The sequence below is a fragment of the Sus scrofa genome, chromosome 10, assembly GCF_054392235.1.
Source record: "Sus scrofa isolate SSC_HxYL_T2T_F1_AM1 chromosome 10, Sscrofa_HxYL_maternal_Yorkshire_Landrace_v2.0, whole genome shotgun sequence".
In the NCBI taxonomy this organism is placed as follows: Eukaryota; Metazoa; Chordata; class Mammalia; order Artiodactyla; family Suidae; genus Sus; species Sus scrofa.
The window spans coordinates 73,803,682-73,947,860 of record NC_139392.1 but is presented as its reverse complement, the minus strand read 5'-3'; the positions used below and the strand labels follow the sequence as shown (position 1 = coordinate 73,947,860).

The following is a 144,179-nucleotide window of genomic DNA, read 5'->3' as shown; positions in this document are numbered from 1 at the left end:
TGGTGATCCACTGCCTTTGGTGCCACATTTATTCAGTCTGCGTAGCCTGACAATGAAAGAGCACTGCCTCCAGAATACATTTCCTTCCTAATCCAAAATCCCAAATGTTAAAAGCAAAGTGCTGGCTTCGTGGGTGTAGAGTTGGCCCAAAGTGAGAAATGAATCTGTGAAATCAAAATGCAGCTTTCACAAGCTCTAGGACTAAAGTAAAACCCCATCCTAACAGCACAGGGCCAAAGAAGGCACAGATCAGAATCAGTAAATGATTATCCGTGATGCAGTGGGCTTCATCCAATCAGATGAAGACCTCAAGAGCAAAGACTGAGGTTTCTGGAAAAGAACTTGGGATTCTTCCTCAGTCTCCAGTCTGCTGGCCTGTTCTGTGGATTTCAAATTTGCCAGCCACCCCCTAACACACACAACAATCACATGCCCTAATCCCTTAAAAAGACACTCTCTCTCATATCTGTGTGTGTGTATCAGAAAACATATATCAGAAAAAAATATATATATAATATACATGAGCTATATATACATATATAATATATATGATATATATATATACACACACATATATATATATATATACACACACACTTAAGATACTCTATTTCTCTGGAGACCCTAATACACCCCGTCTGTCATGTTTCCTTGGTCCTTCCCAGGACTTATATTTTTCATAAATATGTAATTAGAGTTTTGACTAGCATGATGTGACTCTTCAAACTTAACCAGACCAGCCTTCCCCAGGCATCTAGCACACAGAGAGCACATAGGCATCCAGCCCTGTGTGCTCTCGGCTTCCCCTTTGTCATTTGAGCTGGTATATATTGTTAAAGAAAAGGAAACAGAATAAAAAATGCAATTGCTCTGCCTTTTCTTCTTTTCATTCACACTGACGGCCTGCTAGTGCATCAAGCACAGGTGAGATAAGGAGTTGCATGGCACCCACCCTAAAAGCCATGGGCAGTCCTGGTCGCTAGGGCCCTGACATTTGTAGACTTCATGAAACCGTGGCTGCGACCTCACCCGTGTGGTTTTCTGAGAAATGTGCTGAGCTGCCCCTGGGCATGAAAAGCTACAAGCAGACCTGAGTTCGCATCCTTCCTTGCCCGAAAACATGCTCATTTCCTGTCCATCTGAAGGCCAGGCTTGGCTGACGGGCATGGTAGAAAATGAAGCAGTGGTATTTTGAGGATCTGGAGCACATGAGAACTGAGATCAACCAGGGTGATGACAAGCTTTGAGAATGGGAGCTGTGGTTTTGGGTGCACACTTGCTGCTTTTTTCTATCATTAAGTTGGTATCTCATATTCTTTCCTAAATAAATTTCAGACCGGAAGAAGACCTAGACCTATGAGAAATTTCTCGACTACTTAAAGTAGACCTGACAAAGACTCAAGCATCAAAATAGTGCCATCAACACAAAATGAACCTATCTAGAAAACAGAAACAGACTCACAGACATAGAGAAAAGACTTGTGGTTGCCAAGGGGGGAGGGGGAAGGGAGAGGGATGGACAGGGAGTTTGGGGTTAGCAGATGCAAACTATTATATTTAGAATGGATAAGCAATGAGGTCCTGCTATTTACAGCACAGGAAACTATATCCAATCTTCTGGAATAGACCATGATGGAAAATAATAGTTTTTAAAAAGAATGTATGTAAGTGTGTGTGTATAAAAAACTGAGTCACTTTGCTATACAGAAGAAACTGGCACAACACTGTAAATCATCTATACTTTAATTAAAAATATAATTGAAAACATAAAAAGATAGTGCCTTCAAGAATGGTATTTTACTAGGCTTGATTTCTTTTTGGCCATGCTCATAGCATGAGGAAGTTCCTAGGCCAGGGATCAAACCCAAGCCACAGCAAGTCACCTGAGCCACTCCGGTGACAACACTGGGTCCTTAACCCACTGACCACAAGGGAACTCCTCACTAGGTTTGATTTTAAGACAGAAAAAAAAAAAACAATAAAACTTGAAATTTAAGGTATAAGTTATTTCAGGCAGACAATGAGACGGATTTCCCATCTTGGTGCTGGCGTGATGATGGTGCCATTTTCTGCATTGCCTCCCCAGCTGCCGTTCCTGGATTCGATCGAGGCAGAGGGACCCCTCTGCACCAGGGCCCTCCCAGCTCTGCCCCTGGCCATGGTGGAAGAGAAGACCGCTACCAAGATGGTGCAGAGTTAGCGGGTCAAGACCTGGGGAGGAGAGACATCCAGGTAGATGAGCTGCTACTTAGGACCGATGGCCCCTAGAAGGGATGGACAACATCTAAGGCCACAGCTGAAGTCTGAACACTGCTTTTGATCAATAAAAAGTTTATGGTCCAGACTCCAACCAGGAAGAAGTCCCGGGGCATGACCTTCCTTTGGGTTAAGATGTCACAGGGCTACATGCAGAGCGTGGTAATTGGGAGGTACAGGGGTCTCTGAGTGATCTCGATCCCTGAAACTGAGTCAGAGACATTGCAGATAGTGAGTGCCACCCAAGCTACTGGCCTCTTAGCACGTCTACCTCTAATTCTATAAATTCAAAATCAAAATGAACCTGGCACATGAAATATGTGAGGCTACCTGAATGAAACCAAACAGAAATGAGAGAGAAGAGAAACAGACCAACAGAATTCTAGATATTGTTATTGGGAGTTCCCATCGTGGCTCGGCAGTTAGAGGACCCAACTAGTACCCATGAGGATGTGGGTTCAATCCCTGGCCTTGCTCAGTGGGTTAAGGATCGGGCATTGTCGTGAGCTGTGGTGTAGGTCACAGATGTGGCTCGGATCTAGTGTTGCTATAACTGTGGTGTAGGCCGGCAGCTATAGCTCCAATTCCACCCCTATTCTTGGAACATCCATATGCTGCAGGTGAAGCCCTAAAAAAAAAAAAGACAAAAAAATTAAAAAAAATAGATATTGTCATTATCAGACCTGGACTATATGATGAAAATTTTCCAGGAATTCAACAACAGGATTGAGAATTTCAACAGAGAAATGAAAAAGGGAACAAATTAAAATTCTAGAAATGAAAAGAATATATGTGAAATGAATAAATCAACACATGGATTTAACAGCAGATAAGACAGGTGAAGGAAAACCCAATGAATAAAATACAGCTAAGAATAAAAGATCCCGAATGAACCAAAGAAAGAAGAATAGAAAATACAGAAAAGGTAGAAAAAATACGGGGTGCTGGGCGACACTCTGATGCAATGTGAATGGAGTCTTAGAATTAGATTAGAAAGAAAGTGGAGAGAAGAAATGTTTGATTAAATACTGTCTAAAACTAATACAAGATATCAAGCCCTATAAATTCCAACCAGAATAAACAAGAAGAAATCCTCCCCTGGGTATATATTAGAAAAACTACTTTAAAAAAAAAAAACAGAAAAATTTTAATCTTAAAATTGGCCAAAAAAAAAGACAATTTATCTTTCAAGGAGCAATAGTTGACTAAAAGGAAAAAAAAAAAAAAAAAGGGAAGACAGAAAACAAGGGAATGAAATAACTGCCAATCCAGTGAAAGTATCCATCACTAATTAAACTGAGATAAAGATATTTTCAAGCAAACAACAGCAGAGAATTTATCACCAGCAGACTAGCCTTACAAGAAATACTAAGGGAGAGAGTTCCCACTGTGGCTCCGTGGGTTAAGAACTCAACTGGTATCCATGAGGACACAAGTTCAATCCCTGGCCTTGCTCAGTGGGTTAAAGATCCTGCATTGCCATGAGCTATAATGTAAGTCACAGAAACAGCTCGGATCCTGTGTTGCTGTGGCTGTGGTGTAGGCCAGCAGCGGCAGGTGCAATTCAACCCCTAGCCTGGGAACTTCCATATGCACAAGTGTGGCCCTAAAAAGATGAAAGAAAGAAAGAAAAGAAAAAAAAAGAAAAGAAAAGAAGGAAAGAAAGAAAGACAGACATACAGACGGAAGGAAGGAAAGAAAGAAAGAAAAAAAAGGAAGGAAGGAAGGAAGAAAGAGACAGAAAGAGAGAGAGAAAGAGAGAGAGTGAGAAGGAAAGAAAGAAAGAAAGAAAGAAAGAAAGAAAGAAAGAAAAAGAAAGAAAGAAAGAAAGAGAAAGGAAAGAAAGAGAAAGGAAAGAAAGAAAGAAAGAAAGAAAGAAAAAGGAAAGAAAGAAAGAAAGAAAAGAAAAGAAAGAAAAAGAAAGAAAGGAAGAAAAGAAGGAAAGAAGGGAAAGGAAGGGAAAAAGAAAAAGAAAGAAACACTAAGGGAACTCTACAGACAGCAGAAAAATTATCCCACATAAAGTTCACAATCATAGGAAGAAACAAAGTATATTGAAAAGAGTAAATATGTGAGTAAACGCAAATGCTTTGACACTTTAAAAGTAAAAAAAAAAAGTCTTGTGGAATATAAAATAGAGAGAGAATTCAAATACAACAATAGGAGTTCCCTCATGGCGCAGTGGAAGCGAATCTGACTAGGAACCACAAGGTTGAGGGTTTGATGCCTGGCTTCACTCAGTGGGTTAAGGATCTGGTGTTGCCATGAGCTGTGGTGTAGGTAGGTCACAGATACGGCTCAGATCTGGCACCTGTAGCTCCCATTAGACCACTAGCCTGGAACCTCCATATGTTGCAGGTGCGGCCCTCAAAAGCAAAATATATATATCAACAATAATGGCATATGAATTTAGGAAAGTGTTATAAGGACCTTGTTTTATTCAAAGAAGGCTAAAAGTACTAATTATCAATTTAGCTTCCATAATTCAAGTATTACATGGTAAAGCCTAAGATAACCACCAAAATGATAATAAAAAGAATTTTAAACATTTAAAAAACACAAAGAATATCAACTCTCAAGCTAATAGAAAAATATCTTTTAAGCATCTTCTCTAAGGAATTTATCTGAAACAAGCAAAGATCAATGTACAAAGTTATTCAAGGCAATAATAGATGTGATAAATACTGGAATCCAATGTTCATCTACAAAAGAACTACAAGAGGACTACAAGGACTGCAAGAGAACTACCAGTTCATCTGTGATGACCTGCTAGACAGCCACCTAAAATGATACCCTCTCTAACAAAGCAGACACAGCCTCACAGATAGAACAAACGAGTGGATTCCAGTGGGGAGAGGGAAGGGGAAGGAGCAAGATGGACCAGTGGATTAAGAGGTACAAACTACTATGGATAAAATACATAAGCTACAAGGATATGCTTTACAATACAGGGAAACATGGCCATATTTGATAATAACTATAAATGGAGTATCACCTTTAAAAATTGTGACTTGCTGTGTTGTACTCCTGAAACATATAATATTGTATACCAACGATACTCAATACAAACAAAATAATCCTAAAAATAATAATAAAATGATACCCTCAAATAATATTTAATGGCACTGAGGAAATGCTATGGAAATAACATCAAGTGAAAAGAGCAGAAACAGACACTGTCAGTAGAACATGACCAAATCTAAGTACATGGGCATACAAAAAAACACAACCAGAAACAGTGAGCCCATAAAAAACAAGAACCTTCTTTACAGCACAAAGAACTATACTCAATATTTTGTAATAACCTATAATAGAAAAAAAATCTGAAAAAGAATAGAGATATATATTACATATAACTGAATTGCTTTGCCATACACCTGAAACTAACATTACATTGTAAATCAACTATACTGCAATTTTTAAAATAAATACATAATAAACAGAATATAACTGTCATCCTTAGTGGCAGAATTACATGTGATTTTTACTTTCTTATTTTTGCCGATTTTCTACCGTAAATGAATATTACTTTTATAATCAGAAAAAAGTTCTTAAGCAATAAACTGGTTCTTCTCCTTTAAAAATAAAAGGAGTTGGAGTTCCCACTGTGGCACAGCAGAAATGAATCTGACTAGAAACCATGAAGTTGCGGGTTTGATCCCTGGCCTCACTCAGCGGGTTAAGGATCCGGTGTTGCCATGAGCTGTGGTGTAGGTTGCAGACGCAGCTCTGATCTGGCATTGACGTGGCTGTGGCGTAGGCTGGCAGCAACAGTTCTGATTCAACCTCTAGCCTGGGAACCTCCATATGCCGCAGGTGCAGCCCTAAAAAGCAAAATAATAATAATAATAATAATAATATTTTAAAAATAAAAATGATTTAAAATAAAAGGAGTTAAAGATACCTCTTCCTCTTAGGCAGAAGGGAACTCAGGATGTGTGAAAATAATATAGATTTTTCTCATTCCTCTTTTTAAATCATTTGAATAAATTAAGGGTAACCAACGGCTACTACAGATTTTCACCCAAGTAGCCCTACAAGAATGTTTAGTCAGTTTAGTGCATTTATTCACTCTAAGTCTCAAACACCCTTTTCTCTATACGATCTTGCCTCATAGTATAGTGGACATGGGAAAAAATAATAGTTTCTTATAAGTATATTGGGATTCAGAGTGCTTTTCAGAAACCTCTGTTACTGCCATTATAACACAGTTAATGTGATTTTTTTTTTTTTTAAATCTGGACTTGGTTTAGCCAGTTCCATGGTAACCTCTGGAAAGGTGCAGTGCAGACTTCCCTAAGCACCCATCAATCATCCTCACGAAGCAAGATCTTGGAACTAGGAGCCTGGCTCATTGGGATCAGCCATCTGTGACCTGAACTTGTATCCTTCATGGATCATGAAAACCAACTGTATTACACGAAGTCACCCTGGATGGAGACAGGCAGCATGTACAGAAACCCTGGCACACTGCCCAAACCTCAGAAGGAAACAGGCATCAGCCTCTTTGGATGCTAACGTTTTCTACACTTTCAATCTTTCTCTGTTTCAAGTTCACGTCCAGGGTGGTCACTGAAGATGGTAAGAAAGACACCTTAGCGTGGCTCAGAGTTTTTTAACGTCCTGGATTTTTTTCTCAATGTCCCTACCCATAATTAAAAAAAAAAAAAAAAGACTACTTCCTGAAGTTAGGTATACAAATAAAGTTGCTTAAAAAACAGCATAAATTAGAACATGTCAAGGAGACTTTCTGTCTTCACATTTTCCCTGAACTGCCTCCTGCAGGAACATTCCATCTATAATGACTCCCAGTGGCTTTCCTAGGATACAGACAACTCTCCTAACATAGCGACTGGAGATAGAAGAGAATAGGTGGGGTCAGCTGCCTACTGGACAGAGCAAGCAACACAGCCAGGGTTAAGTTCTGGCACAAATCATCAACATACCCTGGGTGCTGGGAGCCAGTCAGAAGCAGTGCCCAGGGCCCCTGTTTCCAGACAGTCAATTTCATTTCTCCACCTCCCAAAAGGGAGCTCTTGGGTAATCACGAAAACCTTTGCAAAAGGACTACAAATATGTCACTCAAAAGAAAATGTAACACAGATACCAGCTGGAGCCTCAGCTGGGACTTTGTTGAACTAACTTGTCTGGATAACTGGTGGGCTGACTCGCTATTTGCTCTGGGGGCTGAGGCTTTTCCTGGGAGAGCATTCATTCCAGGAGAGAATGAGACAGGCACGGAGAGTGAGAATTAGGGGAGGAGCACACTGGCTCGCAGGCGGGTCTGGGGAGGGAGAAGGCTGCCGGGAAAACGAGATAGGCTGTTTCATGAAAACATTTGTAAAACCCCATGGTGTAATCATTTCAAATTGCACACACAGGAGTTCCCGTTGTGGCTCAGTGGGTTAAGAACCCGACTAGGGAGTTCCTATTGTGGCTGAGCACTAACAAATCTGACTAGTATCCATGAGGATGTGGGTTCAATCCCTAGCCTCACTTCAGGAGGGTGTGGATCCAGAGTATAGACTGCAGACAGGGCTAGGAGCCTGCATTGCTGTGGCTGTGGTGTAGGCCATCAGCTATAGCTATGATTCAACCCGTAGCCTGGGAACTTCCATATGCCACAGATATGGCCCTAAAAAAGAACCCAACTAGTATCTATGAGGATGCGGGTTTGATCCCTGGCTTCGCTCAGTGAGTTAAAGGACCACGACGTTGCTGTGGCTGTGGTGTAGGCCTATGGCAGCAGCTCCAATTCAACCCTTGGCCTGGGAACTTCCAGGTGCCACAGGTGCAGTGGTCTCCACCCAAAAAAAAAAAAAAAAAAAGACTGCACACACCTATGCACACTCGCAACAGAGAGCCAAGAGTTAGTAATAAAGAAAGATGTGTTGGTTTCCATCTGGCACAAACCATCACAGAGCTTTGGCACCCAGAGGGCCCTGTGAACGAGAAGCAGTAGCAAGAGGAAGATGGGATCATGTCTGTGAAAGACCCTCCAGTCCAGCAAAAGTCAGGGGGCATCAAATGTGCCCAGGAGCTCTGCATTCCACGGCAGACACAGGACTCCAGGGAGCAGGCTTATCAAGGGCAAATGAGGCATCACCAGGGAGCTCCCGAGATGTGTGGGAAGGACTCCGCACTGAAGAGGTCAGTGGGGGAACCTAGGGGCCAGGGGCACTGGGAGAAGACCATAAAATGTGAGTTATGGCTCATAATGGGGCCCCCTCAGACACACCGCCTGGAAGTGTGGGCTACGATTATCAGCCCATTTATTTTCACCAGTGACAGAAACAGAAGCACAGTAATTGGAAGAGAGTTGAGCAAAGCCTCAGACAAATTGTGTCCCACTCTATCCCATATTTTATAGGGAACGCTTACAACCAGATGAACTCTGGAACAGACCACGGCTCGTTACTTTTGACAGGTTGTGCCAGAAAGCACGTACCGCCAGGTGATTCATCACCATTTATACCCAGACCATAAATCTTTATTTTCCAAAAGCTATGCCTGGGATTCAAGCCAGACCCTAGTGTTTATTCTCGTCGATTGGCAGGACGAAGAATAGCCTCTTGACATCCTTCCCTATGGATTTTACTGCTTCTCTGAGAACCATTTTACATACTTTCTTGTGACTTGTTCGTTACTCAACTAAAAAAATACAGTTGCTATAATCATGGGAAGAATGTTTCACAATTCGGATTTCAGATACCTTTGGGGTGATTGTGTCGGCTTGACCCCCCGTTAAAGAAGAGTTCATTGATTCATCTATTATATAAAGTTACAAACTGTGCTTGAACATAAAACAAAATTCCTCAAATTGCTAGGGAAGTGGGATTACTATTTTAAAAAATCTTATTTTTTTTAAGAAATTACTTTAAAACCATAAATTTTTAAAACCATAAATTATTATAAGCCCATAAAGGGCACTTTGGTTTATCACCTACCAGGTACTAGGCCCTTTACAGAAATATATATTTTTTATTAAAGTACAGTTGATTTACAATGTCGTTCCAGTTTCTGCTGTGCAGCAAAGTGACTGAGTTAAACATACATACCTTCTTTTTCTTAGATTACCTTCCATAGTTTTCCATCCCAAGAGATTGGATTTAACTCCCTTTGCTGTACAGTAGGACCTTGTTGTTTATCCATTCTAAATGTAATAGTTTGCATCTACTAACCCCAAACTCCCAGTCCATCCTACTGCCTCTCCCCTCCCCCTTGGCAACCATGAGAAATATATTAAACCTCATTTAATCCTCCTGCAAAGCTTGCCAAATGGTCACTGTTAAAGCAGCTCTGCCCCAGAACTGTTTCTCCAACTGAAATAACACAGAACAAAGACTATTCCAATTCAGAGTGATCCCCTAATTCAGATGCGATGCCTCAATTCACATGCCCTCAGGAGTTATACCAATCCTACTTTCAAGGGGAGAAGAATGACCAGAGACGTTAGGTAATTTGTACTAGATCACACAGTGACTAGTAGGTAAACACCAAACTCATTATCTGTGCATTGTGCCATATTATCTCCCATGGAAGTCATGGCTACACCTGACTGAACAACTGGAGCTCAACAGATGCCATAATTGCCTTCAATCTGCTTTGCACCTAAGGCTCTAGGGGTGCAACTTCCCAACTAGTACCAAGCTTGGCGCAAAAGTCCCATAGACAGAAGGAAGTAAACACATCCTGCATTTTAAGAGTCAGGCATTAAAAAGCACCGCATCATTTTCCAAAAACTTAGACTAGGCAAGAGAAACAGAATAACTCTACAGTGTAGACACCTGGCGAACACCACCCAATGGAAGGGCCAAGGTTCACAACATCCATAGTGTCACCTGGATGCCATGGACCCCTGATATGACAGGACAAGGGGAGAATGTCATCTCTGGTCTTTCTCCCAAAGACCTCTGTCTTCTAAAGAGAGAACTCAGACAAACCCCTATGGAGGGACTTCCTAAAAAACACCTGACCAGTACGCCTCAAGATGGTCAAGGTCATGAGAAACAAGGAAAGACTGAGATGGGGCCACAGACAAGAGGAGACTTGGGGACAAGACAACTGAGAGCACCTGACATCCTGGGTTGATTGGATCCTGGAACAGAAAAAAAAGACAGTGGAGGCTAAACAGGAGAAATCCAAACACAGCCTGAGTTTCATTAACAGGTCGTGGTTTGGACAAACATGCCACACTAGTGTCAGAAGAAAGCATTAAAAGAAACCAAAAGGCTGAGGGATATAGAGGAACTCTCTGTGCCAGCTCTGCAACTTTTCTGTAGACCTAAACATCTTCCTACATGAAAGGGTTATTTTGTTTTTGGCCTTGCCCGCAGCATATGGAAGTTCCCAGGCCAAGGGCTGAACTTGCGCCACAGCATCGACCTGAGCTGCTACAGTGACAATGCCAGATCCTTGACCCACTGCACCACAAGGGAACTCCAAAAAGATTATTTTTTAAAAGCAATGAACCCTCCAAAATAAATAACCACTTCGAATGAATTTTCTCTCAAAACAAAAAATTTTTACTTACACACACACACACACACACACACACACACACAAATAATTATAAATTAAATACCACCCAATGGCTAACTGCTTGAGTGGGAAGCTCAGGCGAAGAAGCTTTTTGTTGAGGGGATCAGTTCTCTTCTCTATTGACTGACAACAGGTGTCCTCCACAGGAACGTTTCAGGACTGGGGAGAGGGTGGCAGCCTGGGCCACAGAGACCCTACCAGAAAAAGAATATTGGAGTTCCTGGTGTGGCTCAGCAGATTAAAAACCTGCCTAGTAATCCATGAGGATGCAGATTCAATCCCTGGCCTTGCTCAGTGGATTAAGGATCCAGTGTTGCCACAAGCTGCAGCCTAGGTCATAGATGCAGCTCAGATCCTTTATTGCTGCGGCTGTTGTGTAGACCTGCAGCTGCAGCTCCATTCGACCCCTAGCCTGAGAACTTCCATATGCCACAGGTGTGGCCTTAAAAAGAAAAAAATAAAGAAGGAATCTTGATAAGACAGCCAAGGTGATGGGAAGGACAAACAGGGAATCTTGGGCCCAAAGAGAATAAAACAGCAGCTTCCTGGACCCCATGCCCCAACGCCCCGACACACATACTTACCCCCACCCTCGGTCAAGCCCTGCCAACTTTACCCCTAAAACACTCCCCAGACTCCCTCTCCCCGTGGCTGTGACCACCACCCTAGGTGAGATTCACGATGGCCTTAACTCGCCTAAGATGCTCCCAACAGATATTCCTGCTCCAAAGCCCCCCGCCCCACTTCAAATCCCTCCACTCAACCCCTGGAGCAAGATGTATAAAAGCAAAACTCACAGCTTCCTGTTCCTTCTGCAAGCCCTTCCTCAGCCCCTGGGTCCTGGGACAGCCCTGTGGCTCCTCAGCAGACCTTGATCTCAACACCTCATACCTGCACCTGTCACTCCAGAGCCCCAACTGCTACAGTCTCCTGTGTGTTACCACCTCACCGCCTCAGTCAAAGCTCTGCCCCACCAGTGAGTTCTTCCCTACATCTTGGCCAGGCTAACCCTACACACAGATCCCTGTGGATCTGGAACCTTCTCCCAATTCCCCTCCTGTCCTCTATGGCATTTCTCTAACCTTCTTGAGATTCGGTTTATGAGTTCTGGACCCTAAGCTTCCCAAAGGCAGAAACCATCCATGCAGCCCTGGTGCTCAACACCGCACCTGGCTCGAGACGGTTATTTTAGAAATGTTGACTGAACTGACTGGAGAGGGTAGGGAAGTTCTGAGAAACCAGAGCAGCCCAGAGCCAGTCACGGGAGTGAGACTGGAAGCCTGTGGTGAGAATCTCCAGGATGAAGCTGGAAAAGGCCAGAACATGATGGAAGGGAGCCTGGACCAGAAAGGGTGCCACAAACCCAGCAAGAGGCTGTAAGGAAGACGTCATAAGCCCAGCCCCAAGCCATTCACAGCCTCTTGCCGACTGCGTTGTGTTGGTGTGTGTGTGTGTGTTTAACTGTGGTACAGTATACACAACTTAAAATTTGCCATTTTTATGATTTTTAAGTGGACAGTTCAGTGCCATTGAGTACATTCCCACTGTTGTATCCCACGGCCTTTCTTTGGAAAGCCCTTTATTGAGGTATGATTGATGCACAGCAAGCCGTGCATACTTAACGTATACAACTGGATGGGTCTGGAAATGCGTATCACTTAGGCAGCCATCACCACAACCTAGGCCATAAACAGCTATCACCTCCTAAGGCCCCCTCCTACTCTTTCTTTGTCCTTCTCTCCCTCTCTCTCTCTCTATAGATACATATATTTTGTTAAGAACATTTAATATGAGATCGACTTTCTTAGCAAAATTTTAAGTATACAATACAGTTTGGTTAACTGCAGGCACTCTGAGGTAAGCGGGATCTCCAGGACTTATTTGCCTTTTTTAATTTTATGGCCATACCCAGAATACATGGAAGTTCTCGGGCCAGGGACTGAATCTTAGCCTCAGCCACAACACACACTGCAGCTGCAGCAACACCAGATCCTTTAACCCACTGTGCCTGGCTAGGGATCAAACTCAAACCTCCATGGGGACCCATGTCGCTGCAGTCAGATTCTTAACCCACTGTATCACAGCAGGAACTCCTTATTTGTCTGGTATAGGCAAAACTTCATACCCTTGGACCAACGCCTCCCACTTCTCCCCCGCTCCCAGGCCCTGGCACCCACTATTCTCCTCTCTGCTTCGATGAGTTGGACTCTCTTAGATTCCTCAACCAGTGCCTCCCACACTCTCAGCTGTGGCTGACCCATAGTTTCTAATTGCTGCCCGCTGCAGGCTGGGGCCACAAGACAATAAAATAAATTCTTGAAAAATGAAATCGACCAAATGCATATAAAAATAAATTTACCTTTTAAAAATATTAGATTCACTAGACTGAAATGACTCTGTCCAATGGCAATAAAAGTTTCTGAACTCTTAATCTCTTATCTCATCCTGGATTAGTAACAAATATTGGCAGGATCTCACACCCTGGTGCCACTGCTCTAAATTCTTTATTCCCCTGTCCTGGTCACCTTGGACATCGGTGCATGTCTTAGTCTCCTCCAGATGCTTTAACAGAAGACCATAGATTGAGTGGCTTATAAACAATAGAAATTTATTTCTCACACTTCTGGAGAATGGAAGTTCAAGATCAAGGTGCCAAGAGATGACTGTTTGGTGAGGGCCCTCTTCAAGTTCATAGCCATCTTCTCCCTGGCCTCACATGGCATAACAGGCAAGGTAGTTCTCTGTGGTCTTTCTATAAGGGCCTTAATCTCCTTCATAAAGGCTTCACCTCATGACCTGGTCACCTCCCAAAGGCCCCACGTCCTAACATCTTGGGTGAACTGAAGAGACACAAACATTCAGTCTACAGCAGTGCATGTTCTTTATTCTAAGCCTTCTCTCAAAGCCAGGAAATTCTGATGGTGAGGAGGGCATTCCTGGAGGTAGAGAGATGGCCAAGGAGACATATGAGCAGAGGAACCACCACGTCCTTAGGATTCTGTATCAAAGAACATCTTGTCATTAGCACCATACGCAAATGCAACCTCCGTTCAGCTCTGAGTGTCAGGCCCATGTTCTCGGCTGTGGTATCTAGCCTCCAAGGTGGGGCCCCAATGCTACAGACCTCCCTACACTCACACGCTTGCTCAGCTCTCCCCATGCTGACCTGGGATTGGCCTTGGGTGGCCTGTTGAATAAAGAAGAATGAACAGTGATGACTTCTGAGGCTGGGTCGTAAAAGGCCTTGCAGCTTCTTCTGCCTATAGGTTTCTTGGATCTCTGAGTCAGAACATATGTAAGAAGTCCAGCTACCCTGAAGCAACCAGTGCTGGGTGAGTGTGTGGAGAAAGAGATGACAGAGAGAGGGGGAGATGTCCTGGGGGGGCATGGGGTGGAGGAGGGAGGGGAGTGGTGGGTACCCGTTGATCTAGCCCCCAGCTACTCTAGTCAGCCCTGCTGAGGTCCCAGATGTGGAGCAGAACCAGTCCCCTCTGCTGACCTCTGTTCAAACTGTAGATTCGTGACTGTTATGGGCTGGATTGCGTCTCTCGCCCCCAAATTCCTATGTTAAAGTCCAAAGCCCCAGTATCTCAGAATGTTTCTGTCTTTAGAGACAGGGCCTTTAAAGGGGTAATTAATTAAAATGAGGTCATTGGGATGGATCCCTCATCCAATCTGACTGGTGTTCTTAGAAGAAGAGGCGATGTGGACACAGACACAGAGGGAAGGTCACGTCAAAACGGAGGGAGAAGATGGTGTCTCCAAACCAAGCAGAGGCCTCAGGAAAAACCATCCCTGCCTCCAGAACTATGAGAAAATACATTTCTGTTGCCTAAGTCTCCAAGTCTGCAGGATTTTGTTGCAGCAGCCCTAGCAAACCAAGAGAATGACAACAAACTATTGTTTTAGACCACTAAATTTTAGGGTAATTTGCTGCACAGACATTTATAACCAGAACACCCCCAATCTCCAAGAAATACATTTTCTAGCCATATCTGTGTCATGTAGAAGTTCCCAGGCCAGGGACTGAAACCATGTCACAGCAGTGACAACACCAGATCCTTAACTACTAGGCCATCAAGGAACTCCCCAAGATACAGATTTTTTTTTTTTCTTTTTGCCTTTTCTAGGGCCACTCCCATGGCATATGGAGGTTTCCAGGCTAAGGGTCTAATCGGAACTATAGCCACTGGCCTATGCCAGAGCCACAACAACTAGGGATCCAAGCTCACGGCAACGCCAGATCCTTAACCCACTGAGCAAGGCCAGGGATCGAACCTGCAACCTCATGGTTCCTAGTTGGATTTGTTAACCACTGAGCCACGACAGGAACTCCAAGATACAGACTTTTTAATTAGTGGTACAGGAGTTCCCTTTGTGGCTCAGCGGTTAACGAACCCAACTAGGATCCATGAGGATGCAGGTTCAATCCCTGGCCTCGATCAGTGGATCAGGGATCTGGCATTGCTGTGAGCAGTGGTGTGGGTCGAAGATTCGGCTCAGATCCTGCATTGCTGAGGCTGTGATGTTGGCCGGCAGCTGTAGCTCCAATTCAACCCCTAGCCTGGGAACATCCATATTCCGCAAGCGTGGCCCTAAAAAGAAAAAAAAAAAAAAAATAGTGGAACAATAGAGGCTCTATACCTTAAAGAAACACATGTCATATAGAAAGGAGATTGCATTGTTTTGAAACCAACATTCTTCTTACTGAAGCTTAATTGCTGTTTTGCTGCATCCCACTGAGAAGGGACTGTGGGGCATTTCTGGACACCTGCAGAGCAACATGTACCAAAACGCAGAAGCAAGGGAAGCTGTGAGGGAGAACCTGCCCTGAGCTTCTAGCCTGCCAGGCCGCAGTAAACCGGAGAAGTTAATTGCCAGCCTACAAAAACACAATGAGGATGAGGTCCCTTGATGGGTTTCCATCTATTAGCATCATAACAACTGCAGCATTAGGTGAAACAAATGCGCTTTCCAGCCTCCTCACTCAAACTCTGCTAAAGTTCCATTTCAGAATCTGTGCACCTCATAGAAGGGTGACATGCTCATAACCAGACAAGGGACAAGAGGCTGGGAAAATGTGGCTGACTCCCAGTCCAAGGTGGCCTCTCTCTCAATTAACCAGAATGCCACTGTAAGGTACTGAGCAGCCATCCCCTTAGTGTTTCAAGACATTAGCAAGTCACAGGTGATTGTGACTTGGTGATTTGGAAATCACAGAGGCCTCTGAGTGGTGTCTCTTTGCAGGGAAGATAAAAACACTCAGGAGGCAGCAAAGGAATTTCCTGAGTTATTTCACTACTGTAGGTGGGCCCAGAGTTGCCAGTAACATGTGAAACCCATTAACTTCCTCCCAATTTGTGGTCAGATCACAGTCAGCTAAGAGTCTCTGCCAAAACCCCAAGCAGAATTCCATGGTGGCAAACTAAGACGTCTATAGTCTGATGTGGCCTTTTGAAATTGAGGCGTCAACAATAACTGTAGCACCACTCAGCCCCCACCCTTTGGCCCTTCACACTCCCAACAAAGAGAGTTTGGCTCTTATACTTCTAAAATGCACTTGGAGGAGTTCCCTTGTGGCACATTGGGTTAAGGACCTGGTGTCACTGCAGTGGCTCAGGTCATGCTGTGGTGCGAGTTCAGTCCCTGGCCTGGGAACTCCACATGCCACAGGTGTGGCCAAAAAATAAAATAAAATAAACCCACTTGAAGGCTGTCAGCACAAGCCCCAAATGTGTGTGATCACCTCTCTTGCTGTAATATATTTAGAAACCAGTTAAAAACCACTTTGGAGTAAATCAGGGCATTTGGTGATGTATGTAGAACTGCACTGATAACCTGTATAATTTTCTACAATTTCCAAGCAGGTCCAAACTCCCAAAGGAAAGCCTGCCCTGATCAAACATTTGCTGGTTCAAATTTCCATTGCTACCTACTTTTTTTTTGCCAAGTCCAAAGCTACTGGATTTGGCAAAAGTCCTCCAGGACTTAGCCACTGGATGTGGAAAAAGAACTTTTGATTAGCTTGGTGATGGGCTATTCCCTGGTCCTGAGTGGGGAAGGCTTCTGCTCAGGGAGCAATGAACATGGAACTGAAGACCAAGGAACAAAGGATGGAGACCTTGAGATCACCTAGTACCACTCTTACATCTGGGCAACCAAGGACCCTGCCCTGGGCCCTGAGCTGGTCCTTCTCGGGGTAAGCCCCTGTCATGGAAAGCATTCACAGAGCTGAGAGGATATGCCCCCTCAACAACCCGAGCTCATGGCCCCACTTCTAGACCCAAGAATTCCAACATCAGGTTGCCCAGAGACCCTTCCAGAGTCACCACCAGTCTCTTGCCCAGTTATATGCTCCATAGGGTGGCCCCTACAACCTACAGTGTATCCTTAGGACATAAAATGTCAAGAGGCAGGTGCTTCCAGGGGAAGGGGTTGTTGGCCCCTTGTGGAGCAGCTAGAGAAGGAGACCAGGCTTTCCTGGGACCTGCAACGCTGCCACTGGGAGTTCACATGAGATTAACCCTGAAAAAGTTACATTTGCTTTAGCAACAGGAAGGCCACATCTACAAGGTGAGTGAGTGCCTCTAGGAGGTCCTGACAGGTCCCAGGAAATGTGCACAGGCAGCCTGGAATGGTGAGTCTGGTTGAACTAAGGAGGATTATTTCAACAAGGGAAAATAATGGGTACTCCTCAACTAGAAAGCAAGAGGCAGCCACTAGAGGACTCACAAAGCCTCAAGGTAAGTCCATAGGATAATCTGCTAGAGGACTTAGGGAAATAAAGTCATGAAATTCAGACTTCTTTGAGCAATGGCATATCAAAATCTAAGTAAGCACAAGTATTCCAATATTAAAAGCCATTAGGGCATCTGCGAAAATAAAAAAAAATAAAAATAAAAACTTCTCATGAAAGGTATAATAGATCGATTGCAAATGGGAGTTTCAGAAGCGAAATCTGAAAAATTGGTCAGCGTGAGTTAAGCTCTTAAAAGCTCTTAAAGCCCTGGCTGTGCTGGGACAAGCCGATCATAGAAAAGGTTATATTGCTTGATGCTAGATCACCTGCCAATCTCAAGAAAACTTCCCTGCAACAGGGTACACTATAAAACCCCACAAAGTCCCAACTTAGCAGCACATCCTCTTGGGTATTACTTTGACTCCAAGAGACCCAAGGCTTAGCTAGAGAAATGAGATTGTCCGGTGTTAAAGAAGTGAGCACCTCACCTTCCTACACAGCTGCTTCTTGTAGGTCTAAGAACTGTGATTCCAGAAGCTATAGACATCTAAGAAAATGGCAAACTCTTACTAATACAACCGAGAATTACAATGGCCATTATGAAGAACATTCCAACCAGACAAACATTTTCATTTAAGACGTATATTTGAAAGTAACAGTTCCCAACCGACTGAATGGGAGAAAATATTTGCAAATCATAGATCTGTTAAGGAGTTACTATCCAAAATATATAAAGAATTCATACAACACAACAGCAAAAAAAAAAAAAAAATCTGATTTTAAAATGAGCAGAGGATCTGAGTGGACATTTTTCCAGAGAAGACATACGGATGGCCAACAAGCACATGAAAATGTAGTCAACATCACGAATCATCAGGGAAATGCAAGCCAAAACCACAATGAGATATCAGCTCACATCTTCACAATGGCTATTATCATAAAGACAAGAAGTAACGAGTGTTGGCAGGGATGTGGAGAAAAAGGACCTTTTGTGCACTATTGGTGGGAATGTAAATTGGTGCAACCACTTTGGGAAACAGTATAGAAGTTCCTCAAAAAATTAAAGATTAAATTACCATATGATTCAGCAATTCCACTTCTGGATATTTATCTGAAGAAAACCAAAAAACTAGCTTGAGAAGATATCTGCACCCCCACATTCACTGCAGCATTATTTACAGTAGCCACAATACATGAATAACCTAAGTGTCCAATGATGGACGGATGGATAAGGAAATGTGGTATGTATATATACTATGGAATATTATTCAAACTATAAAAAAGTAACTCTTTCCATTTGCAACAACACGGATGGATCTTGAGGGCATGATGTTGAATGAAATAAGTCAGACAGAAAAAGACAAATCAAAAACAGAAAAGAGCTTATAGATACAGAGGACACATTGGGGGTTGCCAGAGGTAAAGAGGGCACGGTGGGCATAATGTGTGAACGGGGTCAAAAGGCTACAAACTTCCAGTTATAAGTAATTAAGTCCTGGGGCTGTAATGCACCGCCTGGTCAATACTGCGAATATTGTAATGCACCATAGTCAATACTGTGTGGCATATTTGGAAGTTGCTAGGAGAGTGAACTTTCAAAGTTCTCATCACGAGGAAAAAACGTGTAGTTATGTATGGTGACAGATGTTTGCTCAATTCACTGTGACGATCGCTTCACAATATATGCAAATATGGAATCGTTATGTTGTACACCTGAAAATAATATGTTATTTGTGAACTAGACCTCAATAACGAAATCTTTTAAAGGGTTTTGTGTATTCAGACACTGGCTGTCTTGCAGCAACAAAGGTTTTCTAATCCTGCTGGTCTGAGTGGGTTTCAGTCAAAAGACTGCTTATTTTTTGTTTTCTGTTCTGCTTTGTAGATTGGGCCTTTCATTACATTTTCTTAAAATTTTCCTCCCTCTATTTTTCAAAGATGGGAAAGAAAAAACACTCTGTGCGACTTCTGCTTTTTTCTTCCCTTTTCTTCTCCTAGGTTTCCTAAGGTGAAGTGATGTGTTTCTCTTCTGTTTTGATGTTGAAGAAAACTAAGCGGTAGAGACTTCAACATCCTAACCTATGAATTCCAATTGGAGATGCAACCGACTCCATCGTCAACAAGAAGCAGTGGCTCAGAGTGGTGCTAATACCTTTTTTGATCAAAAGGGGGAATTGACAAGGCTAATGCACACATTGGGACCCACAAAAGGGGGGGCTTCCCACATCACAAATCTAACCCCAAGGCAGCCTGCACTTACAGAGAAACACCTGTCAAGGAAATCTAACACACACTAATCACAATCCTCCAAGTCGGCTTTAGGGAGCTCACCTTACCCTGGAAAACAGGACCTGCTGGCCTTAAAGTCCCTGGTCTCCTAGTCAAGCCCGCCCTGTTTCCACGTCACCTCTTTGAACATATAAAACCCCTTGGAAAGATACCCCCCCATCCCTGGATTGTTTCCCTTGACTAAAGGACATCAAACTGGTTACTAGATGTGTTAAGCTGTGTCATTTGACATGCCCCCATGAGGGACAAGGGAACCCCATTCCATGCTTATATTTCAGTGTTATTTCAGAGGAAAACTAGCAACCAAATCCAGATTGCTTCCCAGATGGGGATGAGATAAAAAGGATTTGAATAAAGGCACATGGCTCATTCAAGAGCCAGATATAAACAGAATAAAATTAAACTGGGGCTAGGATTTTGGGCGGAGAAAATTCTATTTTTCTTGCGGCTCTGCCAGAGCCTCGGCAACACAGGGCTGATATATAAGGTCTAATCTGCGATTCCACAAAGAATTCACAGGCTCAAATTTCCTTTGCTCCTCACTTTTTCTTCCAAGTCAGAAGCCACCGAAGCCGGCAAAGATCCCAGGCAGGACCAGCGGATCATAGGGAGAGGAGGCCCTCTAGTGGTGGGCCACTTTTCTGCCACCCAGCAGCACTATCCATTCACATAATGTTTATCTACACTTATTACAATGCTGTTTCTCCGCGAAAACCTTGAATGAAATGTTTGAAGGGAGTATGTGTCTTTCAATCGTGGAATAACTTTAAGAAATTTAAGAATGGCAAAATATAAGCTATAGAACACATAATATTAGGAAAAGTCTTAAGTAATCAAAGCTTATTTATTAAGGGCCCATTAAATCTTCAGGCCTGGGACAAGTACTAAGAGTAATTTTAAGAATTCCAGGATAGGAAAAGGCAGCTAAAATACCAGTAGTAAGTAAGTACCAAATGAATATGAGAATATTAAGTGTATGTCTTCCATTTATATACTCAACACTTATGAGATCAATCCCACGTTCCAGACACTCAACTAGGCGCCAGACTAGAAAGATGAAAGATATAGTCCCTGCCCACAGGGACTTATAGGTAATCAGGGGAAAGAGACACATTACAATTGGGACTGAGAAATATTTTTTTAAGGCCACACGTGTGGCATACAACAGCCACAGCAATGCCAGGTCCCAGCCAAATCTGTGACCTGCGCCAGATCCTTAACCCTCTGAGCCAGGCCAGGGATCAAATCTACATCCTCACAGAAACAATTTTGGGTTCTTAACCTGCGGAGCCACAACAGGAACTCCCCTGAACAATATTTGAAAATGCAGAACTTCTTTTTTTTGCTTTTTAGGGCCACATCTGTGGCATTTGGAAGTTCCCAAGCCAGGGGTGGAGTCGGAGCTGCAGCTGACAGCCACATCAGATCTGAGCTGCATCTACAACCTACACCCCAGCTCATGGCAACACCAGATCCTTAACCTACTGAGTGAGGCCAGGGATCGAACCCACATCCTCATGGATATTAGTTGGGTTCTTAACCTATTGAGCCACAATGGGAACTCCCTGAAAATGTAGAACTTCTAAGTAGGGCTTCAAAGAAGGATAGAAGTTGCTCAGACAAGGAGGGAGACTAGGAAGGATACAGCAGACCTAGGGAAGTCAAAGGCCCAAGAAGCCAGGGCTGGAAAGCACAGGTCAGGCCCGGGTCTGGCTGAAGTTAGGGTTCCTACAGGGTAGGATGGGAAGGAAGGTTGGCACCTATGGGTATGTCCAGCCTCTCCCGCACAGCATTGTCATTCATTGACTCATTTGGCTTTTTTTTTTGCTTTTTTTTTAGGGCCATACCCATGGGTATATGGAGGTTCCCAGGCTAGGGGTCCAGTCAGAGCTGTAGCCACCAACCTACACCACAGCCACAGCAAGGTAGGATCTGAGCTGCATGTGCCACCTACACCACAGCTCATGGCAATGCAGAATCCTTAACCCACTGAGTGAAGCCAGGGATCGAACCCGCTCCTTTGGCTAACTTGCTAAGCATCTCCGCTATCAGGCCCTGGCTCTTACAGAGACCAAGATGAGTAAAACACGGTCTGAAGCTCACAGTCCAGTGGGAAGGAGACACCTTTCGGGTTGAGTCTCTTTTTTGTTTGTTTTTTCCTTTTTTGGCCACACTGACCATATGGAGTTCCCAGCCCATCCAACCTATGGTGCAGCTGTGGCAACACAAGATCCTTAACCCATTGTGACCAGCTAGGGATCCGAACCTGCATCCTTGGGCACTCCAGAGGTGCTGCCGATCCCACTGCACCACAGCAGGAATTCCTTGGCTTGAGTCTTAAAGATGAGTAGCAGAAAAGAGGAAGAGGTGGAACACTGCGGGGAAGCCTCGAATCTAAAGCACTTCTATGAATGGTTCCATCTGACCAGAATCCAGGGAGATTCTGATACATAGTCATAATTCCTAATCCCCCCATGGAATTATGGAGGGACCAAGACAGGCTCTCCTTGAAGGGCCCCCACACAAAGATTACAGAGTCCTTTTCTCAGGACTCTGAGGAAGGGGCAGGAAGTGACACAGTTAGATTTTCACTTTTTAAATACAACTAGATACTGTATGAGAGATGAATTAGAGGGGCCGAACAGTCCAGCTGGTATTGATAGCAATTACACACTATTGGAGGAATTCTTTTTTTTTTTTTTTTTTCTGCTTTTTAGGGCCACACCCACAGCACATGGAAGTTCCCAGGCTAGGGGTCGAATCAGAGCTGCAGCTGCCAGCCTACACCACAGCAACATCAGGTCTGAGCCGAGTCTACAACCTACACCCCAGCTCACTAACCCAGGGAGCAAGGCCAGGGGTCAAACCCATATCCTCGATACTGCTGAGCCACAATGGGAACTCCCCACTGGGGGATTCTTGAACTTGATCTTGGGGAATTTGATTAGCCAGAGAATCTGGAGCCAATTTTGTCTTGGCTGAAATTTCTTCCCATTATTTTCTAGAATTAATGATAACAGTAGTAACTGTGTAACTGCCATTATTTATTGTGCATTGAGAATATTCAAGGCCTGGTATTAAAAACCCAAATGAGAGGTGCTCCCCATCTCACAGACGGAGAAGTGAGGCCCCCAGAATTTAGGTAATTAACTGAAGGTGATGTCACTGCCAAATACAGGAGCCTGGATTTTTCAGATTCCCCAGCCCACATTATTTTATAATTTTATGGCCTCACCAAAGCATATGGAAGTTCCCAGGCCAAAGACTGAATCCAAGCCACAGCTGTGACCTAAACCACAGCTTCAGCAATACCAGGTCCTTAACTCACTGCACAGGGCCAGGGCCAGAACCTATGCTACCAAAGCCACTCTAGTCAGATTCCCCTTTTTTTTTTTTTTTTTTTTCTTTTTAGGGCCGCACCTGAAGCATATGGAGGTTCCCAGGCTAGGGGCCAAATTGGAGCTACAGCTGCCGGCCTATGCCAGAGCCACAGCAACGTGGGATCCAAGCCACATCTGCAACCTGCACCACAGCTCACGGCAACGCCAGATCATTTAACCCACTGAACGAGGCCAGGGATGGAACCCCCATCCTCATGGATACTAGTCAGATTCGTTTGCACTGTACCACAACGGGAACTCCCTGCAGTCAGATTCTTAACCCACTACACCATGGCAGGAACTCCTCAAGCCCACATTTTTTAATGCCATATAACATTCATTGTTTTACCATTCATCAAGCCCCCTTGTTGGTGACCTACGTATGCTCTTGTTAGAATGTATGCCATTGTGTTATTTGCCTGAGAGGTTGCTAGTGGACATGGGAGGGATACTTCGCTGCCAACACGTTAAGTGAAATCTGAAAAGTTTTCAGTATTAATGACAGAGTGTTATCTACCTGAACATGATAAGCACAAACCTGAACATAAGTTATCTTTAAGGCTGAACTGGAGGCAAAGCTTGCATTCATGGGATACTTCCCATCCTCCCAGATAGAACGCCATCACTTAACATGATAACTGGGTTTGGTACCACAGGGAGGTGCTAAACCAAGAGGGAATTATGGAATGTTCCAATGAGAGAAGGGATTTTCCTTTAACAGCTTTCATCAACATGTACCCTGTGAGCTAGTCTTAATCCAAATCCATATTCTGCTCCAACATGGCAGCCAGCATCATGAGGTCAATCAAACATCCTGAGAGTTCTTCTGGGAGCCAGGGCAGTAACCAAGACTCTGAATTACTAATAAAAACAGAAAAAGGAGAGATTCTGGAAGCAGCAATCAAGATTTCTGTTACATCTGTCTGTGGGTACCAGCTACACTTTACAACTGGATGCTCTCAGTGCCTTGAATTGCTGCTTCCAGGGCTGACGGTGTTCAAGGCAATTTTGGCAACATCAAAGCGCTTTCCCTTGACTTCTTGCCCTACTGAATAAGTGTTCTGGATAGAAGATCTTGCATTAACATCAGTGAGCAAAATTCTCTTACCGTGATATTCTATTACTTCCCAACAAGAATAATTTCCTTTTTCCCCCCCTGTTTCTGCCCCTTCTGTTCCCTCCTTCCTTCCTCATACCTGCTCTTTTTCCTGGCTCTCGTTTCTCTCCTGGAGGACTTTCAGTACCAAGTACCTCCTAACAAATGACTCATCTTTGGAGCTCCTGCTGTGGCACAACAGGATTGGCAGTATCTTGGGAGGGCTGGGACACAGGTTCCATCCTCGGCTCGGCTCAGTGGGTTAAGGATCAGGCCTTGCCACAGCTGCAGCTTAGGTTGCAACTATGGCTCAGATCTGATTCCTGGCTCAGGAACCCCATATGCCCCAGAGTGACCAAAAAAAAAAAAAAAAAAAAGAAGAAGAAGAAAATGACTAGTCCTTGCACACTGCCTGAATGCTCTGGAAAATCAGCCCAGGATGTGCTCTAAACTCAGTCCTTCAAAGAAGCTTCTTTCCCACTTTAACTCCTCTTAGTACTTAGAGTCTACATCTAGTAATCACTTTCCACCTTGAATGTTTCTATTTGAATAGGCAGCTGGAGGTAATCAAAGCATGACCTAAGTGGTCATTTACTATTGGCAAGCTCCTTTTATCCAGAGGCTTATCATGAATCACACTGCAAAATAATAGAAAAGTACCGAGTGATGGCTGGTATTAATAAAACCACGTCAGCTGAGGACAGAACAAACCAAACCCTGCCACTGGGAGCCGTGAATTGCCTTATTAGCTCTGAAAGATTGTCCAGCGGGCAAATCTGAGCTACGTGCTCACAAACAAAGGGTTGTACTCAGAGAGACAGCCTCAAACACCAAGACGATGGGGAGCTGGTTTAGACCTCTGCCATGGTTACAGCTCCAGGCTTTGTTCCTTAAAACGACAGAGCCAGACTGTTAACCAGAATGCCCATGTATTATCATACAATGAAATGCAAGGGTTTTTCGGTTTTATCTAGGAGGAAAAAACTACCGAAACTATCAGGTTAGCTGAGTGTGAATCTGACATAACAGAAAGGGAAGTAAAGACCAGTCCAGCTGACCTGGTGGGACTAGTCGTCCTCCTCCACTGTCACACATCCTTACATTCATAAGCACTGGCACATGCTCCTGGGTGCCACTGTTCCAGGTGCTGGGGATTGAGAAGTGAGCAAACCAAGACTCTGCCGGCTTTCAGAGTTTATTGCTATTGAGAGGAAAGGCAGAAAGAAAACAAAAATACACAGTCCAATGTCAAAGAGAAGTACTAGTGAAGAAGTAAAAATAGGGAGTTCCCTGCTGTGGCTTAGTGGGTTAAGAATGCAACATAGTGTCAGTGAGGATGTGGGTTTGATCCCCAGCCTCATTCGCTTAATCTGAGGGTTAAGGATCTCACGGTGTCACAAGCTGCAGCATCGGTCACGGATGCAGCTGGGGTCCTGCGTGCTGTGGCATAGGCCTTCAGCTGGAGCTCCAATTCAACCCCTCGCCCGGGAACTTTCATACACTGCAGGTGCCACGTAAAAAAAAAAAAAAGGAAAGGAAAGGAAAGAGAGTAATGTATCCTGAGGAAGGGACCTCAGAGAAGAGGACTGAGGGAGGGGGGAAAGCCAGGCAAGCATCTGGGGGAGAGGCCAGCACAGGGTCGTGCAAAAGGCCCTGGGGAAACATGCCTGGTGTGCTCAAAAGGACTGGCTTTGCTTCTTAACAAATACATTGTAACAAACATACTGTGCACCCAGAGGAGGCTTTTCAACCTCAAAGTAGAGTGTGCTTTTTACAACGAGGTTGCCGCTTCGGAATGGCAACTTGCATCTTCCCACTGTCATTTCCATCCTCTCCCTCTCAAACTTCCCCGGAAATAACTAAAGCACGGAAACATCAGCAAAGACAAGGGTGCTGGAAAATAGCACAGCGGGCCCTCAGCAGGCCAGAAACGTTGAGAGCTTTGTGGACGGTCGGCGGTGGGATGCCGCAGAGGGGGGCGGGATTGGCAGCAAAATTGGATCAGGGCTGACTAGTGAGCGATTCCTCACGTGCAAAGTAAAGCGAGCCTACTGGGAAGTGGAGGAGCCCTCCCCTTACAGAGCCCCATAAAATCCGTCAAATCCTCGCACCCTGAGCTGATTTAGACAAGAATGTGCCAAAGGAAGCGGGGGTGGGGGGACGGGGAGCGAGGACTGGTCCATACCCTCAGCCACATGCAGCCGAGCCACACGCAGCCGAGCCAACTCACCAGGTCAGGGGTGGATGTGCCTGCCAGTCTCCTCACGTGGCCACAGTGGGCCAAGGAGCAGGAGAACGCGGACCAGAGTGACCTGCGTGCTCCACAACTTCCGGAAGACAGACAAGGGTCATTGATAATGGTTTTGCTTCCGGGTTAACTCCAGCCCAATTCCCACCCGTAGAAACACTCAGAGGCTCTCGCAAGCAGTTGGGGGCTAGGATGGGGTCAACCAGATTTGCACACTCCCTTCTGTGCTGTACCCCCAGCGCCTTTGGGGAGAGGGGGCTCACCATCAGAGCATCTCCTCCCAGCGCCCACCCGCTGGAGGAAGCCCTAAGGGAATTCCCTGCGGTGCCCTGCTCCTCCCTGCCCCCACCCAGCACCAGCCTGTCCCTTAACTGGGGAGCTTGTCTTTTCCCTGGTAGGTGTGATGTGACTCTTGCCCACTCCGTTTATGTTTTCTTTTTCTTTTCTTTCTCTTTTGTGTGTGTGTGTTTGTGTGTGTGCGTGTTTGTGGGTGTGCGCGTGTGCTTTTTAGGGCCACACCTGGGGCATATAGAGGTTCCCAGGCTAGGGGTCACATCCGAGCTACAGCTGCCAGCCTATACCACAGCCACACAAACGACAGGATCGGATCTAGGTCTGTGACCTACCTCATGACTCACGACAATGCCAGATCCTTAACCCACTGAGCAAGCCCAGGGATGGAACCTGCGTCCTCATGGATGGTAGTCAGATTCGTTAACCACTGAGCCACAATGGAACTCCCGGTTTACATTTTCTCTGTATAGTTTCTCAGTGTTTTCCTTTCCCAGCCTATACTAGATTCCTTAAATTCTCTTTGTTCTGTGCTATACTCTATGAAGTTCTACATTCTCTCTCTCTCTCTCTTTTTTTTTTTTTTTTTTGTCTTTTTAGCTATTTCTTGGGCCACTCCTGCAGCATATGGAGGTTCCCAGGCTAGGGGTCCAATCGGAGCTGGAGCCACCGGCCTACGCCAGAGCCACAGCAACGCGCGATCCGAGCCATGTCTGCAACCTACACCACAGCTCACGGCAACGCCTGATCGTTAACCCACTGAGCAAGGGCAGGGACCAAACCCGCAACCTCATGGTTCCTAGTTGGATTCGTTAACCATTCCGCCACGACGGGAACTCCTACATTCTCTTTCTAATCTACCAGAGCTTTACTTCCATTTCTTCCATTTTTAACAAACTCAAATTGCTTCTTCCAGCAATTTCAATAATTAAATACTATTTTCACCTGCCTCTTCTCCAAATCAAACAAGATGCTATGTTGACTTCTTATAGCCCTTCTTCTTAATGACCCCTTTCACTTAAGCTTGGTTGAAAGAACATTAAACTTTAGTTCTAAGATTGTAAAGATTATTGTAGGGACTTTTTTTTTTAGCTTCAAATAGACATTAGTTTTTAGAGCACTTTTATGTTCACTTTCTGTACTTTTGAGCAGAAGGTACAGCGTTCCCATAGATCTTTTGCCCCTACCCCATTCACATACAGCCCCTCCCACTATCGAAACCCCACATCCCAGTAGTGCATTTGTTCCAATAGATGAACCTACACTTATATCATTATCATCAAAATCATAGTTTATGTTAGGGTTCACCCTTGGTGATGTACATTCTGTGGGTTTTGACAAATGTGTAATGACTTGTGTCCACCACTATAGTGTTTTACAGAGTAGCTTCACTGCCTTAAAAATCCTCTGTGTTCCCCCTATTCATCCCTCTCTTCCCCAACCCCTGGCAACCACTTATCCTTAACTGTCTCCAGAGTTTTGCCTTTTCCAGGATGTCACGTAGTTAGAATCCTACAGTATTGCACTTTATCATATTGGATTGCTTCGCTTAGTAATATGTGTTTAATGTTCCTCCATGTTGTTCATTTCTCTTTGTGCTGAATAATATTCCATTGTCTGGATGTACCAGAGTTTATTAATCCATTCACCTACTGAAGGATATCTTGGTTACTTCCAAGTTTTGGCAATTATAAATAAAGCTGCCATGAACATCCACTTACAGGTTTTTCGATGGATGTGTGGACATAACTTTATAACTCATTTGGGTACATACCAAGGAGTACACATGCTGGATTGCATGGTAAGAGTATGTTTGCTTTTGTAAGAAACTGCCAGACTTCCAAAGTGGCTGTACTATTTTGCAATCCCACCAACAATGGATGAGGGTTTCTTTTGTTCCACATTATCACCAGCGTGTGTTGTTGTCAGTATTTGGCAAATTTTTTTTTTTTTTTTGGCTATTTGAATGGTATATAGTGATATCTAGTTGTTGTTTTAATTAGAAATTCTCTAAGGACATATACTGTTTAGTTTTTGAAATCCTTTAAAAATGTATTTGTTTAGTCCATTTTGGCTGCTATAACAAAATCCACAGACTGGCCAGCTTGTAAACAATAGAAATTTATTTCTCATGGTTCTTAAAGCTGAATGTCCAAGATCAGGGGGCCAGCATGACCAGATGAAGGCCCTCTTCTGGGTCGCAGACTTCTTTTATCCTCATGCAGCGGAGAAGGCTAGGGAGCTCGGTGGGGCCTCTTCTTTAAGGGCACTAATCCCACTCAGGAGGGCTCCACCCTCATGACCTAATCACCTCCCAAACACCCCACCTCCTAACACCATCAGCGTGGGGGTTAGGATTCCAACATACGAACATATGAGCACAAACATTCAGACCATAACAGTATTAAACCTCATGACTCCATGAACAGCAATTATTTAAATGTAGTTTTTTCAGGTATTCATGGTTTCATCACTCACTATAGCATTCTGCTTTGAGTTTATTCACTTAATCCACAAATACTGACCTGCCAATAACCACAAGCTCACATTCTCTGTCCTCCTGGAACATACATCCCACCCCACTCCACCCCCACAGAGCTATCAGTTATATTGTGTTTGGCTGGAGTATGCCCTTAAGTCTCTCTCTCGCTCTCTTTTTTTTTTTTAATTTCTTCTTGCCCCGGAAGGACACAGGCTCATCCTTGACCTCCTCCAGGTCTTGGATCAGATGTCAGCTTCTCAGAAGCACTTCCAAATCCACACCATTTACAAGAACATCTTCCTGCTCACAGCATTCTCTGTGTTATTCTCCTGCAGCACGCTTCTCACACTTGCAACATCACATCATCACTGAAGGCAACAAGAATTTTAAGACACACACTATTATGCTGTGTGTCACTAAAAGATTTGATAGCTGAGTCATGGCCTTAATGTTGCATCGCACTGCTCAGGTTCCTTTGAGTAAGTCAGGGATTTTACAGCCCTGGGTTGAAATCCTTGGCATGTGATAGGCATCCCTTTGCAAATACAGCCAATAAAGCAGTATGCAGCCACAGTCACTTGGAGGTACCTGCCTTTCTTAAGATGTCAAAATATCACTGGTTGTTTATAAGAAAATAAGGAATTGTGGTCATTCTTCCAAGAATGAATATTCACTTCTTGGTTTCCATGACTTTCGTCTTGAAAGCCATATAAATTCATCTATTTACGTTTCATTTGATAATCTCATTTTATGGGAAAAGATATGTGATATGCTCTTCCACATTAATTAGCACAACTCAGCTTCTCATTTTTGACAACTACCATATGATATCACTTATATGTGATATCTTAAATATGACACAAATGAACTGATCTACGGAACAGAAGCAAACTCAGATATAGAGAACACATTGTAGTTGCCAAGGAGAAGAGGGGTGGGGGAGGGATGGACTGAGAGTCTGGGATTAGCAGATGCAAGTGATTACACGTAGGATGGATAAACAAGATCCTACCGTAGAGCACAGGGAACTATATTCAATATCCTGTGATAAACCATAATGGAAAAGAATATGAAAAAGATATATATGTATAACTGAGTCACTCTGCTGTATAGCAAAAACTAACACAACATTGTAAATCAACTATACTGCAATAAATCCACTTTTCAACAAATATTTTCATTTCAAGTCTAAACAGCATTTTGAGTCTTTAAGTTCTTAATACCACAAACTCATCCTCAGGTGACTGATGATCTTAGTGCTAGGTACAGTGGGAAACTGTTACCTTCTCTCCATTTAAAATTCACAGACTAACAAGCTGGGGGGAAGAAAGTCTCTTGATCCAGGGATCCAGGGATCCTGAAAGCCTGGTCAGGAAATATCACCAATCACAGCCTGGGTGCTCGACCCAGCATTCATCTCATTCATTCAGTATGATTCAGTGAGTTCCCAGTAGTGGCTCCAGGCACTGGGCCAGGCACAGGACAACATGAGGCATGTCCAGTATCTGCGGGGAAATAACTGAGCAAATCTGTCATTAGAATGAAGTTAAATTTTACTGAGCAGTTATTCATTCTCTCACACGGTGCTCTTTCCTAAGAAACATATCCACTCTATTCAAATAATAAAAACCCTTTATGGGGAAGGAACTGGTTGAACTGAGACACTGCCACATGGATTCCACTTCCCCAAAGGATTCACTGAAGGCCCCTTTTCCAAATTTCAGGTAGGAGCATCCCAAAGTGCTTCCTCCAAGAACAGGGGAGATTCCAACTTTTTTTCTTTTCTTTTTAGGGCTGCACTTGTGGCATAGGGCAGTTCCCAGTCTAGGGGTTGAATCAAACCACAGCTGGGACCTGCACCACAGCCACAGCAATACCACATCCAAGCCATATCTGTGACCTACACTTCAGCTTTTGACCCAAGGCAGCTACAGGCCTATACCCCAGCCACAGCAACACTGGATCCTTAACCTACTGAGCGAGGCCAGGTATCGAACCTGAATCCTCATGGATACTAGTCGGGTTCTTAACCCACTGAGCCATAAAGGGAACTCTGCGATTCCAACTTTCAAGGGCCTCACGCCCCAGTGCCCCACAGCCCTCGTAGGCAGACAAATCTCTGCAACCTTTAACTATGACATGGAATTAGAGCTTAGGGCCCAAAGAAATATATATTTATATATATTTATATACACTCCCACACATATATATACATATATATTCTTTAAATCGTTTTACCACATTTTAGCACATGCCCAGATTTTGCCATAAAAGAGTCTCATTTTGCCACCCTCTGTACTTAAAAGCAGCCGAACCACATGCATTTCTTTGTGATAAATTTCTTTTGCTTAATATTGTAAGATTCATCCCTGTGGATGAGTGGAGCTGTTGTGCTCTTCTTCCTGGTGTGGTACAGAATTCTATCTGATGACTTTCTCACCATATATTCATCTATCCTATGGTGATAAACACTGGCATGTATTCCCTTTCGGGTTGCTGTGAATATCCTTATATTTGGCTCCTGATGCACATACAGAGCAGTTTCTCAGGTACATGTGGGGCAGGTAAATCCCTAAAATGGCCTCACAAGACTTCCCACCCTCATCCCTGGGACCGTGGCAGTGAGGAAGCAGCACACTTGTGATGATAGTAAATTACATGGCCAAAGAGATTTTGCACACATAATTACAGTCACTAATCAGTTGGCTTGGAAGTTAACTCAAAAACTTGGGTCTGAGCTCCAGTGCTGCTGTTTTCTAGCTGTGTGACCTCAGGCAAGTTCCTTGACTTCTCTATGCCTCAGTTTCCCCATAGAGAAATAGAGGGTAATGAGAGGACATCGCTCTTGGGTTGTAGTGAAGATGAACAGATAAAGAACTTGGCAGAAGTAACCTGCTACAATTTCAGAAAACCAGAAGGATCCTGATGGAGCAGCCAGTATGATTGGGGTCACAGCTTCCATCATAGAGAATTGGACTCTATGGAACAGTATGGAGGTTCCTTAAAAAGCTATATACAGAACTACCATATAATTCAACAACCCCACTCTGGGGCATATATCCAGAGAAAACCATAATTTGAAAAGGTCCATGCACCCCAATGTTCACAGCTGCACTGTTTGCAATAGCCAAGACATGGAAGCAACCTAGATGTCTATCAACAAAGGAATAGATAAAGATGTGTATACAACGGAATACTACTCAGCCATAAAAAAAGAATGCAATAATGCCCTTTGCAGCAACATGGTGGACCTAAGTGAAGGAAGTCAGACAGAGAAAGACAAATATCATGAGATCACTAATACGTGGAATCAAAAATGATACAAAAGAACTTTTTCACAAAACAGAAACTGACCCAAAGATTTTGAAACCAAACGAGGAAACATTTGGGGGAAAGGTAAGTTGTGAGTTTGGGATTAACATATACACACTACTATATATATAAAAAAAGGAATTCTCATTGTGGCTCAACTGTAATGAACTCAACTAACATCCATGAGGACGCAGATTCGATCTCCGGCCTTGCTCAGTGGGTTAGGGGTCCAGAGTTGCTGTGAGCTGTAGTATAGACCACCAGCTAGAGCTCTGATTTCATCCCTAGTCTAGGAACTTCCATATGCCACAGGTGCAGCCCTAAAAAAAAAAAAAAAGACCAAAAGAAAAAAACAACATAAACAACAAAGACCTATATATAGCACACAGATATCCACTCAATGTTTTGTAATTACCCATATGGGAAAAGAATCTGAAAAGGAATGTATAACTGATTCACTCTGTTGTACACCTGAAACTAACACGACACTGTAAATAAACAATACTATAGTAATTTTTTAAATAAAGTAAAATGAAAAAGAAATTGGACTCTATTACATTGACAAGAGATGTTTTCAGCACAAAGCAGTAATCTGCTCAGATTTGCGCTTCAAGAAAGAAACCCAATATTATGAAAAAGATTGGAAGCAGGGAATGGAGGAAGAGAGTCCTCGTGAGAAATGGTTCCATGGTTTGCTCACTTGGTGTGTGACTTTATTTCCAACGGCTCCTGGGTGGATGGCAGCACCCCTGCCCCCAACAACCCCATCCTGCGCCTTCCTTACTCACTGCGGATCCAGGGCTGGTTCCCAGCGGGCTTCACCACGGATTCCCCAGATGAATGAATGAACAGGTGAAACTGATCCTCACGCTGGCTCTGGACATAAAAAGGCCACTTAGCCCATTTTACACATGAGAAAAAGACATGTCCGGAGGCTGAGGGACTCATGGACTCCCCCACAGTAAGAGGCAGCTCTGGGACCAGAAAAGGGGAACTTTTCCTCTGTGTGCAGGAACCCGGCAGATCAAACGGACGCATCTAAGCCACATCAGTTCCCCTCAGATCAAGAACAGGAAGGTGACAGAAATGAACACAACATGGTAAATCGACGACACTTCAATTTTCGAAAAAAAAATGGAAGATGACTATTCTGGAAAGAAACTCCTAAGGCCAACAGAGGAAACTAAAAAACAATAAATTCATTAATTAATTGCAATTCGAATTAAAAATTTTAAGTTCTGCTGATGCACACTAGGTGGCAGCATCTCGCATCATTCTGAGGACAGTAAGGACGGCAACAGGTCCCCAAAGGGCAGGATCTGTACAGACCCTGCACTTAGCTAAGGCTTGATTTTCAGTTTCATGACCATTCATTTCTGCACATTAAAACAGCCTCGCAGAAAGGATCAGGTCCTGAGTTGTAGAAGCCTGTGCTCACCAACCTACCTCTTGCCAGAGTGTGGCTGCTTTGCTTTGTCCCTGAAGACGTGTCCCCCATCCCCACCCCAAGGGAAGCCTTGCTTCCTAGAAGCTTCTGAAGTAGGGTTCTTCCATGGAGAGAAGGGGTGGCAGGGACAGAGGTGTTCCCTTGGCCTTAGAATGCGTCGGCAACACCTCTCATGGGCCTCCCTTCCTGGCCCTGGGCATGCTGGTGACAACAGATCACACCTTTCAGTACCTAAGCCTCCTCTTTCAGGGACCCATCTTTCTTTTTCTTTCTTTCTTTCTTTCTTTCTTTCTTTCTTTCTTTCTTTCTTTCTTTTTCTTTTTCTTTTTAAGGTCGCACCTGCAGCATATGGAAGTTTCCAGGCTAGGGGTCGAATCAGAGCTGCAACCACCAGCCACATCCACAGCCACACCAGATTCAAGCTGCTTCTGTGACCTACACCACAGCTTGCAGCAACGCCAGCTGGACCCACTGAGCAAGGCCAGGGATCAAACCAGCATCCTCCCCTCATGGACACTGTCAGGTTCTTAACCTACTGAGCCACAACGGGAACTCCCAAGACCCATCTTTTAATGGGAAATATTTACTGAGCACCTCCTCGGTGCCAGGCATCATGCCCACACATCAGCCCCCAGCCCCAGGTGCCTTGCCCCCGTACCATCCACCCCAGCCATCCTCCTGCTCCCAGATCCTCAGGCTCCTGTTCGAGGCCCAGCCTGTCTCCTTTCTTCCCAAACCAAAAGGGATCATCCTGGCTGTTCCCAGGGCTTGAGGACGAATCAGGGTCTTTGCCAGGCAGCAGGGGTAACTGTTCTCTCTCCCCGAGTGACAGCACGTTGAAATTTTCACAGATTTAAACAGTGGTGGGAGAGTTCCCTTGTTGGCACAGTAGAAACAAATCTAACTAGTATCCATGAGGATGCAGGTTCAATCCCTGGCCTTGCTTAGTGGGTTAAGGATCTGGTGTTGCCATGAGCTGTGGTGTAGGTCGCAGATGCAGCTTGGATCCTGAGTTGCTGTGGCTGTGGTGTAGGCTGGCCACTCTAGCTCCAATTCGACCCCTAGCCTGGAAACTTCCATATGCCTCAGGTGCAGCCCTAAAAAGAAAAAGAAAAAAAAAAAGATTTAATGAAAATAAAGAAATAAACCATGGTGGGGACTTTACAGATAAATACCATAGGCTCAGAGACAAATTTGGGAGCAGGTGGATGCAGTGGCTTTAAACCACACCATGTGGCAGAGGTGCTTGTACCCAGATCATCCCAGCCCAGGGCATTGATTTTGTGAGCAACACGGTCCTTAAGCCATTCCAGCCCACACCTGCTGGAAGCTCCTAAATATAACACAGAGACAACAGACCGATTACAGAACCGCAACTGTGACAGCCGCTAATGTTTACAGCAGGCTTCTCGTGGGTTGACTCCTGTAACTCAAGCAACAACTCAGTGAGGCAGATTCCTTCGTTATCCCCATTTTTCAGATGAGGAAACCGAGGCCTGAGAATTTATTTTCTCAGGATTTCAAAACTAGAAAGCCTTGGGGATTCGAACAAGAGCTTGGCCTCCTACCTCACTCTATTGCCTGAAAACAAAATTCCTAACTAACATTCAATGTGAATTCCATCTATCCTTCCCCCTCCTGCCTCCCCCTCGCTCTTCCCCTCTCTCTCTGCTCCTCCTCCCCCTTCTCCTCTTCCTCTTCTTTTTCCCCCCTCCCCCTGCCCTCCCCTCTCTCTCTTTCCTTTCTCCTCCCTTCCCCACCACCAACCAAGGCAGCCCTTGCACTGAAGGCAGGCAGCCTCAAATGCCTCCGGGTTCGTGCTGTCAGCTGGTGAGAATCAGTCCAATCTGTTCCAAGCTGGAGAGAGGAAGCACAGACCTGGGACGTGTTTGGCCTTTGGGCAACTGTGGTTTGCACTTCTGCAAAAGTTCGTGGGAGCCTCTAGGTGTCTCCCTGTGGTGACACAGACAAGACCCTGGTACTTTCTGGTGATACCTAGATTTGACCTTCCCCCACTCTCTTAGAAGATTATAAATGACTCTTTTGTGGCTCCTACAACCCTTTCTGTATCACCTCTGTCAAGGTCAATATAGGGAGGTTCCTTGCAGGTGGGGGACGTTGCTTTACTTGAAGGGTGTCTGTCCTACACACGCTGGACCTTCCTGCGGGCCAGCATACCACGGATGCTCACTTAGCTGAGACCAAGTGTAAGCACACCCTTGGGAGAGGAGACGGTGGGCTCAGGACAAAAGGGGTCTCCTGGTGATTCCTGGGCTGGCCACCTCCTTGCTTCCTGGCTGGGCCCCCCCAAAAGCTGCTCCCTCCCCCTCCCCCATCCTCTCCCCCTGTTCTGTCATGGAACAGGAGGGGGTGTGACCCTGGACACCTGGAGCCAAAGGCCACCATGAGTAAAGTAAGACAGGAAGAAAATGATGCAGCTCTGCAGAAAAAGCCAGTGAAGCTTGGACCAATTCCATGTGGTCAGATTCCCCACAATCTCGTGTAAGAAGCAGGCCAGTAGGGACAATAAGGTAAAGAAACTTGCAACCTTCAACACAGCAAGTGGAGTCATTAGAGCCTTAAGGTTGCAGGTTTGCAAAAAGTAACTCTCCTGGAGAAATAATGTTTTAAGATATCTTTTCTGTTTCAGGGAGAGGGGGTAGTTAATGATTTGCCTTAACGAAGGGAGAGGGGGCTTTTGTTTTCTTTTTAATTTCACGGCCACACCCTCGGCATATGGAAGTTCCCAGGCCAGGGACTGAATATGAGCCACAGCTGCAGGAACACCAGATCCTTTAACTCCCTGTCTGGGGATCGAACCTGCGCTTCTGCAATTACCAGAGCTGCTGCAGATTCTTAACCCACTGTGCCACAGCAGGAACTCTGGGACTTTTTTTTTTTTTTTTTTTTTTTTTTTTTTTGTCTTTTTGCTATTTCTTTGGGCCGCTCTCGCGGCATATGGAGGTTCCCAGGCTAGGGGTCCAATCAGAGCTGTAGCCGCCGGCCTACACCAGAGCCACAGCAACGCAGGATCCGAACCGCTTCTGCAACCTACACCACAGCTCAGGGCAATGCCGGATCGTTAACCCACTGAGCAAGGGCAGGGACCGAACCCGCAACCTCATGGTTCCTAGTCGGATTCGTTAACCACTGTGCCACGACGGGAACTCCCTGGGACTTATTTTTAAGGTGAAGAGTCAGCTTGTCAGAGTAAATACCTAGCTCACATTTGGAATCATCCAAGTCTCGGATTATAGGTTACATTTCCTTGCCTGAGGAAGAAAAGGCCATTACGTGTGTTCGGTCTTGTCCTACTCAGAGCTGCCCGTGATCTTCCTGTCTGTCAGGTAGCTCCTAATTGGCTGGATTTGTAGGTGCCCTTGCCCTGCGGATTCAGCCCTCACTGCCTGGTCTCCTGCTTCTTTGAGAGACTTCACAGCACATGCCGCAATTGTCATGTTCTAGTCGTGTGTGTGATTTTTGAATATTTATCTTCTCATGGGATTTGAAACCTCAAAACGATCAGGACCGAGTATGAATTTGCAGCCCCATCACTGAGCATGGGGATAAAAATGGACAAAGAGCCTGGACGGGAAATGCATGCTTCTCCAGAGCCCCATTCATTCTTTTGTACTCACTCCTGGCGCATGGGGACCGCTTGCCACTTGCTCATAGTTAATCCTTCGTCGGCAAACCACACAGTTTTTCAGGGTTCACGCTGGGAAGCAAATCTAAACTCACTCACAGCCTAACCTTAAGCACCTCAGGAAGTTCTTTGGAAATAAACAATGTTAGCCGTTACCTGGCAACGCTGCAAGCTGTGTCCCTGGAGGGGCTGTGGGTCTGCCTCATCCTGCCACACTTACCTCTCTGTTACTGATAATCTCACCACCCTAGGTTGTCAAACTCTCCAGTGTTAATTTTTGAAGAATCTGTGAAAGCAAGAAGGAGATCATGGATAAATAAGATGCCTATCTCACTTAAAATATTATTTGAACCTTTCATTTCCACTGCTTGCCCCCCAGAGAACATTTATGAGAGTTTGTATAGAGCATAAAACCACTTGATGGAGAGTCTTTTTTTCCCCTTTAATTTGTTCCTACAGGTCTTATCTCCCAGGTGTTCATGTAGCATATTATTTCTCTGAATGCTTGTTATTATATGTTACATCTCACATAATGTCTGATCTCAGAACAAGATTTTACATACCCCACAGGCTGGAAACAGCTCCTAGCAAGGTATCTTGTAACGTATTTGGTAAGTACTTTCAGTCGATTGACCTGGCTGCTTATTTTGAGAAACGTTGAAACCGCTAAGGAAAGAAAGAGAAACGAGGACCACCAGCTCATCAAATTAAAGCTAACTCACATTTTAGCCAGAAAACTGCCCTCACTCCTTTGGGTTTACACAGTGAATTTTCTGCTTGTGAAGGTCCTAGATTGGTTACTGGCTCTAAAGAGGCTCCCTCTGAACCCTGATTCTGGTACCCAGTTCATTGTTTAATATTTTGCCCTCCTGGTGCACAGTAGATGTTTTAATCATACTGCTCCCCTCCTTCGCTGTACCTGACAGACACAGGTGCCCTGGTTTCCCGAAACCTATTTGTGTGTGTGTATGTATGTATGTATTTAGGGCTGCATGAAAGTTCCCAGGCTAGGGGTCAAATCAGAGCTGCAGCTGCTGCCCTATGCCACAGCCACAGCAACACAGGATCCGAGCCATATCTGCATTCTACACCAAAGCTTGTGGCAATGCCAGGTCCTTAACCCACTGATAGAGGCCAGGGAAAGAACCCACCTCCTCATGGATACTAGTCGGATCCTTAACCCACCGAGTCACAACAGGAACTTCCTTTGTTGTTGGGTTTTTTGTTTTGGGGGGTTTTTTTCATCTTTTTTAGGGCTGCACCTGTGGCACATGGAAGTTCCCTGGTTAGGGGTCGAGTCGGAGCTGTAGCTGCTGGCCTACACCACAGCCACGCAGGATCCGAGCCATGTCTGTGACCTACACCACAGCTCTCGGCAACACCGGATCCTTAACCCACTGAGCAGGGCCAGGGATCGAACCTGCATCCTCACAGATGCTCATCAGATTCATTTCGGCTGAGCCATGACAGGAACTCCTGTCGTTTATTTTCTATATGGTAATGTGCATCTCTAAATCCCATATCCCAATTTATCCCTCCCCCACATTTTCCCTTTGGTAACCAGACGTTTGTTTTCCATAGCTGTGAGTCTGTTCCCATCTTGTACATAGTTCATGCATACTCATTTTTAGATTCCACGTGTAAGTGATGTCACACGATATTTGTCTTTGCCTGACTTCGCTTCACTTAGTATGGAAATCTCTAGGTCCATCCGTGTTGCCGCAAATGGCATGATTTCATTCTGTTTTATGGCTGAGTCTAAGGTTAAATCTTAAGCCTTCATCCAGAAGAAGCGGAGAGAGAAATACAAGTATTCTTGGTAACAGGATGAAGGCTTGACCTGGAAGCAAGGGAGAAGGTAAATCAACTTTCACCATCATCCAGGAGGGAATAAGTGCCAGGAAGACTGTGATTGGCCAACCCAGAGCTCCCCCAAGGCCCTGTGTGCCCAGGGCACCAGTAATTCATCACTGACCCACATATCCTCACATTCCCAGTCCCCTTGACCTCAGCCAACAAAAACAACAGTAGGAAAAACCAACACTGTAACCACACTACCTTAAATGCCAGTAGCAGAGAAAGCATTTCAAGGGCAGAGTCCTTTTCATGGTAAAGCCTACAGCTGGATGCCTTCCAAGGAGCCTGGCTTAGGTCTCTGTTTCATCACCAGGGCATCAACCAAGAGTTGAAATGTTCCTCACTGCCCTTCTGGAGTCTGAGCTTCTTCTCTTTATTCTTTCTCTGGACCCTCTTTTCCTTCGACTCCACTTCAATTACAGATCTTTGTGCTTAAAATAACTGGATTCTTGACAGTTTCTTAACATAGATTCACTTTGCTGTTTGGAAGCGTTGAAATCATTCCATTGTGATTCCAATGTATGTAATGCACCATACGTGCATTCTATATGCAAATCATTATGAAATAAATATCATTTATATCTTTGTTTATTTTGTCTTTTTAGGGCTGCACCAGCAGCATATGGAAGTTCCCAAGCTAGGGGTCTAATTCAAGCTGTAGCTGCCGCCCTACACCACAGCCACAGCAACGCAGGATCCGAGCCGTGTCTGCAACATATACTGCAGCTCACAGTAACACCGGAAACTTAACCCGCTGAGCAAGGCCAGGGATCAAACCCACATCCTCATGGATAATGGTCAGGCTTGTTACCGATGAGCCACAATGGGAACTCCAAAAATCATTTAATTTTAAAAGATAATTTTGTATGAAGCACACATTTTTTCCAAGTTTTTTCTTCATTCTTATGCCCTTTTATTTATTTATTTTTTCTCTTTTTGTCTTTTTAGGGCCTCACCCTCGGCATATGGAGGTTACCAGGCTTGGGGTCCAATCAGAGCTGTAGCCACCGGCCTACACCACAGCCACAGCAATGCAGGATCTGAGACGTGTCTGTGACCTACACCACAGCTCTAGGCAACACCGGTTCCCCAACCCACTGAGGAAGGCCAGGGATCGAACCCAAGTCCTCATGGATGCTAGTTGGGTTCGTTAACTGCTGAGCCACGACGGGAACTCCGATGCCCTTTTAGACACTGGGGATTCAAGAATACATTTTAATTGTGCAAAATTATAAAAAAAATGCATGTTAAACATGGAAACCCCCCTTTATTTCTGACCCCAATTCCTTTCCCTTCCCCAGAAGTAACTTCTATAGACATGATAAATAAATATCCAGTCTTGTTTGTAAGCTTTATATAGACATATAGATGTACATACTTTTAACTTTTCAAGTGAGTGGGATTACATTTTGTGTATTGTTCTGTAGCTTGATTTTTATGTAACAGTAGAGCTTCAAAGTCTTCTTTCTGAATATGTAAATAAAATAATAATACCATATTATTTTAAAAGATATACATTATAGTCCATAATAGGGAAGAGGGATGTAGGATATTCTATCTAGTAAACTACTATCGTATAGTGAATTGTTTCCCAGAGAAATTCCAAGTAATGCTGTAATTACTGTGAACAACAGTATTTGTGTAGGTAAATACTTCCGAAGGCCAAATTGCTAGAAATCTAATTGTGCTTCAAAGGAGATGTGTATTTTTAAAAGCCTGATGGAGGCATAATATCACATGCTATAAAAGTGACCCATTTTAAGTGGCTATTGGTATATTTACGTTTATATGATTACCAGTATATTTAAAGAGCTGTGCAACTATCACTACAATTTTCTTTTTCTTTTGAGGGCCTCACCTTCAGTATATGGAAGTTCCCAGGCTAGGGGTCGAATCAGAGCTGCAGTTGCCAGCCAATGCCACAGTCACAGAAACGCCAGATCCAAGCCACATGTGTGACCTGTGTATGTTGCAGCTTGTGGCAGCTCTGGATCTTTAACCCACTGAGTGAGGCCAGAGATTGAATCCGCATCCTCATGGATACTAGTCTGGTTCTTAACCCGGTGAACCACAGTGGGAACGCCCCCATCATGACCCTTATTTTAAAAGAAAATACTTCAGTAACTCTTTATAAGTGTAATGAATAGGTTTCCAGTTCAATGAATCTCACATAAAAGGGAAAATAAGGTAGAAACACATGGGGATTAAAGTGGAAAACCAGGGTGACTTTGTGTCCTTTGGTTCTATTGCTACCAGAAATGCAGGAGCATTTTGTCTACTGGCAACTTCCCTGGGCACCTCTCATGCTGGACCTTGATCTCTATTTTTATTCTCCATCAAGAGGAACCAGGACTTGGGAGCTGCTGCAGCTCAGCAGAAAAGAATCTGACTAGTATCCATGAGGATGGGGGTTTGATCCCTTGCCTTGCTCAGTGGGTTAAGGACCTGGCGTTGCTGTGAGCTGTGGTGTAGGTCGCAGACACAGCTCAGATCTTGTGTTGCTGTGGTGTACGTTGGCAGCTCTAGCTCCTATTTGACCCCTCACCTGGGAACATCCATATGCCACAGGTGCGTGCCCTCCTGCCACACACAAAAAAAAAAAAAAAAAAAAAAAAAAAAGGAGGAACGAGGACTCCTTGAAAGGCACAAAGACCTGTCATGTTAGGAAAGAATATTAGCATGATCTGAAACACTCTGGTTATAACAAACTAAGGACGCTTTCATAATCGTTAGAAGCAAGCTTTTATAAAAATCCAAAAAATAAAAATTAGGAATAGGCCTGAATTGCTGCCAAGTTGCAATATTCTGAGCGCCCAAAAAAAGGAGATGAAAATTATAAGTTGAATCTATAAAAGTCCACGAATCTGTGATACTCAAGAGAAGAAGAAATTGTAATACAAAATAAAGACAATTATAGACTATGTTTAAGGGAATATTCATATATCCTCATACATGAGGCTATTTTGTTTGCTCTACTAGGAATATACATTTTTATAAAGTATGGGCATGTGCTTATTTCTAACTATGCATACAGGAGAGAATAAATATGAGAAATCTGAGAGATAAAGACACTGGAAAACCATAGCACAGGTAGAGTGCTCATCAGCAGTGGTCACACATAATAACCAAGCAGAAAAGGAGACGCTGAACATAGAAATAACAAATTTAAAAGGACCCAACAGTACGTCCAAGACAACACATCGCCAAATGTCTCAAAGAATTTACCACAGACTTGATGACCAAAATCTGCACATGATCATACTAACTATACAAGCTGTTGATAAGGTACACTTCAGTTTTCAACGACACTAATAGATAAGATCAATATATCATAAAGGCAGGACAGTGAGTCAGGTAATGCCAGCCATGCAAAATGGAAGCATACTGCATTTCTGGGAAAGACATCAAGTTCCAAAAAAAGTAATACAAATGGCAAGGTATTAAAGAAAATCTCATGATAGGAGTTCCCCTCGTGGCTCAGTGGTTCACGAATCCGACTAGGAACCATGAGGCTCCCTGGCCTCGCTCAGTGGGTTGAGGATCCAGTGCTGCCGTGAGCTGTGGTGTAGGTTGCAGACGTGGCTTGGATCTGAGGTTGCTATGGCTCTGGCGTAGGGCAGTAGCTGTAGCTCCGATTAGACCCCTAGCCTGGGAACCTCCATATGGCGCGGGTGCGGCCCCAGAAAAGACAAAAAAATAAATAAACAAATAAAATTCCATGATAGGAGTTCCCGTCGTGGCTCAGGGGAAATGAATCTGACTAGCATCCATGAGGATGCAGGTTCAATCCCTGGCCTTGCTCAGTGGGTTAAGGATCCCAAGTTGGGGTTAGCTGGTGCGTAGATCGAATACACGGCTCAAATCCCAAGTTGTTGTGGCTTTGGTGTAGGCCAGCAGCTACAGCTCCAGTTCGACACCTAGCCTAGGAATCTCCATATGCCGTGGGTGTGGCTCTAAAGAGACATAGGTGCACAAAAAAAAAAATTCCCATGATAGAGCAAGTAAGCAGTGATTACACCAGGACCAAATCCAAGGCCTGAGGCTCGTGATTGAATCAGCTTGGCCTGTGCAGCTGGGTTCCATGTCCTAAGTAGGTCAGTCAACAATCCAGACTGAGCTCTCTCAATCTGAAAAAGTATGCTTTCTCTTTTAGGCTTGATTATAAGCCTAGGAAATACACAAAAGTATAACTGAATCCCCAAGAACATATAAAAACAAATCTTGCCACAATAGTAGAAAAATTCTTTTTTTCTTTTTCAGCTGCACTCACAATATACTGAAGTTCCAGGGCCTGGGAGAGAACCCATTCCTCAGGAGCAATCTGAGCCCCCTCATCGACAATGCTGGATCTTTAATATGCTGTGCCACAGCGGGAACTCCAAAAAGTTGTTTTTTGGTTTTTTTTTTTTTTTGGTTTTTAGGGCAGCACCCATGGCACATGGAAGGTCCCAGTCTAGGGGACCAATCGCAATCAGAGCTGGAGCTGCCAGCCAATGCCACAGCCATAGCAACGCCAGATCTGAGCCACGTCTGCAACCTGCACCACAGCTCGGGGCAACGCTGGATCCTTAACCCACTGAGCAAGGCCAGGGATCGAACCTACGGCCTCATGGATTCTAGTCAGGTTCATTACCTCTAAGCCACAAGGGGAGATCCCTAAAAGTACTTTTAAAGTAGAAATATATTAGATATAAACCTCAAAAGTTGATTTTTAAAATAGGTTTACATAAGCTTTTTTAAAAAAATGTTTAATTGGAGTTCCTCTCATGGCTCAGTGGTTATCAAACCCGCCTGGCACCCATGAGAACACAAGTTCGAACCCTGGCCTTGCGCAGTGGGTTAAAGATCCCGTGTTAGGATGAGCTTTGGTGTAGGTCACGGACACGGTCCCCCACGTTGCTGCGGCTGTGATGTAGGCCAGCAGCTACGGCTCCGACTTGACCCCTAGCCTGGGAACCTCCATATGCCAAGGTGTGGCCCCCAAAAAGACAAAAAAATGTGTCAGTCACTGTACTCCAGTGTGAAGGTGAATTTTGTGTCAGCTTGACTGGGCCATGTGGTGCCCAGATTAAGTATTTCTGGGTGTGTCTCTGTGGTGTTTCTGGTGGAGAGTGGCACATGAATTGATAGGGGGCCAATCAGTGGATGGCCCGCCCCCATGGGACTGGACATCATCCAATCAGTTAAAGGCCTGAATATGACACAAGATGAAGAGGGGGCTTTCTCTGTCTGACTGCAGAGCAGAGACACTGGTCTTCGGTCTTCTGAGCTGGGACTTACACCACTGGCTCCCCTGGTTCCCAGGCCTTCAGACTCCTGGGTCTCTGATTATACATATACATATATAAATTTTTTTTAAGGGCCGCAGCTGTGGCATATGGAAGTTCCCAGGCTAGGGGTCAAATTGGAGCTGTAGCTGCCGGCCTACACCTGTCACAGCAACACTGGATCTGTCCCCTACACCACAGCTCACGGCAATGCCGGAGCCTTAACACACTGAGTGAGGCCAAGGATTGAACTTGCATCCTCACAGACACTATGTTGGGTTCTTAACCCATGGAGCCACAATGGGAGCTCATATTTTTGGAACCCACCTTCTGCACTGGCCTTTAGAACTCATACTCTAACCTTAGACATAGCAAATCTTCACTGCCTTGAGTAGATTTAATTTTGGGGAAGAGTTCAAAAGATACTAGGAGTTGAATGACTAAGCTGAGTAGTTGTCTGAGGGTAGAAAACAAGGGCATAATTACAAAGCAAAGAATCTTGAATCTCCAGAGTTTCCGTCGTGGCACAGTGGTTAACGAGTCCGACTAGGAACCATGAGGTTGCGGGTTCCATCCCTGGCCTTGCTCAGTGGGTCAAGGATGCGGCATTGCCGTGAGCTGTGGTGTTGGTTGCAGACGCGGCTTGGATCCTGCGTTGCTGTGGCTCTGGCGTAGGCCGGTAGCTACAGCTCTGATTAGACCCCTAGCCTGGGAACCTCCAATATGCCAAGGGAGCAGCCCAGGAAATGGCAAAAAGACCAAAAAAAAAAAAAAAAAAAAAAAAAGAATCTTGACTCTCCAAGCTATTTTAATCAATATAGCGCAATCACGTGTATAGCTTCCTTCTCACTTCTTCGAAGAAGGAATGAATTGAGCTGAATAAACAAAATAATTTCATGGTCATACTTGTTACACACTGTACATATTAGCTCACAAGCACTAAAAAAAGGCCCTTCCCCAAATATATATCTCCCTGTCCCCCGAAGCAACCTAGAATTGAGAATACTTTGATTTAAAGAAACGACATCTGCTACTAAAGTATCACATATTTTAAGCAAAGTGTAGCATAACTAATCTTAGCATGAATTTGTTGGACATCATAAATTGCCAGTCCTGATGGACACAAAGCAAAAAGATGTACCTGGTTTAGGGGAAAGGTCATCAAAGGGAAACCCTAGAACCACCTCTAATCCTTGAATTGAACTCAGCACCCCCCCATTTCAGTCCAGACATCCATATTTTTTTTTTGTTTGTTTGTACTTTTTATTATCACGTGGGGGTTTCTTTTGCCGCATCTGAGGCATGCGGAAGTTCCTGGGCCAGGGATCAAACCCGCACCATAGCAACGCCTGAGCCACTTCAGTGACAATGCGAAACCTTAACCCGCTGAGCCACACAGGAATGCCCAGACATCCACCTTAAACAGATCAGACACACACAGCCGCATGGTCCAAGCATGTGGTGATTTTTATTAAGAATAACTTTGGTTCTAAGAATTCCACCCTCAATTCTGTAATACTTTCCGTTAAAAACAATTATACAAGAGCAAATACAAAAAATATTAAATTATGAAAACAAATCCATTAAGGCTCCCTTTATATATATTATATACACTCAAACAAGTCAAGATTTTTTCAGAGTAGAAGAATAAAGTCAACTGTGATAGCTTAGAAAGCAACACTACTTTACCACTCGGAGACTAGAAAACACTCAACTATTTTAAGAAAACCACAGAGTGGAAAAATGGAGCCGTTTTTGTCAAAAAGTGGCTCAAAGCACAAAATTGCTCTGGTGTTTATGAGCCCTAGGGGTCTGGACTGTACAGTATTAAACTGGGGGAGGGGAGTGACGCCTTCTTAGGCTCAGACTTGAGAGCTGAGCTGACGTGGCAACTTCCAAGAACGCCTCTACCTGTGTGTTTCACTGTTTAGGAAGGAACCTTCCCTTCACACTAGTCGCAAGTCTTCTTTGGGCCAGACCTTGGACTCCTAACCACTGTTAACTCTGCAGATGTACGAGTGACATCGGGAGGGATGTGCTTTTGTTAACGTGTTTCTTCCCAGTGAAGGGGAGCGGGTTCGGGTTCTGGGAACAGAACGAGTCCTTCCAAGGGAGGCTGTTAGGGCCCTGGAGAAGTTGCCCAAGTGGCAGCACTGCTTCAAGGATACAGGATCTGAAGACCTTACCTCTGGGTGGATTAAAGGCTGTGGGTTAGTCCTGAACCTTTATTTTTACAAACTGCATTAGTTTGCACACACCAAGAAAGAACTCTAGTCAGCGGACAATCAGAAACATGCTTCCATGGTGCACTGTCCCCTCTCACAAGGAAGAAGGATGGGGAAAAACAGTTACCTGTCCACCCTTCAAAAGCAACATTGTATCTTCGGCACCCCCTATTTTTATTCAAATAATACTTGCTGCTGAGAGGAACAATCCACACTGCAGGTGTAATCCACACATTCTCTAACTAGAGGTACATATCATCTATGTCTTCTCTTTTGTCTTGTTCCCATCAGGGCTGAACACCAGCCTAATCGTCAACCGTGAAAGCTATAGCCTTCCCACAGAAAACTAATTTCTACTATGCTTATTCAGGATTCAGAAACTTGGGATCCAGCTTTCTAGGACTCTTGAACTCCAAGAAGAGCCTTTGATGGAGAAGTTACTAGCTGACTTGTTTATACGAAGCACGTACTGAAATCCACACGAACTCGTCCAGACCACCCCAAGCAGAATGTTCCCCTGCCCACACTGGCAATATAAAATGCATTTTGCCTAAGCATCTGGCTGTTAACTGGAGTAGCAGGCCAGCCGGAGCGCACACACCGAGCAGCCTCCCCTCCCCTCCGCTATTCCTGAGAGATGAGAACAGTAGTCACGACAGCATCCTTATCAACAGCATCCCCATCACTAAGGTAGTGGCAAAACAGTCCTTCTTCATAAGAAAAAAAGGGCAAAGCAATAGGTGATCATTCATCAGAAAATTTCAAAGCTTGGATTCAAATAATATTCTATTCTAAAATGCTAGAAATCTTCCAGCTGGGCCTCCTTGAGACCCATCTACATTTGTTTCACATTAAAATACCCAAAGGACTCTGCCTTCCCAGGTCCCGGTGGGAGCTTTCCCCACAGTGCTCTCAGAAGAAACCAAAAGAGTTGGACCCTCTAATTTTTTTTTTCTTTTTTTGTCTTTTTAGGGCTGCACCTGCGGCATATGAAGTTCCCAGGCTAGGGGTCGAATTGGAGCTGCAGCTGCCGGCCTATGCCACAGCCACAGCAACGCCAGAGCCGAGCCGCATCTGCGACCTACACGGCAGCTCCCGGCAACGTTGGATCCTTGATCCACTGAGTGAGGCCAGGGATCGAACTCACATCCTCACAGACACTGTGTCAGGTTCTTAATCCACTGAGCTACAACAGGAACTCCTGAACCCTCTACTTTTGACACTGAAGTTGGGTTATGTGGACTAGGTTTTATGCCTCCAAGGACTAGGAGATTATGTCATATAAAAGGACTGGCTGAGCAAGAAATTTAAAAAGAAAATAAAACAGAAGAAAACGTCTAACCGTTATCAAAGCAATACATGGATTTACATGACGTACCTTCTCAGCAGAAGGTCACCAGGAAGCATCAGAGGACCAGCAGGAATGAAAATAAGATCGAGACAGATGTTTACATATTTGTTTCCATATTTTGAAACCGTCTCACCCTATTTCTGAATCTCAATGGCTAACAAAGTAAGAGCTGTGTTTACCATAAGTATTAACCTTTTCTGATGTTGTCTAACACTTGGGTGAAAGCGTAAAGGAAGAAGACACTTTACAAACGGTGGATGTAACAGATCTAAGGCCTGTCTATGCAATCTAAACTACTGGACAGACAACTAAAGGAAGGACGAAATACATTTTCTTTAGGTTTTCAAAGAGAAAAGGCTCTGGTGCCCCACTACACTTGGACTGAGAGAAAAACCAAGCAGTGCAACGCTCCAGGATTTCTCCCAGTATCCTCTTCCTGTTCTGCTTCTCCTTCTTGTTGGCGTCGTTTTTTTTAAGTCTTTGAACACGGGTTCATTATCCCAACTTAAGTGCTGGTGGACGTCCTTCGTTTGGCGCATAGGAACTGCAACTGTCACAGGTTCTTTATCCACCCAGGTGGTAGGAAAACCAAAACCAAATCCTTTTTAAAGGAACAGTTCTCTGCTGGCTGGGATTCTCTCAGGGGATCTGGCCCCGGGGGGGAAGCGCTGGGGAGGCCCCCCCGCACACGATTTCTGTGTGCGATGGGCCAGGGGCGCGGTCTCTGCAGCCTGGCCTACGACTCTTGGGCTTGGGCCACTTCTTGGCCTGTTCTTCTGAGGTTGCCTTTAACCTTCACAAACTCGGGAGCGTTTTCTTGCTCTTCTTGCAATTTCTGCTTCTCAAGTTCAAGCTAAACAGAATTCAGAAATAGGAAAATTATTTACATGTGATTTATAAACAGTAGAGGCTTTCCAAAACATCGTTCGGCTTTCCAAAATCCCTACCGACTTGATGTCCCACTGGAAGAACGTCTCTCTTAAAGTCTTCACTTTAAATGTATTTACATAATTTATATATATGGCTAGATCTAGGTCCTGTGATAAGAATTCTGCACAGGAACAGCAGCTGAATGCTTGTTACTGACATACTGACGGATGACAAGAGCCTAAAGGTCAAGGAGAAGCCTTAAAACAACTGCCGAGCTCAACATGCACTTGCTCCGTGGTCTTAGTGAGGCTGAATTTCATTCAATTGCTTGAGCTTCCGGCACTGAGCTGTGAATTCAGTGATGTTCCCTGGTTTGGGCTTGGATTCCTGCTCTCTTCCAGGTCCTCAACAGAATGCTTCTCTTTACCTTGAAATTATTTCAGTCCACCTGCAGACATCTACCTCAGATTTCCCTTTCACGGTATATAGATATTTACATCTGACATGCCTGGGAAATTCTGCTGGTTCCAACATCCTTATTTCTCAGGACAAGATAAGTCAGGGAAAGACAAGTACTGTATGACCTCTCTTATATATGGGGATCTCAAAACACTGAAATCGTAAAAGCTGAGAGCAAAATGGTGACTAGAAGGGCCTGGGGCAGGAAAGATGCTATTAAGGACACATACTTGCATCTAGTAAATAAGTCCTGGAGATCTAATACACAATACAGAGACTGTAGACAACAAAACGATTTAAACCTGAAAGATGCTAAGAGAGTACATCTTAACTGTTCCCACCACTGAAAGAAATGGTAATCAGAGGATGTGAGAGAGGTGCTAGCGAATGCTACAAGGGCAATCACATGTACCAAATCAATAGACTGTTACCCCTTACACTTATACAATATTGTAAGTCAAACACATCTTAATTTAAAAAACAAAAAACAAAAAACCCAAAAAACAAAAACACCTTTCACCCGCACCTGCTCCAACTTCTGCTGCCGCTTTAATAGTTCTATTTCCAGGTCAGATTTCTTCTTTTGTGCTTCCTCTTCCTTCTGCTTTATGACTTGATCTCGTTTTCTCTTTTCCATCACTTTCTGCAGTTCAGGCTTATTCTGAGGGGCAAGACCCCTGCAAAGAAAGCATTGACAAGATGAAAAAGTCTCAGTCTAATGGCTGCATCTTTTATGAACAGAAATTTCAGGCCTTGACTGTGGAAAAGGGGTGTAGAGACCCAGCATAACCAGGATGCCTACCACCAAACCAGCTAACAGTCAACATTGGGGGGCCTCAGAAACTCACCAGCATGAAAAAAAGGGCAAGAGCATCTTCTAAGACTAAGCAAAAGTCATCGCTCGATAAAAACATATTGAGCACCTACTGTATGCCACACACTAGGCCATGTGAGGGAGGTTAGTAAGGGCGGTTCAGGGTGGGGAAGGACACACTTATGCAGTGGGTGTGACCATCACCCACGATGGAGAGGAAGGCGCCTCCACCGGGGGTTTCAGGGGCAGCATCCCAAGACCGAGCCCCTGATCCCAAGTGATCTAGTGATGCAGCCTCCAAATAAGCTAGCACACAAACTGAACAAAATGGCCCCAGAAGCCTCTGGCAACCCTTGCTTTCAAGGACTTGGGAGCTGGTTCCTGCACATCTGAAGGCGCGTCCGTGGTTTTATCACTGCTGGGGCTGGGGTGTGGTGGGGGGGGGCGCAGTCGGGGGCGGGTACAGCCATGGAGGCCTCATATCCAGACTCCCAGGCCAGTGCCCTGAAACCATTTCAGACCCGAAGTTCAACTGCTGATGGGGCACGGAGGTCAGGCTGCAGGGAAGCTGGACATTTTGGAGAGAGAAGTTGGGGGGGACAAAACCAAAACTCAGGCTATTTCCTGGCAGCCCTCATCTGAAACGTCTGAAGCAGGTCCGGGAAGGGCATTACACTGGCATTTTTCTCTGGCGGGATTTCTGCCTGTGTGAATGGTCAGCTAGCACTCCCGTGTCGCTGTTTCCTCCGCCAATTCCTTAGGATTCCTTCAGTCCAGGCTCCCTGGTACTGGCCTGGCTGGTCTCCTCCTCTTCACGGTCTTCCCCCCCTTTCTCTCACTAGTCTCCGTGGCCCCTAAATCATCTCAACTCGAAGACGAGGGGCATTTAAGATAAAAATGAAACAATGCGCGGCACAGAGCGTTAAGTGACAGCATGAGTGCACGCCCACGTCCATGCGCATGCGCGGCCCGAACAGGACCGCGTACCTCTCTGAGCTGAGGTGGCCGGGGCACCTCCATGCACACTTGCTGGCCTTGCAGATGACGCCTGTGCGTCTGCAGACCACGCACGTCGACCCCCGTGGTTGTTCTCCAAACACTTCGATCAACTTGATGCGACTCATCAACTAGGAGTCATGTGAATAATCAATAGATCAAATTATTCCCGAAAAGTTCTCTGGTTCTAAGGATCCCAACAACACCCTTGCCTCAGTCTCTCTCAAGTTCGCCCTATCACATCTGTAAACTAATCCACAAGGTCACACTTCCTCATCTATCTAGTCATATATATATATATATATATATTTAATTCTGATATCTCTATCTACCTTGGTTTTTTAAAAAATCACAATAAATGATATTTCAAAGTTAAAGATCAGGCTATCCCATCACTGAAGATAAAATATTATCAAAATAACAACACATGTCTCCACTTTCCCAATCTTCATTAGCAGAACTTTTGGTTTAAAAACAAAAATTAGGCAGCTCAGTGGGTTATGGATCCAGTGTTGTTACTGCTGCGGTGTGGGTTTGATCCCTGGCTTGGGAACTTTCACATGCTGTGGGAACAGCCGGGAAAAAAGAAAAAGAAAAATTAATTTAGCCAAATTTCCAGTGCAACAACAACAAAAAAATCAATGTTTTATAACTGTTTCAGTTAATTATAATTTGTTTCAGTTACTGGTTGTATGAGGAAGACAGAAGTATAGACAGACTACTACAGAAATTAAATCTTTTTTCAGTGCAATTAAAAAAAACTTGCTTCTGGTACTTCGCTCAAATAGACGTGTCACTGAACACAGGAAAACTTGTTTGTAAATAATCTGCGTGAAGATCTACTCAGCTTCATGACTATTAAAAGTCTTAGTGTGACACTACAAACAGAGCCAAGGGATTTAAATTTCAGGATTAAGAATTTAGCTACCTGCATAATTTAAATTTCGAACTATATTTCACTAGCAAAATTAACGTCAAGGGTTATTAAGTTCTTCTGGATTATCCAAGAGCTGCTGAACAAACTCTGATGTATGATGCATTAAGCCAGCGTTCTACCGCGATGTGTGAATGGGTTTAACTAATACACGGTATTCATTTTCTGTTCAAAGATTTTACACAATGGTGCAGTAAGATAAAATATTTAGTAACATGAAACTCAAGAAAATGGTACTTACATGATAAATGTTCTGCACTTAGAATAGTCAAGAAGTCATACAAATTCTGTTAATATTTTATCAAGCAGCTCACTTAACTGGAAAAAGTCAAGCACTGCCTTTGTGAAAAAGAATCACTGCCTATGTGATTCTCGGAGTCTAAAACTGGATCAGATTGCAGAGAGAGTGTAGGCAGACAGAAACAAGCTCCAAATTTCATAAAAATGACAGCATCAGTCTTGGTATGACAACAGCTGATTTTCTCTAATCAATACACAATCAACAGGAACTTCCAGACCCTTTATGATTGACAGTTGCTCAAGGCCTGGAGGCTTTGCACCACTCAAGACAACAGTTATTCCCAAAACACTTCCTCCGACTATTACAGTGGGCCAAGTTGATTTTTTAAATTAGTAAGTGCTCTTTGCAATAAAAAAAAAAAAAAAGATTAGGCGATATATACACACATGCAAAATAAAAAGTCAAAGCACACGCCAACTCTGTTATACATATCTTGGACGCGCCACTTGCGCTGTGTTCTACATGAACAGTGGCCCCCAAAATTGTACCTGCACCCATGGATGGCTCCCCGTTCCTGCACCCATAGATAACACAGTTTAGCCTGTGCTCCTCAGTATTATCTATACCTTTATTTTATCTATTTACTTATTTTTTTATTTTTTTAGGGCTGCACCCACAGCATATAGAGGTTCCCAGGCTAGGGGTTGAATCCAAGCTGTAGCCTCCAGCCTCCACTATAGCCACAGCAACGCCAGATCCAAGCCGAGTCTCTGACCTATACCCCAGCTCACGGCAACGCCAGATCCTTAACATACTGCGTGAGGCCAGGGATCGAACCTGCATCTTCATGGATCCTCATCAGATTCCTTAACCGCTGAGCCACGACGGGACCTCCCATCTATACCTTTATGAATAGGGCTCTGCCTCACTTAACCGTCTGCACAGGACATCAGAGTACAGCACTGCCAAATTTCTGCCGAGCCCATGATGAAAGACACTTAGGTTGTTTGCTACGGCTCCCTGCTGAACGCAATGAGGCGAGAACTTTCCTGTTCACTTACATTTGTCCTATACGAGTACTTCTGCTGGCTGCGTTCACAGAAGCGGAACTGCTGGCTAAGCATCTGCACGCATTGGATTGGGAAGCCTGCTGCCAAACTGCTTTCCAAACAGGCCGAGACAATTTATATTCCCTCCAACAATGATGAAAACGTACAGGCAACTTTTAAAGATCCGTTTCCCAGGTCACATAAACCACTGAATGCATTCAGGGGCCGAGAGGAATGGTCCACGTTCACTCCTGCCCCACCTCCACTCCACACTTGAAACAGTAGGAGGCAAATCACCTCCTTCTCCAAGAGCAGAGGGAGAGGCAGGCCCAATATCCCCACACACTCCCCTCCCCTGCCCACCCAACCTAACAACTTTTGGCCTGATTTTTTTTTTTTCCCTTAGGGGGAGGAGGAGAGCTGCCTTTGGGTTTCAAGCCCTTAACCTTGAATCCTAGAATCTTCTGGTCTGGCCTGCCCCTCCCTCTACATTTCTGACTGAGCCATTTCTATCTGTGTAGATCAAATGCAAATATTTCTACCTCAACTTGCCATATTCTTTCCATGTGGTATAGCAATAAGTATTCATTGAGGAACTATCTGTCTAGCAAAGCACACCAACTGAAGGGCAACTGCAAACACAGGGACCCAGAAACTGTCAAGGGAAACACACAAGCCAAAGAACCAATGGCAGAGATGGAGAATGGCTGGGTATTCTATATTTGCCCCCAAAGAACTCTTTTTATTTTTATTTATTTATTTTTTGTGGCCGCACCCATGGCACGCAGAAGTTCCTGGGTCAGGGATCGAACCCAGGCCATAGCAATGACAATGCATCCTCAACCAACAGGCCACCAGGGAACTCCAAAAGTACTGTTTTTAGAGAAGAAAGACTCTCTCTAAATAATATTTGAAATATTCTTATTTTTTAAGACCTCTTGAACACTACTCTTTTACCTACAAAAAAGAATGCCTATTGCAATCTGTCTTTGTATGCCACCAGGGACACCTAAAGACTCTAAGAACTATTAAGACAAAGGGTCAAATAGTTAGACCTGGAGGCAAACTGTGACCAGATCAAGATTTAATGACTTTTACCCTGAAACTTAGCTGGGAACGAAAGATGTATGGTATACTTCAAAGACTGCAGGCCACAATCTCAGAAAAGCTATGAGAACAGGCTCTCCTCTGCGGTGATAAGAAGTGACTCCACTTTTATCCTCTCATCTCTAGGGAGAGACGCAAACGACTCTGAAATGCTACAGGGCTTTGAGCCAAATTCAAGGCCACACAGAGCAAAGGTAACAAGGCTCCACGGAAGCTTTTTCTGTGTGGATCTCAGCTCTGTCTCCCTCTCCCAGCCCCAATCCCTTTTTCTCCACTTTCACAGAACAGGCCTCCTCTGGGTAATCTGGAACAGGTTCAACTGCACAAAACTGTAATGTTTTACAGCGACAGGACCCAGGCTACTAAATCCATTTCTACAGAACTGTCTATGGCCTCGAGTTCAAAGAGCAACTCCTCTGCCAATTTTGATTTACCTTTGCCTCTATTTTGACAGGGAGCCTTTTCCTAGATATAATAGAAAAAAATCAAACCAAAAAAACCAACAACAGTTTGAGCTAGAATATCTCTTAGAGATTAACTAAGTCTCTTACTCCTATTTTACAGGAAAGGGGACTGAGTCCCAAGAGGTGAAGACAGTGAGAAAACCATCTCGTTCAGAAAACCATTCAGCTGGAGTTCCCACTGTGGCTCAGCAATAACGAACCTGACTAGCATCCAAGAGGACGTGGGTTCAATTACTGACCCCGCTCAGCTGTTAAGAATCCAGCACTGCCATGAGCTGCAGTGTAGGTCACAGATGAGGCTCAGATCCCACATTGCTGTGGCTGTGGTGTAGGCCAGCAGCTATAGCTCTGATTTGACCCCTAGCCTGGGAACTTCTTTATGCTGCACATGCGACCCTTAAAAGCAAAAAAAAAAAAAAAAGGAAAGAGAGGAAGGGGGGGAGGAAGAAAAAGAGAGAGAAAGAAAGAAAGAAAACCATCTAGCTATTTCCTCTTGGCGTTTATTAACACACACACACACACACACACACACACACACACACACTCCCCACCCCAGTCTTCTCACCAAAGTGCAAGCATGGTTTTCCAGGAAGGACGCCTCCCAATTCTGTGGCCATTTTAGGACCTTATATAGTCCTAGTCTCTTGTGGCTCATTGGGTTAAGGATCTTAAGTTGTCACTCTTATGGCTCTGGTTTGACCCCCACCCCAGGAACTTTTGTATGCCATGGACATGGCAAAAAAACCCAAAAAACAGAGTACACCAAACCCAACACCCAAAATGATGCCTGACATATGAAACTAACAAATGGTTTTTACTAAGCTGATAGGGGGTAAATGTTTTGCTCCTCTTAAAAAAAAAAAGGATGATAGTCATAATTTAAAATGCTACAAATGTAATGTAAAAACCAACGCAAACACAAGAAAGAGGGTCCTGACCTACTGTTACATCTCATGTGGTCCTACAGACTTCTCTCTGCCATTCTACACATGTTGAACAGGACAGCATCTGAGTCACATTTCTCCAAGTGATGGAGAAAATTCAGAATTTTCACAAATCTAAGAAATAATGTATTCATTTCCTTTTGACCCAGGACACCCTCTTTCATCCTTAATCCAGTCCCTTCCATACAAAATTTAAAACATGCATCCACTTGAGAATGAGACTTGTGGAGTTCCCATTGTGGCACAGCAGGAACGAATCCAGCTAGTATCCAAGAGGATGTGAGTTCAATCCCTGGCCTTGGTCAGCAGGTCGGGGATCTGGTGTTGCTGTGAGCTGTGGTGTAGGTGGCAGATGCAGCTCGGATCTGGTGTGGCTGTGGCGTAGGCTGGCAGCTGTAGCTCTGATTCGACCCCTAACCTAGGAACTTCCATATAGCTTTAGGGTGCAGCCCTAAAAAGCAAAAAAAAAAAAAAAGAGAGAGAGAGAGAGAGAGAGAGCGATAAGGAGACATGGGACCACAGAACCCTGAGTAACCCTGGCGGCATCAGCTGAGCCTACAGTCAGCCTCCCTGGCTTGAGTCTGCTAAGGGAATAAGGAAGCTTTAAATATGGTCAAGAAATAAACACCTATGATATTACTTATATGTGGAATCTAAAACATGACACGAATGAACCTGTCTATAAAACAGCCCCACAGACCCAGAGAACAGACTTGGGGTTGCCAAGGGGGAGGGTGGAGGGAGGGGGATGGAGCAGGAGGCTGGGGTCCGCAAGTGCACATGAGGGGTTAATCCCCAAGGTTCTGCTGTACAGCACAAGGAAGTATATTCAACGGCCTATGACAAACCATAAAGAAAAAGAATATTTTTAAAATGTTTCCGTATGGTCAAGAAACCAAAAAACTCTCTGAAGCCTTGGTTAGTGTAATTAAAATGAAATCTCGTTACCTTAAAAGCCCCTCTAAGGAAAAGGCAGCTCAAAAATACCATCTTTGGGGTTTGAGAGTGGTGTACGCACACCACACTGGGGTCGATGGAGTGAGTGGCCAAGGAGACTTGCTGGAAAGCACAGGGGGCTCTACCCGACACGCTGTGGTCATCCACGTGGGAAAAGAAGCCGAAAGAGCATGGAGTATGTGTGGGTACAGCTGAATCACTTTGCTGTACAGGAGGAATTAGCACAACCTTGTACCCCAACTACACTTCGAGAAAACTTATTTAAAAAAAAGCTTACCTTTTTTGATTCATGAGAAGTTCTCTGTGCAGATCTTGGTGGTTCCGGGAGGTTTTGACGGGATTGACTAGTTTCTGGGGCCTGATGAGCTCGGGATTGTCATCGTCTATGTAGTCGGGCTCGGCCATGATGCTCCTGGGGCAGAGGTAAGCGTCCTGCAGGTCAGGCTCCTCCAGCGGGCTGTCTGCAAGACAAAGACGAGCCACTGTGGTCTCTGTGGCCCGGCCCGCCCGGCCCGCCCAGGCCACCACGTCCCCCTCAACGCTGCCGCGCCGGCTGAGCAAAGCGGCAGCAGGGAGAGGGAGGAATTGCGACCTTCTGGGCTGCTGACGACGAAAGCTGGGGTCCCACGGCCTGACAGGTCACCCCCGGAGCTTCAGGTCATCAGGTGCTCCCACCACCGCGTCTCAACACCGGCTTAACCCCACCTTGAGAACCTGGGGGCAGACCCAGGCCCTCCATGCTCCCTTCAGCCTCCAAATTCACACGTTCTAGAAGCATACAGACTGCGGACCCTGCATCAGTGCCCATGGCTCCCTGGGGGCAGGTCGGCCTCTTTATTCCCACCAGGCTACGGTCCAGTCTCCCTCCCACCCACGAGTGCCCTGCCCTGGGGGCTTCATCCTGTGCGTGGCCTTTCAGCTCTTCCTTCAATGTCCCCTTCTCAGAGAAGCCCAACCTCCTGACCACCCTGCGTACACCTGCAACCCCACCCCAGAACTCCCGGCTTGATCCAACCCGGAGCCTGACTGATCTATAACTCGCCACCTAGGGCGGATGCTCCTGAGAGCCAAGATTGCATCTGCACACACACACCATCCCCCAGCTGCTAGAAGAGCACCTGGGAAGCAGCAGGGGAGGAGGGAACCTGGCAGCAGAGCCTGGCTCTCCAAGGCCTATGCTCTGAAGGATGAGGAGGCTCCACTGAGGACAGAGCAGAACCACCCCATGTGATGTCTTTCTGGGCTGGGACTCTCCATCAGTAAGAGAGAAACACGTGACGATCCCTGGGTCCTGTGCCCTTGTTTAATTTCAGGTGTTCCTCCTATGATCCGTGTGTGTATGTGTGTGTGTGTGTCCGTCCCCTGGAAAGCAGGGTTCATGTCCCCTTTCATACGCCCCTGCAGCTGTCCAGGGCAGCGACACGGCGGACATTCCACGTATATACCAATTATTTCATGAGACAGAAGAGCAAACTCCTGGTGGCAGAGCTCGGAGGACAGGGCTGGCTGAGTGGCAGACTGGAAACCCTTGGTCGTCTGGCAGGCATCCGAATGCAGCAGACCTGGGGCACGTCCCTGGGTGCTGACTCCATCCTGGCGCCCTGTCCCCGTCACACACAACCCTTCTGAGATAATCAAGGCCGTTTTATGCTTGCTCGTCCTGCATGGATGACTTTATTTTCCAAACCACAAGTCAGATGCAAGGTCTGACTGTAGGAGAGGACTTGAACGGCGGGCCTTCCCTGGAAAGTGCAGAGCACATGCGTGTTAATGCTCTGGCCAGCGCTATGCCCCCAGACGCGATGGGGGCGGGGGGAAAGGACGGTCACCTCTGTGCCCTGGGGCCCCAGGAGGACTGTACGAGCCACTTCTGGCACAAAATGCATCCTCACATCTGCCAACCACTGGTATCTGTCTGTTCTCTCCAACGGCTGAAACCACATCTCCAGTTTTAAATCCCCGGGTCCGGCCAAGTGCCCGGCTATGTCAGAAGCCGAGCAAAGGTTGGACTCAAACTAAATCTGTAGAGACAGACAAAGACTCTCTCTCGAGAGTGTCTGTGAACGAGCTCCTGGATGGAAGACAAGCTCTATCTTTATTTCCGCCCCGGAAATCAACACCCTGAGCAAACACCTAAGTAAGGGCGTGGGTGTTTACACACGGGGCAGGGGTGCAGGGAGGAGACACAAGTATGTGCTTTCGTGGACTCTGGCATGGGGGCGGGGGGCTGGGGGTGCACAGCGGGAAAGAATAAAGATGTGTTTTCAAGCAAAAGTAAAAAACAAATACTACGGGTCCAGAGGCAGTCAGCTACAAGCAGGATTTTGGCTTCAAAGTTATCTATGATGTTTTCCTGAATCCCTGAACGGCCCGCAGAGCAGCCACCAACTGCTTAACCCTTTAGATCTGGCACCTGCAGGTATGTGACCACATCTGACCCTAGCGACAGCCCTGCGAGCAGAAGAACTAGAATCTTCACTTCACAGACAACAAATGGAGGAACAAAAGTCAAGTAACTCGAGCGGGCTCACTTTGCCAAGTGCGTAAATCTCAAAGTAAAAACCATGAACAATCAGCCTCTGATCTTAAAACCCATGTTTTGTCTACCAAACTCTGATGCTCCATATTTTTATAGAAAAATATTTTGAAAATTAATGTGAAAATAAAGAGATAAAGCCCCAAAGAATAACTCAAGCAACTAAAACAGAAAAATGGTAGATGCATCGTTTGTTTATGCACTTCAGGTATTAAATACACGATTAAGGATCAGAATTACCAAACAATAATCTATACATCTGACAAATTACACCAACCATTCCTTCAACGCTACCTGCATTGATATTTTAAGAAAAAGAATGCCTGTGGCTCAGCGGATTACCAACCCAGTCAACTAGTGCCTATGAGGATTCGGGTTTGATCCCTGATCCTGCTCAGTGGGTTAAGGATCCAGAATTGCTGTGGGCTGTGGCCTAGGTGGCAGACACAGCTTGGATCCAGCGTTGCTGTGGCTGTGGCGTAGGCCAGCAGCTGCAGCTCCGATTCGACCCCTAGCCTGGGAACTTCCATAGGCCACAGGTGTAGCCCTAAGAAAACAAAAACCAAAAACAAAAAGAAGAATAAGAATGCCTGTCGCCTTCCCCAAATGCAGAATCACAAACCTTGCAGGTGGTGAGTCAGAGACCCCATCACAGCTCAACTTTATGAACGTGCTCCGTGGAGAAACGCGCTCCTTGGTGGAAACCTGAGATGCACCACACGCACCTCTCTGCAGCCCCAACTGCTCTAAAAGCCAACTGCAGTTTCTCCTTCGTTAATCAGTAGCCAAGAAGGCCAACACGCTTCCATAAAAGGAGCTGCTACTCTGCCCTAAACCAGGCATTCCCTCCACCTTGCCAAGTCCAGATTCCCGCTTCCTTCCTAAGGTCAAGGTGGCAGCAGGGGAGGGGGAGCCCTGTGGATGGGAGGGACGTCCAGACAGAGGGAAGGAGGTGACAAAGGACAAAGCAGAGAAGGTGAGGATGGAGAGGGAACTAGGGCAGGGGGCATGGGGATAAGATGCAAGACCCTGTGGGATATGGCCAGTGTGGGGACTCTGACCTTTGCCCTGAGTGGCAACAGGGAGCCATTTGGCATCTGAACAGGTAAGTGACAAGCTCTGACTCACTGTTTAGAAGATTAACTACTGAGTTTGGGACAGACCAAAGGCAGCCAAGGAAGGAGCAGGAGTGGAGTCAGTGTCCCAGGTCAGCTTAGCCCAGACGGCAGCAGTGGGGAGGACAGCCTGGCAGGGATGCCTTTCCACCCCAATCCCCTGGGACCTCCTGAAGGCCTGTGCACGTGGTGTGACACACACAGAGGGATGAAGAGCGCTGGGAGGGTTCTGGCCTGAGCGGGGAGAAGGACAGAGCTGTCGAGGTGGGGAGGCTGTGAGCACAGACGGGAGAGAGGCCAGGAGTTCCGTCCGGGGCTACTGGGGCTGAGAGCCTGCCAGACACCTGAGCGGTGACAGCGAAGGCTCAGACCCTGCGCAGCTGCCTTGGTCTTAGTGGTTTGACTGCCACGGTCTCTCACTTTGCCTGCGACCCTCCACCACTCCCAGAGTCCCACAATTAGAGGCCACACAAGCTGCCCGCTTACCCGGGTACAGACACATCTTGGGCCTTGGTGGACCTCTGGACAACCTCGGGCTTCTCTTTGCTCCCTTTTCCTAGTACTCACCAAGCCCCCTCACCCTCGGTATCCCAGCAACATGTACAGACATCACATCATCGCCTACAGCAAAGACCATGTCCAGTTTCTGTTCACATTCCTCAGATCCCTGGGACGTGTCAATGAACAGGAACAGGCCTTAAGTGAAGGGACAAAGTCCAGGAACTACCAGCAGAGGGAGCCCCTGAGCTGGCCGGAGCCCACAGACGCTTAGAGGCAGGGCAGGTAGAGACTCAGCATCCAGAATCCACAGCCCACAAGGAGAGAGGAGAGAGAAACAGGTCTGGAAATGAAGGGGCTTTGTGGGTGGATGCTACTGCTGCTCCATGAAACATTCTTCCAGAAATAAAAGTGAAGACACTCTTGTCATGTACACTCACAGGCCCAGGAACTGATTCACAAAGCAATTTTTTTTTAAAACTATCAAGTCAAAGAAAGAAAAGGAGTGTCAGCTCGGTATAGGAGAAATAAACCCAGCTTGAGATGCTGGACAAAGCTTAACACCCCTGCCCCTGGGTTCTCCTGCCTGCTAAAATGAGCGGTGTTGTAACACAGGCTAAAATCCCTGGCATGTCCCCGAAAACTCAACAAATGGAAGCTACGACTAGTCAAGCTATATGACCAGCCACAGTCTCTCTTTCACTCAGAGGTCTGGGAAACCCTGTAAGCAAAACTCTCTCTCTCTCTCAGGGCCTTTAAAACATGAGAGTTCTTCAAAAACATAAGAGTTGCACCAAATGATCCACTGGTGCTGAAATGAAGGCGCTCTCTCCAGTTGGCGCTTCTTCACAGGTGGAGCTGGAAAAGGGCCATGGAAGCCCCGTCATGTTCTTGCTGGTAACAGTCATTGGTTCTAAGACTCCTTCATGCTGCAAACCTTAAGAACCTTCTAGAAAATCTAAAAAGGTCTATCACACATGCCCAGAGTTCTGAAAGGCTCCAGCTCCAGTGGTAGGGGTGGGGGGTGTGTAGCAGGAAACAGGGCTGACGGTGAAGACCACAGAGGCTGTTCTGAGGTTGAGGGGATTCACGGAAAGATTTCAAGCTCTTGAGTAACAACCCGGATTTGCATTTTAGACAGACACGAATACCACGTGCTGAAAACCTCGCCCTGGGGAGAATTCTGCCTTTGATTCTTGTGAACCAGCAAATGGAAATCATTAAGAGACTCCACCACCAGAGAGGAAGGAACTCCCATCCTTACAGATGCCTTCTGGGTCCTTACTTTGCATTTTTCCCCCCTTTCAAAGGTTAGCTCTGGGCCCAGGCCTCTGCCTGTCCCGGGTATTTTGTGTTGATGGCTTTCCAGCGGCGAATAACCATCCTCACAGAAAAATTCCACAAATGGACTAATAAAACAAACATTTACTGCCTCTGGGTTTCTCATCACATTAGTCTTGGCTCTAATAGCTCATTTACATATTTCCACATCACGAAGTAAAATATGAAACCTAATCCAATCAACTATACTTCAATAAAATTTAAAAACAAAACAAAACACCAAACCTAATCCTAGGAGATAAAAATCAGAATTCAGAGATTCTGCTGAGGTTCATGTTAACCTCAATATGTCAAATCAAATTTTACCTAGAAGCACTAGTAAATGAACCCTTTTGGAAACAATCCCTGAAACTCGTCTGTGTATACAGTTTACAGAGGTACTAAAACCAACTAAAGCGAAACAAGTACACATTCGAACTGCTACAACTTCTGTAAAGTTGAAAATAATTCTGGGCCAGTTTTTTTCAAATCGAACTATAGCTGATTTACAATGTTGTGCTAATTTCTGTTGCACAGCAAAATGATTCATTATACATGTATACATCCATATTGGTTTTTACATTATTCTTTTCCATTACGGTCTATCATAGGACACCGAATATAGCTCTCGGTGCTTTGCAATAGGCTCTGTTGCTTATTGCCTCCATGGACCAAGGCAGTTTTTAAAGGCATTTGTTTCCCAGGCTGAGGGGGTCCAGCCACCTCCTCCCAATGCTCTGAAGAAGTCATTTAAGACGACAGGCCGGCCAAGTCCAGGCCCGGGCAACCTGAAGGGGGACAGCTGTCCCTGGACGCGAACACGCTCCCTCGGCACCCACGGTCCCCAGAAACAAGGAGGAAGGCTTGAGAGAGCAGAGAGGGAGTTAAGATGGGAATTTCTCACAACAGCAAAGGGCTTCATTACAAAGTCCTGAGCTGAGGCGAACCTAAAAATTCAGTCTCAGTGCCAGGAGACCGTGGCACCACCTGGTACCCAAAGGCACCACACAAGTGTCCAGAGGAACCTTGGTGGCCACAAGCCCAAACTAAAGCTGACAAATGCCACCCAACCAGAGGAAGGCACAGGAGCGCAGAAACATGACTTTCCCAACTGTGCCCGGCCCACAGGGGCTGGAACGCAGACGCTCCATCAATAAACTGGCCGAAAAGACACTGCTGTACAAACGCCAAGGAGTGACGCGCTTGGGAAAATACCAAACTTGTTCTCTCATCAGTTTTTTCATCCCCCAAATATGCATCTTGACAGAAATTTAAGGCATGTATTTCACAATGAGAAAATGGGAAAGAAGGCAAGAAAAACAAGGGGAAGATGGGATGCACGCCAGTGTTGGCGAGAAGCTGGTCTGGGTGGAGCAGGACCAACCAGGAGGTGGTGATGCCTCTGCAGATCTGCAGGTGTCTGTTTTCCTGATGACACCCAGAAAAGGGGCCCCCCAGCACTGCTGGTAAAAGCACACATGGAAAGCATCAGAGACGACATGCTGGAGCTACTGTGCACCTTCCTGATGCTGTACATGAACTTCTCCCCGTGAAGGTCCAGTGAGGGAGGAGTTTTGATTCCCTAGGGGTCTCCAAAGGTGGCTCAGGCAGCATCAAGAATAAGGGCTCCAGGAGTTCCTGTTGTGGCTCAGTGGTTAACAAATCCGACTAGGAACCATGGGGTTGCGGGTTCGATTCCTGGCCTTGCTCAGTGGGTTGAGGATCTGGCGTTGCCGTGAGCTGTGGTGTAAGTTGCAGACGCGGCTGGGATCTGGCGTTGCTGTGGCTCTGGTGTAGGCCAGTGGCTACAGCTCCGATTCGACCCCTCGCCTGGAAACCTCCATGTGCCGCAGAAGCGGCCTTAGAAAAGGCAAAAAGACAAAAAAAAAAAAAAGAAAAAAAAAAAAGAATAAGGGCTCCAGATCACACCAACTGGGTCTCAATTCCAGTTCTCTCATTTACCGTGTGACTTTGAGCCAAGTTCCCTTACCAGTAAAAAGAAAAAAATTTAAAAGAAGGTGGGGGGGTAGGGAGAAGGAGGAGGGCAGTTTATCTTACAGGGTCATGGAGAATAATGAGAAATGCATGCCCAAAGCAGTGTCTGCAAACAGTAAGCCCTTGGTAAATGCCACCTCTGGCAGCAAATAATGGTTAGTAAAAATAACCTGGCTATCACTGCCCCAGGTTACACTACTCAAGGGCAGGACCAGGATTTGAACGTGGGTCTGATTCCAAAGAGAGGCCCTTCAGCATCACTCTCTTCTGGGCTGGGATATTGGAGCGCGGGAGGGGGCAGGAGAGGCCACGACGGGTTTCGCTTTAGCAAGATGACTTTCTCACTCTCTCAAAATAGATTTTAGAAGCTTTCTAACACCATAACTTTGTAATCCCAGCCAGAAAACATCTTGCGGAAAATCACATTTACGTGGGGGTGGGTGGCAGAAAAGACACATTTTCTTTAGACCACACACATGTTTTTAAAAGAACGTTCAGAGGGGTGCTATTCCTAACAGCCCCAATCTGAAAGCCACCCAAATGCCCACTAACAGTCAGATGCGGAGTAAACTGTGCTGGGAGACTCCCACGGAAAGACTACAGAGCACTGAGAACCGACAGATGGCAGCTTCTACAACGGCAGGACTCAACCATTCAGCAAAAGAAGCTGGACACTTGGGAGTTCCCTTGTGGCACAGTGGGTGAAGGATCCCATGTTGTCACTGTGGCACAGGTTCAATCCCTGGCCCAGGATCTTTCACATGCAGTGGGCATGGCAAAAAAAAAAAAAAAAGAAAATGCCAGACACAAAATTCCATCCTGGACCATTCCATGTACTGATGTTCAAAACCCTCAGAAACAAGCCTCTGGGGTTAGATGATAGGATAATGGTTATCTTGGGAGCAGAGAGCAAGCAGAAGGAGAGCGCGGGGGTTCCGGGGTGCTGGTAAGGCTCTGTTTCCTGACACAGGTTCTGGGTACACAGCACATTGGTTCTGAAAATTCGCCAATCAGTTCACTTTTTTGGTGTTTGCTCTTCTCGGCATGTATATTATACCTCCATAAACAGAGTACATATTTCATGGCTGCCAAAATGACAATCTTGAGATCATGCAGTGGCTGTTAGATGGATGCCTTGTGCAGTGCATAAGAAGTAATGCCACCGCGTCTGCAGTCCAGCCATCCTGGATGAGGAGCCTGGCTAGGCTACTGACTAGTCACGTGATTTTGTAGCACCTGCTGAACCTGACTCTTGATTTCCTCGCCTGCAAATCAGAGCGCGCACACCTGCGTTTGCAGGGTTGTCGTAAGCATGAAAGAAAACGTATGGAAAGCACTCACCACACATAGTACCTGCCCACGTGGCAGATGATCAATAAATTGAGCAGTTAAAGGCTTCCAACAAATGTATTCATTAATCTAACTCTCCATTAATGAATGTCCTATCAAGTGAGAAACGGATGACCAGGCACCACACGGATACTACCTAGTTTAGACCAAGTTTAATGGATGAACCCATCTTGGCCTCTGCTCATCTTTCCAATTTGGACTTAGATGGGTCAGAGGGGACCAGGGAAGGAGAGAGGGGAGGGGAGAAAACCGAAGCACCGAGCGGAGCCTGCCGGCACCGTGACAATCGTGGTCATTGCCCAGTCTCCGAGCTTGTCTTTATCTGCACAACTCAACAGCCACATCGCTCTGATTTCTCCGTAACTTCCTATAAATAAATACACCACGGCCACCCTCCAGGGCCACCTCCCCCTGCTCCCTTCTGAGCAGGGAGTACTGAGTACAGTTTTACTTGGTGCTCCCTTCCCGTGGGAACTTGCCACTTTCACAAGGTCAATTTCTCCAGTGTCTTCCCGCTGTCCCTCTGGAAGGACAGATGTGCATCCCTGCAGAAGGGAAAGGCCTCTGGCCGACTGAAATCGTCCCCCGCCCCTAGCACGAGGCCTCACCCACGTGCCACTCCAAGCAGAAGCAGCCCCAGTGCAACTAGTTGACGAAGAAGAACTAACCAAAAGCTGGGACCACTGACTGGCGCCTACAGCTGAGTCCACGGCAGCACACCTGGCTTTATCCTCTGCAGTGTCCCCAGCACCCTGACTGGCGTCACCCCGCAGACACCCTACAAAACTGCACTGAATGAAGGGGGCAAATGCTTAAGATACAGAGGATCCAAACCCAGGAGCCCATCCCGTGAGGCCTTTCCTGATTCCTCCTGAGGTTTCTCACCTTCTGTCCCAACAGGACACTGCTAACCCTTCTCGAAGGATGCTCACATCCGCTTAGAGGAAACCTACAAGCGTGCTTCTCCCTCACATTAAAGTTGCAAAGGGAAGGCCTGACTTCTCATTTCTCGTCCCCAGAAACATCTCTATGCAACTTCCCCCTTCTGTTCGACTCAGCCTGACCTGGTGACAAGTGCAGGGCAGCGCTCAGACTGGCAGAAGTGGGTCGACACAGGGGAGCGGAGGAGAGGTCACTTCACGCTTTGAACAAACTGTCCTTCTCTCATCTGAGAAACGAGTGAGAAACGAGTTCCTGGTTCTTCTGATACACACCAGTCCAGGGAAGCAAAGGCCCATTTTTCTAAACCAGTAGACTATTTGTTTCCCTCTAAGTATTGATTATGAGCCAAACACTAAGCTACACACTTTATTTATATTCATCATCTCATTTAAATCTCACAGCTCTAGCCCCATTTTAAAGAAGAACGCACCGAGGCTCAGAGACATAAAGGAATTTCCCCATGATCCCCAGCATCTGAATTTAAACCCAGACATTCTAATTCATGGTCCCACTTATTAACTATGCTGTAATGACATTTTTGAAAAGAGGAAAACAGTCATGACTCTACCACCCAAAGATAACCACTGCTCACACCTCTAAACCAGCACGTTATGCTGCCTTTTGCATAAGACGTCCCAAAATAAACCCTCACTCAATGTCCCTAATATTGGTTGCTGTGCATGAGCCTCAGAAAGATGAGTCAGACTGTTGTCTAGTGGGAAATAAATCTGAGGACGCTGGCTTGCATGCATATTCGAATGAAGTAATTAGCACTTCATTAATATGCAGCCCATTAATCTGCACAAACCTCTAAGCAACAGAAAGGCTGTCCAATTAACAGAATTCTTTAATAATTGATTACCTTAAACTCACTGGCTTTAAAATCGCCTTAGGCTGATAAATTACCCTTATCAAATAACATGATGGATGACCATTAAGTGAGTCAGAGTTTCATGCTCTCCTATGTGAGACAGTGATGGGCTCTGAAGTTCAAGGACCCTTCAGCAGCTGGAAGACTGTTCTGTGGTCTGACAGTGTCACCCAGTGGCAGAAGGCACAGTGTGTTCAGAGCAGGTACTGTTTTTTAAGAGGAGCATCTGTCACATGTGTTTCTTTACGAAGAGGAAAACAAGAAAACCGTGTTTGGGGACTTGCACTAAGAAAATTAATACATGTAAAGTCTAGTAAAAACGAGGCCCGCACAAGAAAAGAGCCCCCCTACGTCCAAGGTTACTTTGAAGTCTTTGGGGACCATAGAGGCATGTGCAGATCTGAAGAGGGACAAGTTCCTGTGACTCAAGCAGCCCAGGTCTGACATGACATCATCTCAGGGTCCCAGGGGGAGCCCAGGGTCACCCCTGGCACCTGCTTTCCTATTCACCATCCGGCTACTTCACGTCTCAAAAGCTCGGCTCTCCCAGACCAAGGAAAGAAAATCCAGCCAGTTCTGCCCCAAGGCTTGACTATCTGATTTTAAAAAAACTTTTACGAGGTGAAGCTTAATTGAAAATGATAAATTATTTAACTTCCTTATCTGTAAAGAGAGACGGCTGGACCAGACAACCCGTGAGAGCCCTTCCTGGTTTTGACGTTCTGATAACATGCAAGAGTTCGGCTTATTTATCTGTTGCTATTTGGTCAGAAGCGCAGGGGCTTCTAACCCAAGGCGGCAGAACTTTGGCCCCATCATCAGGGCCAGACGGAGCAGCAAGGGCGCCCCTGACATTCCACGCATTTCCCCCCCCTCCCCGCCCACCATCCCTCCTCACTCATCCCTGTTCCCAGTGCATAATGTTTGCACTGAGCGGCCTCTCTGATCGCCAGGCTGTTTCCCCAGAGGCAGCCACTTCATTCCAGGTCCCTCTAGAAGAGTCTCAACTGCCTGGTCCAGAGCTAGTGATGTCCACATAGGATGGCGAGTGGACCAGACTTTATTAAATCCACACCCCTAATCCAAGGGCCCCTAGATATTCCAGCTAAGAGGCACACATATACCACATCTGATAAATAAAAACAAAGCACTGTTCTTCTTTGCATAAAATCACCTACAGCGAGTATATACTACATTGTAATTCATTCAGGTCTGAATCCTCAACTACCCTGACATCAAGCCATAGTTCAACCCTATTGCTCCTCCCCTGGCTTCTCTAGACATCTCTTTGTCTTTTCTATAAACCCACCCTCTTCCTGCCCTCTCCCACCAAAGCCCAAATACAGATGAGTTGCGTAAAGTTAACGAGTTTTTTCCTCCTCCTCGCCTTTATTTAGAAAATCACTGTCTACTCTCATAGACTACTCATAAGGAATACATTTTTGCTATTTCCTGCCTGAAGAATCTGATGGCAGTCTGTGACAAAAGGCTTTAACAGGTACACACCCATGAATCTGGTAATTCCACTTCCAGGAATTTATACCAGTGAGATAATCAGATGTGTGCACAAAACATACGTAAAAGGATTTTTTTCTGTAAGATGCATGATCGTGAAAAAGAGAAAGAAACCACTTAAGTATCTAATAATGCAATACAATGCAGCTTTAAAATATTAGTAGAATAATGAAAGAGGAAACATTCATGATGTATCAAAGAGAAAAATATCAGGTTCCCAAACAGTATGTCTTTGATGTGCGATTTTATTCAGAGTGCTGGACCAGCTGGACCAGCATCACCAGGGAACTTGTTCAATGCAAATGCCTTACCTGAGAGGTATGGGGTCAGAAGCCCTGGAGACAGGTCCGGCAATCTGTTTCCATGTTTACTATGTGTCACATAACGTAAAATTCACCCCATTCTACAGATGGGGACATTGAGGCCCAGAGAGGCTAGGTAACTTTCCTAAGGCTGCAAAGCTCATACGTGGCAGCTGGCACACCTAGCTCCGGAGTCCACGTTTCACATCTTTCTAGGATAACGCATATGTGCAAGGACGCTCTGTGCTCCTTCCCCTACATCCAGAGCATGACACATCCCACCCATCCTGTGTCTTCACAGTGTTTTCGTTTCTGTTACAAAGTTATTGATGGGAGCGGGGGGATACTGATTAAATGTGGGAGGCCTTCTTATCACCAGCCAGAGGGAGGCTGCTACTGGCAACGCCATAAACACCTTTAACAAACCCCTTGGTCCAGCGTCTTTGATGTGACCTAACTTCCGATTAATTTCTTTTACTTTTCGGGTTTCTGCATTCAAAATCTGCATGTAACATAAATACTGAAATTTGATTATCATGCCATTTTCTAGTCTTAAAATTCAAACTGGCAAGCACACATCACCAGTCCTTATTTCAAAACGGCCAAGTTTCTGAATAAAGGCACCTCCCTTGGTGCGTTTACCGTATGTGATTTTCTGAGGCAGAAAACCTCAGTCATTCATTTCAGGAAACTACAAAGGAGCTGGATGGGAAGATGGTGGGTTGAGGCCCAGGCACCCCTGAGAGGAAGGAAACGACACAGACCAGAAAAAACTTCCTGCTGGACTAGCTTTCAAAGCCCTCAAATGTTCCTGTCTTCAAGAGGGGAATATTAATTCCATAAAAGGCATGACCCGGTCCAACTGGGAAACCAAATAAATATTTTCAGAAAAGACGACTATCTTCAGGAGGACTTAATCAGAGACACTTAAGCACACAGAGACCATTTGCTCAAATTCCTCAGCATCAGAGAGGAGGCGATTGAGGCCCAGGAAGATGAGACGGCTGAATTCACGGAGAAAGTGGGCGAACCTGCTCTAACACCAGGGTCTGCCTCCGGCCCTCACTCCTCGAGGCCTTCCTGTCTCTCTCACTTCTGACTCTTATACCGAACTATATCGAATTCCTAAATTCATGTTCTACATTTCCTACTCTTTTGGGGGGGTGTTTTTGGCACTGGCACTAACGCCGCTGTTAGCATTACCCTTGATCAATGACTAGATGGCATCGTTGAAGACGATAATGTGCTTAAATTATAAGTATCCTTCAATAACAGCATCCAGCTTCCATCTGCTTCTACAGCCTGCCAAATTCCAGAAAAGTACAAAGTCACTGTGATGATTAAAAAAAAAATGCCTCTTAGGGCATAGAGAAGGCTACTCATTTGCTTTTTTTTTTTTTTTCTTTCTTGGCTGCTCTGTGGCATATGGAGTTCCCAAGCCAGGAATCAGATCTGAACAGAAGTTGCAACCTAGCTGCAGCTACAGCAATGCTGGACCCCCAACCCACTGAGTCAGCCAGGGATGGAACCTGCATCCCAGCGCTCCCAAGATGCCACAGATCCCATTGCACCACAGCGGGAACTCCCCGTCTTTTTCTTTAAACCTGAGATACTAACCTTGAACAACTACAATTTTTTTTTTTTGTCTTTTTGCCATTTCTTGGGCAGCTCCTGCAGCGTATGGAGGTTCCCAGGCTAGGGGTCTAATCAGAGCTGCAGCCACTGGCCCACGCCAGAGCCACAGCAATGCAGGATCCGAGCCGCATCTGCAACCTACCACAGCTCACGGCAATGCCGGATTGTCAACCCACTGAGCAAGGGCAGGGACTGAACCCGCAACCTCATGGTTCCTAGTCGGATTCATTAACCACTGCGCCACGACCGGAACTCCAGCAACTACAATGTTAAAAACCAGTGACTGATGTTCCCATCGTGGCGCAGTGGTTAACAAATCCGACTAGGAACCATGAGGTTGCAGGTTTGATTCCTGGCCTTGCTCAGTGGGTTAAGGATCCGGCATTGCCGTGAGCTGTGGTGTAGGTCACAGATGCGGCTCGGATCCTGCGTTGCTATGGCTGTGGCGTAGGCCGGTGGCTACAGCTCCAATTTAACCCCTAGCCTGGGAACCTCCATATGCCGCGGGAGCAGCCCAAGAAATGGCAAAAAAAAAAAACCTCAAAAAAACAAAAAAAACAAAAAAGCAGTGACTGCTCACAGCGACTTCAGCCATGCTCTAAAAACTCTCCCTTTACCATCTCACTGTTTTCCTATTAAGACCTCCTCAAGCATGAGTATTCAGGATTAAATCAAAGAAACTATTGGAAAAGTGAAAACCAGTCCTGCTCACAGTAGAGAAGTAGAGACAGGTCTTCCTGACAACCGACCCCACTATGCCATCAGGACAGAAAAGCTCAGCACTGGATCCAGACTCTGAGCCTGCCCGTGCCTCACAAAAATGAACGGACGTTCCCTTTTTCTCACTAACCTGTGACTGCTGATTCTTCACCAAGTGACACTCTAACCCCACTTGAAGTTCCACCTCCCTTAATAAAAATTAAGATACCCGATCACTGGGTTGTGCCCGCTTCTTGATCACATCCACCCCAGGTCTGGCCCCATCTCTCTCACCCCACCTTCAAGTGCAAACCCAACTCTGCTTTTCCAAGAGAATCCCAATGTTCTTCCAGGTTCCACTGGCCCTCCTGCAGAAGCTCAATGAACCAAATCTCTACAATTATACATCCCTCCCTGGTGGCTGCTGACTAATGAGATTCAAGGCTCTTTTGTCTTAATAAGTCACTAGCAAGATGAGGTAGAGAAAAAAGAACCTCAAAAAAAAAGGTCCCCAGGAGTTCCCACTGCGGCTCAGGGAAAATGAACCTGACTAGCATCCATGAGGATATAGGTTTGATCCCTGGCCTCGCTCAGTGGATTAAGGATCCAGGGTTGCTGTGAGTTGTGGTATAGGTCGAATATACAGCTTGGACCCTGCATTGCTGTGGCTGTGGTGTAGGCTGGCAGCTGTAGCTCCGATTAGACCCCTAGCCTGGGAACTTCTGTATGCCATGGATACAGCCCTAAAAAGCAAAAAAAAAACAAAAGGAAAGAAAAGGTCCCCAAACCTAAATCCTGACTCATAACTTCCCTGGGTCTGCTTCCCCTACTGGTAAAATGACAGCCAGATATCCTACATTTTACAACTTTTCATCTCACATGTGCTATATCTCAGCCATACTATGGGCCAAATTGGGTTATTTCTATGAAAAAAAAAAAGGTGCTCTGACTCTCACTCACTTAACTATTTCACTCCTGAAATAGGGCACAGTCAGAATTTGTCTGGAAAACGTCATTTTCAACTCTGAAAGAGGTCTTCGTGACAGACACGATGGTGTTTTTCTGAATGGTGAACATGTTTCATAATTACAAGAACATGAGTTGACTCTTACTTGGCTTCTGCTTCCACAGTGAGAAACTGTCATGAGGATTGGGACACGTGCCCATCCTGGTGTCTGGGGATTGTCTGGCTCTAACTAAACCCCAGAGAGCAGCTACTGGCACGGCCCAAGTCCCCCGAATTCAAGTCTGTTATTCCCACTTATCCCTCTTCTGGAGACTCTGGGGACTTTCCCTGAACAACAAACAGCCAGTAAGGAGAACACTAGAATCAAGACAGCATTATGAAGCCAACTATTGTCAGACCGACCAGAACCAGGAGTGTCCATCCCTTAATGAAGAGTGTCCTTCCTACGTGCGAGCCTTGGGTTAGACCCTAAAGTGCTAGGGAGAAGGGAGATGTGCTCCCTTGTCGCACAGGACTTGGGCTGGTGGAGAGGACAGGCCCGCCACCCAGCGTGTGACATGTACACTTTGAAGGTGGGAAGCCTGGCTGGTCTCAGGCATAAGGTCTTCCTCTGATTGCTCCTCCTTCCTGCTACCAAAGGTGAATGTTCTGCCCTGTGACTCCATCAGGGAGGACGCTCTGGCCCCAGGAAACCCGTGCCTAAAAGCAGCTGCAACCACGAGGGCTCACTGTCACCTCTCACACGAGGGTGGTGTCAGGCTGTGCAAGGCTGCGTTAGGGATCAGCAGGCTTTCTCAATGCTCGGCCTCAGCAGCCCCAGCACCTCCAAGAGGAAAGGCAGACGAGGAAAGCATCTCCCGTCCCCGCCCCTGCCCACCCAGGTCTCTTTACCAGGAAGGGAGGCCACGCCCAGAAGCCCCCTTCCCACACCTCATTGGGCAGAGCTGTGTCATGTTATCACCAGACCAACAAAGGATTCTGGGAAAGGGTGGACGCAGCATCGGGGTGGGCCAGTGGCTGTTAGGGAGATCGTCACTCTGCCACACACAGACTGTTGTGGGTGGAATGTGTCCTCCCAAACTCTGTAGGTTGAAGCCCCATCCCCCAATGTGACAGTACGTGGAGGTGGGTGGGCCCTTTGTGAAATGGCTAGGATTAGACCAGGTCATGAGGGTGGGGCCCCCAGGATGGGATTAGTGTCCTTTAGAAGGAAGAAACAGCAGAGCTGGCGCTCCCCACCCCCGCCACCACACAAGGACACAGTAAGAAGGCTGCTGTCCCTAAGCCAAGAAGAGCCTCTTCCCCAGGAATCCACTCAGCCAGCACCCTCATCTCAGACTTCCAATAAGGGAACCGTGAGAAATGAACCTCTGTTGTTTAACCCACCCAAGTCTATGATAGTTTGATATAGCAGCCCGAGCCGCTAGGACACATCCTCAATTCAACTGTCCTCAAAGGCACGCCAACCTCCCTCCAAGGGGCTCCTGGGGCTCCTCGGGGTGAGGCCAACTGCTCCCCACCTAGGCTTCAGAGCTGAAAGGGAAACTAGAGCAATGCTAATTTCTGAAACATATTCAGTGCTCACAGCATCAGGAACGAAAGCAACACAAGCAACAAAGACCAGGGACTTTTTAATGGAAACCCTTTCAGCCTTGAGCTTTCCCTTGTACACAAAAAGCTCCCTTTGTAAACTAAGGGGATTTTTGGCAAAAGTTCAAACGTATACACATTTGTAGGAGGTGTGGGCTCTGCGTTGGGGAGTCAACTAAACTGACTCTTCCCTTTTTCTGCTTGAACCCCACACATGCATTCAGTTCCCTCCAGAGGCTTGTCAATCTAAGACACCAAGCCTTCACTTTTCCCACAGGCTGTCTTGCAGTCCCAGGAAAACAAAAAAGAGCCCTGAGTTTCTCCAGGTACAGTCACAGGTGGAGGAAAACTCGAAATAAGAATCGGGGGAAAATGACAGCAACCTATGTGGCAAACAAGGAACAGAGAAAAAACAAAAAACCTAGAAACAAGGTACCTGCTTTTCAACCAGCAGGTGTCAGGTGCCACAAGGCCTGAAAAGCATCGGAGCTTTCATCATCACTGAAATGGGAGGGAGCTCACTGTTAATTGGAAAATAATCAAGGTTTCAAAAATTTACATATTCCCACAGAAGCCTGAGAGAATCACTTGAGTGATGAAGAGATACATCCTCCATAATCCAGATCCTACAGAAGCGAAATAAAAGTTTTCCTCCTCATTCAAACAAGAGGTTTTAAGGATGCTTATGTGTTTTAAGCACAATTTATGATGCCTGCAGTACTCTCATGTTTACTTGGTAGCCTAGATCCTCAAGGAAATTCTTCCTTTCTTAAAAGAAAGCCTTAACCATCGCTGGTTCCTCCAGCCATCCACGTATGTAGAACTCAAACCACTTATCACTGTGTTGACAGCACCCAGGTCTCCAGCCAACAGGAATTAGGCCTTTTGCCCTCAGTACCTCCATCAGGCTACTCACTCTGGCATCTCCAGCAAACCCTGTTGCTAACCAAAAATACTATTTGTTCTATGTTTTCCCCAAGTCTTGACACATCAACAGTAGCAATACGGATTAAGTAAAAGAACAGGATGGGCTGGTAACAGCGAATGCCCTGCCCGACCCCAGTTCCATCCGAAATGGAGAACGCTGCTGCTCTTGCTTGCTCAAGTTACCTAAGTTTGAAATGGTTTCACTTCTTTTGCTGCAATAGGATTCATTACTCAAGAACTCGGCATCCAGAAACTTCCCATCATCAGCTTCTGACTTCTCTCACAGCTCTTGTCCAAAAGTTGAGAACACTGTCTGTTTTCAACTCCACACACAAGAGGAGCTACTGGTTAATTTAATTAAATGAAAAGGCCAAGGACAAAGGACATGTCAACACATTCACAATGAAAAGTTGTCCTCTCCTCACAGCTGGTTATAAAGGAAATCATTAATTGCTTCCGGAAGAACAGTTAGAAAATAATTCTCTAACAAGAAACTGCAGATTTATCATGATAGCTAACTACTTCCCTTATGCCTTAAAAAAAAAAAAAAAATCTGAAAAGCTTAATTAAGACAGGATAGTTTTACTTATTTAAAATTAGTATTCAAAAGTAAAATGTAGTCAAAGGGCCATGAACAATGAGATAATTCTCTTCAAAAGTTTTCAAGGCAATTCAAAGAACAAAACCTCCTTCCTGTAGTTTATAATCTTACAAATGTCAAACTGAGTAAGTGTCCAAGTATTTAGGAGTCCAATTTTAGATTTTTAACTTTAGTCTCTAGAACAAAATCTAAAACACAACAGTATGTGTGAAACTAAGAAGGGCCCTATCAACTTTATTTTCATAATTTCCTCCATGAAGCTTCAGGGCTCAAGTCACAAACCTTATTTTCCACTTATAAAACAGATATTAGCTCTGGGGAAAAAAAAAAAAAATTCTGTGTTGCCACTCTGTGTTCCTAAATTTCATTCTGTTAGCCATTTACAAAAGCCAATGTCAAGGACTCATTTAAAGCACTGTTATTCTCTGCACATTTACTGGCTCTAAAGCTGATAAACTTCCTGAAATACCTTGGATCAATGGCTTTCGAATTTTTCTGTCTGTAATCCTCTTTATGCACAGGGACCCAACAATACCTGCATACTGAAATCAGCTGCAGTGAAAGTTTCCAGAAGCAATACTAGCTTTGTGCTAGATAGATACATTGTCATTACTTTTCGCTGTTTCTTTCTTTTTGGTAATTCCTGTTGTGACCCACTAAATTGATTGTGTGACCCCTTAATGGATGCAGCTTGGAAAATCCTGTCCTAATTCATTTACTTAAACTTGCCACAATAACTTGGCAGGACTCCGAGTATGAAGGAAGACACCTCGAAAGTCCGAACGGAAAATTGGCTGAGCAGCTGGTGGGAAGCACTTAAAAACCATGAGCTTTTAAGTTTATCTCAGTTCCTATTACTGACCCTAAAGCCATCATCTTCTCCTCTGCCTAGTTATTAAAATATCCTTACTCCAATTGTCAAGGAATACCCTCAGATCCTTCTAGCTAGGTGTGAAGGAATAAAGGAATACAAATTAAAGATCACTTATGGAATTTGTTTGTTCAAAGTTCAGTAAACCTTCTTCCCAGGGATGATGGAACATGTGGGAGAGAGATGACTGAGGAAGTATTTTCTCCCCTTATTAAAGTATCTTTTTTTTTTTTTTTTTCATTGCACCTGCAGAATGTGGAAGTTCCCAGGCCAGGGATCGAACACATGCTAAAGCAGTGATCCCACCTGCTGCAGAGACAACACCAGACCCTTTACCTCTAGGCCACCAGGGAACTCCTTAAAGTGTTTTTTAAAGTTGTTGTTGTTGTTTTGGTTTGATTTTTGGCTATGTCCACAGCATATGGAAGCTCTTAGGCCAGCGCTCAAACCAATGCCACAGCAGCGACCAGAGCCACTGCAGTGGTAACACCAGATCTTTCACCCGCTGCATTACAAGGGAACTCCTTTAAAAAAATTTTTTTAAAGCATTTTCAATAGTTTCTCTATCCACAAATGGTAGACTACTACAACAATATTTAAAACAAGGAGTTCCCACTGCAGCTCAGTGGAAAAGAATCTATCATTCATGAGGAAGCAGGTTCAATCCCTGGCCCCACTCAGTTGGTTAAGGATCTGGAATTGCCATGAGCTGTAGTGTAGGTCGCAGATGCGGCTCAGATCTGACGTTGTTGTGGCTGTTGTGTAGGCCAGCAGCTACAGCTCCAATTTGACCCCTAGCCTGGGAACCTCCATGTGCCTGCCTCCTAGCCTGGGCCCTAAGAAGCAAAAAAAAAAAAAAGACAATTTTTAAAATGAAATTTAATGTCATTTGCCTATTTTTTTAAACTACAATGTAACACAGATTCTTAAAACCAGAGCAGTAATTTGATTTGCATATGGTTTTAAGAAGCAGAACAAAATTCCACACACTCAACCCGAGTTCACAATGAGTAAGAGGAAGTTCTCCAGTCAGATACCTGCAACCCAACAGTCAAAGGTCACTGACGCCCACTACATGGGAAACTAGGCAGAAACATGGTAAGGGAGAAAACTTGAGAACTGGTCTATTTTTCCTCCTGGTAAAAAGAGACACAGCAACACTAAAGGTGGTATCAGACAGTAGAAAGGGCTAGGCTTTCACGCCTGAGAGAGTCACAGCTCTGCCACGTATTAGCGGGATGACCTAAGTTGAACAACACAAAAGCAGGCGCACTCTTCGTTATGGGAAGGCCCGAATTTGCACCTAAGCTAACTCACTTCAAAACCTGAGTGGGAGGTTGCCTGCTGAGCCCCAGGTTCCTTATCTTTCCCTCTCAGGGGTGCAGTTGGGAAGAATGCCTGTGACAAGAACTCATCACCACCCCGTCCCAGAATCCCAGCTGCCATCATCCCGGGTCACCTAAGATTTCACATAAGCAGGCTTCACCTGTTCAAAGTCAGAAACTTCTTTTTTCCGAGGCAGAAACTGTGTCTTTTTTCTCTCCCACCCTCCCTGTCCCACTCTTCAAACACCTCTCCCACGAATACCTTTCACTGACCGGAGGAAACAGGACCTATGTCATCAGCACTGGAGGCAGAGTATATAAGACTTATCATGAGTATATTTACTAAGGGAAGGGAGGGAGGTGTCCAGTGTTTGTCTGGCGGTGCCAAGTTGTCAGGCTTCATGTGAAGCCAAGACAATGCCAGGCAGGGAGCCGTGAAGGCTGGGACTCAAATGCTGCAGCACAAGGGCTTTAGAACAATCACCCGGATTAAGCTTTATTTACCCAAAAGGGCCTTGACCAGGGGCAGAATGAAGGCAGGAGAGCAACAGGGCCAGTTGTGACTTGGGGATCTGGCAGGAACGAGAGGGGCAGGGCCTCAAATATGCCAGGAATTCTGCTGAAGGCAATAAAACAGTCTCACAATGGAGGGTAGCATTGCATTCAGTCTGTTTTGGAAATAGGAAGTACCAGGCGAGAGTCGTTAATAAGTGTCGACAGAACTTTTCAAAAGAGGGGCACATTCTCCCTGGCTTTCCTGTCTGTCTACCTTAGTTGGCAAATGCCACCCCCTCCACTTCCCTACCCCAGAAAGTGGGTCAGCAGAAGCAGTGACGGGCCCTTCGATGGAAAGAACCAAAGCACATCAACCAAGTTAACTGAACCAAGTCGATGAAAGACACGTTGATAAGACACTATCACCTAATTGCTGAATCGGGTCATTTTTTGAGACAAATAGAGATGAACTGTGTGAGTATGTGCCCTTAGGGTACGACAGGTTAGTTACACAAGTTAGACTTCAACTGTTAGTTGTCATGGCAACAGTGGACAACAATGTCTGCTCAGATTCATATTTAGCAGTTCGGCTCTTTGTTTTGCCCTCTACAGCTACGGCTAATTATATAAACTACTTTCCAAGTATTAAGAAGTCATTAGTTTGCCAAACCAAAGGGGAATACCACCCAGAATAAGCACGACTTGGAAAGTCCATAAATCTAAAGGACATAATTTGAATTTATGAATGTCCAGGAAGTAGACCATTGCTTTATACAACTATTTAATAATCTGAAGAGATACAGCTTCTTTTTACCTTTAGGGGAAAAAATTATGAAACTACCCACCAGATTAAATAATATTATCGAACAAAAGCATGTTAGATATTATCTAATACATCCATTATTTTAATTAGGTGCTGATGACATTACAAATTTAGTATCATTAAACATCATTGCCATTGATATTCTAATTTAACACCTGATTATAAAACAAAACTGGAAAGAATCCTAGACTAACAATCTTATTTGTCTTTTTAGGGCTGCACCCAGGGCATATAGAGGCACTCAAGCTAGGGGTCGAATCAGAGCTGTAGCTGCTGGCCTATGTCACAGCCACAGCAACCCCAGATCTGAGCCACATCTGTGACATCTATGACACCACAGCTCATGGCAACGCCAGATCCTTAACCCACTGAGCGAAGCCAGGGATCGAACCTGCATCCTCATGGATGCTAGTCAGATTCATTTCCTCTGAGCCACAACAGGAACTCCCTTACTTGTCTTTAGTTTTATTTTGCCTCATTCTCCTTTTTTAAAATATGTTCCATTTTCACCTCACCAGTAAGAAACAAATTTTGTTTTCTCTCAAAATGGTTCACTGCTGATTTAAAAAGATTCAAGCCAGTAGCTTGGAATAATTCAACATTATTTATTTCCTCATTACATCTGTTACTGACCTTTTTCTTTACAGTTAAACTAATAAACATGCTTTGTCAAAGGGCACAGGTCCAAGCATCAGAAATGCCAGGTCCAGGAGTTCCCATCGTGGCGCAGTGGAAACAAATCCAACTAGGAACCATGAGGTTGCGGGTTCTATTCCTGGCCTCACTCAGTGGGTTAAGGATCCGGTGTTGCCGTGAGCTGTGGTGTGGGTCACAGACTCAGCTCGATCTGGCGTTGTTGAGGCTCCATGTAGGCCAGCAGCTGTAGCTTCGATTAGACCCCTAGCTTGGGAACCTCCATATGCTGTGGGTGCGACCCTAAAGAGACTAAAAGACAAAAAAAAAAAAAAAAAAAGAAAGAAAGAAAGAAAGAAATGCCCGGTCCAGAGTTGCCATCGTGGCTCAGAGGGTTAGGAACCAGATTAGTATCCATGCGGATGTGGATTAAGGATCTGACGTTGCTGTAAACTGTGGTGTAGGTTGCAGATGTGGCTCGGATCTGGTGTTCCTGTGGCTGTGGTATAGACTGGCAGCTGCAGCTCTGATTTGGCCCCTAGCCTGGGAACTTCCATATGCCGCAGGTGAGGCTGTAAAAAAAAGAAAAGAAAAGAAAAATGCCTGGGCCACAATAGGCAATGTGCCTTCAGAAAATGACCCATGACCTCTGGAGTCAGTTTCCTGAGAACCCTAGACCAGGAGATGAGAGATCCTCACTAACCAGGGCAGTCTAATCTCAACCTGCAGACTTCCTTTTATACACACACACACACACACACACACAGCACTGGGCTCCAAAAGAACCAGGTCTTTCAAAGCCACAAACACTCCCCCATTCCTCCCAAAAAAGAGAAAGCAGAAAGCAAGAAATTCACTTTTCGCTCATCTGAAGCTATAATACAAAATAATAGGGTGACTCCTAGGAAGACCTATGAGCAGAGGAAATCCAGATGAAAGCCTGTGCTCCTCACCGCCCGAGTCTTGCGACTTTCCACACTCGGAGGTTGGCAGGCAGGGTAGTAACGCAAAGCGCTAAGAAAGCACAGCAGCGTTCTCGCAATACTCCATGTAAAAAGGGGCACAAGGGCATCAATACCGAGTGCTTTCAAATACCCTTCCAAAGGGTCCTCCTCTGTCATCAGAACCAAGTGGTTTCCCCATCAGCAATTTGATACCGGAAATTTACAATCAAGTAGTCCATGGTGACTCTCCCCAAAACCACACAAGACTATAAGTGTTGATCAATCAGGGAGTTTTCTGGATTCTTCCTGGCTCAGCCTGGATGCTGTGATCGACAAGATATATACCAGTCAGCATTTGGCTTGCCAGCCATCACCGGGGTCACTGTATTCTCATTAGTCTCCGCCCCGAGGAATGAGAATTCTGCTCCTGACAAGCTGTGCCAGCCTCCAGCTGGGCTGGCCACCTACTATGTGCTCTTTATGTCCAGCACCTGCAGGATGGGATGCGGGTCACCAGCCTGGCCTCACAGTTCAGCTGCCACATCATTTCAGGGTGAAAATTAAAAGGTCGCCTTGTCATCACAGCTTCTCAAATATCCCCATATACCAACAGTTTCATGGCTAAAAACACAGTCCCAGTATTTTTTTCATTATTCATTATCAGACAGAAAAAAGCAGGAAGCCGGTACTAAGAATTGATATTCCAGAGTTCCCTGGTGGCCTAGTGGTTAAGGATGCAGCATTGTCACTGTTGTGGTTCAGGTCACAGCTGTGACTCAGGTTTCATCCTGGCCCAGGAATTGCTGCATGATGTGGACACAGCCAAAAAAAAACCAAAAAAAAAAAAAAACAAAAAACAAAAACAAAAACAAAAAAACAAACAAACAAAAATTCATCTTCCTCCCGTGGGACTTCATAAAATACAAATTAGGTCAGGTCACTCCCCCATAGTGTCTCTAAACCCCTGACTATGGCCCTCACTCCCTACCTGATCTGCCCCCAGCCTACTTTTCACATCTCACCTCACCTCCATCTCTCCCAACTGTGGTCCCCACCCTCCAGTGCTGCTGGCCTTCCTTCATCTCTTACCCAGCCTGTGTGTGTACACCAAGCCCCCCTCCCGACCCAGCCCCATCCCAAATCTCTCCCTTCCACTGGCTCATCCTCTCATCTCCACCCAAACATCACCTGACCAGGTCACTCCATCTAACTTGGGTCCCTTCCACCGTCAGTCTCTATCCCCGGCTTCTGCAGCGCCCCTCAGAGTCTTGAACTGTTTATTTAATTGCTGGGGACCTGTTTTTTGATCATCTCCGGTCCAGAGATGAAGACACCTGAGGATGGGGAACACTTTTCTTCTGTACACCACTGGATCGCCAAGGCTTAGAACTACCACATGTTCAATTCTCACTTCCAAAGTTCTTCAGCATCCCAGTCCATTTTACAGGGAGAAAAAAAGCAGCTCGTAAACATTTTTTATTTGTCCTAAATGGGTCATGGGCAAAAAAGTATTCACTGGTCTTGGGCAAAATTAATTTCTACTTCCTATTTTTCGCCACTAAATATCCACCCTGTGGCTGGCTCTGGGCTCCACTGCAATCTATTCATTAAAGGGGAGTTTTGAAATATAACTTGAAATTTGTAATAGAAACCCTGTTATCAATTATAATTTGTTCACAGGTAATCCTTAGAAATACTAGTCCCCCGGAGTTCCCTGGTGGTCTAGTGGTTAGGACTCAGTGGGGCTTTCATCACTGAAGCTCAGGTTCAATCCCTGGTCTGGGAACTGAGACCCCACCTCAAGCCACAGCATACCCAAGGCCAAAAAAAGACTTGTCTTCCTTCTTGTTAACATTTATTTGGTCTCACAGTGACTATGCCAGATCCCTAACCCACTGAACCACCAGGGAACTCCCAAGTACCACTGTGAACTCAGTGTGATTTCATCTCATATACCCTCCCAGACAGTTCTATGAGGCAAGCATGACTATCCTACTGAAAGAAGAGCTGAGCACAGGGAGATCAGCAGCTGGTTCGAGGTCATGCAGCTGGCAGAAGCACATCAGCCCAGTGGCTCTGCTGCCAGAGTCCGAGCTCTTCACGGCTGAGTGACGATGTTTCACCCCCTGCAAGACAGTCCATCACCAGCAGGAAACAAATGAGGCACGGCTGTCTCCTCCTGTTCTGGAGCCAAGAAAATCATTTTTTAAAGTTTTTAGAAAAAGACTAAATTCCCGTTTGGATCCATGCTCCCTCAGTCCAGGTAATCCCCTCCGAATCTCTCCCAGCTTGCCTCTCTGAGCCCCAGCGCCCTCACACTGCCCTCACCCGCCCCTCCAGGAAGTCATCTCTGTGCCATGGGGTCCATCACACGGACCAAACTGCTCTCCTCCCCGCGGTCCAGATGTGCGGAAGCACACGCATGCGCACTCAATTTTCTCCTGTTTCGCCCTGCGGTGGAAAAAGTAAATAACTGCTTGACCTTCCTAGAGATGCCAAAACGCATAACACATTCAAAGTTACTGATTCACAAAGTAGCCCTTGAATTATTACACGTCCAGAAAAATAACCAAAATTGGATGGAAATTTCCAGGATTGTCCAGGAAGATAACTGAACGGAGAGGCCAATGAGCAACCGCTCTCCTGACCCCGATGTTCTCAAACGCATTCCTTCCTGCCATTCTGAACTCAACCTAAGGTGCTCACAGCGGCGCGGGTGGCCAGGACACGGAGAACCAGAGATTTGGGGTGGGGGTAGGGCAGGAGCAGGAAGACTCCAAATCTAGTTGGTGAGGCTGGAGACCGCCTGCACTGTGCTGCTTAAGTTTCAAAAACACATCCACACTTTAGTAATACATTCTGACACGTAGAATAAAAATGTGCCCAAAGAGCTTCTTACTAGTTGAATTCTTATTGGCTACCAGAAGCTAAGCTTGAACAAAAGTCCAAAGTAGCAGATGTGTGTGTGCTGGGGGTGGGGCAGGAATCAACTACTGAGGTGAGTGGGTCCAACTGAAGAGTAGCAAAATAACCCCATCCCACCCCCACCCAAGGGTAAGGTGCTTTTGTTTATTTCCACGTGGACCAATTAACCTAAGTTACCCCCCATTTTCCTTCAGACACTGTACTGCTGTGGTTTCCAACCCTCCCTTGCCCATCAGAATCATCTGTGGAACTTCAAAAGGAAAAATGCACCTGTCCAGCTCCAGCAGAGAAGCACTAAAGGAGCATCCATCATCATCAGCCACACCTCCACTGGGGTCTGGGCAGTACACCACCATGTAAAGAGGAAAGGCTGGTCCAGACGGCAAGAGCCATCCTTCCATCCCTCCATCCCTGAGTATCTCTTGTGCCAGCACTGAGTACCAGGACAGATGGCAAACAACACTGGCGGACCTGTCCTTCAGGAGCTTCCAGGGAGATTTAAGTTACCCTATTCTTAAAAAACACCAGGGAGATTAAGTTACCCTAGTCTTTTTTTTTTTTTTTTTTTTTTTTTTTTTAAAAAAAGGAGTTCCCGTCATGGCACAGTGGAAACAAATCCAACCAGAAACCATGAGGTTTCAGTGGGTTACTGGCGTTGCTGTGAGCTGTGGTGCAGGTTGTAGACGCAGCTTGGAGCCCACATTGCTGTGTCTGTGGTGTAGGCCTGCAGCTATAGCTCTGATCAGACCCTAGCCCGGGAACCTCCAGATGCCATGGGTGCGGCACTAAAAAAAAAGGCAACTAAAAAGGTTCCCACAAACAATTTCAATCGTTTTACTGACTGAAATCCTTTTAGCCCACAGCGTCTCATTTGGCCATCAGGGACGTATTGTGTTGTGGTGTGGTGTGTTGAATGAACTGGTTAAAACCCTTCTTTAAATGTAATGAGAATGTTAGTTTAAAACTTCATGTATAGATTTGTATGACTGGGTCACTTTGCTGTACAGCAGAAATTGGCGTAACATTGTAAGTCAACTATACTTTTACTAAAAAAAAAAAAAAAAAGTCAATATCCTCTTCCTCCCAAGCTGAAAAATTCTAGCTCATTCAATTTTCACACCATCTTCACGTTTATAAACCCCCAACCCCTGGCTGCACAATCTTATTTCATCTGGCAGGCCAGGACTTTTTAACACACGGCTCCCCTCTGTGGCTTGATCCAGACAATTAAACAATGTGAGCCCACATCCTCAGACCCGGTAATCGGAGTGTTCTGACATTAAGTCTGTCCCATCGGCATTCCGGATTTCCTACTTTTTCTTTTATTTTTTTCCATTTGGGACAAATACCCATCCCAGGCTTAGGGGATATGAAAGAAGAACAAGCATCCCTTTTAAGAGTATTTAGTCTTTTTGTAAAAACTAAACCAAGATAAATAACATTACTATCACATGACACTCCGTCTTGATTGAGAATTAAATTGTACAGCGCGGGGAAAGGTGATTAGTCAGAGGGTGAAACTCCACTGCAGCCAGTCTCGAAAGAAGGGTTTGGCCAGGCGGAGTCAGCAGGGACCAAGCAGGGTCTTTGAAGGAACCAATGACCCACAGACAGAGAAACAAGGGAGAGACCAGCCTGACTGAAGCAAGGACTCATCAGTAGGTGGCAGGAAGTAAGGCTGAGCAGATAGGCGGAGCAGGTAACCTAGCACTCTGAACCCAGATGTGGTTTCCCTGTGACACGATCAGACACGATCAGGTACGACAGAGGTTGGCAGGTCCCCAAGAAGGAGAAGGTATGATGCAAACTGTTTAGGTACCTGGATAAACTCTGCTATCCGCTCTGATTGAGCCTCTGACAAATGTCTGAAAACACCAATTATTTTCAACCAGAACGTTAATCAGGGTTGTTCATGACTCTCAAGCCATTATCAAAAAAATCTCATCTAGGACCAGTGGGTTAAGAATTCGAATACAGCTCAGGTTGCTGTGGAGGCATAGGTTCCATCCCTGGCTCAGTGCAGTGGGTTAAAGGATCCAGCACTACTGCAGCTGCAGCTCAAATTCAATCCCTGGTGGGGGAACTTCCATATGCCATGGGGGGCGGGGATGGGGGTGGGGACGCATAAAAATAAACTTTAAAAAATGAAAAAAAAAAAAAACCCAAAATCTCATCCAAGCATGCCAAAGTCCCAATATTTACAAATTAGAAATTCGAAACAGCTTCCCATCCACCTCCTTGCACTCTTTGAGCCCCTATTTTCTCTACCTGTGGAGTGCATTACAATTCTAGGAGCCACCGACAAACATGAGCAAAAATAACCAACTATCTGGCCATCCCACTAGAATTCTGTTCTAAACATCAGACCATCAGCTGCAGGCCAGGCGAGGTGCCTGGTGCAGTGTGAGTCAAGCTACCCACAGCAAGCCTTTCACGTTCACTCCCTGTCTTTTGGGGGAGGTGCAACTTCTGGTGAGCAAATGCATGCTGTTTACAGTAGTCCACAGAGGGAATCCACTGAGTGCATTCTTCCATTAACGGGTCAGGTATTTATTCGCTGCCTGGCAGTGTTCTCAGTCGTGTGGGATTAGCAGCAAAGGAATCAAAGCTCCTGTCCCTATGAAGCCTATTTTCTGTATTGTGGCAAGGATTTCAGATTATATTCTAAATGCTCCTGCAGTTTATGATTGTGGTAATGCAATAATAGTAACAGTCCCCATTCCCTACTTAGAATCTGTGATTCCTTCCAAGTCTAGTCTATTACATAAAAGATGATGTCAGGGTGCTACCTGGGTAAAGCCCAAGAAGGCTGTGTCCACATAGTACCAATGTGAGCCCAGCGGGGACAGTTCTTGTGATCTCCTTGAAGGCCATATCTGGCCCTCCCTCCTGTGCTCTCCTGTTGTAGGAGAGAGACACGAGAGCAATGGCAGGGAGCCTTTCTTGGGTGGTAGGCGGGGCGTGTGGGGCCAGTTGCCCTCAGCCTATAGAAGCTTCTCTCTGGGTATTCCTAGATTGCTCCACTTAAGGGTCACTGTCCCCCCCCAGCAAAGCAGTTGATCGTTGGAACAAGAAGAGGGCCATGTTCGGGGTGTATGGTATGTATCATCGGGATCCTGGGAAACCTTGAAAAACACCCCAAAGAACTGATCAAGGGCCCCATATGGCTTCGAGGCTGGAAGGGGAATGAACTGCAGCATTGCATCCGAAAGAAGAGAAGGGCTGGAAATCGGATGTTCACTGATGACCTGCACAACCTCAACAAAGGCATCAGCTATCTCTACAAACACTTTAACCAACGTGGAAAGTACGGCAGAAGAGAAAGCTGGAAGAGGCATATCAACCACCCAAGGGAAGGGGAAAGCGATTTGTACGCCCTCAGTAATAAAATGGGACTTAAGGGGAAAAAAAAAAAAAAAAAAAAAGATGATGACAGATCCAAGAAATAATTAAATTCAAAGAGGGGTTTCAATTATACATGGAAGAAACCACTAGATATGTCTGGAGTGTATTTCTTTGCCTCCAAAATGCTCAGCTCAACGCATAAAATCTGACTAAAATTAAATTAGAACATTTCCAAATTTAATGACCTTAACCATCATGGACACCCCAAGTAGCATATTCTCAGTTGTTTTAAGCAAAACCTAGAATGCTATTTTTTTTTTTTTTTTTGACATGCCCACAGCAGGTGGGAATTTCTGGGCCAGGGACTGAATCCGTGCCACAGCAGAGACTCAAGCCACAGCAGTGACAATGCCAGGTCCTTAACCCACTGCACCACAAGGGAACTCTTAGTAGATCTCTTAATGTTAAATATTATTAAGATGAGCGATTAGTAGTTTCCCATCACAGTTTATTCCTCAAAGTGAGCTTTGCCGATGTAAACAGTCTTGGGAGAGGTTGCAAACATTGCCACAGAGCTGTATGTTCAGCTGGAAATGTCCAAGGAACATTGTATCTTTCAGATAAGTACGGAACTCGGAACTGCTAATTTCCTGCTTTGTGGGTACTTTGCAGCTCATGTAGGCTCCTCAATAATCACCTAATCATATCATGAAGAACATAAAACAAAGAAGTAGCAACACAAGGCAATCCTCCATTTTCAGGGAAATAGACCAGCAGCAGATTTGGGTTCCTGTCCCCAGACAGAGGACAAAAGCCTTAAAGCAGCCATACTCTGGGATGGGAACTACGTGAGCGACGACAGAACAGCGAGCAAACACTCTTTCTAAATCCAGGGGGAAGCGGGAAGCTAATCCCAGAGGTGAGGTGCCCTTTGGATCTCTCAGCAGACACTTCAACTTCCAGCCATAAAACTGTAAAGAGAAATGCCACACCCCTGGACAATAAGGACTCAGAGGCAGTCACTGCAATAACTGAGAGGTTAATTGTGCTAATTTCCAGGCTCTTTCTCAACTCTGAGAGGAGCTCCATTATCATCACTGTAGGATAAGATCCTTTTGCTATTTTACTCAGATAAGAATCCACACTTGGGAGTTCCTGTTGTGGCTCAGCGGTAACGACCCTGACTAGAATCCATGAGGACGCAGCGAATCCATGCTTGCCTGAGGTGCAGCAAAAAAGAGGAAAAGCAAATCACATCCCTGCTATAAAGTTCAACAATCAATATTTTTTGGAATGAGTCTTGAATAAAGTTTCTCTAAGAAATCATTACTATAAGAGTCTGAAAAGTTCTGCAGTTGAAAACAGCCACAGAAAAGTTAAAGAGTTTCTACTGTGGCTCAGTGGTAAGGAACCCAACTACTATCCATAGGAAGCAGGTTTGATCTCTGGCCTCACTCTGTGGGTTAAGGATCCGGTGTTGCCATGAGCTGTGGTGTAGGTCACAGACTTGGCTCAGATCCCGAGTTGCTGTGGCTCTGGCGTAGGTCAGCAGCGGTAGCTCCAATTCACCCCCTAGCCTGGGAACCTCCAATATGCTACAGGTGCAGCCCTAAAAAGACCAAAAAAAAAAAAAAAAAAAAAAAAGTGTGTGTGTTACCCAGACAAAAACTTGAGTGGGGGGAAGGGATCTTTGTTATTACCACTCCCACTATAAAAACTGGGGTTTTCATGTGAAAGATGATCTATAGATGGGGGAAAAGACTTAACAGATATGCTTATTTCTCTATTTAAAAAAAAACAAACAGGAGTTCCTGTCGTGGCGCAGTGGTTAACGAATCCGACTAGGAACCATGAGGTTGCGGGTTCGGTCCCTGCCCTTGCTCAGTGGGTTAACGATCCAGCATCGCCGTGAGCTGTGGTGTAGGTTGCAGACGCGGCTCGGATCCCGCGTTGCTGTGGCTCTGGCGTAGGCCGGTGGCTACAGCTCCGATTCAACCCCTAGCCTGGGAACCTCCATATGCCGTGGGAGCGGCCCAAGAAATAGCAACAACAGCAACAACAACAATAACAACAACAACAAAAACAAAAAGACAAAAAAACCAAAAAAACAAAAAAACTCCCCACCTGGCTGGTTACAGAAGCAGTGTGATCACAGAAAATTTGGAAAATCAGAAAAGCATAACGAAAATAAGATACCCTCTGTGAATGTATTACTCAACATCCATATTTTGATATTTTTTTCAGATAATACAAACACACACCTCTTTTCATTTTTTTAGCAAAAATGAGGATCATACAAGATAGTTTATTACATTTGGAAGCATTTCATCTGTGACAAAATATTCTTAAAATATGGTTGCATAATATGCATTATACAGGTGTATTATAACTGGTTCACCCATCCCTCTTCTGTCCTATTCAAAATGAAGATAACTGAATGAATTTTTACTGTGACGGAGTAAGGAGAGATCATTGCTGTGGTTTCAGAATCCACACTGCACCATCCAGAATTCTTTGAAAACAGTTTCAGTACACCTACCTTTACAGCTCTGTGTGAGACTGGATTTTCTGCATGTACTTTGACCAAAACAACCCATCATCAGACTGAATGTAGAAACAAATAGGAGAACCCAGTTGTTTTCTATTAAAGCTGGTTATGAAATAGCTTTGCAAAAATGTAAAATAATGCCAACCAGTCTCACTAATTTTTTTTAAATTCTGGAAAAAAGCTATTTTTCATTTTAAAAAAATCATTAAAGAAATGTATGCCAATGCGAAATAATGTTCATCTCACTATTTTTTTCCATTTCTGGAAAAAATATTTTTCAACACAAATGGTCTTTAGCTAATATGTAATGCACTTATTGCTATCTTTGCCATTTTAAGTGACTTTTTAAAATGTCTTATTTAAGTCCTAACACAGTAAATAATTAATAGATAATATAGGGAGTTCCCGTCTGGCTCAGTGGTTAACGAATCCGACTAGGAACCATGAGGTTGCAGGTTCCATCCCTGGCCTTGCTCAGTGGGTTAAGGATCCAGCATTGCTGTGAGCTGTGGTGTAGGTTGCAGACGAGGCTCGGATCCTGTGTTGCTGGGGGTCTGGCGTAGGCCGGCGGCTACAGCTCTGATTCGACCCCTAGCCTGGGAACCTCCATATGTCTTGGGAGCGGCCCTAGAAAAGGCAAAAAGCCAAAAAAAAAAAAAAAAGATATTATAACAAGGGGGGGTGGGCTTTGAAGGTCCTCAAATACCTTTTAACAGCATAAAGGGATCCTGAAACCCAAAACTTTTAACAGCATAAAGGGATCTTAAAATCAAAAGGTTTGAGAACCACTAGGCTATAAAATTAAGGGTGTCTTTCACAAGTAAAGCAATGTATTATCTTGTTTGCTTGTGACTGACTTCTGCTTAAAGGGCGACTTCTCTAAGACCTTTGATAAATTGGCAGTCTTCACACTGGATGGAATCCTTCCTCTTCTGGCCCACGTTTAGTCTCTAAATTAATCAGGCCCCCAACTACCTAAATGTATTTTGGCATTCTAGTAACATACTTTTTAAAAGCAGACACTGCAAGGAAAAGAGGATCTTGGAAAATCATCGCTGGAGATCTCTAAACCACAATTACCTCTCCACTGGTTGGTTAAAAAAAACAAACAAAAATTATCAAAACACATCTGGGGTAAGAGCAAGCGAGACTCAATGATAGTGGCTGATGCATACTTATCTTCACAGCTATCGCTATCTGTTTCTACTTCCTTCTACCGAGTTACACAAAGCAATTCTTTGAATTCTGCAAACCCAATGACGCATGCTCGCCCCCAAATTAGCACCGCCAGAACTCAAGAGAAATAAGAAAACACCCCATTGGTGCCTGTTACAACTTTAATTACTAATCAACAACAATCCAATCAAAAGGTTCCAACTATGTTACAGATATTCCTAGCATTTCCAAAACAGGAATTCTTCTAGAGTGTTGTCCTGTTTTTCCAAAACATACAGTCTCTACAAAGGAACATAACAGTCACACTTGAAAAAATGAGGTTGAGGAGTTCCCACTGTGGCTCAATGGATTTAAGTGGGTTGAGAACCCAACTCTATCTCCATGAGGATGTGGGTTTGATCCCTAGTCTCACTCAGTGGGTTAAGGATCCAGTGTTGCCGCAAACTGGGGCATAGGTCACAGATGCAGCTCAGATCTGGTGCTGCTGTGGCTGTGGCTGTGGCTATGGTGTAGGCTGGCAGCTGCAGCTCCGACTTGACCCCTGGCCTAGGAACTTTCAAATGCAGCAGGGCAGCCGTTAAATAAATAAATAAATAAAACAAAAAATCAGGTTGGAAATAAAAAACTCTTTCATTAAAATACATTATTTTTTGAGGGTGTAGCAGGTGTCTGACTTTCCAAAAATGAGGATAAAGCAGTGAACAAAGCCACGTCCTGGAGTTCTCTTTTGGGGCAGCAGATTAAGGATCCAGCATGGCCACAGCTGTGAGTCAGCTCACTGCTATGGCACAGATTCGACCCCTGGCCCCGGGACTCCCACATGACACAAACGCAGCCAAAAACCAAAGAAACAAAAACCCACCAAGTCCCTGCTCTCAGAAGGCTCATACTCTAAGGGGGAAAGCAGATGCTTAACACAGGAGGGGCAATGAAGCACACTGGGTGTAACAGAGGAAGCCCAGGTGACTCTGTGGACAGAAAGATTGTCCATACAGTCCAGGACCAGCCCTTCACAGCCCTGTGGAGGCAAAGACCCTGAGTACAAGCAAGAATGATCAGAAGGAAGAGGGGACTCAAGACAGGAGGAGAGCACAACCAGAAATCCCAACTCGCCTGGCAGAGAGCAGAGCCATTCGCCACAATGGAAGACTCTCAAGAAACAAGCTTGTTGGGTCAGAGCAGACAAGGTCACCATGAGACACTCTGCATTTAGATGCCCATAAAGCACACCAGCGAGCAAATACCATACAGGAAGCCCTGGACGTGAGTGCCCGAGCTGGGAGTCAACACGGGCTAGCTACCAAGACTTGGGAACGCCAAATCCACAAGCAACCAAGGTTATGGAAACTGCTATTCCTCATAGGGTGACAAAGGTGCCCCGCCAAACTCCCAAATAAAAAAGGGTACATAGGAGTTCCCGTCGTGGCGCAGTGGTTAACGAATCTGACTAGGAACCATGAGGTTGCAGGTTCGATCCCTGGCCTTGCTCAGTGGGTTAACGATCTGGCATTGCCGTGAGCTGTGGTGTAAGTCTCAGATGTGGCTCGGATCCCACGTTGCTGTGGCTCTGGCGTAGGGCGGCAGCTACAGCTCCGATTAGACCCCTAGCCTGGGAACCTCCATATGCCGTGGGAGTGGCCCAAGAAATGGCAAAAAGACAAAAAAAACAAAACAAAACGAAAAAAGGGTACATAAAGAGGAGGATGCTACAGAGGAAATGGAAGAGGAGGATGTGGAAAGAGAAGGGAAACCGGGAGAGCACGAGGTCTCAGAAGTGCAAGGATGTGAGAACGTTCTAGAAGGCAAGGTGCTCTCTCAACAGTGGTAAACGGTCAAGTGCAACTGCTGAGAGGTCAAGTGAGAAAGAGCCCAAGGAAGCACCTTCTGGATTTAATAACAGAGAGGGTGGCCTCCCTGCAAGGCTGGCCTCACAGCTGGGGACCTCTGCCGTCCCCCCGCGCCGAAGGGCCACACACAGGGTTGAATGCATTGCTGTCGCCATCCTGAACTTAATAATTTTTGAACAGGGAGCCCCACCCTGTTATTTTGCCCTGAGACCACATTCTGTAGCTAATTCTGCCTCTGAGATCAGTTTCAATAAAGTGGTAGGGATTTTTTTTTTTTTTTAACAAATAAAAAAGAAGATATTGGTTTAAGGAGTGAATGGAAATGAGCAGCCTGAGATGTGGTGGACAGACTAAGGTGACCCTCAGCAATCTCATCTCCCACTGCTCACCCCTCAGTTTAATTCCTTCCTCTGAGTGTGGGCAGGATCTGGGACTCACTTCTAACCAAGAGAGTGAGGCAAAGGTGTCGGGGTAGCACTCCCATGATTCCACCTTGCTGGAATGGCTCTCTCTCCCTCCCTCACCATCTGGGAGGAAGGAAGCTGCCATGCAGTAAGTGAAACCCCCTTTTGTCACAGAAGTTCAGTGACCTCTAGGAACCGAGGGTGACCTAGGTCCCACCACTGCGAGTAAATGCTTTGTGCCAACAACCTCAGTGAGCTTAGCAGCAGATTCTTCCCCGGTTGAGCCTCTGATGAGACCACAGCCCTGGTGCCCTGTGGCCTGCAGCCTGATGAGCTATGCCTGGATTCCTAACCCATGAAAACTCTGAGATAAGAAATGTGTATCCTTTTAAGGCACAAAGTTTATGCTTATTTATTGTGCAGCAGTGATGATTCCTACAAGCCAGAAAGTAGAACATCCTCTCCAAAAGTCTCATCACAGAGAAGGCAGGAGAAAGTGGCAGCTAAGAGAGGAGATACTGGGGAAGGCTTGGGTTTCATGGTGCTTGTTCTATTTTGTTTCTGCTTTAAGATAGGAGCCACCTGAGCATTCATAAATCTTCATGAGACAGAAACACCAGGACAGAGGCTGAAATGGGAAGAGGGAGAGGATGGCTGCAGAAAGAATGATTTTTACAAAGTGAGGGAGGTGGATGCCTCTGGCAGTATAAACAGAAAAATGAGAATGGGATCCAGGAGCAAGCAGATTTGCAAAGGGGCAGTGGGAAAAGAAGGGCCTTCACATGACTGTTTTACTGGCCGTGAAAAGAGCATCTGCTGACAGTGAAGAGCAAGCAGGAGGGATGGGGCTGACAATGCAAATGGAGATTTGAAAAGGGTTGAGAGAACTTGGAAAATAGGCACCCTGGGGCGTGAGCGTGTTGATGAGGAAACTGCTGCATCTCCAGGCAGTGCTGAAGGCAGGGACCAGACTTCACAGCAGCATCTGTGGGACTTTCTCTGGCAAAACCTGGCAGTCCAGGGACAGGATCAGGGACCGTGAGCTGCCAGATCCCTCAGGGTTGGGATGTGCCAGGATGGCAGCTGGGATGCGTTTCAGTGGATTGCTAAGTGTGCAGGTGAAAAGCTGGTCAGGGAACTAGAAGAGCAGAGGTGGGGAGTGAAGGAAACGCAGCGTGAAAGCAGAGACCACACCTGGAGATGGACCTGGAAAGACCTACCTCTGCTTTTGGTTTTGTTGTTGTTTTGTTTTGTTTTGTTTTTGCTTTTTTGGGCCAAACCTGTGGCATATGGAAATCCCCAGGCCAGGGGTCGAATCAGAGCTGCAGCTGCAGGCGTACACCACAGCCATGGCCACAGCAACGTGGGATCCGAAACCACATCTTTGACCTACACCACAGCTTGTGGGAACGCTGGATCCTTAACCCCGAGCAGGGCCAGGGATTGAATCCGCATCCTCATGGAAACTAGTCGGGTTTATTACTGCTGAGGCACAGAAAGACCTAACTCTGAAGATAGCAGGGAGAATCTGTCAGATGAGCTAGAAGGATAGGAGTTTCTGGCCAGTGGAGGGGAACCCATGGATTCGAGGTCAGGAGCAATTCCTACCACTAACAAGGTCTGGAATAGTGATTCATGGTGGCCCACTCCTCCCAGTGTGAGCACGAAAAGTCCCATGTCCTGGGAAAGGCCCTAGCCCCAGGCAGGGATGATTTAAAAATTGAAAGCCCAGAGTTCCCACTGTGGTACAGTGAGTTAACGATCCAACTTGTCTCTGTGGAGATGCAGGTTTGATCCCCAGCCCAGTGCAGTGGGTTAAGGCTCTGGCATTGCTGCAGCTATGGTGCTAGTCTGTAGGTTGCAGCTGTGGTTCGGATTCGATCCCTTTCCCAGGAACGTCCATATGCCACAGATGCAGCCAAAAAAGAAATAAAAAATCAAACTGAAAGCACCTCATCAAGGAAAGTCCCACCCCCAAGTCCTGGGCAAATGGGACTGCTAGTCACCCACCTTCAGCTGTAATTAGCCATGGAGCCCTCACAACTACTGAATGTGGAGCAGAAGATGGCCAGCCAGGTGCCCAAACATGCAAAGAGTGAGGAGACATGACCAGTACATACATCACAGCTCCAGAGATCAGAGACAGAACGTGATGGATGTCAGCCTCCAGGAGCAGGGGCAGAGGAGCAAGGACCTGAGAGTCAGGAAGATCAGGGCCACACATGGAGGGTGGGAAAAGGGGTGATGTCCTCTCACAAAGGCACCAGCCAGGGTCAGGCCGAGTAGGACCAGGAGGTGAAGTCAAGACTTCAGAGGAGGGAGTTCCCACTGTGGCTCAGCAGGTTAAGAACTAGTAACCATGAGGATGCGGGTTTGATCCCTGGCTTCACTCAGTGGGTTAAGGATCAGGCATTGCTGTGTCTGTGGTGTAGGCCAGCAGCTACAGCTCCCATTTGACCCTGAGCCTGGGAACCTCCATATGCCACAGGTACGGCCTTAAAACATAAACAAAAAACAAAAAAGACTGCAAGGGGAGTAGGAGCTGGCTGATGGTAGAACAAGCATCACAGCACAGGGGCGACGTCTAGGATCAGAGGGGGAAGCACAGAACCGACCTCGGAGGAAAGTTCCAGGAATCCCAGGGCTGGGGATCCCACCAAGGCAACTGCAGGGAGGAAGGGAGGGGTTCGAGGTAACCCCACGTGGGTCACAGGATGGGGGGCTGGTGATATTCTAAACGGCAACTACCAGAGAGCTGGTGTCCCACATTCTGTGTGATCGAAGCACAGGTGTATTTTGACACACTGACATTTCAATCTGGTATAAAGATTCATCCTGAAGAAGAGAGATGAGGAATTTCGGAAGCTCCAGAATGAGTTCCTCTGGTCCTTGTCTGAAAGTCCTTTCCACGTGGGAAAAGAATCTGATAGAGAATGTGTGTGTGTGTGTGTGTGTGTATGTGTGTGACTGGGTCCCTTTTACAGCAGGAATTACCACAGCCTTGGAAACGAAGGCCACTTCAATAAAACGTAAAAAAAAATTTTAAAAAAATTTTAAAAAAAGTCCTTTTCTCTTGGGATTCAATTCCCATATGTCGTTCTCCTAAGTAATCGTCTTCGTTCTGAGAGTCAAACCTTCACCCAATCCTGAAAACACCTCCTTGAATCTCTCACCTTTCCCTCGTAACGTGTTATCTGAATGCAGAAGACCTTCATGGATATACGGATAATCTGTAATTAATAAAGAGAGTGCAGAAACACATTTCTTGACAATAAAACGCCAGAGTTATCACATCACCGTAGAGGAGGAGAGGGTGAGCATGTGCTGTGTTGTGTTTTCTGTCCTATGTGTGTGTGTGCGTGCGTGCATATGTGTTAAGATTATACCATCTGAAGAGTGAAGTCCTACGGAAGACAGAAAAAAATTCAACAGTAAAACAGCAAAAACTTTATAGTCTTATTTAGAAAAAAAATAGGTGCAGAAAAATCTCAACTCAAGAACAATTCAAGTACTTCTGTTTAGGATGACCGTGCTTTCAAGTTGTGGAAGAGACAGAATTAAGCCAGGCCTGGGGTTATAGGACTCCAGTGAAACAAAAAAAGAATAGTTAAGCACACAGGTCACCGGGAGATAGGATGGTTATTCAACATTCAGCACCTGGGAGGGAGATGGGGGGCCGCTGCCTCCTCTCTGACGTGCCCCACGCGCTCCCCACGCTCCCTATCAATTCAATACAGGGCTTCCTGAAGGTGTGGGACTCGCAGGCCTCACAGTGGTGCTTCTGCAGTTTCCCAGGATCCAGGGAGGGGACAGTCAGACAGAGCCTCGGGCCCAACACCCGACTTTGTGGGCTGGGAAAGCCAGAGGCCTGACCAAAACCAGAACACGGAGGCCGGCACAGAAACCTCCACCAGCTAAGCCCATTTTCTCCTAGGGTGGTTACCAATAGATATGTCTACGTCACTTTCCTCAGTTACAGGAAGAAAATTCTATAAACAACAGCTTTCTGACGTCAAGACAGTATTACTTCAGATGACATACATTGCTGCTATTGAAAATTTTATTTTTATATAAATAAATACCAATGCACAAGGCAGGTGAATGCTCTACGTTAACTAGGAGAGCCCAGACTCTTTTTTTAAGGGAAAGATGTAACCCAGAAGGACCCTACAGGACCTTGGGCAGGGGTGGGGGTGGGGGGCAGGCCCTTCCCCCATATCCTCTGCTTTAGCTCCTCTCCCAAGTATAACAGCTTCTTGGATGTTACAGGAACATCTTGACCTGACCTCTGTGGGCAGCTCTGAGAACAAAGGATTTCTGCACCAAGAAGCTGGCAACAACCAACCCTACTCCTCCCTCACCTTGCCTTTAAAAATCTTTTGCAATTTTGGTTCAGGGAGTTCAGGCTATTTGGGGGGCACAAGCGTCCTGTCTCTTGCAAGGCCCTGCCATAAAACTTTCCCTGCTCCATTCTCCGACATTTCTATTTGTGTGGCCCCATTGTGTGTCAGGCATGTGCGATGGACACCCAGACTTGCATTAACAAGGACACTGCAAAAGCACCTAGCCAAAAAAAAAAAAAAAGAAAGAAAAAAGAAAAATGGTGGTTGTGTGTATGGTCTTGTGTGTGTGTGTGTGTTGATCTGTTTGTCTAGATCATCACCAAATATTTGTGCACTCCTGAGCCAGGCAGGAGTGTGGAGCAGCAGGTGGCAACACAACTCAAAACCATGGTGGAAATTTATGACACCACGATGAAGGAGAAGATTTAAATCCCTTTTCTCAGTAGACAGGCAATAACAGAGACTGAAAATACTGTTTCCGTGATGGACAGCCAAGAAAGCATCTTTCCGAAACACTATCACGGAACACACGGCAAATTAAAACCAAAGCATATCCGAGTGTTTTGCTGCTGTTTTCACGAGCTTGTGCGTTTTTTTTTTTTTTTTTTTTTAATACCCACAACTACCAGGGAAAAAGCGGCGACAAGGAACAAAACAACTGCAAAGCAAGTGCTATTTTGCAAAAAATGAAATACTTCAAAATATACATCAGTCCTGTAATTTTCATTGGAGAGTCACACTGTACAGGAAGTGGGGATCTTCAAAGAAACAGCATAATTTAATCCCCAGGAGCCCAGACACGGAAAGGAGTATGGATAAAATCATGGAGACTAAATTTACTGAACATCAAAAGGTATTTTTAAAAGGTGATCCAGAGTTTGACAGATAGATGAGCATTTGAAGAAATCATCAGAAAAAAAAAAAGACTTTTATCACTGCAAGAAAGAGAAACAGTCTCTCCACTTTTTTGCGGGGAGGAGGGGTGGGGTGGTGCCAAGCCTGTCGCATTCAGAGGTCCCTGGGCCAGGGATCAAACCTGTGCCACAGCAGCAACTAGAGTAGCTGCAATGACAATGCCTTATCCTCAACCCGCTGCGCCACAAGGGAACTCTGAGACAGCCTCTCACAGAGCTCTCTCCTAGGCAAAGACACGACATCCAAGACTATAACAAGACATGACTTTTTCTTTAGTCTTGTGTAGGTCTGCTGTTTTGTTAAACCCACGAGCTCAACTGCACACATCTGAAGAACTAGATTATTCAATGACCCCAGGGGAAGATCTCAAGGCTTATTCTGACCTCAGATACACACTTTGTTTAGACTTGCATTGTGAACATTCAGAGGTTTAAAAACCATCCTTTAGTCAGACAAAGTTTGCCAGAAAATCAACCCACACTTGTCACGTATTCAAGGCATAAGCCACCAAAGGTTATAGAGAATGAACACTAACCTCTTTGGATATTTGCAAGGCTCCTTATTGAAGGCAACAAATAAAAAAGATCACAGTAAGAAAGCACCTCCCAACAGGAGTACTTTTTCTCCAGTGGTAACACAGAGCACTCGGAACAAGAACCTAGCACCACCACCCCCTCCCCCGACCAAGCAGCGCTCTTTCTGGAAATCAAAAAAGTCAGAGTTAAAGTTCAAAGGGAGACACTGTAGCAACTTTAGAACTGGCAGCAGAGTCTGCATACCCATCTGTGTGTGCAACCCAATGACCTCATCAGGCTTAGAAACAAGCGCAAACAATGAAAAACAAACTGTTCCAACTCCCGTACCAGTTACTGACCTTCCAGACCAATGGAACACGCTGTCTCTGGCAGCACACGTGGACTGTGCAGAAAACACCAGCAGAGCTCGGGAGCTGATACTCTCTACACAAGTTAAGTGAAATGTATTAGGGAAACACACACACACACACAAACACACGCAGCCACACACTGAGATCTCCCCAGGCCTGCAGGTGCACTGCCCCCAGCCCAACATTCACTCACCTTGATCATGCTGGACCCATCTCTCCCACTACTTAAACCCCTCCCCACCCCCAACTAGTGGAGGTGGAGTTTGTAACCTCCTCTGTGGTTTGTAACCACCACAAGCCCTAGAGCATACAGCTTTGAGGCAACACAAACCTGCACGCCTAAGGATCCTAATTCATGGGCATTTCTATTTCATGAACTATACTGGGATTTTTCTCTTTGAGGGGGGGAGGCGTTTAATACAGTGAGAAAAAATGGCATCAGGGGAAGAGGGCCTTGAGCGCTAATCCCACGTCTTTTTTTTTTCTTTTCTTTTTTTTTTCTTTTTAAGGCTCCACTCGTGGCATGTGGAAGTTTTTAGGCGAGGGGTTGAATTGGAGCTGCAGCTGCCGGCCTACGCCACAGCCACAGCCATGCCAGATCCGAGCTGCTCTGCAACCTACGATGCAGTTTGTGGCAACACTGGATCCTTAACCCACTGAGCCAGGTCAGGGATCAAACCCACACTGTCAGGGACACTACGTAAGGTTCTTAACCCACTGAGCCACAATGGGAACTCCTTGGTCCCAATTCTGTCCAAATGCTTGAATGGCCTCTAGGTTGTAGGGTCTGCCCCTCAAAACCAAGGCAGTTTCCTTCAAGTTCTGGATTGTTGGTACTGTATTAGTAAGAAACAGAAAATCTAGATCAAGGCAGGGGGGGGGAAATGGCAACTGCAGAGGCAGGTATGAGATGTAACATTCAGTGAGCTGACTTTGGCTCTGGCCCATGGTCCCCTCCAATCCTGCCTCAAACCCAACACACGGGAGCTGCAGGCTCTCCCAGAAAGCAGCCCTGTTTCATTCAGTGCCTGGGGTGGTGGAGAGGCCCAGAGAGACAGAGACAGGAGAGAGAGGTCCCAAGGAAAACCCTGAACACTGTTTACAAACAATGCTGTCTGCTTCACATTGGCTTCACTCAAATTCCTTCCAAGTGCATCACTGCAGACATGTGACACTTAAAACAAACAAGCAGGCCCATGAGTTAATCTGCTCTTCCTGCTCCTTCTTACATAGTCAACCCCTCCCAAAACACAGGAAACACCCCAGAGCCCTCTACGTGAGCCGTGTCAGAAGACCTGGAGAAACGTGAGTTTCACTCTACTCTACCTTTAAAAAAATGTAAAAAACCAACAGGATTCAGTACAACACACTTTCACCCGTTTCACAAAACAGGATTGATCCCTAATACGCACCCACATTTCCTAGTATATTTTATATTTTAAAATGAGTTCCCATTGTGGTGCCATGGGTCAAGGATCTGAAGTCTCTGCAGCAGCTCAGGTCGCTGCTAAGGCACAGGTTTGATATCCATCCTGGCACTGTGGCATAGGTCGCAGCTTAAGCTCAGATTCCATCCCTGACCCCTGAACTTCCCCTGATGCCATTTTTTCTTGCTGCGGTTGTGGCAAAAAAAAAAAAAAAAGCCACTTGTGACCCACAGTATAAACATCAGAGTTAGAGGAGTTCCCGTCATGGCGAATAGAAACGAATCCGACTAGGAACCATGAGGTTGTGGGTTCGATCCCTAGCCTCACTCCGTGGGTTAAGGATCCGGCATTGCCATGAGCTGGTGGTGTAGGTCACAGATGCAGCTCAGATCCCGTGTTGCTGTGGCTGTGGTGTAGGCCGGGCAGCTGCAGCTCCAATTCCATCCCTAGCCTGGGAACCTCCATATGCCGAGGTGTGGCCCTAAAAAGCAAAAAAATAAAAAGTCAGCGTTAGAGCCATCAAAAGATGAATGTGTCAACAAAATGCAGCACATACATGCAATGCAATACTACTCAGCCTCAAAAAAGAATGCAATTCTAACACATGCTACCCGTGGATGAACCCGTCGAAGGCCTCATGTTAGGTGAAGTAAATCAAGCCAGAAGAAGAAGAACATCGTATGATTCCACTTTCATGACATACCCAGAGTCATCGTCTTCATAGGGATGGAAAGAAGAATGGTGGTTGCCAGGGGCTGGGGAGAGGGGTAAGCGGGGAGTTAGTATTTAATGAGCATAGGATTTCCATTTGGGGAGATGAAAAAGTTCTGAGATGGGTGATGGGGGTGGTTGCACAACAACGTGAATGGCCTGAATGTCACTGAATTGAACACCTAAAAATGGGGAAGATGTAATAGTATACATATTTTATCAGAGTAAAAAACACAAATTAAAAGAAAACCGAGTTGAAGGCAGAACAGCAGGGGAATTTCTTTAAAAGATGAAGGCTTTCTATCCTCTGGGACACTGAAGTCGGCACCATGGGCAAGAAATCTGTAATGTGAAGCATTAAGGTGAGATAACACAAGACAGATGTATTGGTCCCTGGCCCCAGTTCCCTGCACAGAATTGCTCAAAAAGAGCAACTGGGGGCATCTCTTCTTCTAACATTTCGTCTCCACTCCTGTCCCTTACACAAGGCTCCTGAAACCCTTGCAAATTCCTAAGTGATGAGAGCACTGCGTGCATCCTTTGTTCCAACGAGGTGACTCTGGGTGGGCTCCTGGATGGGAGCCCCTAATCAGAAAGACCAGGCCATGAGTAGAAGCTCAGAATTCTTAGCGCACCTCCCCCCCCCCACTTCTCTAGAGAGGGGAGAGGGGCTGGATATGGAATTAATTACTGAGCATGCCTCTGCGAGGAAGCGGCCATCAAAATCCCCCACGTATGGGGTGCAGAGTGCTTCCTATACATGAACATGGCCATGTATGAGGAGGGTGACATACCCCAAATCCATGGAGACAGGAGCTCCCGGGCTCGGGGCCCGCCCAGAGCTTGCCCTTTGTTATCTCTTCATCTCAACGTTCATCTGTATCCTTGACCATATCCTTTTAAAAACTGGTAAACGGGGAGTTCCCGTTGTGGTTCGGGGGGTTAAGAACCCGACTAGTATCCATGAGGATGTGGGTTCAATCCCTGGCCTCGCCCAGTGGATTAAGGATCCGGCCCTGCCACAGAGCTGCAGCACAGGTCGCAGATGCAGCTCACATCTGGTGTGGCTGTGGCTGTGGTGTAGGCCGGCAGCTGCAGCTCCAATTCAACCCCCACCCAGGAACTTCCATATGCCACAGATGCAGGAAGGAAGGGAGGGAGGAAGGGAGAGAGGCAGGAAGAGAAGGAAAAGAAACAGTACATGTTAAGTGGTTCCGGAGCTCTGTGGGCTTTCTGGCTGATAACTGAATCCAAGGGGGCAGAGGTCACGGGGACCTCCAAGGTGCAGCCCCGTCGGACGTGGAGGTAACATACCACTTGAGATGGGCATGTCAGGAGGGGAGGGGGCTGTGTCAGGGGACCGAGCGCCAGGTATGCAGGATCACAGCTGAGCTCCCCTGCCGACACCAGCTGGGGTCACAGAGCAGGACGCAGTGGGGGAAGATCCCCAAACATCTGGCGCCAGAAGTGTGAAGGGTGGCAGCAGCGTGAGAGTGAAAGAGAAACAGAGAAGGCAAGGTGGGACCCTTTTTTCCTAAAATAATTAGAATCTCTAAGAGTGTGCTCAACGCACACAGCTGAACCTTCGTTTTCCAACCATACAACAGACCCAAGGATGTTTACCGTGAAAAATTAGAGCAAACTCATGCTCAAAGAATACTTGTTGATGAAAAAGTTGAAACACTATGAAAACTTGAGTTTAGAAGAAGGGAAATAATCAGACGACTGAATAGAGAAAAGCTTTCAGTAGATTAACACTTCAGGTATTTTGGGATCAGCAACGCGTCATCTCTATTAAAAACGAGGAAACGGAAGAAACTAAAGACACTGATTTCAAGCAGTGGGTCAAGATGAAAATAATCATGCAAGACTTTTTTGATCAAAAAACTGTTTCTTTTTAGGAGTTCCCTGGTGATCTTAGTGGTTAGGATTTGGCATTTTCACCAGTGCAGCCTGAGATCAATTCCCCAGTCTGGGAACTGAGCTCTCACATCAAGCTGCAGCCCACCAGGGCAAAAAGAAAAAAAATACATATATACATACATATATATGTGTGTGTGTGTGTGTGTGTATATATATATATATATATATAATAAAAATATTGATAAATGCTTCTTTTTAAAAAACTCCATTTCATTTCAAAGATACGCTATGTTCGCCCTTGCCCTGTCAAGTTGAGATCTGAGGATTCCAGCTTCAGGATGATAGGAGGGATCTTTCTCCGCCACCCTAATTTCAGACTCAGTTTCCCCAGCCGCCCTTTAGCCTTAGCTCTTTAAACTTGTACTGATGCCGAGACAACACACGGCCCCAGCAGGAACTCTGGTTAAGTTGGCCCAAAGTTTTCAACCGCAAATATGAAGAAATGTATTTATGCAGAATCCACCGTTTTCTCTTCACATGCAACTCTGGGATGAGAGTCATTTTCTTCTCTAAATACACAATGGTGGGCAGTTAATATTTCCGTGGCTGTGGCAGGCCAGGAAATACAAGGAGTCCAAGGAAGCTTTGGTAAAGGTATAGTCACTGATTCCACCAAAGAACAGCTCCTTTCCCCGGTTCTCCCCCCAAGTGAATTCAGAACTGAAGCTGACACCGATTTCTATGTTTAAACAGGCATCAGGGGCTCTGAGACTCTAGGCCCAGAGCGAGGGCGTGGGAGATACAAAGTGTTCTTCCCATCAGGAAAGTTCAATAAGCAAAACGGTACCCACTTTGCTTCCAAGAGAATGAGCAACTACTTGCTCTAACATATCTGTTAACTCAAAGGACAAGCCTTGCCTCCCTAACTGGATATAATAAGCTCCCAAGGGTAAATATCCAGCCTCCTTACCTTTGCCCTAGACGGTGGGTCTTTTGTTTAAATTTTTTTTTTGCTTTTTAGGGCCCCACTGGCGGCATATGGAGGTTCCCAGGCTAGGGGTCAAATCGGAGCTGTAGCCACTGGCGTACACCACCACAGCCGCAGCAACACAGGATCTGAGCCGTGTCTGCAACCTACACCACAGCTCATGGCAACACCGGATCCTTAACCCACTGAGCAAGGCCAGGGATCGAACCTGTGTCAGATTGGTTTCCGCTGAGCCAGGATGAGAACTCCAGGACTGTGGGTCTTATGTTAGGAGTTTAATGACCACTAGCTTACTAATACATTCCAACAACTCAACCTATTTTTCCTCTTCCTTCACTGTGTCAAACCTCTTTGAGTAATTTTCTCAATGTTAGCAATATAGTGAAGGAAAGTCTAGAATCAGCAAGCTCCCTCTCTATCACAGATACAATTTCCTTTGGCAAGTATGCAATAATACCACGATCTTATAAAGATGATCAGTCTTCACTGGAAGAAGCAAAAAATCCATCTCATGGGAGTTCCCGATGTGGCCAATGGGTTAATAATTCAGCTTGTCTCTGTGGACGTACAGGTTTGATCCCCGACCCAGTGAAGTAAGTTAAAGATCCCTAACTGCAGCTGTGGTGTAGGTCACAGCTGTGGCTTGGATTCAATCCCTGCCCCAGGAACTTCTATATGCTGCAGGTACAGCCATTAAAAAACAATAATAATAAAAATTAAAAAGGGAGTTCCCATTGTGGCTCATCAGTAATGAACCCAACTAGTATCCATGAGGATGTGGGTTGAATCCCTGGCCTCGCTCAGTGGGTTAAGGATCCAGCATTGCCATGAGCTGTGGTGTAGGTCACAGACTTGGCTCAGATCCTGCACTGTTGTGGCTGTGGTGTAGGGCTGTGGTGTAGGGCGGCAGCTGAAGCTCCAATGTGGCCCCTAGTCTGGGAACCTCCGTATGTTCCACATGTGGCCCTAAAAAGCAAAACAAAACAAAAAACTCCATAGGAAGCAACAAGAGGGCACTGACAAGGCAAGAAAAGACTCAAACTACACCTCAGTCACTAGAAACAAGTATTATTTAGGAATTCCTATGAGTAAGAGAAAAACACAACAATTACAGAAGAGATTAAAATGAAGGAAAAAGAGGCAGATGAAAAACATGTACATCCTGCCTGACAAATCACTACAAACACTCAGCAGCAGAATCAAATGTCAAGGAAAGAACGCAGCAGTTTAAATCACCTGGGATTTACCACTATCTTAAGCGGCTTTTCCAATCAGGCTCTCCGCAAAGTACAGAATATTTCCATCCCAATACATGCTAAAATTAAGGGCCCTGTTCACAAATTTCTTTGTTTGGTCCTTTTAGGACCCCACCTGCGGCATATAGAGGTTCCCAGGCTAGGGTGGAATAGAAGCTACAGCTGCTGGCCTACCCCACAGCCACAGCAACGCTTGATCTGGGCCATGTCTGCGACCTACACCACAGCTCATGGCAACGCCAGATCCTTAACCCACTGAGCAAGGCTAGGGGTTGAATCCACATCCTCACTGATACTAGTCAGATACTTTTTCGCTGAGCCACAATGGGAACTCACCCTCCTCCTTTTTTTTCTTGTTCACAAATTTCATTTTAGGACTTTACCAAAATTACAACACACACACACACACTCACTTTATATTAATTTCTACAGGCCTCTCAGAAAACCGCCCAGTACCAGACACCTGGAAAAGACCCACTCTGTATTATTATTTTATTGTTAATATTATGTTATATATATTATATTAAGCTCAAGTGGTAATTAAACTGATCTTCTAAGGGGAAAGATATCTCCTTAACTGCTTATGAAATAGTTACCAATTTGACACTCCAATTTTGAAAGCTAATTGATTAAAATATAAGCTTCTCAAAAGTATGTTCAGCTATTTCAGCCTCACTTGAAAACATCCACAACAGCTATTATAAATCTTTGAACATAGGAAGGTGCCAAGTTACTGCAGGAAAACCCAAATTGTTTGGAGAAAGCAATGCTTAAGAAATTATCTTTTAATATGCAGATGCAAGCTATCTGGATTCCCTACAACAGCTGCATACTTATTTTAAAGCCTTCTAGTGCAAAGTAACCAAAATCTTCCAACTGGAATAAACCAGATAAAACCAGGGAGAAAGTTATCTCAAAACTGTACTCTGATTATTTACAGGTTCCTACCTCCCTACCCAGCTGGCAACTACCCTAAAATTGCTTCCTGGGGCTTATCAGCCAAAGAAATGAAAATTCTACCTAGGCAAGTAAAGAAATTTCTGTCAGGTACCTTCCTCAAGCAAAAACACACAAGGCAACAGAACTTGCAAGCCAAGTTGGCTCCTTAATACCTCTCATGAGGAGATGAGGGGGAGAAAACTTTGTCATTCTCCAGTTCTCTCCGAAGACGGTTCAGGATACCTCAAAGTCAGTCATACGCTGCAACTAGATAAACAGAATTGAAAAGCTAAGGCCACACTACAGAAGATACAGCCAGAGGGCTGGGGAGTTTGGGGCTGGCAGAGGCAAACTATTCCATTTAACCGGGAAAAGCAAAGAGGTCCTACTGCAGGGCCCAAGGACTATGTCCACCTCTTGGGATAGACCATGAGGGATGAGAAGAAAGAGAATGTATGTGTATGACAGGGCCACTCTGCTGTACAGCAGAAACTGACACCACACTGTAAGTCAACCATAACAAAATAAATTTTAAAAATAAAGAAGAAAAAGAAGAAACAGCCAACGTGGGATCCAACAGGAATAACATACTCTCCAGATCCAAGTGCTAAAAGTGATTTTGAGCTTCCTAGTGGCCAGGATGCCAAAAAAACTTAAGATACTTCTCATCAGAAAAAAAAAAAAAAAAAAAAAAGGCAAGTCATCTTCCTTCTCAAGAGAAAGAAAAAAAATAGGGTCTAACAAAAAGTCCCCCACTTGGACCTTATATAAATTACATAAAAACTGGCAACAGAGCGACTAACAGTCTGTGTTCATTTACCCACAGATAAAAGTACACTCAACACAAGGCTTGTTTTCTATATGAAAAACAGACAGACAGACAGACAAACTGTTAAAGACCAAAGGACTTAGATTAGGCCTGGCTCTTAATTCACAGATCTTTCATTCATTAGAATTCACTGAAAGGAAATGCTAACTTGATCCACACTTTTGGCTCCCAAAATTCTGACTTCAGGCCATGATGGAACCTCAAATAATATATTCTGCAGAATGTTCTTTTCCTCTGCCAGCTGAGAGGACAGACAATTAGCTCCCCGCTGGTGATTAAAACCTGACCTCGGAGTTCCCGCTGTGGTGCAACAGGATCAGCGGCGTCTTGGGAGCGTTGGGACCTCAGGTTCAACCCCCAGCCAGGGACAGTCTGTTAAGGATCCAGCATTGCTGCAGCTGTAGCTTGGATCGAGACTGCGGCTTGGATCTGATCCATGGCCCAGGAACTCCCTAAACCATGGGCAGCCAAAAAAGAAAAAAAGAAAAAAAAGAAAAAAAAAAATCTAATGACCTCTTTTCCTGCACAGCTTTGAAGCAGGAAAAAACATCTCACCCACAAAGCAGTGTCTCTGTGCTGGAAACACAGGTTTGGTGGACTCCTGGTTCTGGTGGTGGGACGAGACAGGAGGAAGGCAGGTGAGAAGCCAGTGAGCAGACAAGGTGTCTGCCATGCACCTGAGCAAGTGTCAAGAGGCCTCGTGTGCAGGGTAAGAAGGTGCAGGTGCCAGGGCTGGATCTGTCAGGGGGGATGGAGAGGCCTCAGTAGCCAGGATGAGCTTTCCAGAGAGTGCGGCCCTGGAGGGCCTGTCCAGCCCCAGGCAAGCGTGAGCTTGAACTGTTTAGGAAAAACAGAAAAGAAGCCAGTGTGGCTGGAGCTCATGCAAGAGGAAAGTGACTGGAAACTGGGTCAGGGAGGTGGCAGGGCAAGGCCAGCTTCTGAGCCCTCACTTGAAGGAGCGGCTGACTGAGGTCTCAGAGTTCCAAGGCACCAACACAGGGGAATCGGCTGGCCTGAAAGAAGCTTAAAGCAGACCCCCTCCCCTGCCTGCCTGATGAAGCCATCGGGCTTCATCTGCAGCGGTCCACACCTGCAGCAGTTTTGAAATCAAAGCCCAGTGACTGTAAGGAGACAGGTTATAGGGAGCAGAGGGTGACTGTTTAAGCTTGTGTGCGAGGGATGAATTCGGAGGATGGGATTAACACCTACACACTACTGTATATAAAACAGCTAACTAACAAGGACCTGCTGTCTAGCACAGAGACATCTCTTCAATATTCTGTAATAACCTATACGGGAAAAAAAAGAATACATGCATATGTGTAACTGATTCCCTCTGCTGTACACCTGAAACTAATACAACATTGTAAATCAACTATACTGCACTAATTTTTTTTTTTTTTTTTTTTTTTTAGGGCCACAGCAGAGGCACATGGAAGTCTCCAGAGCTGCATCCACCGGCCTACGCCACAGCCACAGTCACAGCCATGCGGGATCTGAGTCACGTCTGCGACCTACAGCACAGCTCACGGCAACGCCAGGTCCTCAACCCACTGAATGAAGCCAGGGATCAAACTGATGGATCCTCATGGATGCTACTCGGGTTTGTTATCACTGAGCCATGACAGGAACTCCAAAAAAAATTGCTTTAATTAAAAAAAAAAAAAAAGAGAGAGAGAGATTGTGTGGGATGCTTGCCAGGGCTGACAGGTTCAGTTTGGGCACTCTGTTGACGCTGTCTTGGTGATGGCAGATAAAACTGCAGGTACTTTAAGATAAAACTGTATCTTCAAGCAGGAAGTGTATTATCAGCATCCTGTTTTGCTCCAAATTACCCAAGGAATCCGGGTTTTCTGGGCCACTCTCCATTTCAAACAGTCTTCCTTGTCAACCCCAGAAAGGCATGCATCGTTCCCAAACAGCTCCCTCTGATCATGATTAGAGATGGTGACAGTCCTCCAGGAGACAGGTCGCAGTTACAAAAGCAGCACCAAAGTACTGGGGTTTCTATACCACCAACACTCACGTTTTTTAAGGTGAGAACCGAGTGCTAGCTAGATTACAGGCAGGCACTCTGCCGATGCACTAGCTGTGTTCCTGTACAACTCGATCAAGCGTGTACTATTATTTCCCCCCTTTTACCAATCAAGCTAGTAAACGGCAGGTCCAGAAGGTGGGCCCAAGCAGGGTGATTCTGAGCCAACCAACTCACCCTGCCCCTCCGGTTAAAGAACCTGGACAGAGAGAAATAAGCATCAGACAGAAGTTACCCGGGGCTGAAAGGGGACATAATCCTTTTCCATTTAGCTAATGAGACCGTCTGGGTCTTATTTCAGATCCAGAGTCGGGCCTCTTTGGGGAAATGTACATAACCCAGAACTAAAGAGACTACAGGGAAAGTATCTGCTGTTCATTAACAAGTGGCATGAGGTGCAGAAGCACAGTACAGGCCACAAAACCCGGAAAATGGGATGCAAGCTCCCCTTCCTGGGCAGGCAATTCCATTTTAATGTCCTTTCATCTAGGAGAGATCACAAGCTGATGGTACGGCTGTCTTATTAAAAAAAAAAAAGGGTCACGGAAGTCGTGGCCCAACACAGCACCCCACCTACATCGTAAAGATAGACTGCGTGGGGATGCAGGAAGAGCACCAGGCACCACCCAACCAGCCTGCACCTTCACGTGCCAACATAAGCCGTCAGAAAGGATGGGGAGAAGTTCAGGATGGAAGTAATTAACCACCAGAAGCAAAGGAAGGGAAAACACGCAGACACATAAAACCATCATCCAATCACTAGAAGGGTCTTCTGCATTTCCACACTGCTGGGGCCCTGCAGCGTATCACAAGGCTGATCTCTTGAGAACCAAGGCCTGGAGACACAGTCTGAAGGAGAGGACAACCCTTTCCCCTAAGAGGATTTGTTGCTTTGTTGTTACGTGTGTGTGTGTTTCAAGGCAAGTCCTTAGGAGGGAGGGTTGTGAGCTCAGGAAATGTGGGACAAAGTGATACAAAAACAAAAGTAGGAGTTCCCTTTGTGGCTCAGCAGATTAAGAACCCGACATAGTGTCCGTGAGGATGTGGGTCTGATCCCTGACCTCATTCAGTGGGTTAAGGATCCAGTGTAGCCACGAGCTACAGCGTAGATCGCAAATGAGGCTCGGATCTGGTGTTGCTGTGGCTGTGGTGTAGGCCAGCAGCTGTAACTCCAGTTTAGCCCCTGGCCTGGAACTTCCCTATGCCACAGATGGGGCCCTAAAAAGAAAAGAACAAAAAAAAAAAAAACCCCAAAAAACAGAAGTAAACGATGCTTTTAAAAGGAACTCCTGCAGGGAGTTCCCTGATGGCCTATCAGTTAAGGATCCCATGTTGTCACTGCTGTGGCACTGGTTTGATCCCTGGCCTGGGAACTTCTCATGCCACAGGTGTAGCCAAAAACAAAAGCAACTCCTGCAGACCTCAGATGCTGACCCACACGGAGTCTGAAACGAGGTACGACGTCAGAGGAACTGGTACTCTTTCGGGTCATCACCAACATCCCAGTAACTGGGACGTCTCGTTTTTCTGTTTTTATTCCTTTGGGAGAGCAAGTTGCAGTAGGTGGAGTGGGTAAGGCGAGGGCAGACAAGTCAGAGCAAAGGAAGCTGGGCTGAGTTATCGATCAAGGGATGAGTGTTCTGGTCCTAGACAGGCACTGAGGAGACGTGTAAAACACTGCTATCTTCAGCTCCCCTGAACTCTGGTTTCCCATCCAGAGCTACAAGTTCTGGAAAGTCTCACCCCCGCTTCCAATCCCAGACCGTACTGGGAACACCCCAGCACGAGCTGATCATTAGTGACGCACTCCACAGAAATGGAGGCGTGTGTGTTGAAAGAGGGCTGTGAAATGAATCAGCCGTGAGAACATAATTTATCTCCATTTAACAAGTCTTGTTCATCGGCGTGGCGGTGGCAGAGAGAACATCTAAGGTCTTATAATTATTCTGAAGAGGCTATAAACAGGCGGTATTTGAAATCAGTCAGCTCTGTGTTATGTATGGTCCACCAAGAAGCACATGCAGGCAAGCATGTTCCAGGCTGATCTGCAAGCGGCTTTGTTTCTAGCACAAATCAAAGAGGGGAGAAAACCAGGGCTGGGAGAGCCAGGCACTGCCGATCCAGCTCTCAGCCTGAAAACAGGAAGCTCATGAAGAACTGCAATTCTGAAGCATTTAAAACAAACAAACAAAAAAACTCCACGCCGGAGCCTCTATCCGGACAGCTGCAAAGCCAGCCATGTTTTTTGTCTGATCACAAATTGCTTCAAGTCACCCATGGGCCAGAGTACACACCACATCGAAGGGGAAGCTGCCCTAGGCGTTAGCCGGGTCTCCACACTTCCCCGGGCCCTTGTGTCCTTTGAGAACACAGACCATCCAGTCGAATCAACGCCTCCGTGGCAGCCACACCAGGCTCTGTGCAGGCATCGTGGACAGAAAAAGGGGGAACCTCCCCACCTGCAGAAACCTGTGGAACTTCCAGAGGCCAACGCTCAACAGCAAACATCTTCTTCCATTTTTAGAGGCTATTTCTCCCCTCCACTGCTCCCCGCCCATCCCCCTGCGCAGCCTCGACCCCCAAAGCAGACCTGTTCTGTAGAAACAGAGCCCAGAACTGCCCAGATGTGACTGAGGGAGGAAGGGAAGGGAGAGGAGGAAGGGGGTCGGGGAGCGGGACACCAGGAGGCCCTGGTGGGAAAAACACATTTGCTTTCCAGACCTGCTGCAAGTAAACTCCTTGGTGATGTTTTTAAGTACTTCAAGGACAGGGGGTGATTTTTTTTTTTTTTTTTTAAAGAACGATCCAAGGAGGAGTTGCCAGTGGCCTGGTGATAAAGGATCTGGCCGTTGTCACAGCTACTACGGCTCGGTTGCTGCGATGACATGGGTTCCATCCCTAGCACAGGCCTTGAGAGCAGCCAAAAGAAAGGATGATCCAAGGAAATTTTTTTTTTTTTTTTGACGTCCCAAAAGCACTTTTAAATGCAAAGCAGCCAAGCAAGATTACTCATTATTTCAATGTTTATTATAGCTCATGCATCACCTTCTGTTGATTTGCAATACATTAGAGCTGGTGGGTTTGTTTATTTATTTATTTATTTATTTTTGTCTTTTTGGCTTTTCTGGGGCCATTCCTGCGGCATATGGAGGTTCCCAGGCTAGGGGTTGAATCGGAGCTGTAGCCACTGGCCTACACCAGACCCACAGCAACGTGGGATCCAAGCCGTGTCTGCAACCTACACCACAGCTCATGGCAACGCCAGATCCTTAACCCACTGAGCAAGTGCAGGGGCCAAACCCACAACCTCATGGTTCCTAGTCGAATTCGTTAACCACTGCACCACAAGGGGAACTCCCTGGTGGGTTTAAAATAGATTTTGAGTTTATGGAAAGGCAATGTTTATGGGCCATTAGGAATAATTCCTTTAATGACGAATAATAATAATAACAATATTAATAATAATGAGCGAGTTCCCGTCCTGGTGCAGTGGTTAACAAATCCGACTAGGAACCATGAGGTTGTGGGTTCGATCCCTGGCCTTGCTCAGTGGGTTAAGGATCCAGCATTGCCATGAGCTGGTGGTGTAGGTCACAGACACAGCTCAGATCCTGCGTTGCTGTGGCTCTGGCGTAAGCTGGTGGCTATGGCTCGGATTGGACCCCTAGCCTGGGAATCTCCATATGCAGCGGGAGTGGCCCTAGAAAAGGCACAAAGACAAAACAAAACAAAAATAATAATAATAATGAGGAGGAGGAGGAAGGAAGAAAAGAAGGAAGGTTGAAGTAAAAGGCAGTACCACAGGGTGTGTAAGCACACATTTTCTGTAGTGGCTACTTGGTCACCCCTCAGTATCCACTGGGGATGGGCTCCAGGACTCCCATGGACCAAAATCCAAGGATGCCCAAGTTCCGTATATAAAGTGGTGCAGCATTTGCATATAACCTATGCAGATCCTGCAAGTCCTCCTGAAATCATCTTCAGTTTACTTATAATAACTAAGACAATGCAAATACAACGTTCATAGTTGTACATACAACGTAAATGTTATGCAAATAATTACCAGAGTGCAGCAAATACACATTTCATGTTTTGGAACCTTCTGAATTTTTTTTTTTTTTTTTTCTGATTGAAAAATCAGAAGTTGGTGGAATCCAAGGATGTGGAACCTGCAGATACGGACGGGCAACCATACCTGAGTTCCGTATGATCTTGGATAAGTAACTGATGGTCTCTGGGCCTCGGTGTCCTCATTAAAATTATAGTCCTACAACCAATTTCAGTCCTACATCATGGCAAGGATCAAAAAAAGGATGCACATAAAGCATTTAGCATGTGGGTAAGAAACACCCAAGTGTTAGTGATGGTCATTCTGGGATGAAGTTTAGTTCTAGCTCAACCACTAATGAGCTGTGGGGTCTCGGGCAAGCCAGTTAACAGGTCTGCGCATCGGTTTATTTGCCGAAAAAGTGAGAAGTCTAGGTCAGATGATCTCCTGGTCGCTAAGGCTTCCCCTCTGTGACAAGGTAGGATATTTTATATTTCAAATTCTTTTTATTATTTATTTATTTATTTTTGTCCCTGTAAGGGCCGTACCCATAGCATATGGATGTTCCCAGGCTAGGGGTCGAATTGGAGCTACAGCTGCTGGCCTACACCACAGCCACACCACCACCAGATCTGAACCTCATCTGCGACCTCCAGCACAGCTCACGGCAACACAGGATCGTCAACCCACTGAGCAAGGCCAGGGATCAAACCTGTGTCCTCATGGATACTAGTCAGACTGGTTTCTGCTGAGCCACGGCAGGAACCCCTAATTTCAAATTCTTTTAGGCTTTGAGTTGTTACACCTTTATGATTTATTAGTCACAACCGCAATTCCTAATCTTGAGACTGTGTCTGTGGGGCTTCTAGAACCTGCTTTAAAAAGATCCTTTCCACGATGTGGCTTCTGGGAACATGTGCCGGCAAATAAGAAAGCCTGCTTATGGCAGGAGGAGTCAATATACTTTCCATCCCAGGGGCCTTCAAATGTTGGGACTGAGTCCGTGTCAGACTGCCAGTACATGTCCCAGGACCCCTTGGCAGTGATGGAGCACACACAAATTACATCCATTTGCCACCACCACCACCCTCTTTTAAAAGGAACTCCCAATTACTTCCTGCTGGAAACACTGCAATAACCTATCCTTTCCGATCTTAACAATGAAATCGAAAGCTGTCAGCCCACATCCATTTCTCTTACATCTAGGCAGAAGAAACTCAACTGTTTCAAGTTTATCATTCCCCTCCTGTATTTTTAAACTCATCAAAGACTTCATTCTTCTTTTATAAGGAAAGATGGGGCATCAATGTCTTTTCACGACAGGTAATTTTAAATGATGATTGAAAATGATGATCTGTCATGGTCTACACCTTCATGTGGAATTCTTTTGTGTGTGTGTGTCTTTTTAGGGCTGCACCCATGGCATATGGAGGTTCCCCGGCCAGGGGTCGAATCGGAGCTGAGGCCGCTGGCCTACACCATAGTCACAGCAACATCAGATCCAGATCCAAGCCTTGTCTGCAACCTACACCACAGCTCACAGCAACACTGGATCCTTAACCCACTGAGCGAGGCCAGGGATCAAACCTGCATCTTCATGGATACTAGTCAGATTGTTTCTGCTGAGCCATGATGGGAACTCCCCTACACATGAAATTCTAAGTCAGAAACCCATGCCACAATCTCTTCATTTAGGTGGTGGCTAAGCACCCAAGTTAGCAAATACAGACAGAATTTAACCTTGCTGCTCAACAAGACTTACAATAAAATCAACCTGGCACAGTAACATTCATAAAAGATTGTGCAAATGCTAATTAGCTCTAATAATTAGAAGTATTCACTATGTGTGGATGAAGCCAAGCCAATCACTGCTTCTCTATTAATTCTCTAGTTATCCCCAAACAGGCACCCTGGCCAGTTTAAATCTCATCTCACACTCACTAACATGCTCATTAAGAAAGAAGAATCACAATCTCTCATGAAATAATCAATTCAGGCAACAGACCTCAGTGGATGGTAACAGACGCTGGGAGAGAGGCTGATGAGGAAATACACAATGAATGAATCAAACTGACATCACATAAGCCCAATGTCCAACCTCAGTATCACTATAAGGTTGATAACCAGACACTGTCCTGAGATGATGGGACACAAAGTGTTCAACACCATCAACAAACTAATCCTGCCCCCAAAAGCTGAACATAAGTGTTTGAAAATTAATAAACATAAATCTCATTTAAAATGGAATGAAGACAGGAGCTCAGCAGCATGGACAAAGATGAGGATTCGATCCTTGGCCTCACTCAGTGGGTTAAGGATCCGGCCACAAGGGGGAGTTCTCATGCCCTATTACTCTATGTCAGTGTAGACCCAAAAAGAAGAGATACTTCTGCATTTCCAACAGAAAGAAGGTTATTACTTTACCACCCAGCAGGAGGAAGGAAAGATTTCTCTTTGCCCAACAACAGCCCAGCCAATGAAAGACTGTCACAAGTCAGCCAATGAAAAGCCACTACACTTTGATCTCCCAGTTTCTTCCAATAGAATCTTTGTTTACAACAGCCTGTCCCAACTCCCGCTTCTCCTCTATAAAAGAATGTTCCTCTTCTTTGTTCTCTGGACTTACATGTGGTTCACCTTAAGTCGCCATGTGCCAAATTGCAATTTTTTGCCGTTCCCGAAAAAATCCATTCTGCTGGTAAAATAACTGGTTGTTTTATTGATTTACATCAATAAATCTAATCAAGCTTTAGTGCTAACTTTCAGGGTACAGAAATACAGAGATTAGCAGAACACTAAAGAGAAAACTTCTCACCAAATCCAGAATGTAGGACATTCTACACAACTGACTTGCTTCTTCAACAAAACAAAAACTTCAGGAGAAGGGGGGGGGGGGTTTGCTCTAGAGTTAAAGCTTCAAGAAGCACATCAAATGCAATGTGTGGGCTTTGTTCAGACCCTGATGTGAAGAAACTCAACGATTAAAAGACATTTTTAAGCTAATGAGGGGCGAAATCAATGCAAGGAAGATGGAGATTCCTGCGGATTCCTGGGTTGCCCCAATCCCTTGCCTTCTGATATCCTGGAATGGCACATTCAGCCACCCCCTTCCTGCAAGAGCAGGGCCCATGAGCAGATACTGGGCCATAGATGGCTGGGCCACACCCAGCTCTGCCCAGGAAGGGGAAACTCTCCATGAGAGGATTCCCAAGATCCTGGTTGGTAAAACTAGAGGCAGTTCCTGGAGCCCTCCAGGGAGGAAATTTACAGGTTCCTGTGCACAATTTGTGCCAATAAGATTCTAGAAGCCTTGAGCTTCCTATGAAACCCATTGAATTGATGTAAAAAGCATAAAATCAATGCTCTGAGTAGAGAAGTCAGCATTTGAAGCAAGCAAGATACCTATGAAATGGGAGAGGAGGAAACAAGATGAACGCCCAAGTGGTAACTCCTCTTTTGCATTTTTTTTTTTTTTTGCTCTTTTTAGAGCTACACCCATGACGGGGTTGAATTGGAGCTGCAGCTGCTGGCCTACACCACAACCAGAGCAACTTGGGATCTGAGCCATGTCTGCGACCTATATCACAGCTCATGGTGGTGCCAGATCCTTAACCCACTGAGCAAGGCCAGGGATGGAACCCACGTCCTCATGGATACTAGTTGGGTTCCTTAACCACTGAGCTATGACAGGAACTCCAATTCTACACTCTTAAACATGGCTCCATCCCAGCACCTCTAGTCCCTGGAGAGTTTTGTATAGTTCTTTTTGTCTATCACTTTCTTTTAATAATTGAGCTAGAACTTGCATAAAGTACAGGGCACACATATTTTTTTTTTTTAGGGCTGCACCTGCAGCATATGGACGTTCTCAGGCTAGGGTTTCAAATCGGAGCTGCGGCTGCCAGTATACACCATAGCCACAACAACTCAGGATCAGAACCACGTCTGCAACACTGGGTCCCTAACTCACTGAGTGAGGCCAGGGATCAGATCTGCATCCTCATGGATACTACTCAGGTTCATTCCCACTGAGCCACAATGGGAACTCCCCAGGCACATTATACCTCCTGAAATTTAAATTGGATTTGGTATGGCTGCCTGGTTATCACATCCCCTCTCCTGAAGGCTACTGCTGGTCAGAAGCAGGCCTGGAAGGAGAAAAGAAATAAGTAAGGACCTATTTCCAACTTCTGGGCTCTGTCTGCTGGTGTCCTGCACGGCTGATGCAAGCTATCCAGCCAGGACACAGAGTCAAGTTACTCAGAATGATAACTACAGACCAGGCTTCTTCATTGCATTTTTTAAGTCTCTCCCTCTGCTCCCAAAACCTAACTCTCTCAAAGCTTCTAGCTCAAGTCATTAGGGATTTTAACTTGCCACCACTCCCCAGAACTGCCCAGTGTGTTTGGAACACTGGTTGTCCCTGTCTGCCCAATTTTCAAGACCTGGAGTGTCACTGGTTAGGCTTTTTAAAAAAGAGCCAATTCCCCTGTGGTGAAAACCATAAGAAGAGATCAACAAGGATGTGAAGGAAATCTTTTTAGAGCAACACGTCATACTGTTAATTTTCCCTCTTGGAAACCAGGTATTCTAAAACAAATGGCTTCCTTTCCTTGTTTGCTATTTTGAACTAGTAAATTGGGACTATAATTAAAAATCCCTAAAAATGAAAGCTATACTACACTTAAAGAGTTAGTTTAGGAGGTCCCACTGTATCACAGCGGGTTAAAAATCTGACTGCAGCGGCTCGGGTCACTGCAGAGGGGCAGGTTCAATCCCTGGCCCTGTGCTGTGTGTTAAAGGAGCAGGTGTTGACACAGCTGCAGTGAATGTTGAAGCTGTGACTTGAATTCAATCCCTGGCCCAGAATCTTCCATATGCCATGGGTGCAGCCTTAAAAAAAAAAAAAAAAATTAGTTTAATGATGCTATAATGCCACTACAGAAAGTCAGGAGACTATGACACCAGTAAAAAGTGCCCTGACCAGAAACCAAGAGCAGAAACATTGTGTAAAGTCAGTCCTTATTCCAAAGAGGTTATCTCTTATGGTTAAATTATGTACTTGATAATCTTTTTTAAAAAACAGCTACTTGATAATCTTTTTTTAAAAATTATAGAAGATAGGAAGTATTTAAAAATCTAAAAATTTTCAGATATTTGTGATGCACAAAGAAATCCTCTGTGATGGGGAACACAGAATCCTCCGATATGGATTATACGCAAATGGGAAAAAACAGTATTTAAATAGAGATTTGTTACATGGGGGGAAATGCATTAAAAGCATTATAATGATATAATACAAACATTCTGAAAAATGCATGATGCCTAGTTAAATTCCACCCATTAAAAATAAGGTCACAGTCTTGGGAAACGTCATACAAAAAAGAGCATTTCTGGTAAACACAATATTTAAAACACAACTCAAACACACCAGCTCTGCCTAATGACATAATTGTGTGTTTTTCATTTGGCACCACCCTCACATCATGAGTAAGAAAGCTCCTTCACCAATGGGTCGCTTTAAGAAGCTATCGTTTCCACATGGTGATGCCAAAATTAAAATGCAGAATAAGCATCCTCCTTAAAACAACAGTTTCAGATTTACCTGGCAAGTCTATTATTCCAAATGGGATTCCAAGCCCTTTCTGCGGCTAAGATGTCAAGAGCTTTATCAGCACGGTTAAGGGAACACAGAGCAGAACCCAAGGCAAAAAGTTGTGCAGAGAGAAGGCCCAGATTTGATCCCAGCTCTCAGAATCTGGGGCAAGCTTTTTCAGCTCTTGATGCTTCCTTTCCTCATTTGTAAAACACACTCATGCTACCTCCCTCCCAGAACTTCTTGGAAGGCCACAGAAGGTAATGAACAAAACCTTGCCTGGCATAACAAGAAATGCTGGCTATCATGATTTCTATCATTATCTGAAGGCCCATCTCCGTGGAACTCGCTCTCATCAACACAGAGCACCTCTTTCTGACAGAGGCAAAGAATGTTCCTTCAAAGCCGATGTGTCGTACAACAATGGACGAGCCTCAAAAACACTCGGTTAAATGAATAAAATCGGACACAAAAGGCCACACACTGTATGCTTCTCTGTGCAGGAAATATCTAGAAAAGGCATACTCCTAGAAAAAGAAGATCAATGGTTGCCAGAAACTGGGGACGGAGATAGGAACTGACAAGCATCTAAAGCTAGACTGGGGTGATGGGTGCTCAGCTGTACACATTTCCTAAAAATTACGTAACTGTACACATTTAATAGGTGAATTGTAAGGTATATAAATGATACCTCAATAGTGCTGTGCTGGGAAAAAAAAAAAAAAGACATATTTTCAAAGTGTTTGCACAGGTACTTTCTCACCAATCTATTATGACAGCAAACTCAGACATTTTACAGAGAACAGCCAAGGCCGGGGCAAGGACGAGAGCTGGATCCTAATGCCGACTTGCCTTTGTCCCATGGCAAACTCTGTCTTCCCACCAGAACAAGCTCTGTGCAGGCAGGACTTTGTCTGTCCTGCCCCCCATCCTGGCCACATGCCCCAGGGTCTGGCACGGGGCCTGGCACAGAGAATACGTCTGTAAACACTTAAAGGAATAAAGAAACCTTGTAAAGCACTCAGCACAACACGGGCCAGGGAGGCCGTGCTCGAGAACAGCTAGTTGTTGGAGTTTCCATCATGGCTCAGTAGTAATGAACCCAACCAGCATCCACGAGGATGTGGGTTCAATCCCTGGCCTCAATCAGTGGGTTAAGGATCCACGGTTGCCATAAGCTACAGTACAGATGGCAGACGCAGCTTCAATCTGGCGTTGCTGCGGCTGTGGCATAGGCTGGCAGCTGTAGCTCCGATTCAACCCTTAGCCTGGGAACTTCGATACGCCGTAGATACAGCCCTAAAAATCAAAAAACAAAACAAAAAAAGAACTACTAGTTATATTAACTACAATAAAAATTAAAAAAAAAAGAACTGCTAGTTGTTAATAAAAAGGACAGGTATGCATTATTATTACATTTTACAGATCAGAAAGTGGGAGCCTTACGAGGTCAACTATGTCCGAGAGTATAGGACATGCCCACAGGGCCTCCTTCCGTGAGCACAGAATAAGTGATGCTCCCACCCCAGCAGGAGCCCAGTACTCCTGGCCCTTCTGTGTCCTTTTACCTTCAAAGAATCACCTTGTCCTAGAGAGGTGGCCAGCAGGCTACCGCACCCTATGGCAGTCCCAGGAACGACAGCTTATAGTCCCGAGCCCGCCACTGGGTGTGATGAAAGCAGGCGTCCACCTCACTGTCCAGGACGCTCTAAGAGACGGGCCAGGGGGATTGTCTCCATTTTATAGACAAAGAAGCAGAAAAAGAGAAACAAATAACCTGCTCGAAAATCACATACACACTAATTAACGGTGCACTTGGGGAGGTCCTGTTATGGCTAGGAACCATGAGGATGCAGGTTCAATCCCTGGCCTTGCTCAGTGGGTTAAGGATCCGGCGTTGCCGTGAGCTGTCATGTAGGTCACAGACGAGGCTCAGACCCTGTGTGGCTGTGGCTGGGGCGTAGGCCAGCAGCTACAGCTTCGATTTGACCCCTAACCTCGGAACCTCCATATGCTATGAGCGCAGCCCTAAAAAGAACACAACAAAAACAAAAACAAAACAAAGCAAAACAAAAAACCAGTGAAGGTGGGCCTGGGATTCGAAATATGAAAGACAAAGCCACTCTCTTTCCAATACACTATGCGACTCTGAGAATCCATGAAAAAAGGAAAAGGAAGACAAAGAACCCTGACCACAGCTTTATGTATTTGAAACAACATTAAGACATAAGGGAAAAAAACATTCTAAATAGAGTCTTTCTATACATTCTAATCCACAATGACCTTCTAAACTAACCTCAGCACAGAGGAATTCTGTGCTCCATTAGACAGCCATAAACAACTTCTGATCATGTACACCGCGGGAGTTTGTACTATGACTGGACAGGTTTTATAAACTCATTAGCATGGATCAGACCCAGATGCCTGAAAAACCTGGATAAAACGTGAGTTTTAACTTGAATGCTCACGAAGTGTGCTCCGTGTTACCGATATTAATGACACAGTAAAGCTTACAGCACTGGACCACAGATAGCCTCTCACCTAGACACCTGACTGTGACATTTCCAGAGCGTGACAAAACCTGCGTCTAAAAATAAAATAAAACATGCTATTGCTTTTTTTTTCCCTTTTTTTTTTTTTTGCTTTTAAGGGCCACATCCATGGCATATGGAAGTTCCCGGGCTAGGGGTCAAATTAAAGCCGAAGCTGCTGGGCTACACCTCAGCCACAGCCACAGAGGATCCAAGCCAAGTCTGCCACCTACACCACAGTTTCACAGCAATGGCAGACCCTTAACCCACGGAGCAAGGCCAGGGATGGAGCCTGCATCTTCATGGATAGGGTTCATTACCATCGAGCCACAACAGGAACTCCCAAACATGCTATTTCTAATATCAAAGTCAGGTTATCTTTAAAACAACCCTAAAGGCATGAAGCCATCGTGAGGGGCTGGGCGAAGAGAGAAGGGAGAAAGTCCCTGATCCCACTCCCAACCCCCAAGTGCCTCATCAGAATCTTGCCAGCCCTACTGTTACTAAAACGCTGGGGGTAGTAGAACAGGGCCTAAACACCCATGGCCGGCCAGCCATCCCATGGTTTGGGACTTAAGGCCCTCAGGAGGTAGATCTTACTAAGCTCATCTCACAAACAAGAGCACTAAAGCTCCTGGGGGCTTTGTGACTTGGGGGGAGGGGCGTGGATCACAAAGCTGGGGCTTGGTTCTAACTCAGATGTGTCTGGCTGCAAAGCCCCAAATTGGGTGTTCCTGATGTGGTGCAATGGCATCAGCAGCATCTTGGGAGCAGTGGAATGCAAGTTCTATCCCCAGCCTGGCACCGTGGACTAATAATGTGGCATTGCCACAGCTGCGGTGCAGCTTGCAATTGCGGCCCAGGAACTTTCTATATACTGCAGGGCAGCCATAAAAGAAAAAAAGAAAGAAAGAAAGAAAGCAATGTGCCCCATTTCCCCAATCCCACCCCTCTCACCTAGGGGTGGCGCCAAGCAGGGCTGTATCCCACAGATGCTCCCCTATAATACAGTTGGCACCGACAGCACAGAGGAAAAGAGAGAAGGAGGTGAGAAAATCCTCCAGACACTGCTTCCTAACAACCCACTGGGATGCATACAGCTGGTCTACCTGCATTCTTTCTCCTTTGGAGGCTCTGCAATCCCCCATCTAAGACTTCTCCCTGTAACGACTGCTAAGGATTTATGATTCAAGAGCACGGCCAGGAACAGCACTGCAAACAGCCCAGAGGTCACATCATTTCATGGCCTCTAAGACAGGGGGCGGGGACTTTCTCTTCACACCAAAGATTCCCAGGACTTTGCTGTGTGTAGAAACCATTACTGTCACCAAAGCAGGCCTCCCTCCCGCCTCTCTACACGCACACAGCACAGACTACGGCTACTGCTTTACAACTGCTCTGCACCAGCTGCTTGGCCCTAAATGAGATCCTTGGTAGAACCGGTGCTGTGAAAGAGTTTGCTTTCAGCTTAAAGCAACAGTTCTTCCTCTTTCTGCATCTCTCCCCATTTTCCTTCCTCCGGTTCACGTGAGGTTAAAAAACATTCTAAATAAGTCTTCCCACAATTTCCCCGCCAGCCTCTTGTCTTATCTTTTCATTTGTAACAGAACCTCGGATGGGCACAGATGAAGTCACCCCTCCTCCTGTCCCCACCCACATAACACTAGCGCTCAGCTCCTGGGAGTCCCTCAGACCAGCTGGGACACCATGTCCCCACCACAATCAGCCTCCCAGGGCCAGTGGCCTGGGAGTTTACCTTCATCAAGAACACCAGGGGCTCCCATTGTGGCTCAGCAGTAATGAACCTGACTAGCATCCGTGAGAACTCAGGTTCGATCCCTGGCCTCAATCAGTGGGTTAAGGATCCAGCATTGGCATGAGCTGTGGTGTAGGCCACAGACTGGGCTCGGACCTGGCATTGATGTGGCTGTGGCTGTGGCCAGCAGGCAGTTGCAGCTCCAATTCAACGCCTAGCCCAGGAACTTCCATATGCCCTAAAAAGCTAAAAAAAAAAAAAAAGGACATGAGAACAAGACCATGGTTTCCTAGTTCCTTCTGAATTTTGCACTAGAAAGTGTCCCAACCCTGCCGCCAAATTCTAGACAAAACGGAACAGTCCTGCAAATCTCTTCTGCCAAGCCGCTACCACCATGCCCTTAATGGATTACCCCTGAGCAAATCACACACATTCACGCCTCTCCCCACACCCTTCACTAGTCAGGAACCCAACACCGCAGCCCCAGCTGGGATTTCCATCATTCTTTCTGAAACACCTTACTTCACAAAGTGCTACTGTCCCCTTCGCAGCTCTTAACGTGACTGTCACTGAACAACACTGGTGTGATTCCATGCAGCACTTTAAATACCCTCCTCATCTGCCCTGCCTTTGGACAGGGACCCCATCAGACTGGTCAGCGGCTGTCCGCCCCATGCGAGAAAGGCGCCGGCACACGGGAGGCTCTAAGGAAATGTTTGTTCAATGAAAGAACGAAGAGAAAACGACGCTTCCCCCATCAGCCTCGGAGAGAGCTGCTCCCCGACTGACCATAACTAAGTGGCAGCTGGCCAATGAGTTTCTTTCACTGATGAGGTCCTGGACTCAGCAGCATCAGATGCGGTAAATGCGTTGTTTCCTTTTCAGCAGCATTCCCTAGGTACTTTGCACAAGGAAAAGTCTACAGTTCAGATGAAGGAGCAAATGTAAAATTAAAAAAAAAAAAAAAAATCTCGGGTGGGAGCTAGAACCATGAGAAGAATGTTTACCAGCATCAGGGTCATGAATGATTTGGGATCTTGGTTTTGCTTTTTAATAGTAATACGAATGGTAGAGGACTAGGAAAGTTCTGGAAGATGCTGTCAATCTTCCATTAAAATGAAAATCTGGTGTTTCTGTATTGTATTGTTTTCAGTAAATCTTAAGTGTTTTGGATGTTGGTGGGGGTGGAGTTCAGACAGAGAGGGCCCAGCACTTCTTGCTGGAGAAGGAAAAGGAGAGAAACTGGTCTGCTCAGCAAACAAAAGGCAAAACTAGGCCAAGCAGAGACAAGGAAATTACACAAGGAAGCGCAGTGAAGCCTCATCAGGTCACCGCAGCACTAAGTAGCCCCAGGGCTGGGCAGAGACTCCCCAATAGCACAGTTTTCCCCATACAACGGGGGTGGGGGGGGGAGGCAGAGAGATGCAAAATCCGGTCAATGCCCACAGCTACTTCCTCCAAAGCTGAAAAAGGCTGACAAGGAGTTCCCATTGTGACTCAGTGGTAACAAACCTAACTAGTATTCATGAAGACAAATGTTCAATCCCTGGCTTTGATCGGTGGGTTAAGGATCCAGGCAGACACGGCTCAGATCTGGCGCTGCTGCGGCTGTGGCGTATGGTATAGGCCGGCAGCTACAGCTCTAATTCGATCCCTAGCCTGGGAACTTCCAGGTGCTGCAGCTGTAGCCCTAAAAGACAAAGAAGAGGAAGGCTCACAAGTCATTATCTCCTCCAGATATCTGGGGACTTCTAAAAATGCCTCCATTCGAGATCTCACCCAACCAAATTTCCTGACCCACTTTTTCCGAACATTTGCACAGAGAATTCTGGATGGAGGGGGCAGGTGGGACATAATGATATGAAGCCTCCCTCTTTGCAGAGAAAAGTTTTCCACCTCCTCAGCCACACTCCTCAAAAATCAGTAAAAGTCTTTTCCACATTTACTTGGGACATTTTAAACAATGAAGAAACCAAAGGAGTTCCTGTTGTGGCTCAGTGGTTAGCAAATCCAACTAGGAACCATGAGGTTGTGGGTTTGATCCCTGGCCTTGCTCAGTGGGTTAAGGATCTGGCGTTACCGTGAGCAGTGGTGTAGGTCGCGGACACGGCTCGGATCCTGGGCTGCTGTGGCTGTGGTGGAGGCCAGCAGCTACAGCTCTGATTCGATCCCTAGGCTGGGAACCTCCATATGCCACAGGAGCGCCCCTAGAAAAGGCAAAAAAAAAAAAAAAAAAAAGAGAGAGACAAAAAAATGAATGAATGAAAAATGAATGAATGACAGCAGCATACAGTTTAAGGATGGGATTTCCCATAGCACTTCTCACACACAAACCAAGTCTACTCTTTAAACATCCTAGGAATGGAACAGGCAGCTGGCCATCACAACTAGCCAGAGCAAGTCCAGAGCCCTGGGCCACTCCCCAATTTTTCTCTCCTACCTACAAGGCAACAAGACTTTGAGGAGCAAAGCGACTCAACTCTAACCAGCTTGGCTATGCTGCTTAGACTGTTCGAGGATTGAAAAATAAGATTTAGAGATTTTCACACCCCCCTTTTAGCACCTATTGACATCTGTATGGAGAAAGGTACCATTATTACAGCAGATTACATACTGCTCACAGCCACTGATCCTCCATTTCCACAGGGTACCCCTGCAGATACCAAAATCCAAGGATGCTCAAATCCCTGGTCTAAAAGGATGCAGTTCGATGAACACAGTCGGTCCTCTGTATCCACGGGTTTGGCACCTGCAGATTTGATCCTGTATTGGTTGATTATACGGATACGAAATTTGAGGGCCAACTGTAATACACACACATCCCCACCAAGCACGCATGCAGATTAAGGAGCCCCGTTAGAAACAGGAACAAAGACTGCACCTGACAGCACACAACCACAACTTCCTTCTTGCAAAATCTTCTAACTTCAAAAAGTATTGCATCATTCTAATGCTCAATCTAGAAGTTCTAAACACTTGTCTCCAAGGCCTCTTTGTGACTTTGCAAACAGGAGAAATTCAACGTTGGTCAATTTTACAAGTGGAAGATAAATGTGATGACAGAAGCCGTCAGGGGCCCAATGTCGGGTTGAGCAAAGTGTTCTCTGTTTTTGTTTTTCACCGAATACACACCCTCAAAACTACCCACTACTCATAGGAAAACCCTTCTTATTTTACTTTCTCAATGCAAGGTCTTTTAGAAGCAATCATGTCACCACCTACAAAACCACTGCTATGCCTTGTTCTATGAAAAGAGCTCCTTTCCATGGTATAATTCTCAAGAATCTCAGAATACCATTCTATTTTAAATAATTTTAAAGCTGAAAGGCTTACCTTTATTTTTAAAAAAACTCAGGGGTGGGAAGGAGTGGGACACACAGGGAGTTTGGAGTTGGTGGATGCAAACTGTTACCTCTGGAATGGAGAGGCAATGGACTCCTGCTGTACAGCAGAGGGATTTGTATATGACTGGTTCAGTTTGCTGTACAACAAATTGAAGAAACACGGTAAATCAACTATAATTTAAAAACATTTTAAAAAATAAAAGAAATTAAATTTTAAAAAGTCAACCCCAAACCACTCCTAAAATCCAAAGAATATTATTTTCAATGTTTCTGTCGTATTACATTCTTCCATTTTAAGTGGAACTTGCATTGTTTTTTCTACTTCTTCCCTCCCCCTTCTGTACAGGTGGTTATTTGCCAGGCTACAAGGAAATATATTTCAAACAACTTGTTGGCAAGCCACTGTTGAAGACTATGGCTATTAGAGATCATAAATTAGATTGATGTGAGTGATAAAGATTAATAATCAGTAACTCTCATTTATTCACACACGCACACACACACACACACATTCACAACGGCTGTCACGCCATAAATGAAGCAAAGATGCCTTTATCCTCAGGGTATGTTTGGGTGGTTGAGTATTTGAGTGACTTTTTCCTCCTATATTTCTTTGGAAATTTTTAATAAACATATATAATTTTATACTTAAAAGTTTTAAACTGGAAACTACCAGCACTAAGAAATCTCTAGACAGGAATTCCAGATACTATTTCAACTTAAGGCAACTTGGACAGCTAAAATCTCCAAAGTGCTGGAGGGGGAACGAGTCCGGAGGAGAAACCAAGAACCTGTTAGCAAGTCTAACAGGCCTCACCCCCGTTTTCTGTATTTATTTTAATATCACACCCACTTTAATCAAATAACTTTGCTTTATGGTCACTGAGAGGGTATGGTATCTTGATTTGCTGCAGAGACTAAGATCTGTAATTTATCCTCAACGGGATTCCTTTTCACATTTCAGAGGGACTGCTACCATCCCCTACACAGCCTGTCAAAACCTGGCCCGACGCATCCGCGTCGTCCGTGAGGAACCTGAAGATGTTTGGAGAGAAGTTAGGAGAATCAAAATTTTAGGACTTGGGTGCAGAGTCCACCCAACTTAGTGGGTTCACTGGAGGAGCAAAAGCGGAGAGGAAGCAAATACGGAAAAGTTACTTGCAGACTGTTTGGAAACAGTGCCCGGGTCACCTTTAAACCAGCGGGGCAAACCGGCCCCCCGCAGCCCCTCCTTTGTTTGCCCAGGCGGAGGCTCGGCTGCGCCCGGGCAGCGAGGGGCGAACCCAGCGCCCAGGGCTCGGCATCTGGCCGTGTGCGGCGCACCGGGTGGGCAGCGCATCCCCGCTCCAGGCAGGGTCTCTCCATTTTCAGGGCCGAGAAAGCAACAATAAGCCGAGCAGTGTGGCCGCCGGGGCTCGCCTCCCTCGCGGCGTCCCCCGGCTACCCCGCACCCCGGGGCTCCCAGAACCACTGCGCGTGACCCCCCGCCACGCCCCGGGCCCGCGCCCCGCGTCCGCCCCCGGTACGGCGCTGGGTGGCCCCGGGCTCCTCGCACGCCCACCGCCCGGCGTGCAGTCCTCGCGCGCGTACAGGGACCCTCCCGCCCCAGGGCAGGCCGGGAGGGGCAGCCCGGCGACCCTTCCTGCCCCGGAGACCCTCAGGTCGGGAGTCGAGGCAGGGCGGGCGGCCGCGCAGTGGCCCCGGCGGGCACCCCGCCTCCCCCGAGCTCCTAGTCTTTGTGTGCAAAGTAAGTGCGGGAGGCAAACCCACCTCTGCGCGCGCACAAAGGCGCGCGGCGCCCTTCCCGGCGCTCGCTCCGGGCGTCCACGGAGGCGCCCGGCGGCTATAGGCGGACGGAGGCGGCGCGGGCGGCGGCTCAAACGGCGTCGGCGACTGCCAGTCCGGCGCAGGGCGGCTCTTTCACACCCGGCGGCCCCGCGCGTCCGAATTAAGCGACGGGGCGGGGAGAGGGTGGGGCGAGTCTGCTGATGACACGCCCTCGGACACGCCCCGGACACGCCCCGCCGCGCTGGCTGAAGCTCGGTGCTCGGGACCCGGGCCTCGGGGGGACTGTGCTGGGAGAGTCTCGCGGATTAGGTTCCGGGAGGTTTTCCTTATCTGGTTTTAGGCTGGTTGGCTTCGGAAACTCTCCCAGGAGAGGGAATATTGGAAGGGAAAAAAACAACAACAACAACAACAGCTGAGTGTCACCGGATGAGTGAGAGCGAAATGGGAAATTAAAGGCGGCAGGCACGCGTTTGCGGGACCCACGATTAAAGATCTCTCTCTCTGTCTGTCTCTGTCTCTCTCTCTCTCTCTCTCTCTCTCTCTCTCTCTCACACACACACACACACACACACACACGAGTTCGCGGGAGCGTTTGGCTGGTGGGTGTCTGGTCTCCACCTCCACTCCGCGCCTGTAACATTCAGAGAGGCTGTCCCCATTTAAATTCTGCCAAGACGTGACCGAAGCAAACTCAAAGGGAATGAGGAGGAGACGCATCAAATTTGTTGAAATGGTTCACATTTACTGTCAAACCATAGCCTGAAACCCAGTGACAGAGGAATTTGCTCAGATTCTTCCCCCTCCCCCGCTCATCAAAGGGTAATTGGAGATTTAAACTTGTGCAAAAGGAGAAAAGGGTTTGTTTTACCTCTTTTTTTTCCCCCTCTGATATTCGTTTTTCTCAGCGCTCTTACAGCAAATGGCTTCTCTGCCCAACCCTAAGATTCTTAGATTACAATCTACCCGAATCACAGCAGGTACAAAAATGAGAGATATCTGTTTCAAAGTCACAAACAGTAAAGACAGCAGGTAATGGATTTTTAGATCAAAAGCTTTTTAATTTTCTTGGCAACAGATGAATAAGGGCTGATTTATGGGGAAGCTTTTCTGACTGAAACAGCTTGGGTCATGATCACACAGAAAAGTCCTATCAATTATGAATTTCAGCAAACAAATGACTTAGTCCAAAGATGCTTTCAGGCCACAGCACTTTAAGACCCTGGTCATCCCCAGGCCTGAAGCCCACTGAGGAGTGGGGTCACCTGCCACAGGATTTAGAAAGAGGAGTTCCCTCCCAGCCCAAGAAACGCACCTGTATGAACTTTATCCACAAGTTTCCCACAAGTCTTACTTCTCTCCCATTCTGAGTTGTGTTGTTTCTATTCTTGACAATGGGTCCACCAGCTACCAAAACCAGAACCTGGGATCCAACCTAGATTTTCTCCCCACTCTCCACATGAGAGTCAATTTCAAGTCCTGCACATACTAGGTGATGCCTCCATAGCCACCCCCACCCCTGCCCCACACCCCCATCCCCCCAGCTCTGCCACAGTTGCCCTTTAGGGTCTACCACTGCACTCTAGCAGTAGCCTCCCAACTGTTCCTAGCCTTCAATCTCACAAATGCTTTTCCTCCAAACTGCTTCCCCCGTGAATTTCCCAAATGCAAATCTGTTCTTAAAACCCTTTAATGCGTGCCCAAGTCCAAGTCCTACTACATGACCAAGTTCAAGCTCCTTCCTACAGTACCCCATAGACCGGCATGCAAGTTCAAGCTCACTCCTACAGTACCCCATAGAGCAGCACGCAAGTTTGGGGGTGAGGTGGTTGGCCACATGGAGTTCCTGGGCCAGGAATCAAATCCAAGCCATTTGCAAACTAAGCTGCACTTGTGGCAACGGGGGATCCTTTACCCACTGTGCCAGTCCTGGGATGGAATCCATATCCCAGGATTTTCACTAATCCCACTGCACCACAGAGGAAACTCCAGTACACAAGTTCAAGCTCCTTCCTACAGTACCCCATTGAGCAGCATGCTTCCTGATACCGCCTTGACAACTTCCCTGTGCTCTTGCTACATCCCCCAAACAAACACACTTGGCTCCACTCAGCCAGAGTGCTGTATTTGCTAACTGGCCCTGTTTTTTTGAATATGAAGACTAGATGAAGGAATCTGTCATCAGTTAGGCTTTAACACACAACTCCCCTCTGCCTAACACACCTGCCTCCCCCAAACTCCCAAGAGCTCCTCTCCTCTCTGAGACCCAAGTTCTTCTGAGAAGACTTCCTGACCTGTTCACATGGAATTGACCTTTTCTGCCCCTCCCATACCTGGCATGGCCTTGTAATGCATGCCCTGGATCATAAATATATGCCCTCCTTGAGCAGAGTTTATACTTGATATATATACATCTTTCCATCCTCCTGTTTAACCTAGTGTCTGGCATATAGGAAATATTAGGGACGAAACTGTGTCTTCCCCAAATTCATCTGTTGATGCCCCAACCCCCAATGTGGCTGTATTTGGAGATAGGGCCCTCGGGAGGTGATTAAGGTTAAATGAGTTCGTGATGGTGGGGCCCTAATCCAATAGGACTGGCGACCTTATAAGAAGAGGAAGAGACAGCAAAGAGTGCTCTTTCTCTGCATACACACAGGGGCCATGCGAGGACACAGCAGACACAGCGAGAAAGCAGTTTCATCTGCAAGCCGGGAATAGGCCTCACCCGAAACCAACTCTGCTGACACCTTGATCTTGGACTTCCAGCCCCCAGAACTGTGAGAAAATAAACATCTGCTGTTTAAGCCACTGTTACAGCAGCTCCAGCAGACTAACACGAGAGGTATGCATTAGATTCTAGACTATCCCTGGAAAAGCACTGACCCACCAGTGAGCCTGTAATGTCACCCCAAAGCAGCCTGGACAAATGTCTATGATGCCAGTGCAGTGCACAGAGTGTCTCGGTGTGATAAGTGACCACACAGCCTTGCCCTGCCCTGAAGAAAAACAGAAGCGTGCAGCTTACTCCATAGACCGGGTATTAATGCCCATGGGCTCTCAGTTTTGGCCTCATTTTTGGATAGGAACCATTATTTCTTTTTTTATTTTTTTACAGCTGCACTTACATGGAAATTCCTGGGCCAGGGGTGGAATCAGAGCTGCAGCTGTGGCCTATACCACAGCTACAGCAACACTGGATCTGGGCCACATCTGCAACCTGCACCACAGCTCATGGCAACACTGGATCCTCAACCCACTGAGCAAGGCCAGGGATCGAACCCACAGCCTCACAGAGACAACATTGTGTCCTTAATCCCCTGAGCCACAATGGGAATTCCAGGAAGCAGTATTTCTTTTTAAACCAAAAACAGTGGGATCAAATATTTACTTTGGGGTGTTCCCATTGTGGCTCAGCAGTAACAAACCTGACTAATATCCATGAGGATAAAGGTTTGATCCCTGGCCTCACTCAGTGGGTTAAGGATCCAGCATTTCCACAAGCTGCAATGTATGTTGAAGAGGCAGCTGGGATCTGGCATTGCTGTGGCTGTGGTGTAGGTCAGCAGCTGCAGCTCTGATTTGACCCCTAGCTTGGGAACTTCCATATGCCACAGGTACAGCCCCCCCCCCCCAAAAAAAATCACAGAGCTAAGCCAAATCCAAATCCAAAGTTCAGGGTCTCCACCCCTTGACAGTAGAAGCAGTTGTCACATTACTCACCTAGACCTGGGTACGAGGATACTACATACGACTGGAGAAGCTGTCATAGCCCTCTTTGGAAATAACCTTCCCCTGCATCAGAGTTAAGGAACTACACCTGGAGGGTAGCGGTGACAGGTGACTGCAGTCATTTCAAGGGAAATCATTTTGGTTATAAAAAAGTCAAGAGCCCTTTGCAATTGAACGTTAAACCCACAACAGATCCAATCAATTGCTACTGGCCCCATGTCCCGATTTGAGAGATTCAAGTACATCCTTGATTTCTGCTTTTTTGTTTCTGGTTCCAAGAATGAACGAGAAGTGGGGGGTGGGGGAGGACAAAGGCTTTAGGACTCTACAGAAGCTAAGACTGACCAGGTTCTAGAGCAGTGTATTAACCATCTGTTGTTGCATAACTAATTATCACAGATTTAGCCCATATATGTTAGCTCATCATTGCTTCAGTCAAGCACAACTAAAGCTAAGTCAATAGTACTCAATAGTAGGGAACCTCTGCCCAAGATCCCCCAAAGCAGAAATCAAGATCTTGGCAGGACTCGTGACTCGTTTCGTCTGGAGTTCAAGATCCTGTTGGCAGAAATTGGTTCCCTGTGGTTGCAGGACTGAGGTTCCCATTTTCCTGTTGGCTGAACTGGGAGCAACTCTCAGCTCCTAGAAGCTGTTCATATACTTACCTGTGGCCCTTTCCAGTGTCTAGTGAGCGAGGACACATCAAATCCTTCTGGTGCCTCTAATCTCTGCCCCTCTTCATTTCAACCCTCCTCTGTCTTTGCCTCTAGATGCAGATTTAAAGTGTTTATGAGGTTAGCTCAGGCCCACCTAGATCATCTTCTTATCTTAAGGCCAACTGATTTGAGACCTTCCTTAGATTTGCAAAATCCTCTCCCAGGAGTACCTAGAAGGGTATATAATTGAGTACCTGGCAGAAGGTATGTGTACACCAGGGCCCAGAATTCTGCCCATACAATCTGGAATACAAGTAGATAGACTGACAGGCAGACAGACAGATGTCCTTTAGTATAAAATTTACAGAATGTGAGGGTGGGCAGAAGCTTGGGGCCTGGGGAGGTATCACATACAAGCCCATCAGCTACTTAAGTAAATCAGAGGAAGCCAGGCCTAGAAAGGAATTCCAATAGTTAATAACCTAGCTATCACACAGCTCAAGGGGTAGTAAGTCTTCCTTAAACTGCAATGACCTGATTGCTGAAAAAAATAAGAAAGTTAATACGGCACACTAATTTTATCACTTAAATAGCACAAAAATATGAATGTAATAGTGTCTTCTTTATTTTGCTTAACTGCTTTGCACCATTGTTGCATCATGCTAATACAGTGTCTTATAACCATGAAGATAATGATTTCCTTTTTCTTTGGCCTCACCCATGACATGCAGAAGTTCCCCGGTCAGGGACTGAACCCGCAACACAGCAGAAACCCCAGCCACTGCAGTGACAACATCAGATCCTTAACCCACTTAGCCTCGTGGGAACTCCAAGGATAATGTTTTTCAATGAAGAGACTTAGAGAAGTCATTTGTAGAAATGTTTTGTGAAAATGTGTATAACTTGCCATGCAAATAGAGCATATATGTACCTTTTTTCTTTCTTTCTTTCTTTTTTTTTTTTTTTGCTTTTTAGGGCTGTACGTGCAACATATGGAAGTTCCCAGGCTAGGGGTCAAATTGGAGCTGCAGCTGCCAGCCTGTGCCACAGACACAGCAACACAGGATCCGAGCTGAGTCTGCAACCTATACTGCAGCTCACAGAAACATCTGATACCTAACTCACTGAGCAAGACCAGGGATCAAACCCACATTCTCATGGTTACTAGTCAGGTTCTTTCCCACTGAGCCACAAAGGGAACTCCAGCATATATGTACCTTTTAAAATCAGAAGTACTTAGCAAAGATCAAAAAAGGAGACCCAGGGAGTTCCTGTTGTGGCACAGTGGAAACAATCTGACTAGGAACCATGAAGTTTCAGGTTCAATCCCTGGCCTCGCTCAGTGGGTTAAGGACCTGGCATGGCCATAAGTTATGGTGTAGGTCACAGACATGGCTCAGATCTGGCGTCGCTGTGGCTATGGTGTAGGCTGGCAGCTGTACCTCCAATTAAACCCCTAGCCTGGGAACCTCCAAATGCTGCAGGTGCAGCCCTAAAAACCAAAAAAAAAAAAAAAAAAAGAGGGAGACCCAAATCAAAAAGAATGTGTTAGGCAGTACAAAGAAAAACAGACTAACATAAAGATGTGGTTGTCAAGGAAGAAGGGGGAGAGAGATACAAACTATTACATTCAGAATGGATAAGCAGCAGGTCCTACTGTATATCACAGGGAACTGTATCCTATCTCCTGTAATAGACTGTGACAGAAAAGAATATTAATACACATATATATGCGTGTGTGTGTGTGGGCGCACGCGCATCTGTTCATGACTGAGTCACTTTGCTGTACAGCAGAAACTGGCATGACATTGTAAATCAACTATAATTTAAAAAAAATAAATTTAAAAATTAAAAATATATACAAAATAAAACTTAAGCGGTAAAAAGAACACGTTATAAGCAAGATCAGGAGTTACATTAAAATAGTCTCTTTGCATGAGCATTGGTGAGCAAGGGAATGGAGTCACTTCATTAAATATGCTAACAGCACCTATAAGAAAAATGAGCACTCTCCCCTTTAATAGCTATCAGTTACAAAGTGTTTTGCAAACTGCACAACAGAGGTATGGTTCATAATGTAACTGAACGCTTGGCTATTTCCAGAGAGTTTAAAATATAGGAGAGTTTTCCTTGCAAAACCTTTACTGTACGTGTGGCCTAAAATGCTTAATTTCGTTTTTACAAAACACTTGCTCTTCATTACTCATAATTTTAAAGTCAAAGGGACTCTATAAAATGGTGATTCAAATCTTCCACTAAATATTGCCCAAGAATCAAAAGAAACAGCTGTTAGTCACATAAACAACTACGGCATGATGCAAAGCTCTGAGTTTTACGTCTTTTTCTTTACATAAATCCAAAACCAGAAAAAAGGATTTCCTGACAGTCTTCCTGTATATTAAAACTAAAATCTCCAAAAGCAAAGAGAGGGGAAAAAACACTCCAACCCTCATCCTGTCAAAAATATGAGGTGTCTTCATAGTAGATATTCATGAGTAAACAAACCATTTTTGCACGTAAGCATCATTAAAACAATTCCTATATGTTTCCTACTTGGAGTAACTAACATAGAAAACAAGTGGCCAATTCCCTGAGAACATTCTACATTTTGCTTCAACATTTTCTTCTTCTTGCTCTACAATCCAGATACATTCCTATTGGTAGGAAGTATTCCTTAAAACGTTTGTATTATAACCAGTTGTAAGTTTATGTAAACTCATGTATTATATATTCACCTACTTTTAAAGCAATGCAATGAAATAGGCTCATGGAGTTACAAAGACTAGGCTAAGGGCAGAAAAGATCTAAATCATGATTATGATCCCAACTAGTTTTGTGACATTGGACAAAATATTTAACTCACTGCAGCCTATTTCCTCTGGATTTTGTGGTTAATGATTCTATAGCAATCCATATCTGGATATATATATGTACGTTCCATGTAAAAATTACAGTACTATTACACACACACATACATTTATATAGAGAGGTGTGTGTATACATATATCTAAAAATTACAGCATTCATGGTTTTTCTGTTGCTGTCTATCTTGGCTGGAAAAGAAGAACAGCTCGATCCACTTGGGGCTTGCAACTAAAGTCCAAACTACAGCTCATGCTAAATCTTGCCAGAGAAAGTTTGCTTATTAACTCTGCCTAGAGAACAGTATCATCCCCACATTTGAAGTGCTAATGATCCCTGGGCTTTAAAAAATATTTTTCGAGTCATTTTTTTTTTTGTTTCCACCAGAATTTAACATGGACTAAAATGCCAAGTTAGCTGAATAACGTTAATATGAATCTAGAGTTGAACTTGATAAGGAAAAAGAGAGAAAGAATGGATGATAAAAGGGCAGAGCCCTTCTGGGGCTGCTAAAGGCTAGTTGCTGGAGGTGTTTTGTAACCCTTCCTGGGCACCTCTCTGTCACCATCAGGGCTCGGAACAACCTACCTTGTTCTGATTCCAGCTTGCCCTGGTGACTGTGCTCTTGCAAGTCAACAGCTGAGACCCACTGCAAGAAACTGTACTTTAACATGCACCTGCTTTTCCCAGATCATTTCTCCCTACAACAACTGCTTAAGCCATCTGCTCTCCTCGACATGAGAGCATAAACAACTGCTTAAGAGGATAAAAGAAAGAAAAGCAAAAATAGAAGATAAACCGTCTTTTTCTCTGAAAGACCAATAAAATGGACAAACCTCTTCCCAAAATGATGAGAGACAGAGAAAAAACAAACATTAAAAAAAAAATTTAGGGAGTTTCCGTCGTGACTCAGTGGTTAATGAACTAGTATCCATGAGGATGCGCGTTCTATCCCTGGCCTTGCTCAGTAGATTAAGGATCCAGCATTGCCATGCGCTGTGGTGTAGGTCATAGATGTAGCTTGGATCTGGCATTGCTGTGGCTGTGGTGTAGGCTAGCGGCTATAGCTCTGATTCAACCTCTAGCCTGGAAACCTCCATATGCCATGGGTGAAGCCCTTTTAAAAAGCCAAAAAAAAAAAAAAAAAAATTAGGAATGAAAATGGAGACATACCTATTGATACTCAAAGACACTCGAAAGGGAATATGAAAATGTACATGAAATGCAAAAAATTCCTAGGAAAATATTAACTTGCTACAACAGACTCTGAATGAAATAGGAAACTGGAGAGTCCCATAAACTTTTTTTTTTTTTTTGTCTTTTGTCTTTTTAGGGCTGCACCCGTGGCATATGGAGTTCCCCGGGCTAGGGGTCAAATCAGAGCTACAGCTGCCAGCCACAGCCACAGCCACAGCAACGCCAGATCCTGTAGAGTACAGATGCAGCTCAGATCCAGCAATGCTGTACCTGTGGCATAGGCCTCAGCTGCCGCTCTGATTTGATCCCTGGCCGGCAAACTCCCATATGCCACAGGTACAAAGAAAAAAAAAGAATAAAATAAAATAAAAATTTCTCACAGAATAGGAGGAACCAAGTACTATGGAAATTGATTTTAAGACTGATTAATGATATTTATAGCTTGGTAGAGATAGGCTTAATCTTTTTGGGGGACAGTGTATCAATGTGACCAATTAAAAGCAGAAGTTCTCTTTTCGCTCTCAACCTCCCTACTCCTCCCCTTATCAAAAGGACCCCTGACAGTCTGGGTCCTACAACTTTAGAATAATCTTCATTTCCTCTCTTGGGGCCCGCATTCACTTGGGTCACAAAATATATTGCTTTCACTATATTTCTCTCCTATCCATCTGTTCCTCTCCATCACTATCAAATTCTGCCTGGACCACAGATGCTTTTTTTTTTTTTGTCTTTTGCCCTTTCTAGGACCACTTCCCGAGGCATATGGAGGTTCCCAGGCTAGGGGTTGAAGTGGAGCTGTAGCCACCAGCCTACACCACAGCCACAGCAAGGCGGGATCTGAGGCGCATCTCTGACCTACACCACAACTCACAGCAACACCGGATCCTTAACCCACTGAGCAAGGCCAGGGATCAAACCTGCAACCTCGTGGTTCCTAGTCGGATTCATTAACCACTGTGCCACGACGGGAACTCCATGGACCACAGATCCTTAATCCTCACCGAATGGACATCCACAAACATTACTTTCCTCCATCTGCCCTGCACAGGAAACCCCATCACCCAAGCCCTGGCACCAGCAGGCTGCGTCCAGTATGGGAAGTTATCTAAGGCTTCCTGCTTCTGATCCAGACCTCTGGCTTTTCTTTCATTAAAATTGAAAAGTTACTTCTTTCTTTCAGAAATTATTTTCTTAGCCAAATACCATACACGATCACTTACATGTGGAATGTAAAATATGACACAAATGAACTTATCTATGAAACAGAAACAGACTCACAGACGTAGAGAACAGACTTTCGGTTGCCAAGGGGGAGGGGGAAGGGAAGGGAGATGGGTTGGGAGCTTGGGATTAGTAGATGCAAACTATTACACACAGAATGGATAAACAACAAGAGCCTACTGTATAGCACGGGGAATTATATTCAATATCCCATGATAAACCATAATGGAAAAGAATATGAAAAAGAATTTGTATAAATATGGGTAACTGAATCGCTTTGCTTTATAGTAGAAATTAATACAACAGTGTAAATCAACTATACTTTAATTAAATACATTTTTTAAAAAAGAAACGGTTTTCTTAAAAATAGAACTACCATATGATCCAGCAATCCTTCTTCTGGGTATGTGCCCAAAGGAAATGAAATCGGCACTTCGAAGAGATGTGCCCTTATGTTCACTGCAGCATTATTCACAATAGCCAAGACCGTATATCAGGAAAACAGCCTAGGAGTTCCCATCATGGCTCAGTGGAAACAAATCTGACTCATCCATGAGGACGCAGGTTCAATCCTTGGCCTTGCTCAGTGGGTTAAGGATCTGGCGTTGCCATGAGTTCTGGTGTAGGTTGCAGATGTGGCTCAGATCTCACATTGCTGTGGCTGTGGTGTAGGTAGGCAGCTATAGCTTGGATTCAACCCCTAGCCTGGGAACCTCCATATGCCTCTGGTGTGGCCCTAAAAAAACAAAAACAAAAACAAAAAAAGAAAAAACAGAACAAAAAAAAAAGAAAACAGCCCAGAAGTTCCTGTTGTGGCTCAGTGTATTAAGAACCCAACATGCTGTCCATGGGTATTTGGGTTGGATCCCTGGCCTCACTCAGCAGGTTAAGGATCCAAAGTTCCCACCTGCTGCGGTGTAGATGGCAGATGTGGCTCAGATTGAGTGTTGCTGTGGCTGTGACACAGGCCTCCAGCTGCAACTCCAATTTGACCCCTAGCCCAGGGACTTCCATATGCTGCAGGTGCAATCTTCAAAAGAAAAACAAAACAACACCAAAAGCCTAAATGTCTGTCCATGGGTGAATGAATAAAGAAACTGTGATGTGTACATACAATGGACAGCCTACAAAAAAAAAAGGAGATCCTGCCATTTGCAACAACATAGCTGGAGCTGGAGGACATGTATGAAGTAAAATAAACCAAACACAGAAAGAAAAAAACTTCATGATCTCACAGATAGGTGGAATCTAAAAGAGTTAAATTACATGAAGAAGGAAGCAGGATGGGGTAACCCGTGGTGGGGAGGCAGGGGAAATGGAGAGATGCTGGTCAAAGGAAACTGAGCTGCACTTAGAAAGGATGAATAAGCCTAGACGTATAATGGACAGCGTGGTGACTAGTTAATGATACTGTATTGTAGGCTGGAAACTGGCTAAGAGAGTAGATTTCAAGTGCTCTCACCACACACACACACGCACACGCACACATGCCCACGCACACGCCACACCATGAGCGCGCACACAATGCTAACTATGTGAGATAATGTTAATGAGCTTGACTGTAGTAATCATTTCATATGTAATGTGTATATCAAATTAGCATGTTACATACGATGAATATACATGATTTTATTTTATTGCTTTTTTAGAGCCACACCCCGGCATCTGGAAGTTCCAAGGCAAGGCGTCGAATCAGAGCTGTAGATGCCAGCCTATGCCACAAACACCACAGCAGTGCAGGATCCAAGACACATCTGCGACCTACACCACAGCTCACGGCAATGCCAGGTCCTTAACCCACTAAGCGAGGCCAGGGATCGAACCCATATCCTCACAGAGACTACATCAGGTTCTTAATCCATGGAGCCACAACAGGAACTCCAACTGTACCACTTTAAAGAATAAATTTAATTCAATTCCTGATTTTTTCCTATCTTCTCAAAACAGAACTGAATTCCCAAATAAAACTTTTATTAATCTATAAAGTAAGAGGTGAACTTGGAATTCATATGTTCTTTTATTGCCATTTATTTTTGAGCAAATTGCAACACCTAACAATGGGGGAAAAAATCAAATTTCTTCATGCATAGAGGTTATCAAATAATATAATAAAAAAACAGAAATTCTCTTGCGGTGCAGAAAGTTAAGGATCTGGAACTTTCACTGCATCGCCTTGGATGGATGTTGTGCTGCAGGTTGATCTCTGGCCGGGAACTTTCACGTGCCATGGGCTTGGCCAAAAAAAAAAAAAAAAAAAGCCTGGCAAACAGTGCCATGCCCTGTATAAGACAAAGAACACTTGCTTTGCCTACCAGAGGTCTGGATGTTCTAGTGATCGGGTCCCCAGACCACATAGTGAGAGTTTGTAACCTATACTCCCTACTTAGCAGCTAAGTAACCTTGGCCAAGTAATTCATTCAGCTTCTCTAAGACTCAGTTTTCTCATCAGCAAAATGGGGACTTATTCATTTAACTAATATTTCTCAAGCGCACTCTTTGTTCCAGGCCCTGTTCTAGTCTAGTCCTGGAGAACATAGCAGTGAACACAACAGAAAAAAAAAAAAAATCCCTCCCTTTACTGGATGCACATTCTGGATGAGGGAGCCAAACAGGAAAGGAAGGAAGGAAAAAGGAAGGAGAAGAGAAGAACAATAGAAAGACATATATGTCAGAAAGCATTTGTTATTGCCAAGCTATAGAAAAAAAAAATTAAGCCAGGAAGGGGATAGAAAGTGGTGGAAGGAATGCGTAAATTTCTTTTTTTTTTTTTTTTTTTTTTTTTGTCTTTTTACAGCTGCACCTGCAGCACATGGAAGTTCCCAGGCCAGGGGTGAACAAGATGCAGCTGCCAGCCTACACCACACCCATGGCAACACCGGATCCGAGCAGCATCTGCCTCCTACGCAGAAGCTTGTGGCAATGCTGGATCCTTAACCCACTGAGCGAGGCCAGGGACCAAACCCACTAATTGGGTACTTAACCCGATGAGCCACACAGGAACCCCAAGGGAATGTGTCATTTTAAACAGGGTAACAGGGGAGGCTTTCTCCGAGAAAGTGACATTTGGACAAACACCTGGAGGATGTGAAAGGCGTTCCTTGTGCCCGCATCAGGAAGAAAAACTTTGGAGGCAGCTAGAATAGCAGTGGCTTTGGAGGCAGCTGGAATAGCAGTGTGGAGGTCATGAGGCTGACCCATGTGGTAAATTCAAGGAACAGCAGGAGGGCAGGGAGACCACAGGCACCATCCAGGAGAGAGGACAATGATAAGGTCAGATCATACGAGGCCCCGTGGGCTGCTGAAAGGCATCTGGCTTTTACTTTGAGCGAGCTGGGAGGCACAGGAGGGTTTTGAGCAGAGGACAGACCTGTTTGATGTACATTTTCAAGGGATCACCTGGGTGCCGGGTTGAAGACAGACTCTAGGGGAACAAAGGCGGAAGCAGAAAAAACACTTGGAAGGCAGTGCCTTCATCCAGCAGAGGGAAGGTACTGTTTGGAACTGGAGCAATGAGAAAGGGTCACAGGTCGGATACTGTGATGGTAGAACCAACAGGATTTGCAAACGGATTATTCAATGGCTGACAGGAGGGGGAAAAAAAAGACCTGAGGACCTAGAAGGATGGAGGAGCCTAGGAGAGGAACCGTTCGTTCTGGGGGAGAAGATCAGGAGTTTGGCTTTGGGCACCTTGAGTTTGAGACATCCTCCGTGATCTAAGAAAAAAGTCAAGTAAGTAGAACTGATCTTTGAACCACCCAGGTTTGAACTGCAGGGGCCCACTTACACCGGGATAGTCACTAAATACGCACTACACAATCTTGGCTGGCTGAATCTGCCTATATGGACTATCAATTATACTCAGATTTTCAATTCCAGGGAGAGTCTGCACCCCTAACACCTGCATTGTTCAAGGGTCCACTGCAGTTGGATATGGGCTTAGAATTGAGGGGAGAGGTCCAGACTGGAGTTGTACATTTAGAAGTCATCGGTGGGTATATGATGCTGAAAACCAGGAGACTGAATTTATCACTGAGGTCTGTGTCCTGGGTCACCTGACATTTAAAGATCAGGGAGGTAAGTGGAAAGTAACAAAAGAGACTGGAGACCAGTGTTACAAGGAGAGAGTGGTCAAAGTCTCAAACACTGCTGGAGGTCCTGAAAGAGGCGGGCTGAGAACTGACCACTGTACACCCAAGCATCACTGGCGGAGCAGAAGGGATAGAGACCTGGATGCGGCAACACTGTGCACAGCAGCACTATTCACAACAGCCAAGCCATGGAAACAACCTATGTGTCCATCGGCAGAGGAATGGATAAAGAAGATATGGTACATATAACAATGGAATACTACTCAGCCATGAAAAAGAATGAGAAAATGCTATTTGTAACAACACGGATGAACCTAAAGATTATCATACTAAGTGAAGTAAGTCAGACAGAGAAAAACAAATATTATATATCACTTACACATGGAATCTAAAATATAATACAAATGAATCTGTTTACAAAACAGAAACAGACTCACAGACCTAGAAAATACACTTATGGGTTACCAAAGAGGAAAGGGGAAGGGATGAATTAGGAGCTTGGGATTAACAGATATACATACCATTTATATATATAAATAGACAAGCAGCAAGGATTTACTAGATAACATAGGAAACTATATTCAATATCTTGTAATAATCTAGAATGGATAATAATATGAAAAGACATACATATATAACTGACTCATTCTGCTGTACACCTGAAACTAAACACAATATGTAAATCCACTGTACTTCAAAAAAAAAAAAAAAAAAAAAAGAATGGGAGGGGAGGAGCTAGAGGCAGCCGGTATAGACAACGTTTTCTAGGGAGGTAGGTGTACTAAAATAAAGAACTAAGAAAGATTCTATTTTTTGTTTTGTTTTGTTTTGAAATTGGAAGAAATTAATGGCATGTTGAGGCCTGGGTATGATTCTTACTATGTTCTTTGCAAGCTGATGGAAATGATCCTGTGTGGAGAGTATTTGTGATTATCCATATTGGCCTTTTAAATATTTTTGTTTGTTTTTTTAGGCCCACACTGGCAGCACATGGAAGTTCCCAGGCTAGGGGTCAAATCGGAGCCACAGCTGCCAGCCTACATCACAGCCACAGCAATGCCAGATCCAAGCCAGGTCTTCAACTTGCACCACAGCTCATGGGAATGCCAGATCTTTAACCCACTGAGTGAGGCCAGGGGTCGAACCTGTGTCCCCGTGGTCTTTTAAATATTAAACCCTGACCTCACTAAAGCGAGTGCTCTGCTGCAGCCAGCTTCCCTCTTGCTGAATGAGCACACTTGCTCCCACCACTGAATCTTGTTCATGCTGTTCCCTCTGGAAGGAACACAATTGACCTCCCTTTCTTCTTTGGCCGAGCCCACAGCATATGGAAGTTACCAGGCCCGGGATCGAACCCAAGACACAGCAGTGACCCAAGCTGCTGTAGTGACAAGGCTGGATCCTTAACCCACTGCACCACAAGGGAACTCCTGTTCTTCCCCCTTTTAACAGAACCAAATTCTACCCGTGTGTTAAGTTTCGGCTCAAGCCCTACTTTCACTACAAGGCCTTCCCTAACTTTTGTAATCTAGCTTCATTGCTTCTTCTTCTTCTCGTTTTTGAAGGGCCACACCCGCAGCATGTGGAAGTTCCCAGGCTAGAGGTCGAATCGGAGCTGTAGCTGCCGGCCTACACCACAGCCACAGCAACCCCAGCTCCAAGCCGCATCTGCAACCTACACTCCAGCTCATGGCAACGCCAGATCCTTAA

General features: G+C 45.6%; 1 protein-coding gene across 5 annotated transcripts; it reads right to left on the bottom strand.

The window, feature by feature from the left end:
- Positions 1-46,295: 46,295 nt before the first annotated feature.
- Positions 46,296-128,850, bottom strand: FAM107B (family with sequence similarity 107 member B). 5 transcript variants are annotated; one of them, XM_084980258.1, is made up of 5 exons: positions 128,699-128,850; positions 126,918-127,065; positions 57,540-57,723; positions 50,283-50,433; positions 46,296-49,280 (listed from the first exon to the last, which is right to left on the bottom strand). In XM_084980258.1, the coding sequence occupies exons 3-5, from the start codon at positions 57,665-57,667 to the stop codon at positions 49,164-49,166; spliced, it is 396 nt and encodes a 131-aa protein (XP_084836384.1). In that variant the 5' UTR covers positions 57,668-57,723; positions 126,918-127,065; positions 128,699-128,850; the 3' UTR covers positions 46,296-49,163. The 5 variants fall into 5 exon arrangements, with proteins under 5 accessions (XP_084836384.1, XP_020920504.1, XP_020920502.1 ...); XM_021064845.2 differs by having other exon boundaries at positions 126,997-127,065; XM_021064843.2 differs by lacking the exons at positions 126,918-127,065; positions 128,699-128,850 and adding exons at positions 58,708-59,004; positions 60,421-60,529.
- Between the last annotated feature and the right edge of the window lie 15,329 nt (positions 128,851-144,179).

Excerpts from the sequence above, each read along its gene's own strand:
- FAM107B (XM_021064841.2), bottom strand. The coding sequence starts at position 60,448 with ATGGGGTCTCTGACTCACCACCTGCAAG. Across the intron at positions 57,724-60,420 it reads TCTGACTCACCACCTGCAAG|ACAGCCCGCTGGAGGAGCCT; the intron begins GTTTGTGATTCT and ends TTTGTCTTGCAG. Across the intron at positions 49,281-50,282 it reads GGCAGCAGAAGTTGGAGCAG|CTTGAACTTGAGAAGCAGAA; the intron begins GTGCGGGTGAAA and ends AATTCTGTTTAG.